Below are 144,179 nucleotides of genomic sequence, written 5' to 3'. Positions count from 1 at the left end.
CCAGGATTCTCTAAAGGTAAACTTGCAGGTTGAGTCCGTAATTAAGAAAGCAAATGTAATGTTGTCATTTATCTCAAGAGGCTTGGAATATAAAAGCAGGGATGTACTTCTGAGGCTTTATAAAGCACTAGTTAGGCCCCATTTAGAATACTGTGAGCAATTTTGGGCCCCATACCTCAGGAAGGACATACTGGCACTGGAGCGGGTCCAGCGGAGATTCACACGGATGATCCCAGGAATGGTAGGCCTAACATACGATGAACGTCTGAGGATCGTGGGATTATATTCATTGGAGTTTAGGAGGTTGAGGGGAGATCTAATAGAAACGTACAAGATAATGAATGGCTTGGATAGGATGGACGTAGGGAAGTTGTTTCCATTAGCAGGGGAGACTAGGGCGCGGGGGCACAGCCTTAGAATAAAAGGGAGTCACTTTAGAACAGAGATGAGGAGAAATTTCTTCAGCCAGAGAGTGGTAGGTCTGTGGAATTCATTGCCACAGAGGGCGGTGGAGGCCGGGACATTGAGTGTCTTTAAGACAGAAATTGATAAATTCTTGATTTCTCGAGGAATTAAGGGCTATGGGGAGAGAGCGGGTAAATGGAGTTGAAATCAACCATGATTGAATGGTGGAGTGGACTCGATGGGCCGAATGGCCTTACTTCCACTCCTATGTCTTATGGTCTTATGGTCTTATAATGATGCATCCATGTTCAAATGCAACAAGACCTGAATAACATTCAGGCTTGGGCTGATAAGTGGCAAGTAACACTGACACCACAGAAGTGGTTGGAAATGATCATCTGCAACAAGCAAAATGTAGCCATCTCCCCATGACAATGGCATTCCTATTGCAGAATCCCCAACTGGCAACATCTGGGGTGGGGGAGGGGGCTTATCATTGACCAGAAACTTAACTGGACTAGCCACATCAACACTGGCTACAAGAACAGTTCAGAGATTGGGAATTTTGTGGCAAGTGATTCACCTGCTGATTCCCCAAATCCTGTTCACCATTTACAAGGCGCAAATCAGAAACATGATGGAATACTGTCCACCGACCTGGATTCGTACAGCTTCAATACCATCCAAGAAGTTCAATCCAGTACAAAGCAGTCCAATTGATTGGCAGTCCTTCCAGTACTGGTGCACAGTGATAGCAGTATATACCATCTACAAGTTGCATTGCGGCACCTCACCAAGTCTCCTTGACAGTACCTTCCAAACCTGTGATCTCTACCATCTAGAAGGACATGGGCAGCAGGTGCATGGGAACATCACCAGTGCAGGTTCCCTTCCAATCCACACACCATATTGACTTTGAAATATATTGCTGTCCTTTCACTGTCACCGGGCTTTGTTAAGGGTAAACAACCAACATCAGGCGACTGCTGAACGTGATAATGACTCCATCTGGGTAGAGAACACCAGAGGTGTTCACCTCCCTGGATGCAGAAAAGGCCTTCGACAGAGTCGAGTGGAAGTATCATATTTACATTACCAGTTCTGAATACTTCCAGCTGCGCAGAGGCACATGGCAGGGATGCCCACTGTCCCCAGTCCTATTCGTTCTGGCAATTGAGCCATTACCGATCACCCTCAGAGTGGCAAAAAACTGGAAGGGAATCAGGGGGAGGTGCAGAGCTGGAGGGATTACCATTCAAGCGAGCCCAATGCAAATTTTGCTATCTAGAGATCCAGATTGCCCACGACGGGACAGCAATCTACAAGTGGAACCTGACCAGTCTGGCAGAGGACGTAAAAAGAGGGAGGGTGCAGATGATCAAGATGAACATGCTGCCCAGGTTCCTCTTCCTGCTTATATCCACACCGATCTACATCCTCAAGGCGTTCTTTAACTTGGTCGACAAAATGATCATGGCGTTTGTGTGTGTGTGTGTGCATGTTGGTGGAGGGGGGCAGAAAGAGAACCCAAGGATCCCCAAAAAGATCCTACAAGGAAAAAAAGCAGCATGGGGGTCTGGCCCACCCAAACCTACAATAGCACCACTGGGCAGCCACAGCAGAAAAGGATGGATGAAGGAACCGGAAACTCAATGGGTGAGGATGGAGGAGAGTTCTTGCACAGGAATGACCCTCCAACCCCTCACCACAGTAGCACTCCTATCCCCGCCAGCCAAGCATTAAATAAGCCCAGTAGTTGCAGCGACACTCCAAACCTGGAATCAAATGAGACAGCACTTCGGCCTAACCGGAATGTCCACTAGAGTCCCCATCTGCAGCAACAACAGGTGCGCTCCAGCTAGGATTGGATGTCACTTTTAAGAGGTGGAGACAGGATTGGGGGATACTGACTGTTAGTGTTATGGGCCAGGGTTTAGAGAAACTCAAAGTGTATCATGGAGTTCACATGACCCACAACTTTTAATAGATTGTGCTATGGGGAGCACACGGCCCACTCTACAGGCGTGGTACAGCAGAAATGGAAAAGTATTTTTTAAAGCAAAACAATGTTTATTCTATGACCTCAAGTTAACCTTTTTAAAACATAGAGTGAACATCTTAGCAACCATCAATTCAAATACAACCCTCAAAGAATACAACACTAAGTAATCCTTAATAACTTCCCAAACAACATCCAGAAGATCCAAGAAACACCTTTTAACAGAAGCACATTAGGTTTACATTCACTACTGACAACATTTGTATTTCTAAATTCACCAAATGATCAAGAGATAGTCTTTTCATGGCAGAGAGATCAACACTACATCTGCTTTGTCTGGCGTCAGCTCCAACACTGAAAACGAAACTAAAACACACCCTGCAGCAAACAGCCAAAAACGAAAGTAAAAAGCTGACAGCCAGCCCAGCTCCACCAACACTCTGACATCACTGCAGTAATATGAGCAATCAAACAATTCTTAAAGCGACATTCTCATGACAGTCAGGGACTTCTATATGGAGGACAGATGAGCGGCATTAGAGGAACTGACAGAAAACTACCACTACCCAAAAGGAACGAACTGCAACACCTACAGGTAAAGAACTTCCTCCGCAAGGAGACAATAACATGCCCACAGACACCGAGATGTTCAATGTTTTTTAAAAATATTTTTATTCGCCATATTTTCAGCATTTTCTCCATACACAAGAGAACCAAAAACAACCCCAACAATATAGATAAAAAAACAAACCCCCCCAAACCCAACACCCCTCCCCCCTCAATAGTCAACGGCAACCAACTCCCGAAAGTGCCTAATAAAAAAAAACAAGAATTGTAGAATTCCTCCTCCGCCCTTGTCTGCTGAAATTCTTCTTCTCTAGGGTCAAAGACTCCAGCTGCCCCCCCCCCCCCCCCCAATGCCACGCCAAAGCACAGGGTGGAGAGACTGACCTCCACCCCAACATAATCCGCCTATGAGCGATCAACAAGGCGAAGGCTAACACATTCACCCCCACTCCCACCTGCAACTCGGGACAGTCTGACACCCTGAATATGGTTTCTAGGGGACCAAGCTCAATATTCATGTGCAAAACCCCCACCATTGTGCTAAATACCTCCCGGCAAAAATCTTTCCAGCTTCGGGCAGGACCCCTCTCACATCGCTCACTAACATCCTCCATCCACTCGAACAGCCGGCTCATCTTTGATTTTGTGAGGTGCACCCTATGTACGACTTTCAACTATCTCAGCCCCAGCTTCACACAAGAGGTCGAGGCATTTACCCACCGCAGCACCTCACACCACAATACCTCCTCCATCACCCCCCCCCCCCCAACTCCTCCTCCCACTTTGTTTTTTGATGCCCTCCATAGACACCCTGTCGTTCTCCAGGATCCTCCCATATATCGCTGGAACAACCCCCCCCCCCCCCCCCCCCTCCCCCCCTCTGGCCCTCCCACCCATTCCCCACCCCCTGCACCAATCCATACTTATCTCCCAACTCCTCTAGACTCATGAATCCGCACCCACAACCCCCACCCCCACACCCCCCCCCCCCCCCCCCTCTCATCCCATCTCCAGAAACTCACATTCATCCTCCTCGGCTCAAACCCATGATTCCCCCTAATAGGCATCCCCCCCTGACCCTGCCCCCAGTTTAAAATATTGCCTGAATTCCCTCCAGATTTTCAAAGGCCACACAACCACTGGATTCGCCGATTACCTTCCTGGAGCCATCGGGAGTGGAGCAGTTGCCAGCGCCCTCAACCCCCGACCCCCTACACGAACCTTCCGCCATCTTAACCCATCGGGCCTCGCCCTCCTTGCTCCAGCCCTGCTCCTTCTCCGCATTCACTGGCCAATAGTAGTACAGTATGTTTGGGAGGCCTAGCCACCCCCCCCCCCCCCCCCCCCCTCCCGTCACCCTCTCTGCAGGACCACCCCCCCCTAATCCTGGCCCCTTAACCAACATCCCCACCGCCCAAAATGAGGAGGTCAATTTGTCCACCCCCCCTGAAGGAGGACTTCAGTAAAAAGACCAGCAGGCACTGTAATAAAACAAGAATCGCAGCAGCACATTCATTTTACCTGCCTGCACCCAGCCCGCCAACCTAAGAGGGAGGTTGTCCCACCTTAACAAATCAGCCATCACCCTCCCCACCAAACAAATAATATTGCATTTTCTGAGCCCTCCCCAATCTCAGGCCACCTGCACCCCCAAGTATCAAAAGTGGGTTGCCGCCAAACGGAATGGCAGCCCCTCCCACACCCACCCCTACTCCCAGCTGGGAGACCATGAAATACTCGCTCTTGTCTCATTCATTTTATTCCCAGAGAATGTCTCGAATCTTTGGAGCAACTCCATTATGCCTCCCAGCGACGTGCTCGGTTCAGAGATATACAATAGCAGATCATCAACATAAGGCCACCCTATGCTCCACGTCCCCCTCACTATCCCCTTCCACAGCCCTGAGCTCCTTAGCGCGATGACCAAGGGCTCTATAACCAATACAAACAACAGGGGGGTCATGGAGCACCCCTGTGCAATGCAAAGTACCCAGATTTCATACTATTAGTGTAAACGCTCACCATCGGCTCTTATACAACAGCCGCACCCACGCCACAAACTTTGGCCCAATTCCAAATCTCTCAAATACCGCCATCAAATAACCCCACTCTACCTGATCAAACACCTCCTATGTGTCCAGTGCCAACACCACCGCCATCTGTTTTCTCTCCACCGGAGACAGGATCACATTCAGCAACCTCCTCACGTTCGAAAACAGCTGCCTCCCCTTCACGAACCACGTCTGATCCTCCCCAAACACCTTCAGAACACATCCTTCCAACCTTACCACCAGCACCTTTGCCAATAGCTTGGCATCTCCATTCAGTTGGGATAGGGGCCTGTACGACCTACACGCCACGGGATCATTATCCTTCTTTAGGAGTAGCAATATAAAAACCTGCCCCATCGTCTGCGGCAACACACCCCTGCCTATCACATCCTTGAACATTCGCACCATCAGCGAATAACCTGTCCTTAAATGTCTTATAGAATTCAACTGGAAACCTGTCAGGTCCCACCGCCTTCCCTGCCTCCATCCTCCTAATCACCTCCTTCTCCCTCACAGGCTCCCCTACAAGCCTGCTCTATCCTCCTCACCCAACATCGGATACTCCAACCCATCCAGGAACTCCCTCATCTCCTGCTCCTTCCCCAGTGGCTTCGACCTACATAGATCCTTATAAAACTCTTCAAATACTTTATTGATCTGCTCCGGGGCCAACACCAACTTCCCCATCTTATCCCGCATCTGAACTATCTCCTTCACTGCTTCCTCCCTCCGGAGCTGGCCAGCCAACATGGGCCCTGCCTTCTCCCCGTGCTCATAGACTAACCCCCCTCACCCTTCGGGGGGGTTTATTAAACTAATTCAGCAGGGGTATGGGAATCTAAATTGTAGTCCCAGTGTACAGGATGTTGAGAGTAGTGAGGTCAGGCATAGGGTTAAAAGTTCAAAAGAGGGCACCGGCAAGCAAGACGCTGGTTTGAAGTGTGTCTACTTCAATGACAGGAGCATCCGGAATAAGGTGGGTGAGCTTGCAGCATGGGTTGGTACCTGGGATCTCGATGTTGTGGCGAAATCGGAGACATGGGTAGAGCAGGGACAGGAATGGTTGTTGCAGGTTCCAGGATTTAGATGTTTCTGTAAGAACAGAGAAGATGGTAAAAGAGGGGGGTGTGTGGCATTGTTAATCAAGGAAAGTATTACGGCGGTAGAAAGGACGTTTGAGGACTCGTCTACTGAGGTAGTATGGGCCGAGGTTAGGAACAGGAGAGGAGAGGTCACCCTGTTGGGAGTTGTCTATAGACCTCTGAATAGTTCCAGAGATGTAGAGGAAAGGATTGCAAAGATGATTCTCGACAGGAGCGAGAGTAACAGGGTAGTTGTTATGGGGGGCTTTAACTTTCCAAATATTGACTGGAAATACTATAGTTCGAGTACTATAGATGGGTCAGTTTTTGTACAGTGTGTGCAGGAGGGTTTTCTGACACAGTATGTAGACAAGCCAACAAGGGGCGATGCCACATTGGATTTGGTACTGGGTAATGAACCCGGCCAGGTGTTAGAGTTAGATGTAGGTGAGCACTTTGGTGATAGTGATCACAATTCGGTTATGTTTACTTTAGCAATGGGCAGGGGTAGGTATATACCGCAAGGCAAGAATTATAGCTGGGGGAAAGGCAATTATGATGCTATTCGGCAAGATTTAGGATGTATAGGATGGGGAAGGAACCTGCAGGGGATGGGAACAATCGAAATGTGGAGCTTTTTCAAGGAACAACTACTGCGTGTCCTTGATAAGTATGTACCTGTCAGGCAGGGAGGAAGTTGTCGAGCAAGGGAACCGTGGTTTACTAAGGAAGTTGAAGCACTTGTCAAGAGGAAGAAGAAGGCTTATGTTAGGATGAGACATGAAGGCTCAGTTAGGGCAGTTGAGAGTTACAGGTTAGCCAGGAAGGACCTAAAGGGAGAGTTAAGAAGAGCGAGGAGAGGACACGAGAAGTCGTTGGCGGATAGGATCAAGGAAAACCCTAAGGCTTTCTATAGGTATATCAGGAACAAAAGAATGACTAAAGTAAGATTAGGGCCAATCAAGGATAGTAGTGGAAAGTTGTGTGTGGAATCAGAGGAGAAAGACAATGTTGTCGAGGAGAACACTCAGGTTCAGTCGACCAGGCTAGATGGAATTGAGGTTCAAAAGGAGGAGTTGTTAGCAATTTTGGAAAATGTCAAAATAGATAAGTCCCCTGGGCCAGATGGGATTTATCCTAGGATTCTCTGGGAAGCCAGGGAGGAGATTGCAGAGCCTTTGTCCTTGACCTTTATGTCGTCTTTGTCGACAGGAATAGTGCCGGAAGACTGGACGATAGCAAATGTTGTCCCCTTGTTCAAGAAGGGGAGTAGAGACAACCCTGGTAATTATAGACCTGTGAGCCTTACTTCGGTTGTGGGTAAAATGTTGGAAAAGGTTATAAGAGATAGGGTTTCTAATCATCTTGAAAAGAACAAGTTGATTAACGATAGTCAACACGGTTTTGTGAAGGGTAGGTCATGCCTCACAAACCTTATTGAGTTTTTTGAGAAGGTGACCAAACAGCTGGATGAGGGTAAAGCGGTTGATAAGGTTCCCCACGGTAGGCTATTGCAGAAAATAAGGAAGTATGGGATTGAAGGTGATTTAGCGGTTTGGATCAGTAATTGGCTAGCTGAAAGAAGACAGAGGGTGGTGGTTGATGACAAATGTTCATCCTGGAGTTCAGTTACTAGTGGTGTACCGCAAGGATCTGTTTTGGGGCCACTGCTGTTCGTCATTTTTATAAATGACCTGGAAGAGGGTGTAGAAGGATGGGTTAGTAAATTTGCAGATGACACGAAGGTCGGTGGAGTTGTGGATAGTGCTGAAGGATGTTATAGGATACAGAGGGACATAGATAAGCTGCAGAGCTGAGCTGAGAGGTGGCAGATGGAGTTTAATGCGGAAAAGTGTGAGGTGGTTCACTTTGGAAGGAGTAACAGGAATGCAGAGTACTGGGCTAATGGCAAGATTCTTGGTAGTGTAGATGAACAGAGAGATCTCGGCATCCAGGTACATAAATCCCTGAAAGTTGCCACCTAGGTTAATAGGGCTGTTAAGAAGGCATATGGTATGCTAGCCTTTATCAGTAGGGGGATTGAGTTTCGGAGCCACAAGGTCATGCTGCAGCTGTACATAACTCTGGTGCGGCCGCTCCTGGAGTACTGCGTGCAGTTCTGGTCACCACATTATAGGAAGGATGTGGAAGCTTTGGAAAGGGTTCAGAGGAGATTTACTAGGATGTTGCCTGGTATGGAGGTAAGGTCTTACGAGGAAAGGCTCAGGGACTTGAGGTTGTTTTCGTTAGAGAGGAGAAGGCTGAGAGGTGACTTAATAGAGACATATAAGATAGTCAGAGGGTTAGATAGGGTGGACAGTGAGAGTCTTTTTCCTCGGATGGTGATGACCAACACGAGGAGACATAGCTTTAAATTGAGGGGTGATAGATATAGGACAGATATCAGAGGCAGTTTCTTTACTCAGAGAGTAGTCGGGGTGTGGAACGCCCTGCCTGCAACAGTAGTAGACTCGCCAACTTTTTTTAAAATATAAATTTAGTGTACCCAATTAATTTTTTTCCAATTGAGGGGCAATTTAGCGTGGCCAATCCACCTAGCCTGCACATCTTTGGGTTGTGGGGGTGAAACCCACGCAAACACGGGGAGAATGTGCAAACTCCACACGGACAGTGACCCAGAGCCGGGATCGAACCTGGGACCTCGGCGCCGTGAGGCTACAGGGCTAACCCACTGCGCCACCGTGCTGCCCCTGACTCGCCAACTTTAAGGGCATTTAAGTGGTCACTGGATAGACATATGGATGAAAATGGAATAGTGTAGGTCAGATAGGCTTCAGATGGTTTCACAGGTCGGCGCAACATCGAGGGCCAAAGGGCCCGTACTGCGCTGTAATGTTCTATGTTCTATGTTCTATTAATGTTCTATGTTCTAACCCTTCTCAACTAGTCGAAACTTGCCTGAAGCTCCTTCCCTTTGGCCAAGAGGACCGGGTCCGGGACCCCATGTCTCCCATCCACCTCCAGAGTCTCCTCTTACCAAATTTTAACGCTCCTCTCTCTCCTCCTCGTTCATCTTAGCCTCGAACAAAATCACCTCCCCCTTCACTACTGCCTTCGGAGCCTCCCAAACCACCGACTGTAAAACTTCTCCATGCATATTCGCCGATCCAAGATTTGTGGACTGGGTAAAGCTACTGTATAAGGAGCTGAGGGCGAGTGTTTGCACAAATAACATCAACTCAGAATACTTTTCTCTCTACCGTGGGATTAGGCAGGCATGTCCTATATCTCCCCCTGCTGTTTGCACTCGCGATTGAGCCATTGGCCATCACGTTAAGAATTTTGGGGGTATTGATAGGGATGGGGGGGGGGGGTGGAATAGAGCATAGGGTGTCCTTATATGCCGATGACTTGTTATTATACGTATTAGAACCGAGTGTGTCAATAGGGGGAATGTTGGAGCTGCTTCGGATGTTTGGGTCTTTCTTGGGGTACAAATTAAATCAAGACAAGAGTGAGTATTTTGTGGTTTCTCGGCCAGGGGTGGGGGGCTGTCATTCCGTAGGGCAGGGACTCACTTTAGATATCTGGGGATGCAGGTTGCTCGGGATTGCGGGGGGCTCCGTAGGTACAATATTTCTAGTTTGGTGGGGTGGGTGAAAGCTGATCTGGCAAGGTGGGATGGTCTCCCTCGGTCATTGGCAGGTCGTGTACAGGCAGTTAAAATGAACGTGTTGCCGCGATTTCTGTTTATTTTCCAATGCCGACCGATTTTCCTGCCAAAGGCATTTTTTAGACAGATTTTTTTACAAATATATAAGACAAAAAAGAGTGGCTAAGGTAAATATTGGTCCTTTAGAGGATGAGAAGGGAGTTTTAATAATGGGAGATGAGGAAATGGCTGAGGAACTGACAGGTATTTTGTGTCGGTCTTCACAGTGGAAGAAACAAATAACATGCCAGTGACTGATAGAAATGAGGCTATGACAGGTGAGGACCTTGAGAGGATTGTTATCACTGAGGAGGGAGTGATGGGCAAGCTAATGGGGCTAAAGGTAGACAAGTCTCCTGGCCCTGATGGAATGCATCCCAGAGTGCTAAAAGAGATGGCTAGAGAAATTGCAGATGCACTAGTGATAATTTACCGAAATTCACTAGACTCTGGGGTGGTCCCGGTGGATTGGAAATTAGCAAACGTGATGCCACTGTTTAAAAAAGGACGTAGGCAGAAAGCAGGAAATTATAGGCCAGTGAGCTTAACTTCGGTAGTAGGGAAGATGCTGGAATCTATCATCAAGGAAGAAATTGCGAGGCATCTGGATAGTGTTCTTGAAAATACAGAAAAATGTGTCATTTGAAACATGGAAGTCTGGCAATATCTGGTTTGAGAGGATACAGGGAAAGATCCCACAAAAGGTTAATAGCAGCTGCAAAGAGCAGGGTTATAAAATGCAGATTCTTGATCACAAGCAGGCTTAGCAAACACATAGGTTTCATGTGGTAAGCTAAAACAATGGCTCACACCTTCATGGAATGTAACTATCTCAGGAAGCATCTGAAAAAGCATGGATGAGAGTTTCAATTGCATTAAGTGACGAATGTTTAAAACAGGCAAGTCTTTCAAGTCATAACCAAGTTAAATTTTAGCATACAGCTAAAAGCAAAGTTTCACACCTTAATTGAAATAAACTCTCTTAGTAAACAGCTGGAAAGGATGGAAGATGCTCAGTCGAATTTGGTGTCAATTTTAAAGTGTAAAATTCTACGAACATCAAGTCAATTAAAAGAAAATTGGAGACGACCTGTCTACGAGAAACATCATTTAAGTCAAAATCAAAGGTAAAGTTATGAGCTGGGGACAATTGGAAAATTAAACGATTCGAAATCACAGAAATAAAAGTTAACTATTGAAACCAAAGCATTTTTTAATCAGATCTGAGAGGAGACGATATGCCCAAAATGAATAATTAGTTGTAGTAAGATGTTTACATCAAAGATACTTTTAAACTATCAAAGTGAAACAAGCCCATTTACAATAAAGTCGTTAAAACTTAATAACTCTCAGAAAGAGAATATAAACCCAGGGAGCAGAAGCAACAGCAACAGGAGAGAAGGGGAGGAGAACTCAGAGAGAGAGAGAGAGAGAGCTCGGTCATGGGAAAGACAAGGCAAGCAGCCGAGTTTAAACAGTTATACATCTAAGGAAGACTAGAATTTAAACAGAGCCAGAGCCAGCTCTCACAGCTCGGTGTATGGGAAGGTCCGGACACAGCAACCGGGTTCACCAGCGAATACAACTCAAGAAGACCAGATTTTAAGAAGATCGATTGTCAAGGTGGGACTAAAGGTCTGTACAACCAACCAGCAGCAGCCAGAAGCAAGATCTTTTTTCCTGTCTGTAAAGAAAGTGTTTGCAGCTTTTAAAAGAAAAAATATAATAATAAAAATAACTTAACCTGAAAAAGTGGTTATTAGCTTACTTCACTTCCTTAATAACGCAGGACCCAGGACATCAATGCTATTAAGGGGTAAGTAGGTAAAATTCTTCGGTGAAGGTATGGGTTATACCGGGGGATAACTTGAAAAGATAGTTTGACCTGAATAGCACCCACAGAAGCCTGCATCGGAGTCAGGGAGTGAGAATCCCTGTTCACCATTTAGAATATTGACCTTTTTTTGGTATAGGGGGAATTCTAAGAATAGTGGTGAGTTTTAACTTCAATAGAAATTGTCCCATTGGGCAGACGCAGCATGGGTTTGTAAAAGGCAGGTCATGCCTAACTAATTTAGTGGAATTTTTTGAGGACATTACCAGTGCAGTAGATAACGGGGAGCCGATGGATGTGATATATCTGGATTTCCAGAAAGCCTTTGACAAGGTGCCACACAAAAGGTTGCTGCATAAGATAAAGATGCATGGCATTAAGGGTAAAGTAGTAGCATGGATAGAGGATTGGTTAATTAATAGAAAGCAAAGAGTTGGGATAAATGGGTGTTTCTCTGGTTGGCAATCAGTAGCTAGTGGTGTCCTTCAGGGATCCGTGTTGGGCCCACAATTGTTCACAATTTACATAGATGATTTGGAGTTGGGGACCAAGGGCAATGTGTCCAAGTTTGCAGATGACACTAAGATGAGTGGTAAAGCGAAAAGTGCAGAGGATACTGGAAGTCTGCAGAGGGATTTGGATAGGTTAAGTGAATGGGCTCGGGTCTGGCAGATGGAATACAATGTTGACAAATGTGAGGTTATCCATTTTGGTAGGAATAACAGCAAACGGGATTATTATTTAAACAATAAAATATTAAAGCATGCCGCTGTTCAGAGAGACTTGGGTGTGCTAGTGCATGAGTCACAGAAGGTTGGTTTACAAGTGCAAAAGGTGATTAAGAAGGCAAATGGAATTTTGTCCTTCATTGCTAGAGGGATGGAGTTTAAGACTAGGGAGGTTATGTTGCAATTGTATAAGGTGTTAGTGCGGCCACACCTGGAGTATTGTGTTCAGTTTTGGTCTCCTTACTTGAGAAAGGACGTACTGGCGCTGGAGGGTGTGCAGAGGAGATTCACTAGGTTAATCCCAGAGCTGAAGGGGTTGGATTATGAGGAGAGGTTGAGTAGACTGGGACTGTACTCGTTGGAATTTAGAAAGATGAGGGGGGATCTTATAGAAACATTTAAAATTATGAAGGGAATAGATAGGATAGATGCGGGCACGTTGTTTCCACTGGCGGGTGACAGCAGAACTAGGGGACATAGCCTCAAAATAAGGGGAAGTAGATTTAGGACTGAGTTTAGGAGGAACTTCTTCACCCAAAGGGTTGTGAATCTATGGAATTCCTTGCCCAGTGAAGCAGTTGAGGCTCCTTCATTACATGTTTTTAAGGTAAAGATAGATAGTTTTTTGAAGAATAAAGGGATTAAGGGTTATGGTGTTCGGGCCGGAAAGTGGAGCCGAGTCCACAAAAGATCAGCCATGATCTAATTGAATGGCGGAGCAGGCTCGAGGGGCCAGATGGCCTACTCCTGCTCCTAGTTCTTATGTTCTTATGTTCTTATGTTCTTATGAAGGGATGATTACCTCATTGATATGGGGAGGGAAGGTGGCCAGAATTAGAAAGTTGCTACTACAGAGAGGAAGGCAGGCAGGGGGTTTGGGTCTTCTGAACCTGATGTATTACTACTGGGCAGCGAATGTGGAGAAGGTACGGAGCTGGGTCAGAGGAGTTGACTCCCAGTGGATCAGAATGGAGGAGAGTTTGTGTAGGGGGTCGGGATTGAAGGCACGAGCAACAGCGCCGCTCCCTACGGCCACGGGGAAATACTCAGGGAGTCCGGTACTCATAGCTTTGTTGAGAATTTGGAGGCAGTTTCACCAGCACTTCGAGTTGGGGGCGGGATTAAGAGAAATGCTGATTTGGGGAGCCATTTGTCATGATATGCAAACATGCAACCAATGAACACTCAGAATAGGACACAACCAATGGGCAGTCAGGACACTCAGGGGTGGCATCGCTACAAGGGGGCATGACATAAACACTATAAAAGGGATGAGGCACTCCCACCCTGCCTCTTTCCACAGACAGACATCTAGAGAGTTAGACAGGGTTGATCAGCAGCATCACACCCCAGCCTGTGACTTAGAGCAGGCTGGTACAGTTAGAGTGAGTTACTACAGTTAGATTAGCAAAGTCAAACTCATTTGAGAACTGTGATAATAGTTCAATAAACACGTTGAACTCATTTCAGAGTCTGGAGCATCCTTTAGTTAAGACTGCATCAAGTAGCAGCCTGTGTTATCCGAAGCAGCATAACACAACATGATACCAGGAGTGACTGTTCAATCTATTTAGTTCAACTCAGCAAGATCAATGACAACCAGCTACTGCATACGGCACAATGGACAAGATTCAGGCTCCTCATCAGCTCAGGACCACCGGCAATCTTAGTGCCAACTGGCGATCAATCACGCAGAAATTTCAACTATACATGGAAGCATCCGACCTCAATGGCGCGACCATGCACGGAAGATTTCTCTTCTACTCACCACTCCGGGTGACCATGCGATAGAGATCTTCAACTCCTTTCACTTTTCTGAAGGGCAGGACAAAACGAAATACCAAACCACCCTGGACAAATTCGACAGCCACTGCGAGGTGAACACCAACAAAATCTTCGAGCGCTACATCTTCAAGCAGAGGATGCAAGGTAAAGATGAATCCTTCACCTCATATATAACTAACCTTAGACTGCTAGCGCAATCCTGCAACTTTGGTGATATCATTGACTCCATGAGCTGAGACCAAATCGTTTTTGGAGTCCACTCCGATCTTCTGTGAGAGCAATTGTTGAAAATCAAGCACATGACCCTGCCAGTCGCGATTGAAATGTGTACTGTGCATGAGCACTCTAAAAATCGCTATTCACAGTACAAAATGGCAGAAAGTGAAAAACAAGCCTCCCACGAGGTGCAGAGTGTTCAGGCCGTCTCCCGGATGCAGGGCCTCCACATTGACAAAAGCGGCCATTTTGCGCGCCCTCCCTGGGGCAACGCCTGACGCATGCGCATGCGCAATCCGATCGGGAACACGAAGCAGCCGAAAACCGCACTGCGCAGGTGCAGACGTCTGAGAACCGCAGCGCGCCTGCGCAACGACACACTGAGCGCCATGATCCGACGTCATGACGTGTGCGAACTGCGGCTCCGCCCATTTTTTTTAAAAACTGCCCTACAAGAGGCAAACGCTGTTTAAACTGTGGGAAACCAAACCACTATGCAGCCCTGTGCAGATCTGCATCACCAGTCAGGAGCCAGCGCTCCCAATTCCGACAGCAGCGCATCAGAAGTGTGCAACACGGAATGCATGACTCTGATCCAGGCAGTGCGACGGATCCAGATGATTAATACCTGGACAACACTTACCCAGTGGGCATTATTACAAAGTAGGAATACGCCACACCGGACACATCACAAGTCCAATCAATCCTGGCCGTGGGTTCAGAGGATGAATGGCATGCAGTGATGAAGGTCAACCACTGCCCCATCCAGTTCAAACTGGACACAGGTGCCTCTGCCAACCTGATTTTGCAGGTGGACTTCAAGAGAATCAAGAAGCCCCCCACAATCCTTCCAGCCGCCTGCAAACTCCTGGACTACAATGGAAACACAATCAAGGCACTGGGGTCCTGCCATCTGCAGGTGTCCAGCCAACATACACAAGCAACCTTATGCTGCAAGGTTGTTAAACCAGACAGGGTGTCCCTGCTAGGCGTGCACGCCTGCAAGCAACTGAACCTCATTCAAAGGGTCTACACCACAACGCTGTCCCATTCGGATCTTCAGGCCAGCATCGACGATATCCTAACCCAGTTCCCAGATGTATTTAGCGGAATGGGCACGCTGCCGTACGAGTACAAGATTCTACTGCGACCTGATGCCAAGCCAGTGGTCCACACAACACAAGTCCCTGCTCCACTGAGAGAGCGCCTGAAGGTAGAGCTCACGAGTCTACAACAAAAAGGCTCATTTCCAAGGTCACTGAACCAACCGACTGGGTCAGCTCAATGGTGTGAGTAAAGAAGCCTTCGGGGGACCCACGCATCTGCATGACCCCAAGGATCTAAACAAAAACATTATGCGGGAACATTACCCCATCCCGAAGAGGGAAGAAATCACGAGTGAGATGGCACACGCGCGCTTCTTCACAAAATTGGACGCATCCCAAGGATTTTGGCAAATCCAACTTGGAGAATCCAGCAGAAGGCTCTGCACCTTCAACACGCCTTTTGGCAGATTCTGCTACAACCGAATGCCATTTGGCATCATCTCGGCATCAGAGATTTTCCATCGCATCATGGAACAGATGATGGAGGGAATAGAAGGGGTTTGTGTCTACATTGACGATATCATAATCTGGTCCACAACTCCAAAGGAACATGTGTCGCGACTCAAGAAAGTATTCCGACGCATACATGAAAATGGCCTCAAGCTAACCAGGTCCAAGTTCTGTTTTGGAACATCCACGCTGAAGTTCCTGGACGATCAGATTTCGTGACATGGTGTGTGCCTGGACACAGACAAAATTAAAGCCATCGAGGCAATGAAAGTCCCCGAGGACAAGAATACAGTACTGCACTTCCTGGGAATGGTGTATTTCCTTGGCAGGTTCATTCCGAATTTGGCCACATACACCACGGCCCTACGCAACCTGGTGAAAAAAAATCAACCGTCTTTGAGTGGAAGGCGGAGCACCGAACAGAGTGGCTGGAGCTGAAAGCCAAGCTCACAACTGCACCCGTCCTTGCATTCTTTGACGCAGACTGAGAGACCAAGATATCTACAGATGCGAGTCAGGATGGCATTGGGGCGGTGTTGATTCAAAGAGATGACACGTTATTCTGGGTACCAGTATCATACGCGTCACGGGCAATGACACCCACTTGGACCAGATATGCGCAGACTGAGAAGGAGTCCTCAAATTTCATGATTATGTCTACGGCTTGCCAACATTTACTGTTGAGACGGATCATAGGCCTCTGGTGCTCATCATCCAAAAGGACCTGAACGACATGACGCCTCGTTTGCAGAGAATTCTGCTCAAACTCCGAAGGTATGATTTCAATTTGGTGTACACACCTGGCAAGGAGCTCATCATCGTTGATGCATTGTCCCTCTCCGTTAACTCACCCAGTGAACCACTGGAGATCATCCAGTACATTGAATTGCAGGTACAACTGTGTGCAAGCACTCTCCCAGCAACAGATGAGAAGATCGTTCTCATCCGAGAAGAGGCAGCCAAAGACCCCTGTTGCAGCAAATCATCAACCTCAGCAATGGCTGGCAGAAAGCACAATGCCCTCAATTCCATAACATCAAGGACAACCTGACGCTGATCAACGGCATCCTGCTCAAGCTGGACAGGATAGTCATCCCGCTACGTCTCCAGAGCATGGTGCTGTGGCAGATTCGTGAGGGACACCTGGGCGTAGAAAAGTGCAGACGCAGGGCCCGGCAAGCTGTCTACTGGCCCGGCATCAACCAGGACATCACAGACATGGTCCTGAACTGTGAAACCTGTCAGAGGTTCCAACCAGCGCAGAGCAAGGAGACGCTCCAACCACATGACCTAGAGACCGCTCCGTGATCCAAGGTTGGCATTGACCTATTCCACGCGAATGGTCGCGATTATATCTTAATCATTGATTACGTTTCGAGCTATCCTGAGATGCTGAAGCTGCCAGACCTCTCCTCACGGACCATCATCAAAGTGTGTAAAGAGACATTCTCACGGCATGGCATCCTGAACACCGTCATGAGCGACAATGGCCCGTGCTTCCACAGTCGAGAATGGTCCACGTTTGCCAAGAGCTACAATTTCAGGCACGTCACCTCCAGTCCGCACTATCCGCAATCCAATGGCAAAGTCGAAAAAGGGGTGCACCTTGTTAAGTAGCTCGTCCGCAAGGCCGCAGACTCCGCTTCCGACATACACCTTGCACTACTTGTGTACCGGGCGACTCCCTTGTCCACTGGCACGTCGCCAGCTCAACTGCTGATGAACAGGGACCTGCGGACAACATTTCCAGCCATACACCTGCCCAACCATAATTAGCTCCCAGTGCTGCAGAAGATGCAGCAGCTTCGCGACAGCCAGAAGCAGGGCTATGACGCACATTCCACCAATCTGTTTTGTTTGTTCTGTTCTGTATTCCTCACTCAGTCACATTAGACAGATACATACATATGTACATACATCTAAAAAAAGGGGGAGATGTCATGATATGCAAACATGCAACCAATGAACACTCAGAATAGGATACAACCAATGAGCAGTCAGGACACACAGAGCTGGCATCACCACAAGGCAGCATGACATAAGCACTATAAGAGAGATGAGGCACTCACATCCTGCCTCTTTCCACAGACAGACATCGAGAGAGAGTTAGACGGGGTTGATCAGCAGCATCACACCCCAGCACATGGCTTAGAGCAAGCTGGTACAGTTAGACTGAGTTACTACAGTTAGATTAGCAGAGAGTCGAACTCATTTGAGAACTGTGTTCATAGTTCAATAAACACATTGAACTCATTTCAGAGTCTGGACCATCCTTCAGTTAAGACCTCATCAAGTAGCAGCCTGTATTATCCGAAGCTACATAACACAACACCATTGATTTAAGCCAGAGAAGTGGGGTGGAAATTTTTGCAGATGGGAGGAGAAAGGAATTGGGACACTAAAAGATTTGTTTCTAGGGGGTCGCTATGCAGGATTAAAGGAGCTGGGAGCAATCTATGAGCTGGAGCAGGGGGAATAATTTAGATGCATGCAGGTTCGAGACTTTGCCAGAAAGGAGATACAGAGCTTCCCAGTAGAGCCGGCCTCCACATTGCTGGAGGAGGTGCAGACGACAGGGGGACTTGAGAAGGGGGTAGTGTCGCCGGTTTATGGGACTATATTGGAAGAGGAGAAGGAACCACTGGAAGTGATCAAAGCAAAGTGGGAGGAAGAGTTGGAAAAGGGAATGGAGGAGGGGTTCTGGTGTGAGGTGCTCCGGAGAATGAACGCCTCCACCTTGTGCACGAGGTTGGGGCTGATACAGCTGAAGGTTGTGTATAGAGCACACCTCACAAGGGCGAGGATGAGCCGGCTTTTTGAGGGGGTAAAATGTTGCTGGAGGTGGGCAAACCATGTTTATATGTTTTGGTCCTGTCCAAAGCTGGAGGATTACTGGAAGAAGCTTTTTAGGATAATCTCTAAAGTGGTGAATGGGCCCTCGGCCTTCGGGAGGCCATATTCGGGGTGTCGGACCAGCCAGGGTTGGAAACGAGTGCGGAGGCAGATGTTGTAGCCTTCGCCTCGTTGATCGCCCGAAGGCGGATCCTGCTGGCATGGAGATCAACCTCCCCACCCTGTGCCCTGGCATGACTGGGGGACCTGCTGGAATTCTTGACTCTTGAGAAGGACAAATTTGAACTGAGGGGCAGGATGGAGGGGTTCTACAATTCATGGGCGTTATTCATTATGCACTTTCAATAATTGGATTACATCGAACATTGGGGGGGCTGGGTTGGGAGAGTTGGGGGGGGAGGGGGACTGTGTGTATTTAAGATGACTATGCATGATTCCAGATTCCTTTTTGTCATTTGTTTATGTTAACAGACGGGCAAATGTTTGGGGGTTTGGTGGGAGAATGGGATTGTTGTTATTGATATGGGGATTGACATTGCATTCGTTACTGATTATTGTTTGTTGTGGGGTGTAAATTTGGGAGAAAATGTGAAAAAGGAGGAGAATAAAAATATTTTTTTAAATGCATACTCCTCGAACACCTTCCCCACATCCATTCTCCACCCCGGACCGAGCCATCCCCTCCTCTAAAGCCATATCCCACCAATGCGCAGCATAGTCCGAAATCACTATTGCCGAATACTACGAACTCCTAACCCCAGCCAATTGCACCTTCCCCACCATGAAAAAGTCAATCCTCAAGTATACTTTAACTACCAGGGGGAAAGTGAATACTCCCATTCCCTCAGGTGTAAGAACCTCCATGGCCCACTCCTATTATCTCTCTCATGAGCCCAGTCAATGCCATTCACCCCCCTCCCAGATTGGGCCAGTGAGAGCAGCTGAGACCTACTCCTGAAATGAAATGAAATGAAATGTAATGAAAATCGCGTATTGTCATGAGTAGGCTTCGAATGAAGCTACTGTGAAAAGCCCCTAGTCGCCACATTCCGGCGCCTGTTCGGAAGGCTGGTACGGGAATTGAACCGTGCTGCTGGCCTGCCTTGGTCTGGTTTAAAAGCCAGTAATTTAGCCCAGTGTGCTAAACCAGCCCCTACACCATATTCCAACACCCTCCCCCCCCCCCCACTAGTCATAGGTTTATAAAATTTACAGTACAGAAGGTGGCTATTTGGCCCATTGAGTCTGCACCGGCTCTTGGAAAGAGCACCTGTCATGTGAGAGTTCCCTTAAGAAATGGGTGTTTAAGATATGTACCTTTAAGAAATAGGTGTTTATCAGTGATGTCAGAGTGTGGGTGGAGCTGAGCTGTCTGTCAGCTTTTTACTTTTGTTTTAGGCTGTTTGCTGCAGGGTGTGTTTTAGTTTCATTTTCAGAGTTGGATAGCTGCAGTCACAGCCAGAAGGTGTATGAGTTTCTCTCTCTGTAATCTCAACACTGTAAATCGATCCTTTGGTGATTTAAAACTAATAACTGCTCTCAGTAATGACTTTAATCTGATGTGCTTCTATTTAAAGATTTTTTTAAAAAGTCTTTTGGATGTTAAAAGGACAGCTTAAGGATTACTCAGTGTTGTATTCTTTGAGGGTTGTATTTGAATTAATGGTTGCTAAGAAGTTCACTGTTTTAAATGGGTTACCTTGAGTTCATAGAATAAACATTGTTTTGCTTTAAAAAATACTTTTCCATTTCTGCTGTACCGCACCTGTAGAGTGGGCCGTGTGCTCCCCATACCACAATCTATTAAAGGTTGTGGGTCAGGTAAACTCAATGATACACTTTGGGGTTCTCTAAACGCTGGCCCATAACATACCCTACTTCAGCCCATGCCTCCACCCTATCCCTGTAACACAGTAACCCCACATAACCTTTATGGACACCAAGGGCAATTTATCATGGCAATCCACCTCACCTGCACATCTTTGGACTGTGGGAGGAAACCGGAGCACCCGGAGGAAACCCACGCAGACACGTGGACAACGTGCAGACTCTGCCCAGACAGTGACCCAAGCCGGGACCCAGGACCCAGCACCCTCTTGACAAACCCCGCAACATTCCAGTTGCTTTCCAATGCCAACAACCACTCCTCTAATGCCCCCATCACTGTCACGTGCCTGCCCCCCCAATCCACCACCACCTTCTCCATCTCAAACCTCACCAGCTTGCCCGCCAATACTGCTACCCCGTCCCCAAGCCCTGCTATCGAACCCCAAATGGAAAACCTGACTCACCCAACCCTTCCTAAGCCTCACCTGATCCTTCACCCGCAGATGGATCTCATGCAACATCATGTCAACCTTTAAGCTCTTTAAATTTGTAAATACCCTCGACCTCTTCACCAGCCCCCCAACCCTCTCATGTTCCACGTTACTACTCTGACCAGGGGTCTCTCACTGCCCCCTGCCCGGCCCCTCCATCATCATTATAGCCCCGTGCCTTGCCCTTTTTGCTTGACCCGCCCCGCCCTTCATTACAGTCGAACCCTCCGACCCCCAGAATCCACCAAACCACTTCCTCTTGAAAACACCTCTCCCAGTTCAATCCCCTCCCCCCACCTTTCACACCTCCCAGGCCCACTCTACACCATCAATCCTTGTATATTCGAATACCAACTCCTTCCCACTTCACCTCATGCCTTTGCTTCGCCTTGACATGAAACTTGTGATCGCAAATTATAACCGCCCTTGGTGGCTTGTTTGCTTTTGGCTTTTGCAGGAGCGCCTTTTGAGCTCATAGAGAGGGCTTTTCCCCCTCCCTCAACAGCTCTACCAGGATCTTCGCAAAGTACACAGTCGGCCTTGGGCCCTTCACCCCATCAGACAAGATCAGCAATTTGTAAATTCTGCCGCCTCGACCTATTCTCCAAGTCGTCTACTATGGCTCGGAGTCCATGGTTGGCCTTCACCACCCTCCGCATCTCCTCACCCATTGAGGTGAACTGGCCACTGTACTGCAACAGAGCTTCCTCCATCCATTTCAGCTTCTCTCCTTGCTCCCGTACCTCGGCCGATTTCTGCGACACTGCCACCTTCACCGGTGCAATCACCCCCTCCACCCACTCCTTCATCACAGCCATCATCTCCTTTCGCAGCACCTCCATTTCCTCAGTGAACTCTCTCTCGAACGCTTCGGCCATCACCTCGGTCAAAGTTTCCACTGTGAGGGGCGCGGCCCCACCCAGCAATCTTTCCCGCTGCTGGGCTGACCTGTTCACTCGACAGCAAACTTTCACATGCCCCTTTCTTCCCAGCGGCTTTCCTCTGGGTCTTCCTTATGCTTTCCTGCACCAGCTTGTTCAAAAACTGCTCCTGAAACTCCAAAACCCAGAGCCTCGAGCAGCTGCTACCCAGCGTGCATCTTCCACCGACATGCCGCCACTGGAAGTCCCCTGAGACATTCGATGTTAGAGCAACTACTGGACGTGGACAATCAGGGAGGCAGGGGAACTGCGGAGACCTGTACAGACGACAGCTAGAAGGGGCAAGCTCCCCATTGGACGAGACACGGACAAAATTGGAGTAAGAACTAGGGATTGAAATAGGGTGGGGACTCTGGAGCGAAGTACTGAGCAGGGTCAATTCCACCTTCACTTGCACAAGGCTAAGCAACTGAAAGTGGTGCGCAGAGCACACTTAACCAGAACGCACATGAGCAGGTTCTTCTCGGAGGTGGCGGGCATGTTAGAAAGGTGCCAAGGAGGCCTGGCTAACCACACCCACATGATCTAGGCACGCCCCAGGCTTTTTGGTTCTGGACAACCTTCTTTGAAGCAATGTCTAAGGTTGTGAGGGTGAGAGTGAAGCCATGCCCGAAAGTGGCAGTCTTCGGGGTATCAGACCAGCCAGAACTATTTATGGGGAAGGAGGCTCAAAGCCCTTGCCTTTGCCTCCCTAATCACCCGCTGAAGAATCCTGCTTAGCTCGCGGTCAGCAACACCACCCAAAGCTGCAGACTGGTTGGCGGACTGTCAAAATCTTTGCAAATGGAGAAAATCAAATTCACCATCCGAGGGTCGGAAGAGGCCTTCCACAAGATGTGGAAGCCATTCACCACCTTGTTCCAGAACCTGTTTGAAGCCAACAGCCAATAGAGCAAGGGGAGTGGGGCACATAGGAACCACTAAGGCACGAAAGAATGGGTAGAGGGAGGTGGGGGGGGGGGGGGGGGGGGGGGGGGGGGGGGACTGAAACAGCCAGAATAGATAACGGGTTCTGACTTGGTTGATAAGTCCAATGTGGGATCTGCAGACTCTGTCACAAGCGGAGCAAATGGTGCTTGAAGGGTCAGGTAGTGAGTTGTTTGGAGCCTTGTGCACTGTCCGAAGACTTAACTTCACCTCAGCGTATTCCTAACGATGTCACCTGATATGTTCATAAATTAACCTCCTCCATTTTTATCGTTGGAAGCCAGACTTCGATGAGTTGGCAGGGATGTTTGACCTCATCAGGATCATCTGAAGATACCCCTGAAGCCACATAAATACAGTGGCTAAAGAGGTCAGAGGTCAGGAACTCTGCAGCAATTCTCCTGACTCACCAAAAGTAGTCTACCATCTCCAAGGCACAAGTCAGTGTGCCAGAACAGGCTCCGCTTGGCTGGATGAGTGCATCAACACAAGAAGCTTGACGCTATCCAAGACAAAGCAGCCCGTTTTATTGACACCCCATCCATCATTCCCTATGTTCACTCCCTCCAACACTGACACATACTGACAGCTGTCTTTACCATCCAAGGCTCCTTAGACAACACCTTCCAAAACATGCGGCCTCTACCACATAGAAGTCCATGGGCAATAGATGCCTAGGAACACCACCTGCAAGTTTCCAAGCTCCACACCATACGGACTTCAAACTATATCACCATTCCTGCACTGTAACTAGGTCAAAATCCTGGAACTTCCTCCCATTCAGCACTGTGGGTGTACAACACCACAGACTGCAGCGGCTCATGGAGGCAGCCCATCACCACCTCTCAAGGACAACTAGGGATGGTCAAAAATGCTGGCCCAACCAGCGACACCCATAGAATATAGAGTCCCTAAAGTCGGGTCTGCACCAACCCTTCAAAAGAGCACCTTACTTAGGCCCAATCTCCCACCTTATCCCCATAACCCCACCCAGCCTTTGGACACTTAGGGGCAATTTAACATGGCCAATCCACCTAACCTGCACATCTTTGGACTATGGGAGGATACTGGTGCACCCAGAGGAAACCCACGCAGACACGGGGAGAAAATGTAAACTCCACACAATCACCTGAGGTCAGAATCAAAACCCGGGTCTCTGACGCTGAGGCAGCAGTGCAAACTACTGTGCCACCATGTTGCCGTATGTTCAATGAAAGAATAAAAAAGGTGTCAGTTAAATGGTGCAAATCTGAAAGGAGGGACTTTTGTTAGTACGGCAATGTTTTTTCTTGAATATTCTACCCGTTCCCACGGGTCACAGGAGTGTGCTTACACAGCTTCCAGAAACTCACTATCTTGCGTGACCAGGGTCTCATGTATTTTACCCTGAATTGTTTTGTGTTGGTTGATGGAGATTTGTTGGCACTATTCTGGACCAGTATATCTCTGGAGATTGTGTGAGGCACAGGGGATTCTGTTCAGATTTGGTATCCGTTTGTCATGTTAGTGCCTCCAAAATAAAAATATTGGACATACAGGCCTCTGTTTCAGACAGGGGGCAGACCAGCTGAAACTAGACTGTCCAATATAAAATCAGACAAAATTCAACCCTCCCCAATTTCATTCAGCACCGAATAAAGTTCAATGTGGATATACTGATCGATAGATGCAGATTTAGTGCAAGGAAATAAGTATATATTGGTGGAACAATGGAATAATGGAAATTTGCTGAATAGTACCGTATCAATTTAATTTGATTTTAGAGGTTTTTTGCTAATCTAATACATTTATAGGTAACACTTCTTCAAATTCCTGGTGCTATAATGCATTGTAGACAAATCAAGTCTTACTTTCTAAAGTATGCAAATCCTGCCCCCTTGTGTCAGCAGAGCACCCACTTTGGAAATGAGTATATTTCCTTGCATGTACTTAAAGTCATCAAGATGTACACTAACATGAAGGTTTCCGCCCCTATGCTGCCAGCAGAGTACAACATTATCATAATTTGTTGCCAATTGTGTCGGAAGATTGCAGGTAATTTTTCTCTGAAGGTTTGTTCAAATGTCTATGCATTTGGTTTGGCTTCAGACAGTAATAGACATGGCTGGTTCATGATAAATTGCTTTGAGGTGGGGCTACATGTATCTTAAAATGATAATTATTTTTAAATATATTTTTGTGTTTCAATTAAAAATTGCATTAAAATGTACAAGGACAGTGACTCAAATGCTCACCTTTTCAGTGATATAGAATCATAGAATTTACCAGTGCAGATCAAGTCATTCGGCCAATCAAGTCTGCACTGGCCCTTGGAAAGAGCACCTTACCAAAACCCACGCCTCAACCCCATCCCCATAACCCAACCTAACCTTTTGAACACCAAGGCACAATTTAGCATGGCCAATCCACTTAATCTGCCCATCTTTGGACTGTGGGAAGAAACTGGAGCACCCAGAGGAAATTTCCATACAGTGGATTCAACTTCTATACAGTGACATCAACTGTGTCCTTACTTTTCACCCCAACAGCCTCCACATTGGAAGAATCATCTTCCGCCAGTTCCAGCATGATTCCACCACCAAACACATTTCCCCCTCACTCCTTGTCAGCATTTCGCAGAGACCGTTCCCTCCAGATACCCTGGTCCACTCCTCCATCACCCCTAACACCTCAGCCTCTTCCCACAGCACCTTCCCATGCAATCGCAGAAGGTGTAACACCTACCCCTTTACCTCCTCCCTGCTCATCATCTTAGGGCCTAAACACTCTTTTCAAGTAAGGCAGTGCTTCACATGCAGCTAATTCAATCTGGTCTATTGCATTCACTGCTCCCAGTGTGGTCTACTCTATAGTGGAGAGACTAAACGCAGACTGGGTGACCACTTTGCAGAACACCTTCAGTCCGTTCTCAAGCAGGACCCAGACCTTCCTGTCATTTGCCATTTTAACTCACCGTCCTGCTCACGTCCAGTTGTCTGTCCTTGGCCTGCTGCAATGTTCAAGTGATGCCCAGCCCAAACTGGAGGAACAGCATCTCATCTTCCATTGAGTTCAACAACTTCAATCTGTGAACTCTCTCTTCCACCTTCATCCCGTTTCTATTTCCATCCATTTGTTTTCATTTTTTCCATTGATCGATTTTCCCCTCACCATTGTTCCCCCTCCCCCCATTTGGGGCCATCTGTTCTAGTTAGATTTGACACGCTGTAAGAAGTCTTACAACACCAGGTTAAAGTCCCACCGGTTTATTTGGAAATAAACCAAATAAACCTGTTAGACCATAACCTGGTGTTGCAATATTTCTTATTGCATCCACCCCAGTCCAACACCAGCATCTCCACATCACTGACACATTGCTCACTTTTGTTCTACCATTCACACATTCTAATCTCTTTATGTGCTATCTCCATTTACATTCCTTTTGACTTTCTGTCCATGACTTCTTTGGCAATCTCTACCTATCACTGGCCCCCTATTCATCACAACCACTCAACACCCCCCACAACAGTATCAATCTGACACTATTTCCAGTTCTCTCTAACTTTGACAATGAGTCATCCAGACTCGAAACATTAGCTACCTTCTTTCTCAACTGATGTTGTCAGACCTGCTGTGATTGCCCAGCATTTTTTGTTTTTGTTGCAGATCAACGTGATTTGATCAAATTAGGCCACCTTGCTCCTGCTCCCACCTGTGCCTTACTTCCTCCATCGAAGCTGTCTCTCTCCATCGACACCCCCCCCCCCCCCCCCCCCCCCCCCCCCCAATATATGTCTTACACCCTGTCCTCTCCTATCTCCTCCTCAGACAGAATCTTATCCTGCAGTGCCAGAGGCAGCAGCTTCAGGAACAAGGCCAGTTCCATAATTGGAATCCTTTGTTAATTGATAGGTCGCCTCTAATTCCGCTAACTCTGCAGACCTCCACCCAATAAACATGTCCCTGAAGTACTCTATTCCCACCTGCTCCCACTCCCTAAACTTAGAATCCAACCCAGCCGGGTCAAACTGGTGGTTGCCGCAAATCAGCACTCACACGAGACATGCCCTCCATTTTGAAATGCTGCCAACACTGGTTCCACACCCTTAGCACTGACACAGGGCTTGTGGAATACCTAGCAGTTAAGAGAGAGGTGCCAACAATAAGGCTCTCAAACTGGTCCCCCTACACAAGACCTCCACCATCCACCCCCACACCGGCCTCTCCTCTACCGCTCACTTCCTAACCGTTATTTATTTTATTTATTTTAAGTGTTTTTATTGAGTTTTTGGTATACGAAACAAATATAAATGTGAACAAACAGTGGGAGTTAAACAAGAGAATATATAAGAAGTCTAGAACTATTTGCACCAAGATTGGTTTTGACTACATAAATACATCACAGTTTTCCCTTCCTTTCCTTTTATTCCTTGCTTGCCGCGTTTGACGTGGTGATTGTGGTCGCCTGCGTTTTGCTCCCTACCAGTTTTCCCTTGGCTTTTCTTCCCTTTGGTTCAGTTTGTTGTTGCCTCCCCCCTCCCCCTCTCCTTACTGTGTTGTGGCGACCCCCTCCTGATCTTTGGCTTCCTAGTTGTTGGCTACAAACAGGTCTTGGAAGAACTGAGTGAACGGCTCCCACTTTTTGTGGAAGCCTCCTTCGATTTTCGGGTCAAATTTAATTTTCTCCATTTGGAGAAATTCCGGTAGATTGGACAGCCAGTCCAGACCGTCTGTTCCGGTGGCTGTGATATGCTGAGTGGACACACATCAGGTGGCTCTCCTCCCAAACGAATCTAGCAGAGGCAATTTATCGGGAATGTCGGCTTAAAAGGCCCAGCAAAACCCAGCCAAAGGCACACAAAAGGAATGTGACTGGAAATAATAACAAATGGAAGGGACAGTGAGACGCAAGGAGCAGCAGCGAGGGAAAAGCGCAGGAGCGGCAGGCGCGCAGGCAGATGGCCACGAGACGAGACGGAGTTTCAGGTGAACCTGGTTGGGGAAAAGCTGGTGAACCAAACAGCGGAGCAGGAAAAGGATGGGGCGACCATCATCACCCCGCACAGGGGGAAAAGTGCAGAAGCGTGCTGAAAAGGGAGCTAAACGCCATAAAGGAGGCGATAAGGACGGAGCTCCACATGATGATGAATGAGGTGCTGTCGGAGGCGACAGACAAAATGCAACGAACCATCAAAGGCCTGGGAAGGAAGGTGGAGGAGCAGGAGAAAACGATCCTGGAGTTGGAGAGGGCCGCCTCAGACCAGAGCGACAGGATGGTAGCTCGGGAAACCGAGTTGAGAAAGTTGGTAACGACCAGGGGAGCCGAAGAGGGAAAGTGGAGGATCAGGAAAATAGATCCAGACGGCAGAATGTCAGAATAGTGGGTCTGCTAGAGGGGATAGAGGGCAGAGACCCAATGGGCGATATCACCCAAATGCTGGGCAAGCTAGTGGGATGGGAGGGATTTCCAAACCCCCCAGAAATGGACAGGGCGCACAGGTCTCTTCGACCCAAGCCCAAAACCAGAGATATTATTCCAAAGTTGCACCGGTTCCAGAACCGGGAAAAAATCCTAAAGTGGGCTCGGCAGACGAGATCGAGCACTCGGGAAGGGAAGAATGTAAGGGTATATCAGGACATTTGGGCGGAACTGGCAAAAAGAAGGGCTGAGTTCAACAGAGCAAAATCAGCACTCTACAAAAGTGAGGTGCGATTTGGGAAGTTATTCCCGGCCAGACTCTGGGTAACATTCAAGGGAAAGGAACTGTATTTTAACACCCCAGCGGAGACTGATGAGTTTGTTAAATCAAAAAAATTGGGGAAGGAACAGCCGCAACAGTAATGAAAGCCACAGGGGTGGAAAAGAAAAGAAGAATCGGAACAAAGAGCGGAGGACAGACCGCAAACAGAGACGATAATAGCAGGAACTGTACACATTTGCTTTCCGTTTTGTGTGGGACTGTGCTGCCTCATTTTCGGCCTTGTTTCTTCTCTCATTGCATTGGGGGGGGGGGGGGGGGGGGGGGGGTGGAGCAAGGAAAGCGAGGGTGAGAAAATCTAGTAAGAAGAAGGTAAAACAGGGCCACAGCTGGCCAAGTACTGGGAGGGTGGCCACCGTACTAGCGAGGAGGGCCAACACAGGAGGGCAGGAAGGAGGGCCGCTGTGTGCCTCTCAGGGGAGAGGGAATGCCTGGTATGAAGGGAGGGGGGAGCCCAGAACAAAAGAGAAGTAAAGAGAAGGTTGAGGTAGAGACACCGGACTCCGGCCTCGGCAGGCATGGTGCAGGGCAAGGAACCAAGAAAGGCGCTGCAAACAGCCACTCATGAGGGCATCAGGGCGAAGGGAGACCCCGGAGTGCAGGGGCGCATCCACGTGGCATACACATAGCTGGCAGCCATGTTGGGCGCCTGCTGGACAAAGGGAAACCCCGGAGCGCTGGGGCCCGACCTCATGGTGAGAGCAGCGACCGCGGCCATTTTGGACAGCTCCCGAAAAAGAATAAACATAGAACATTACAGCGCAGTACAGGCCCTTCAGCCCTCGATGTTGCGCCGACCTGTGAAACAACTAAAGCCCATCTACACTATTCCCTTATCATCCATATGTTTATCCAATGATCATTTGAATGCCTTTAGTGTTGGATACAAAGGGAAACCCGTGCAGGGGTGCGTCCACCAGGTAAGTATGGGTGATCCCGCAGGACAGGGGGGGTCGAAAACCCCCCCACCAGGATTGTTACCTGGAATGTAAGGGGACTCAATGGCCCAGTGAAAAGATCCAGAGTCTAGTGGGGTAGCAATACTAATTAACAAGAGGACAAAGTTTACAGAAACCAAGACAGTTACGGACCCAGGGGGAAGTTACATCATGGTCAGCGGAGTCCTGGAAGGGGCACCGATCGTTCTGGTAAATGTGTACGCTCCCAACGGGGACGACACAGAATTTATCAAGAAGACCATGGCGGAAATCCCCGACCTTGACACCACTGACTGATTATGGGGGGGGGGGGGGCGACTTTAGCATGCAGGATCCACTGACAGACCAATCAAACCCCAGAGCACGGAAAAAGACTGGCATGGCGAGGGAACTAGAAGCTTTCATGGAGCACATGGGGGCGGTGGACCCATGGAGGCTCCTGCACCCAGGAGAAAAGAAATTCTCATACTTTTCAGAAGTGCACAAGGTGTGCACACATATCGACCTCTTTGCAGTGGGGAAATCGGTGCTTCCAGGGATCACGGGAACGGAATACTCCGTGATCGTTATCTTTGACCATGCTCCACACTACATGGATGTGAGGTTGGAGACAGGCCAGGCCCAGCGCCCCACGTAGAGGTTGGACACGGACCTTCTGGCCGACAAGACCTTCTGCCAAAAAATATCACGGGCCAGAGGTGACTACATTAGTAACAACCAAAACGGGGAGGTCTCATCCGGGGCTGGGAGTAGGTTTCACCACTTGGGTGAGGCTCCTGTACAACGCTCCCAAAGCGAGTGTCCAAACTAACACCACCAGCTCTGAATACTTCCAGCTACAGAGGGGAACAAGGCAGGGCTGCCCCCTGTCCCCACTCTTGTTCGTGCTGCCGATCGAACCCTTGGCGATAGCCCTGCGGGACGTAAAAAGCTGGAAGGGAATCTGGAGAGGAGACAGAGAGCAGAGTCTCACTCTATGCAGATGACCTGCTCCTCTATGTCTCGAAGCCACAGGAGGGACTGAAGACAATACTGCAAATCCTGAAAGAGTTTGGAACCTTCTCGGGCTACAAACCTAAGTGTACCAGTGAACCCAAAAGTGGGAGGGACAGAGCTGGAGGGGCTTCTGTTCAAAACTGCCCAGAACAGATTCCGTTACCTGGGAATCCAGATAGCCAGAGACTGGACATAGATCCAGAAGTGGAACCTGACCAGCCTGGTGGAGGAAGTAAAAAAGGACCAACAAAGGTGGGGCTCACACCCACTCTCCCTGGCGGGGAGAGTGCAGACGATCAAGATGAAAGTACTGCTGAGGTTCCTCTTCCTGTTTAAATCCATACCGATCTTCATTCCCAAGGCCTTTTTTCAAAATGTAGTCAGTCCAATCAGGGCATTTGTGTGTGTGTGTGTGTGTGTGTGTGCGTGTGTGTGTGTGGGTGGGTGGGGGGGGGGGGGGGGGGGGGGGGGGGGGGGGGTAAGAACCCGAGAATTCCTAAACAGACACTGCAAAGGAGGAAAATCAAAGGCAGCTTGGCCTTACCAAACCTACAATACTACCACTGGGCAGCAACGGCAGAAAGAGTGAGGGGATGGGTACAAGAACCCGACACAGATTGGGTACAAGTAGTGGAGGCCTCCTGTAAAGGAACAACCCTCCGGGGCCTGGCTACAGCAGCACTCCCATCCCCTTCAACAAAGTACACAAGCCCAGTGGTAGCAGCTATGCTGAGAATGTGGACCCAGCTAAGAGAACACTTCGGGATAGCCAAAATGTCCCCCATGGCCCCCATCTGCAGCAATCACAGATTCCCCCCAGCCACGTTGGATACCACCTTCAAAAGATGGAGGTGGGACGGGGGCACACAGACGGTCGGGGACTTCTACGTAGGGCACAGACTGGTGAAACTGGATGAACTGAAGAGGAAGTGGAAGCTAGCAAAAGGACAGGAATTGAGACACCTCCAAATAAAACACTTCCTCCGCAAAGAGACAGTAGGGTACCCCGGGGCCCCAGAAACCACACTACTAGAGGACCTGATTGGCACAAGCAGCAAAAAGGGGAGCTATGTGGGAAAATATACGGACAGTTACTCGACAGAGCTCGAAAACCAGTGGACGAGACCAGACGGAAATGGGAGGATGAACTAGGGACAGAGGTGGGATGGGGACTCTGGAGCGAAGCACGGAGCAGGGTCAACTCCACCTCCTCCTGCGCAAGGTTCAGCCTCATGCAGTTCAAAGTGGTGCACAGAGCACACCTGAGCAGAACCCGAATGAGCACTCACTTCCTGGAGGTGGAGAATAAATGGCTGCACCGATACCCGGAAGATTGCCACTATCAGACATGGCATCACCCTCACCCCCACAACCATGGACTTTGCCTCGGAGAAGGCTGTCCAGAACCCAGTAAGTTTGGGACAAGCCCAGAACATGTGGGCATGATTGGCCGGGCCCCTTGGCACCGTTCACATCTGTCCTCCATCTCCAGGAAGAACCTGCTCATTTAGGTTCTCGTAAGTGGGCTGTATGTACCACGTTTAGTTGCATTAGGCTTAACCTTCCGCATGTGGAGGTTCGAATTGACCGTGTACAGTGCTTCACTCCAGAGTCCCCATCCTATTTCGAACTCCCAAGTCACCACTCGTCCTCTGGACTGGCTGTTATTTGGCATCTTTCCTTCTTTCTTCATTTTGTTAGTGGTGTGGGGATAATTTGTTTCAATTGCAAACATTTTGGGTTTGCGGGAGGAGAGCCACCTGATGTGCAACTTCTCAGCACACCCCTGTCATTGGAGGTCCTTCCTAAGCTTTGTGATGTTCGCTGTACAATAATAATTCTGCAGATTTGGCAATGCAGCCCCCTCACTGCCTGTCCCACTCTTCCAGGGAACCTTGCCTGCCCATATCAACACCAAGATCATTTTATTGAACCTCCTAAAAAAAAGACTTGGCACAGAAATCGGAAGGTTACAAACAAAAACTTCGGTAACACCGGCATCTTTACCATCTGGTCCCTCCCAGCTAATGATAACGGCAAAACATCCCACCTCGTAGGAAAGTCCACCTTCATTCCCTCAACCAAATTCTTCAAGTTCATCTTGTGTAGCTGCACCCAGCTTTATGTCACTTGCATTCCCAGATATCGAATGCATGCCCTTACCAGCCGAATTGGCAGCTTCCCCAGACTCGGCCACTGCGTGCTGATTGGAAACACCTCATTCTTCCCCCATGTTGATATTATACCTCAAGAACATACTAAACACCCCTTAGATCCCCATATTCCTATCAAAACTTTCCATTAGATTCCCATACCAGCCTTCCCGAAGAGGCACCGGAATGTGGCGACTAGGGGCTTTTCACAGTAACGTCATTTGAAGCCTACTTGGGACAATAAGCAATTTTCATTTCATTTCAGATTTCAAATGTACAACAGGAGACTGTCCACGTACAAAGAGACTCGGTGCTCCACTACCCCTCTCACAATACTTCCTCCCCAAGACACAGAGCCATAGCCAACAGCTCAATTGCTAGGGCAAAAAGCAACAGGGTGAGTGGACACCCTTGCCCTGACCCCGTCTGTAATCCATAGTACCCTGAACTGACATTATTCATCTGGACATTCGCCTTAGAGGCCTATTACAGCAACCTCACCCAATCTACCAATCCCTGCCCTAACACAAATGTCCCAACACTTCAAACAAATGCCTCATTCAACCCAGTCAAACGCTTTCTCTGCATCCATCGACACTACCACGTACTGGCCCCTTGGCGGCATCATCATGATCACATTCAATAACCTCTGAACTTTAGCGGATAACTGCCACCCTTTCACGAACCCAGCACACAACCCTCTATACGCGTCGCCAGCACCTTCGCCAATATTTTCACATCCACGTTCAACGATGAAATCGGGCGGTACGACTCATACTGCTCTGGATCCTTACCCTTCCTTAAAATAAGCAAGATAGAAGCCTGAGACAGCGTGGTGTGGGGGAATTCCCTCTTCCCGTTGTATATCTTGACCAACAGAGGCCCCAATTCTTCTTTTTTAATTTTTCTAATTAAGGGGCTAAATTGTCAAATTGCGTGGCCAATCCACCTACATCTTTGGGTTGTGGGTGTGAAACCCACATTCACATAGGGAGAATGTGCGAACTCCACATGAAAAGTGACCCAGGGACTGTGATCGGACCCAGGTCCCGGTGGGGGGGGGGGGGGGGGTCTCAAAAATCCAAACCATACTTTTTATAAAACTGCCGGAAATCAATCTGTGTCCGGGCCTATCCCAACTGCATAGACCCCTGCTACAAAATGTTATGATCGTCAACTAATTTGAAATTTAGTTTGTCCCAGTCAAAGTGTAGCTACCAATACTGGGCTCACCGAATACTTGGCTGGGGAGAATGGGAGTGGGGCTGCAGCCAGTGCCTGCAGGGACATTCAGTACAGGGGACTCCTCCATCCCTACCCATTCCACCTCCAGTTAGCCAAGCCACCGCCACACCCTTTCTACATTTGCTGCCCACTGGTAGACTAGGAGGTTCGGTAGTGCCAGGCCTCCCCTGCGCCACCCATTCTATAGGAGGGTTTGGCAGATCCTGGAATTCTTTCTAGCCCACAAGAAAGCAGTAATTAGCTTGTCCACCTTGGCGAAGAAGGATTTGGGTAAAATCACAGCACCAGGGTCCCAGGTTCGATTCCCGGCTTAGGTCACTGTCTGTGCCGAGTCAGCACGTTTTTCCTGTATCTACGTGCGTTCCCTCTGGTTTCCTCCACAAATCCCGAAAGACGTGCTGGTTATGTAATTTGTACATTCTGAATTCTCCCTCAGTGTACCCAGACGCCGGAATGTGGTGACTGGGGCTTTTCACAGTAACTTGATTGCAGTGTTAATGTAAGCCTATTTGTGACAATAAAGATTATAATAAATATGAGGAACTTTGGCAGCAGGTTCATTTTTATCGTCTGAACTCGTCCCACCAAGGAAAGCAGGAGAAATTTCCACCTCCACAGATCCATTTTCATCTCCTTTACCAGGTTGGACAGATGCCACTTGTGGAGCTGTGCCCAGCTGTGGGCTATCTGGATCCCCAGGTATCTGAATTTGGTGTGGGCTAGCTTGAATGGCAGCATTCCCAGTCCTGTTGCTCCCCCTGGATGTTAACTGGGAATATTTTGCTCTTGCTCCGGTTTAGTTTGTATGCTCCAAACTCCCTGAAGAGTTCCATCATCTTACCTATGCTGGCTCGGGCGTTTGAGATGTGAAGGAGTAGGTCATCTGCAGAGTGCAACTCTGCGCTCCCTGTCTTCTCTCTGGATGCCTCTCCACCCTTCGCTAATCTCAAAGCAATGGCCAGTTGCTCAATTGCCAGAGCAAAAATCAGTGGGGACAACGGCCATCTCTGCCTTGTGCAGGAAGAAATAGTCAGAGCTGGTGGTGTTTTTGCCCGTACGCTCACCATGGGAGCATGGTACAGCGGTTTTAGCAGGAGGTGAACCCTGGTCCAAGCCCAAATCGTTCCAGTAACACTGAGATACTTCCATTCTACTCCGTTAAAGGCCTTCTCTGCACCCAGGGAGATGATCACTTCTGGTGTCTCCTCCCTCGGTGGGGACATGATGCGCAGATGCCTGATGTTGCAGTTAGCTGTCTCCCCTTCGTCAGCTGTCTCCCGTTGACAAACCCAATCTGATTTTCCGCGATTACTTCTGGTAAGCAACACTCCAGTTGCCTTGCCAGAGCTATCACCAGGAATTTGGCATCAGTGTTCAGGAGTGAGATGGTCTGTATGGTTCACACTCCATGTGATCAATAAGATTGAGGTCAGTGCCAGTGTGGGTTGCAGGACATCCCTCGACAACCTGTCATTGTGCTGGGCTAATACTGCCGCAAACATTTTGTAGAAGTCTACCAGGAATCAGTCCGGTCCTGGTGCCTTCCCTGACTGCATGAAATTGATGGTTCCATGACCGCCTCTAGATCGAGCAGTTCTTCCAGTCCCTGCCTCTTCCCCTCCCACAGCCATAACATCCAGCACATCCAGGAACTGCTTCATCTGAGAGTCCCCCTCCAGGGGTGCAGAGGTTGCGGTCCCCAGTAGGAGGTCACCAAGGCTCAGTTGATTTCCTCTGGAGCCGTGACCACTATACTGTTCCCGTCCCTGACTGAAACTCTCTTGTGGCCGCCTGTTTCCTCAGCTGGTGTGCCAGTAAGCAGCTGGCTTTGCCCCCGTGCTCATAAAAGGTCCCTCGAGGCTGGCGGAGCTGGTTCACTGCTTTCCCCATGGAGAGCAGGTCAAATTTCATCTGTAATATTTCCTCTCTGCCAAAAATTCCACATTTGGGGCCATGGAATACCTCTGATCCACTTTCCGTATGGAGTCAATCATCCGCTTTTTAACTGCCCTATGCTTCCCATCTCCGAGTGCCCTATATGCTATTATTTCCCCCCCCAATCACGGCGTTCTGTGCTAGAATATGGAGGCGGTAGGCCGCACTGCCCAGTTAGGGGCGTATATGTTGACGAAGATGACTGGGGCCCTCTTCTAAGACCCCACTGACCATGACGTACTGTACCCCTGGGTCAGTTATTGTTTATGTCGCTGTAACGATTATCCTTTTGTTAAGTAGTATGGTCACCCCCTTCGCCCTTGTGTCAAAGTATGATTGGTATGTCTGTCCCAACAAGCTTTTGCTTACCCTCAGTTGGTCCGTCTCTCAAAGAAATACTATGCCGACTCTCAGGCTTTTTTAGAAGGGTGAAGACGCTGGATTTTTTCACTGATCCATTCAGTACCCTTACGTTCCAGGTGACTATCCTGTTGGGGGTTTCTGCTCCCCTCACCACACTCCTCTAGGGTCAGCCATACTTACCCTGTATGTTCAGCCTCGTCTTTGTTCGTGCGCTGTGCAAGTTGGCCACCACCACTTTCCTCTATCCAACCATCTACACGTGTTCCCGAGGGGACTACAGGATATGGTGATGTCAAAAACAAGGGTTGGGGAGGGAGGGTCTCGGAGATATACAAGGAGTTGATGGAGTGGGAAGGAGTCCCTATCGGGGAGGGGAAGAGGAAGTGGGAAGAGGAGCTGGGAGGAGAGTTGGAAATCGAATCATGGAAAAGGGCTTTGGAGAGAGTTAATTCGTCCTCGTCTTGTGCCAGACTAAGCCTGATCAAGTTCAAGGTGGTTCACGGGCCCACATGACGGTAGCCTGGATGAGCAGGTTTTTTGAGGAAATAGAGGATAGGTGCGGACGCTGTGGGGGAAGCCCGGTGAATCATGGACACATGTTCTGGGTGTGTCCGAAGTGGAGGGGATTCCGGCAGGGATTTGCGGACGTTATGTCAGAGGTCCTGGAAGGAAGAATGACTCAGAGTCCAGAATTGGCAATATTTGGTGTATCGGAAGATCCAGGGGCCGGCGGGGCGGGGGGGGGGGGGGAGAAAGAGAGCGGGCGGAGACCGAGGTTCTGGCCTGCTCCTCCTTGGTGGCCCAAAGATGGATTTTGTTGGGATGGAGGGACTCAGAGCCCCTGAAATCAGGAGTGTGGGTCATGGCAACAGGGCGACATGGCAGGGTCTCTCAGGCTGGAAAAGATAAGTTCGCCTGGAGAGGATCAATTCAGGGGTTCACCCGAAGGCGGCAGCCGTTCATCAACTTCTTCAAGGAAAATTGAACGTCAGCAGTGGGGGGGGGGGGGGGGGGGGGGGGGATGGGAGGCATGGTAGTATAAGACAAGGACAGGGAACATAGCACACGGATAATTAGTAAATATGGCGGGAGTAGTAGGGGACGTAGTTTTAAGGTTTTTTTTGAAAGGTCGGCCCGCGCGGTTGTTTAAGGAATGCCAAAGTGTTAAACTGTAAAAATTACAAATGCTTCAATCAAATGTTTTCGATAAAACTCCATCTACACGTGACCTGTATAACCAGCATTCTAGTCTTACCCCTCCTCCTGTCCTCTGAGCCTCTCTGCCTGTGTATTCTTTCTTTTCCCTGCTTCCCCCCTTGCCGTTCCCCCCCCCCTCTCCGTTCTATTGCCCCTCGTGCCCTGTCCCCCACATCTTGTTGCTCTACACCCCCCACCCCTCCCTCCTTCTCGGAGACACATCGTGTTCTGCCCCCCCCCCCCCCCCCCCCCCCATTTACTCCCATAAACCAGCTTGTCTGCTAGTGTGGTGGCTCTGCCCTGGAAAACAAAGCCTTTTGGTCCTAACTCGCAAGAGTCCACTCCCCCCTCCCCCCCCCCCACCTCGCCCACCCCTTGCCCTGGTTGAACCGCGAGCATACCTCTCCAAGCAGTTACCCCTTCACCCCCCTAGTTTGCGTAAGTCTGTACTTATGTCGTCCCGCATTATTTCCTCCAGAGTCCATTCTTCTGCACCAACTCATTTGTGTGTTAAAATAGTATTCCCCGTCATTCTGCATGACCATAGTCTTGCCGGGTGTAACGTGCCGAATTGCAGCTTTGGCCCCAATATATTCCGTCCGGCGAGTTGGCCAGGTCAGTTCCAGTGTCCTAGTGAATGTGGGTGGTACGTCCTTCCCACTTACATGACCACGTGTCTATGTGTTTCTTGCCCACCTCTGGGCCTGTTCCTGGTCTTGATATTTGTGGCCTTGATATTGGTGAAACTTCACGATTTTTGCCCATGGTGGTTCCCAACTGCCTAAATGAATTCTGATCTGTCTGATGTTGAGTCCACAACCTTTTAAGACTTATCTGGATAGGCAGATGAACAGACAGGGTATAGAAGGATATAGGCGGTTGGTCTAGATAGGACACATGGTCGGCACAGGCTTGGAGGGCCGAAGGGCCTGTTCCTTTGCTGTATTGTTCTTTGTGGGAGAATTGTGGACACCGCCTCAGACAGATCAGAATTCAACTCCTCTTCAAATTTCTTCACTAACTGCCTAATGCTTTCAAAATGTCTCTACCTTCCTTGGCTCCACGCTGCAATGACAATCGCCCAAGCTGAAAAACTAATTATCTCTGCAGGCTGCAAAGCACATTAACTCCCCAGGGCCAGGGCCCAGTCAAGCAACAGTCCATGAGCAGAGACTGAAAAACACATTGCTGGTCAATTTCACCTTATGGCTGCCAAAGCCCTGAAAACAGATTTTTTTTCAAAACATGACCACTGCAGCCAAATACATAACCCTGGACTTATAACCCTTCAATTGCGCAATAATTCTTCTTCCAGTTGTCACAAGAGGGATATGAAAACAAAGGTGAGAATTTAGTAATCAAGATATTGCTTGACCGGGAACCAATGTAGGTCAGTGAGTACAGAGGTGATGGGTGACCGGGGTTTGATGCAATTTCAGACATTCAAAACACAAAAAATAAAAATTAGTGGACCATTTGGCCCCTCGAGCCAGCTCCACAAGTTGATAAGGTCATGGCTGATCAGATTGTAGCCTCAACTCCTGTCTGCCCCCCCATAACCAGAGATTCCCTTGTTGATCAAAAAAAAACAAACTCAGCATCAAATATACTCAATGACCTAAACTTCACTACTTTCTTGGGAAGAGAATTTCAGACTAACGACCTTTTGAGAGAAACAATTTCTTCTCATCTCAATGGGGGAATCCTTGTTTTTTTTTAAAAAATGTTTCAAGGTTCTAAACTTCCCAAGGGAAAACATCTCTTAGCCAAGCAGACCAAAACTGTACACAATATTTCAGATGTGGTCCGCCCAAGACCCTGTACATCTGTAGCAATACTTTTCAACTCTATTCTCCTTACAATAAATGCCAATGTTCCACAATGACCTGCTGTACCTTCAAACCAACTTTCGATGTTTCTAGTAACAAGACAACCAGATCTCGCTGTATCGTAGAGTTCTGCAGTCTGCCTCCATTTAAACATACTACTTTTCTACCCTCCCTTCGTAAGTGGGCAAGTTCACATTTTCCCACATTATACTCCTGCCAAACGTTTGCCCACTCACTTGTTAAATCGCTTCATAGGCTTGATGTCCTAGACAACTTAATCTCCTGCCTTTGTCATCAGCAAATTTAGCCACGAGGCATTCATTAACATAGATCAGTCATTTTCAAAGTCGCAGTCGTGACCTGCGGGGTTGGTTTTGGGTCGCAGAGCTATCCATCGCAGCGGTCCCGTTCGCTGGAATTAATGCGCAAAGGCAGCAGCCGGCATTTTTTTAAATGCCGGCTGCGACCGGTTTTCAGAATGCGGTGCATGCGTGCCTGTTCATCAGTGCTCATGCTGGAGCCCAGCGAGAAACACCGCCGCCTCCTGATGTCAATTTTGAATTTTTAATTCAATGCTGTCTTCCTGCCTGAAGCGATGGCAGAGAACAGGTCACGCCCACCGAACATGCACTCTTGCGATTCCTCCATTTTGTGAGCAGCAAACAAGCCCACAGGACTGTAAAATTTAAAATGGATTGTTTTGTAATAAGGAAGAGGGGGCCTGAGACACAAACAGGCCAGGATCTCATGACTAAACCTGCTGGAGAGAGTGGTTTAGGAGAATCCACAGCAGGACAAAGCAGTGGTGGTATGAGTTGTTCAGGAGAGTCTGCAACAGGACAAAGCAGTGCTGCTGTTGAGCTCCAGGACCTCGGATGAACAATCCATATAGAAATGTAACATTGAATGACAAAGTGGGATTGTGAGGACCAAGCAGGCTCACCTGTCGCATTAAAAGGTAAGCGAAAGTGGTGGGTTGCCACGACCGTCCGGCCGGCGTGGGTCGCAAAGACCGGCTGGTTGGTGAAAATGGGTCCCCGGAAAAAAGTTTGAAAAACACTGACGTAGATCATAAATAGCTGGGACCCCAACACTGATCCCTGTGGCACTGTTGCTATGCAAACCTGAAAATGATCCATTTATCCCAATTCTCTGCTTCAGTCTTATTCATGCTAATAATTTACCGCCTACACCATGAGCTTGTTTTATGAAGTAATGTCTTGTCAAATGCCTTTTGAAAATTCAAGTACATATTACCCACAGATTCCTCTTTATCCAGTTTGTTTCTTCCTTAAAGAACTTTAATAAATTAGTCAACATTATTTCCCCACTCAAGACCATCTAAACTACCCGACTATTATAATTTGGTAAATGTCCTGCCCCTCCATACAACTGGATTTTAGCATTTTTCCTTTGACAGTTGTTGGACGTAGATGTTGGACTAACTGGCCTATAGTTTCCTGCTTTCTCGGTCCTTCCTTCAATTTCTAATCCGAACAGACCTTCGGATCTAGGAAATTTTGGTAGATAACAATCAATGCACCTACTTATTTTAACAGCCGAGGTTGCAGGCTCTCGGGTTGAGGGGACCTGTCAGCCTTTAGTTCTAAGTTTTACTGGTACCTTTTCCCTAGTGATTATTTTAAGTTCCTCCCTCTTCTCTTAAGTATTCTTTGGATTGTTTGTGTCTTCCAAAATGAAGACAGACAAAATATCTGTTCATCAGTTCTTCCATTTCCTTGTTTCCTATTACCAATAACTCAGAGTTACCTTTTAAGGGAACAATGCTCACTTCGCTCTTCGTTTTAAAATATTTGTAGAAACTCTTCATCTATTTTTATATTTCTCGCTCTCTCCTAACTTCTCCCTAATTTTTTAGTCATCCTTTGCTGGCTTCTAAAATCTATCCAATCTTTTAACAATCACAGCATTATAGGATTTCTCTTTTAATTTGATTCCGTCTTTAACTTTCTTAGTTAGCGAAGGATGGTGCATCTTTCTCAGTCTTAAGGAAAATATATAATCACCAGGAATGAAATGTCTCCTTAAATTTCTGCCACTGCCCCTTGATTATTCCACCTTTTAACCTATTCTTCCAGTTCACTTTAGCCAAGTCTATCTTCAAACATAAATAAAGGCAATTACAAGGGTAAGACACTAGTCTTAAACCCACACTGCTCACCCTCAACTTCAATGTGAAACATATCATGTTACGATCCCTGTTGCCAAGAGGTTCCTTTACTGAGGTTATAAACTAAATCATGTTTCATGCACATTTCCAGATATAAAACAGTCAGCTCTTGAGTTGACACTAGAACGTATTGCTCCAAGAAATGATCCCAGACACTGAAATTATCTTCCAAGCTACCGCTGCCAATCTGATCCAACCAATCTAGAAGATTGAAATCGCCCATTATTGCAGTACTATTCTTAGAAGCCCAGATTATTTCATCCTGTATGCTATGTCCCACAGTGGAGCTACTGTTTAGAGCCTATAAACTACTCCCACAAATGACTTTTTTCCATTGCTATTTCGCATCTCTACTCAAACTGATTCTACTCCTTGATCTTCTGAACTAAGGTCATCTCCCACTACAGTACTAATTACCAGAGCGACACCATGATTTTTCCCTAGTTTCCTGTCCTTCCAAAATATCAAATACCCTTGAATAGTTTTGGTTGCCCTATAACCAATTCTCTGAAATGACTATGGGATCATAGATTTATTTCTATTTGTGCTATCAATTCATCAGTTTTGCCATGAATGCCACACGCATTCTGATAGAGCCTTTAATTCTGCTTCTTTGCTTATGAACTTTTTCCCCCATCTGCTGATGCAAGTTTATATGTTCTGTCCCTTCCTACCACTCTGGTTATCATTACCCATATCGCTACCCTACTCTATTGTCTTGTCCTTACTCTGTACCACATCTCATCCAACGTGATCTTCCCATCTCCCAATACCCACGTTTTATTTAAAGCCTTCTCTAAACCCAGTTATATGCTTCGCCAGAATACTGGCCCCAGCAGGGTTCAGGTCAAGATTGTTCCAATAGTACAGCTCTATGTTCACCAATAGAGGTACTTGTGCCCCATGAATCAAAACCCCTTTCACCAGTATGATCTTGGAGTCACACATTCAACCTTGTCCTTTAAACCCCACTTCAATCTGCAAGTGGCACCCATAATAATCCAGAGATTACCTTTGTGGTTCTGCTTTTTAATTTAGCTCTACCTGCTCATAATGCCAAAAGAGAACCTCATTGTCCTATGTCGTAAACCACAACAACTAGATCATCCCCCTTCCACAGCAAGTTTTTCTCCAGCCCCAAGATGTCCCTAACCCTGGCACTGGGCAGACAACACAGCCTTCGGGACTCATGCTCTCTGTTGCAGAGAACTGTGTCTATCTCCCTAACTACACTATCCAGACTACTTCTACGTGCTTATTATTCACCAACTTGAATGGCTCTCTGCACCATGGTATCATGGTCAGTTCACTGTAGTAAGGCAGTGCAGGAGGCCATTCTAGTCCACTCTGTCTATGCCAGCTCTCCTGCACTCCAACTATTGGACAATTGCAAGGCCAGAGCATCCTCCACTTCTAACTTCTTGATCCCCATATCTGTCTAATTCTCAGACACACCCTTGTGGCCCCAACCACAGACCAAATCAGAAGTATCCAGCCTAAGGAGCAATTGTCTCCTGCAATAAAGTGTCCAGGTAACTTTCCCCCTCCCTAATGCATCACCGATGTCCCAAGCTCAGGCTCCAGCTCATTAAGCCCAAGTTCCGCGAACTACTGACTGCCTGTCGATCGTCACTGGTGTTCACAAGCTTTCACACACAATAGCTGCAACCCTGCCATCTTTAGTGTTTTAATTAACTAATTATTTTTAATGAATGCCTCCAAGTCCTTCTTGTGCTTATATTCTTGTTTAAATTAGTGTTCGACTAACCACAATTGAAATTCCTTCGTTTAGCGAAGAGAAAAAGAGAAAATACTCACCAATCGCTTACCCGCTTCCCTATCACATCACTATTTTTCTTTCCAAACACAGGCTCTGAAGTCCTGGCTCGGGGTTTTGGATGATCTCAAGCGGAAGGAGGGTAGAATGTGGGACACCAGCAAGGACTGCACTAAACTAGTCAAATTTATAGCCAAAATAAGCTGATGAGCAGAGATTAGCAAAATCAGCTATGGAGGTTTAAATAGACAGTTTAGTGACAGTGCAAATAGGAGGTCAGATTCCCATTTTGGGATCAATATGACAACAAGGTTGCAGTCTAGTTTAGTCTGAAACTTTTTGGATGATATTGGAGGATCATCGGGTATATAAGAAATAGGAGGGGACCAAAGATAAATCCTTCAGGGACACCAGAGGCAATGATATAGAAGCAGGAAAATAAACCATTGCAAGTGAAACTCTGGTTATGATATACAGTAAGAGTAATCCCACTGAGCTAGATGACACTGGAGAGGCATTGGAGGAGAATGTTGTGAACCGTGTAAAAGGCTGCAAACAGGTCAAGGACGACAAGGATGGATTGCTTAACTTTGTCACAATCGCATAGAATGCCATTTGTGACCTTAAACACCACTTTTGGTACCTTGGCCGGGGCAGAAACATGATTGGAGGGATTCAAATATGTTCCATGCCTATGAGTTCTGGGAAAGAATGGGCACAGATTTGGGAGGTGATTTGGCTAGTTATTTTTTTTTGGAGGCCAAGAGTGGTTTTAAAGGGTATTCACATTTCATACATATTTTATGCTAAATTCATGTACACACACACCACCCAAATTAATTTTATTATGAGGATTATACTTGGGTATTCAAATGTACTCGGGTCAAAGAAAAACAGAAGATGATTTTATTCAAATTTATAACTTAATCATTCGTGTCCCCCACATTTTCACATTTTTTTTAGAGACATGGAAACTCTCTTTGTTCTTAAGGCTGTATAATTCATTCTCATTAATGAATTTGAGTGATTTTGCTGTTTATCACAATTTTATCAATAATGGTTAATTCTGGAAAGTATTAAATTTCCTTATTTTAAATGTTGTCTATCATTTTTGTGCTGGAATAAAATGCAAATTTCGTAAATTTTATTGCCCAGTTATTTACGTTGGATCTCGAATTTAAAAGCTATGTAAATTTTTTTAAAACTCCGTTGGCAAGTCAGTCTTGTCAGTATAAAATAAACATACATTAGCAGCACACATTACAACATAAAACATTAAATATAGCCCACAATTTTAACAAAAAAAATTGCAATTACCTTTTTGATGATGTTAAATGATGTCCCAGAAAACTTTACGTCTACCATGTTTGATCATGGCAAAGACACTACCGGCGAAATTAACAAAGGGAAAAATCACCTGATTCCACAGCACTCGGATGGACCTACCACGTGCGCAAGGTAAGAACACGTGAACTACTACAGTTTTAAAATTTGTGAATGAGACCGCATTGTGTCCCGCGTTTTACCTTGTTCTTCCGTTTACTTACGCTGCGGTTTGGAAATCATCAATGAATCACAGGTAAGTTAAAGATTTCTTGAGAGATTCTTTACTATTTTTGTAGATTAGTGTTATTTTTAAATGTTAAAACTGTTTAAATTAACCAGGAAGCTTTTGCACTCGTGCTACAAAGGCACAGCGTGCGTTTTAAGTAGGATGGGGAAACCATTTTTTTTGTGTCCAGTCTTTACGTTGTAAACTCTGTTTATAATATTTTTTTTAAAGCTTACAACCATAATTTGTGCTTTGGTTAATCTTTTTTAATCATACAAATGTTTTATATTTATTATACTGTACCTTAACCATACAATTTATTTAAAGCTAATAAAATGAATAATTAAATAAGGCAGGGTGTTTTATTTTAAGTGTAAAGATTAATTGCATCACATTATAAGTGATGCAATTAATGGCAGAATGCTTTCTGATACCAAAATTTGTACAAATTTCTGAAAGGTCAGTTGTTTCTCTAATTTAAAAACCCATCTTTAAGCAAATTTGATAATTTTGAAATTTTAGGTCAAATGGCACATGTTGGACCCATAACTAAAATAATATGTCATATATTTAAGATTTTTAAGGAGGAAGGGGAAGTTGCAGGTGCAGTGGTAGTTTGCAAAAATAGAGGATTGTTTTTTTTTAAAAAAAGGAGAGGGGTGATCATGCCAGGTAAAAGACAGAGGGACAGAGGAGAAAGAACATCGAACAACACCTGCTAAAATAGGAGCCAGGAAGGGAAGTTGGATAGTTCTGTGGAATAGGTTGACAAGCCATAACATTAACTCCTGAAGTTTTTGAGATACAATTTTGAAGTAAAAATACACTTACTTAGTAGATGATATCCCACAACTATCAATCACGATGCGCAGTTGAAAAGACACAGTAAAAGGAGAAATTGCTATATCTAGAAGGACTCAGATCAGGTATGTGTGTGTTGTAATGTATTCTAAGTGGTTACAATAGTTGAATTTATGTTTACATGAACTATCACTGGAAATTTGAGAGGTAGTTCTGAAAAGGTGGCCCATCTCTTATGATTTCAATTTGTTATGATGGTACTAAATAGTTGCAGCAATATTAGAGAAAAGATGCAACTTTTTTAACCATCACTAGAAAATGCAGCAAGGGAATAAATGGTATGTGCAATAAGACAAACATTGATGGAAAAAAACTCTTAAAATTTACTTCACTTTTTTGGAGACCTTTTAAAAACTAATTTCCAACAGTGGAAATATGTTCTTCCACTTTTATAGTATCACAGAATAATTAAGAGCAGGAGGTGGCCATTTGGCACATTGTGCCTGATCTGGCTCTTTTAAAGAGCTGTTGTCCTTTAGTGCCACTCCCCATGCTCTTTCTCTGTTTTATACATTTTAACATCTATATTATATAGATAGCCTCCAGCACATGACACTTCAGCAATTACATTGTTACAAATCTAGAACAATTTTAAAAAATCTCTGCACTTATGTGGAACGTAAATTGCATGATACAAGTGTACTCTGATTGATCTCAGCAGGTTAGTAGTTAATATTTAATCTTGATTTACAAGGCTTCAAAAAGGAATAGTCAGGTTATCAGCCAAATGTTACATATTACATAGAGGAGGTCAATCCTTCCATTATGCCAATGTTAAACAATATTAATTCTAAACAGGAGCGATCTTCTCAAATCCCAGGTAATCAACATTTTCCTTTGTGTTTATCTTAAGTGTCGTGACAATAATTTTCAAAAGCCACTTGATCAAATGAACGACAGCCACAAATTACTGACCATAAATCTTTCACAGGAAGAGTCAAGAGACAGAATACATCATTTGTTTTTCAAAAATCACAAAACAAATTATTTTAATTTGGTTTTAATGGTCTGTGTACTTACGCAATTACTACTGATAAAAACAGACAGGTTAAATATTTTGTACAAGGCAGTTCAGAGAAATAATTAGATTAATATCACCAATGACACTTGAAAAGAAAAAGTGACATCCCAAATTATAATGCACATACAGTATGCTAGAATTTTCACTGGCCAAAGCCAATTTGCTGTAGTTGAAAGCACACGGTTTAGAATAAGGAGCTCATTAAAGCTGCACAAAGAATTGAAGTCATCCAAAATTAGGAAGCTGAAAACCACTGCAATTGCATTCAACAAGACTAGAAAGGTATTGAATAATTTTCAATGAAATAATATGTAATGTTCTATGCATTTCATTTTGCATATAAAGCAAAATAATAAATATTAGATTCAGTGGTATTCGGCATTTAGTCTTTTGGATGTATTTGCCTTAATGCATGCTTCGTTCACAATATGCTACTGGCTGTCAGACACTGCAGCTTTGATCAGTTTCGTCTGCATCTCTTGCAAGTCTTTGTTCTATACAAATTGCTATCAAGAGGCTGCTAGTTAAACAGCAAGACTTGAGATTTAAATGGATTTTCAGGTCAGACCAAAAAACTATTCACATGACTCATCTGAGTTTTTAAAAATTACAAACAGAACAGAAAATTTCTATGCATGCAACATCTTGGCCTGACTCAAAAAAAGCCTTAAATCACAATGTTCATGTACTGTACAAATGCCTCTGCGTACTCACTTAATATAATGCAATTATCTCCATCTCCAACTGCAAGACTGAACCTCAAAAGTCAAGCTGAAAAGAGCATTTGTTTTTAAAGGTTTAACTGCTGTTATATCAAAAATAAATTACAATTTATTTGCAAGCTGCAGAAAGATTGCTAAGATGGTTGAGAACCCAGTAGCCTTTCAATGGCTGCATTGACATCTCCACCTGTTGCTATTAGAGCTTGAAGGTTGGCTTCACGATTCAGAAATCCCATCGCACTGAGCTGATCAAGTTGTTGCTGAAACTGTACTTCAGGATTTGGAGTCAAAGTCTGCTCAGCAGTGACATGTAACGGCAACAAAATGAAAAAGAATGTCACTAGATATTCTCTATCAATAACAAATACAAGAATACTTCATAGATCTTCAGGTGTCCATCTTCACACATACGCATCAACAAAGTATTGACAGATTATTCTATGATGGAGCACATTGGAATTAATGCAATCTGGTCTTCAGCCAACCAATGTCGCCACAATTTCCAGCCAATCTTTAAGGTATTAACTGCAGTTCGGGCAACATGGTGGCACTGTGGTTAACACTGCTGCCTCACGACGCCGAGGTCCAGGTTCGATCCTGGCACTGGGTCACTTTCCATGTGGAATTTTCACATTCTCCCCGTGTTTGAGTGGGTTTTCCCCCCACAACCCAAAGGTGTATAGGATAGGTGGATTGGCCATGCAAATTTGCCCCTTAATTGGAAAAAATGGATTGAGTACTCCAAATTTATTTTTAAAAAGGTATTAGCTGTAGCTCAGTGGTTAACACGTCTTCTGCCTTGGAGTCAGGAAGTTGTAGGTTCAAGTCGCACTCCAGAAACTGGAGAACAAAAAGCTGACGGACCATTGATCTCGGGCGGGAATATCCGGTCTCAGGGTGGGCGGGATCTGAAAATTCCATCACCCAATGTTTCAGATCAGTGACCCTTTGTCAGAACAGTTTTACAGTTGCTACTGAGTATTTTCTGTTATTAATCAACCAAAAATGTAATTTGCTGCTCAAGAAGATCAAGAGATTATTTACAACAAAGCTGTGGCTTGGGAAAAAACAATTTTAGGAAGCAATAGATACTGTATGTGGGTCCTCTTGGCAAATTATTCAAACAACTGACTAGTCATAAATTACTCAGGGTTCCAACCAGCTAAGAGAAAATCAAGAGAGAAAATGGCATAAAAGGGACATGATTTTACTTAAGTTTGATGAAAAGACGACCATTACAGCCCGCCTGATCGTGTGGTATGAACAGACCCGAGAAGCCATCTGCAGAAGCCCTCATTAAATCCAAGTTTTAAATTACTCTGCCTGTTATTAAAGAGTTGAAGATAAATTTTTAGTGAATAATAAATGAAGTAAATTATCAATTATTTTAGTGTCTCTAGCTGTACGTATTTGTTTAATAGGTGCAGGATTTATCCTATACAGTGAAAGGAACACTACATGCTTTCAGACAAGATGTTAAGCAGTTAAAAGCAAATTACTGCGGATGCGGGAATTGGAAACAAAAACAGAAAATGCTGGAAAATCTCAACAGGTCTGGCAACATCTGTGGAGAGAACAACGGTAATGTTTTGAATTTGGATGACTCTTCATCAGAGCTAGAGAGAACTAGAATTAGGATGAGATTTATATTGTTGTTGGGGTGAGGGCGTTGGTGCAGTGGACCTGGATAGAGGGCCAGCGATAAGTGGAGGCAAGGGACAGACTGACGAAAAGACAAAGGGAATGTAAATGAGGGTCATCATGGCTGAGAAGGGTGCTGATAGTGGCACATCAAGAGATCAGAATGTGCTAATGGCAGAACAAAGGTAAGCAGTGTGTCAAAGGACAACCTGGCCCTATTGGGGCAGGGTAGGGGGAGGGGAGATGGTGGTAAGGAAAAAACAAGATGGAAAGCAGGGCGAAAAAAATGAAAATAAATTGCTAGGAATTAAAATAGGGTGGAGGAAAGAGTTTACAGTCCATAAGGGGTGGCACAGTGACTAGCACTATTGTCTCAGCACTAGGGACCCGGGTTCAATTCAGGCCTTGGGTGACTGTCTGTGTGGAGTTTGCACTTTCTTCCAGTGTCTGTGTGGGTTTCCTCCGGGTGCTCTGGTTTCCTCCCACAGTCCAAAGATGTCAAGAGTAGGTGGATTGACAATGATAAATTGATCTTTAGTGTCCAGGGATCTTCAGGTTAGGCTATGGGGATCGGGCACAGTGGACGGGGGATTGGACATAGGTAGAGTGCTTATTCGAAGGGTCGGTGCAGACTAGATGGGTGATTGGCCTCCTTCTGTGCTGTAGAGGTTTTATGATTAAAGGCTGTAACGTGCCTGATCTGAAGATGAAGTGCTGCTCCTCCAGTTTGTGTTGGGTTTCACTGGAACATGCAGCAGGCCATGAACATGGTAACAGGTGTGTTGAAATGGCAAGCGACAGGAAGGTCTGGGTCCTGCTTGCAGGCGGACTGAAGGTGTCCTGCCAAGCCCTCATCCAGCCTGCGTTTAGTCTCTCAAATGTAGAGACCACATTGGGAGCAGTGAATCTAATTAACCAGATTGAAGGAGGTGCACGTGAAGCACTGCTTCACCTGGAAGTGTGTTTAGGCTCTTGGATGGTAAACAGAGGTAGGGGCAGATGTTGCACCTTCTGCGATGCCATGGGAAGGGTTCTGGCAGATGTTGGAAGTGGAAGAGTGGGCCAGGGCATCCCAGAGGGAACAGTCCCTACAGAATGCTGACAGGGGGAAGTGAGGGGAAGAGGTGTTTGGTGTTGGCATCATCCTGGAGTTGGCAGAACTGGCAGAGGATGATCCTTTCAATGCGGAGGCTGGTGGGGTGAAAAGTGAGGACAAGGGGGACACAGTCCTGGTTCCGGAAGGGGAAGCTGTCAGACCAGAGGTGCAGGAAATGGATCAGACATGGTTTAGAGCCTTGTTATCCAGTGGGTGGAAAACCATTAAACTGAGGCCCTGTCTGCCCTTTCAGATGGACGTAAAATATCCCACAGCACTATTCCGAATAAGAACACAGAGTACTCACCAATATTTACCCATCAATTAAACGGTCATTATCACATTCCCGTTTCATAAATCTTTGCACAGAAAGAAACCGTTCTGCCCAGCTATCTGTTCCAGCTCTTCAAAAGATCTGTCCAATTAGTCCCACTTTCCATTTTTTCCCCGCACATTCGGGTCTGCAATTACTTACCCAATTCTCTCGTGAATTTACTATCCACCGCTCTCATAGGCAGTGTATTCTAAAAATGAGCTTCTTATTTCATCTCTGGCCCTTTTATTGCAAAATTTTAATTTGTATTTTCTGGTTCCAGATTCCTTTGCCACCGGAACCGGAACGCTTGGTGAATCCGAATATCTCTAATTTAACCTTCCCTGTTGTCTTGGAGATTCGCTAGTCCCAAAATGTAACTAAGTCCCTCATCATTGGCGCTATTGCAATAATTCTCTTCAATACCCTCTTCCCTAATGTGCGGTGCCCAGAATTGGACATAATACTCCAGCTGAGGCCCAACCAGATGATTTATAATGGTTTAACATAACTTCATGGCTTTATACTCCATGCTACTATTTATAAATCCAAGGATCCAGTTTGCCTCTCTTACAGCCTTCAAAAAGAGATCGGTTATCAGGTCACTGCCTCAGATCTCTCTGTTCCTGCACCATTTTAAAAAATTGTACCATTTAGTTTAATTTACAAACTTTGAAATCATGTCCTGCATATCAAGGTCCACATCATGAATACATATCAGAGAGCAGTAGTCTTAATACTTACCCCTGTGGAACACCATAGTATATTTCTCTTGGGTCTGAAAAACTGCTCACCTCTACTCTCTGCTTTCTGTCCTTTGATAACTTTGTCTCCATATTGCTCAATTCCACAGACTTCAACTTTTCTTACCAAAGTCCATACACACGTGTACTATAGCTGCCTTAACCTCATCACTTTGTTACTTCATCACAAAACTTAAATCAAGTCACATTTTATTTCATATTTGACTATTTAAGAAATCTGTATTGACTACAATTGGTTAACCCACATTTTCAAGTGGCAATGAAATTCCAGATTATTAACATTAAGAGTCTTCAGGTTGACAGACCTGTGGTTCACTAGTCTTTCTTCCCTTTTTATTGAAAAAAAGAGCCTAACATTTTTAACCCTTCAGTACTAGGTCCCTATTTAAGGCATGAAAGGTTGTGTTCAGAGCCTCCACATTTCTACCCTTCCCTCAGCAACCCAGCACACATCCCATTTGGACTGGCTGTCTTTTCTACTTTGATGGCATTTAAATACCTCTTCTTCAGTCTAATCCTAATCAACTTCTCTTCTCGGGTGAATAAGATGCAAGTGTGGTATACGGTATGACTGGGTACACAATTCTATCTCCAAAACTGCCAGTGTTGATCTAAATTAAGGTGCTACGGGGAAACTGCAAAGAACAGCCAGGCTTTTCCCAACTATGTTTTAGGATTTCAACCTAGAAATCCAGCAGCCTTCCAGATTCCAGGGAAGTTATACAGTTATAATTATGATCAACTGTTTCATAAACAGGTGGATTTAATGTTGATGCCATAGCCACAACTATCCTCCCTTGAGAGAGACTGGAATCTGGTACATGTCAAGTTACAACATAATTACTGACCAACTGTATTTTCACCTCATATCACACTACCTGAGAGTTTGTTCCAGCTAATGCTTGCAACATCTGCTGCACAAAATGTTGCTGTCCATCAGTTCCCACTGTTCCACCTGCTCCACCAGTATTTTCATTTGTATTGGGGGCAACTGTGCCAATTCCACCAATACCACCGCCATATCTTAAAAGAGAAAAATTAAACAGAATACTTTAAACAAACCTGCCAACGTGGGGAAAGTGAGATAGTAACAATATTCAGTTCACAACACGAAGATTTCCAAAAGCTACATCACAAGCAGTGTGCTTAGAATTCTGCGCCATCTCAAAGCTAATATTTGCAGCATGCACGATCAAATTCTGCAGCAAAACAATACAGACTTCGGAATACGTTGCCTAGTAAATTTTTACAGTAAACTTTGTTATTCTGCACTCTACCAATTGGTATTTCTGATGTTTCCATAATACAAATAGTCACTTAATCAACTGGCATCAATTACAAAGTAAGTATCACGGTAGCACAGTGGTTAGCACTGTTGCTTCACAGCACCAGGGACCCGGCTGCACAGTCTGTGCGCAGTCTGCATGGTCTCCCCATGTCTGCGTGGGTTTCCTCCAAGTGCTCCGGTTTCCTCCCGAAGGAAAGTCTCGAAAGATGTGCTTTGGGCATTCTGAATTCTCCCTCAGTGTACCCGAACAGGCGCCGGAGTGTGGCGACTAGGGGATTTTCACAGTAACTTCAGTGCAGTCTTAAGGCAAGCCAACCTGTGACACTAATAAAGATTATTGTAAAGATTATCTGGAACTTGTACCTGCATTGTGTATATTATATTTTATTGTACTGTTAAAGATTTAAAACTACAAAGAGTACTGGTCTTTACTTATGGTGTACTTGCATATTAGTTCATTCCCCTATTGGGCTGTATTCTATTGGTAAATTAATTTTTCAGTTTATTGGCATTTTTAATTAACCAGCACTACCTATTCCCTGTGCATACCATATAAAAATTATATTGTATATATTAAATTGAAATTGCAGTGGTTAGAGTAAAAAAGTTCAAACAATAACAGCAATTAAATGATATAAAATTATTGAACAATAAAACAAACTTTAACAGAGCAAATGCATCATAGCAAGCTCTTCGGAAAAAACGGTTACACACGAGCAGAACGAGATCCTGCAAAGGCATACACAGTAATTCATTCACAACTCACATTTAAGTCCTCCAAAAAGGGTCATGACTGAAGGTGCAGTGCACTTTGTCAAGGAAGTGGACACTTCCGTTTGTATTTTTTGCTCATTGTTAAAACACGTCAAGTAATTGGATTTGTCAAATGATGCCAGCAGCTATTCACTAACCAGAGAGAAGCAATCCACAGTTGTAGGGGCCATTTCTGTGCTTGTTAATGTAATAACTATATATTAGGTAGAGGCACAATGGACTAACCCAATCCTGTCGCTGTGGAGAGGGAAATTGTTAAGAAATTGAGAGTATCGATTAGAAGCCAAACCTAATGTGTTCCTCGCACAATACATTAATTCAATCCTTATTAACGTCCAGTAATCAATGCACTTGCTGAATACATTTAAGATGACTGGCACATTTGGAACCAACAGACAAGGCAGGAAGGAACAGCAGGATGCGTTGATGGAGTTAGCTGAAGGATGGGAGAATGTTCAAATTGAGCATAAACACTAGCATGGTCATGCTGGCCTTGGTGTTAAATAATATTTACAACACAAAGTAAAGCAGCAACAATAGTATGTTAAGGCCTTAACATCCAATTTTTATTTATATTTATGGAGTAGTGTGTAGCTACCATTTCATAACAAAGCTCTTACCCTGGCAGAAGCCCTGGGGCCTCAGTAGATAATGTCTGCAGGCCTTGCTGAATCTGTAGTAAAGCCTGCATGGCTCTTGGGTTTGACATAGCAGACAATGTTTCAGGATTCTGCATCTGGAATTATAACATGGTACTTTGTTTAAGATTGAAAACTTTGGGTTCACCTATTTGCAGCACAATAACAAATCAGTAAAATACACAGTCAACACTGGTGCCAGATTGCACATCTCCACACAAACAGCTCAAATCCACCAGGGTTAAAATAAACTCTTCCTCGCCAGGGTTGAAGAAAGGAAATGCAAGTAACCGTGTTTCATATTGCACCAGGCAGTGAAAAGTAAAAGAGGAAAACTGAGAAAAGGAAACACCAGAATGAGATGATCTGGGTTGCACTGTGAAACAATGAGTTCATCAACTCATTGGCTTGGAGATGAAAACGGGCAGAACCTGGGAGTATAGAAGATACCACAATGTCTTGAGAAGGATTAAGCAAAATATTGATTTGATGTGGATGTATCCAAGACTACAGTGGATTGAATGTCTTGATTTGCATATTGTGAAATATGCAAAGCATAATATAAATAAAACAAAAATAGTTATCTAATTAATTTAATCCCAATACGCGGTGCGGTTGCACAGTGGTTAGCACTGTTGCTTCACAGCGCCTGCGTCCCAGGTTCGATTCCCGGCTTGGGTCACTGTCTGCGGAGTCTGCACATTCTCTCCCTGTCTGCGTGGGTTTCCTCCGGGTGATCCCGTTTCCTCCCACAAGTCCCGAAATGACGTGCTGTTAGGTGAATTGGATATTCTGAATTGTCCCTCAGTGTACCTGAACAGGCGCCGGAATGTGGCGACTAGGGGTTTTTCACAGTAACTTCATTGCAGTGTTAATGTAAGCCTACATGTGACAATAAAGACTATTAAATTATATTGCAGATATCTCCAGATCTTGGGTGCATGTCATAACAGCTCATTTTACTTCAAAGTATTTGCACAATTTATTCACAATCAGTACAGTTGCATATTTACAGATAGAAACAGTTTAATGCCTTCCAACTTCTCTCAATCGCTTGCAAAGTTTAATGTGAATGTAGCAAGCGATTCAGTATATGGGGAAATGGGTGAAGCCAGAAACAAACTTGTTACCTGCTGCAGAAAGTTTGGGATCTGTTGCCTCATTTGGTCTTGCAGCTGAGGGTTTCCTGCAAACAATGGATTGTTCAGCATGATCTGCAACATACGAGAAAGATCTGCCTTAGTTCATTCATTTGAAAAAAATGTGTTTCCTGATATTCCTGTTACAAATTCCACTTGACAGAAGTCTTAATAAACATGCTATGGGGAAGTTCAAATTTCAACATCAACCTAGAAAGAATCAATTTAACTTTGATGACATTCGTAATAAATACTTTCATTACATTTTCATTTCTATAACTTAAACTATATTTCCTGTTTTTCAAGTTTGGATGTGTTATTTTCCTCTTTAAATGAAGTTACGTATCATATGCCACAGAGACACTGAACAATTTAATGAGAAAATGTTACAAAGCATCTGCTTCCTCCCAACTAGTACCACGTATTTAATGCTCTCTAAACCCCTTCCACTTATGTAGCTCTTTTATCACAGAAAAAAGTTTCAGGGCACTTCTCAGATGTATTCAGAAAATAACAGATGCCAAGCTAAAGGAGATATAAGAAGACATTGGTAAAGACTTAGTCAAAGTGATTGGTTTAAGGGCATTCTTAAGTGTCCCCATTGGGTCCAACGTCAGATTGGCCACACTAAATTGCCCCTTAATTGGATATAATGAATTGGGTACACAAAATTTATTTAAAAAAAACTACTCTTATTCATATAGCACCTTTAATGTAGTACAACTTCGCAAGGCACATCACTGGCTATTTGAAATTCAAAATTTAACACCAAGTCACATAAGGAAACATTAGGGATGATGAAAAGCTTCATTTCAGAGGTAGGTTTTAAGGAGCACCTGAAAGGATGAAAGAGAGGAAGAGAAACAGATTTAGGGTGAGAATTCCAGAACCTTGGACCAGCCAGATAGCTGAAGACATGGTTGCCAATGGAGGAATAATTACAATCAGGGATGTTCAAAAATGTCAGAATTGGGGGAGCATGTGTATTTGAGGGTTGCATGGCTGGAGATTAGAGGTAGGATTTGAAAATAAGAATGAGAATTTTAAAACCGAGGCATTGCTTAACCAGGCGACAGGGAGTGGGGGGGAAGTGATTGATGAACAGGATTTGGCAACTGTTAGGATACAGGCAGAATTTAGGATGACTTTAAGTTCACAAACAGTAGGATGCTCGTGGTCAGCCAGAATGTGTTGGAATTGTCAAGTCGAGAGGTAACATTAACCAGGGATTCAGCAGATAGGTTATTCCAGGGATGGGCCAATGTTACAGAGGTGGAAATAGATGGCCTTGTTGATGGCATGGACTATGTGGCTGTAAGGTCACTGAGGTGACATATCATAACCAAGGTTGCAAAGAGTTTTGGTTCAGTGTCACATAATTGTCAAGGGGATGAATGCCCCATGGAGGCTACACGTTTGTGGCAGGGACCAAAGACAATGCTTTCAGTTTCCTGATATTTAGCTGGAGGAAATTTTTGCTCAATCTGTACTGGGTGTTGGACAATCATTCTGAAAATTTAAAAACAACATAGAAGAGGTTGAGGGGCCTGATGGTGGGAAAGAGCTGGGCACAGTGAAAACTGGCACTGCACTTTCAGATGATGTCGCCGAGAGGCAACATGGAGATGATAAATACGAGGGCACCAAGAATCATAGAACTTACAATGCAGAAGGCCATTCAGCCCTTCGAGTCAACACAGGCCCTTGGAAAGAGCACCCTACATAAGCCCACGCCTTCACCCTAGCCCTGTAACCCAGTAACACCACCTAATCTTTTGGACACTAGGGGGCAATTTAGCAGGGCCAATCCACCTAACCTGCTCATCTTTGGACTGTGGGAGGAATCCGGAGGAAACCCACGCAGATACAGGGAGAAAAGTGCAAACTCCACACAGTCACCCGAGGTCGGAATCGAATCCGGGTTCCTGGAGCTGTGAGGCAGCAGTGCTAACCACTGTGCCACCATGCCGATCTTTGAGACGTATCCAAATAATCAAATGGTAGCAGAAAGATCTAATGAAAGTAATCTCTGGTTGGGACGACAATGGAATGGAAAGGGACTTCCAGTGATGCTTATGCGCTGACAAGTCGCACATCAGGTTGCTCTCCTCCCATGAATCTAAAAAATAGGATTTGCGCCTGGAAAATCCTGCTGACACAAAAAAAAACATCCCCACACCACAAGAAGAAAAATGCCAAATAGCAGTCATTCCGGAGGACGTGTGGAAACCAAAAGCTAAAAAAAACCTGGACAAACAAATGACGGAGCCAGCCGACACATGAGGTGGTGAAATCAGGCCTCGCCAGAAGGTGGAGGATGTTTCTCTCAAGAGAATCGAGAGAGCATAGGGAAGAGATGAAGTCGGACATTAAAGCTGCGGTGAAGGGAAACCCCGGAGTGCAGGGGTGTGTCCACCAAGTTGATCCCACAGGAGCAGGGGGACTAAAACCCCCCATCAGTATAGTCACCTGGAACCTCAGGGGACTTAACGGCCCAGTGAACAGATCCAGAGTCTTCTTCATCCACCTGAAAAGTATGAAAGCCTACAGTCTTCCTCCAAGGAGACATACCGGAGGCAGAAAGATTGACTGCAGTTAAGGAAGAGCTGTGTGGGACAGACCTATCATTACTGCTACAGGACAATGGCCATACTGTTAAATTAGAGGACGGCATTCACAGCAACAAGGATGGTTACGGGACCACGGGGACTGTACGTCATGGTCAGATGCATCCTGGACAAGGCACTGGTAGCCTTCGTGAATGTGTACGCTCCCAACTGGGACGACACAAATTTATCAAGAAGATCATGGCAGAAATCCCCGACAGAGACACACAGACAGGTTTTGGGGGCAGACTTTAACTGTGTACAGGACCCACGATGAACAGGCCGAACCCCAAATCGGGAAAGGCCTCCAACATGGCAAAATAACTCAGCCTATTTATGGAGCAGATGAGGGTGGTGGACACATGGCGGTTCACCCACCCAGGGGAGGAGTTCTCCTTTTCCCAAATACACAATGTATATTCGCGGATCGACTTCTTCGTAGTGGGGAAATCGGTGCTTCCAAGGCTAGTAAGAGTGGAATGTTCCACAATTGTAATCTCCAACCACACTCCACATTATATGGATGCGAATTTGGAGTTGGGCAGTGCCCAACTCTCCCCCTTGGATGTTGGATACGGCCCTCCTGGCCAATAAGACTTTCTGCGAGAAAATATCTCAGGCCACAGACAATTATGTTACTAATAACCAGAACGGGGAGGTTTCACCCTCCACGTTCTGGGAAGCACAGAAGGCTGCAATAAAATGGTGAAATTATTGCTTCCAAAGCACAAAGAGACAGGGAAGAGGGTGGCTAGGCAACGGCTAGTCAATTCCATTCTGGAAGTAGACTGGCGATACTCTGAGGCCCCGACCATAGAGTTCCTGGTAGAGAGGAGAAAGTTACAGATGGACCTTGATCTGCTCTCCACAAGGAAAACAGTGCATCAACTCCCCTGAGCACAGGGGACCCTGTACGAACAGGGAGACAAGGACAGTCGCCTGCTGGCTTACCAGCTGAGAAAGCAGGTAGTCACGAGGGAAATAGGCCAGATTAGGGTCAAACACATCTTAGTAGAGGAGCCAGATAAGGTCAACGAGGGTTTCGTGACCTTCCACCGGGGGCTGTACACCTCCGAGCCGCCAGCAGGAGACTTGTGGATGAAGCAGTTGTTCGATGGACTGGACATGCCAGTCGTGGGGGAGGAAACACCGGTAGAACTGGGAGAAATCATAAGAGTATCAGCTCCATGCAGGCGGGGAAGGTGCTGGGAATGGACGGTTTCCTGGCAGACTTCTACAAAATATTTGCGACGGCAATGGCCCCGCATGTGCGGGAGATGTTCACAGATTCACTGGCGAAGGCATCCTGCCACCTACGCTAGCACAAGCCTCAATCTCACCGATACCGAAAAAAGACAAAGACTGAACAGAATGCAGTTCCTACAGAATCATCTCGCTGCTAAACACAGATGTGAAAATACTGGCAAAGATCCGAGCCAAAAGGCTGGAGGACTGCATACCAGAGGTGGTAGCTGAAGACCAGACCGACTTTGTCAAGGGGAGACAGCTAATATCGAACATCAGGTGCCTGTTGAACGTGATCATGACCCCGTCCGGGGAGAGAACACCGTAGGTTTTTTAAAAATTCAGAATGTCCAATTGACCTAACAAGCACGTCTTTCGGGACTTTTGGGAGGAATCCGGAGCACCCAGAGGAAACCCACGCAGACACATGGAGAATGCGCAGACTCCACACAGACAGTCACCCAGCCAGGAATCTAACCTGGGACCCTGGCGCTGTGAAGTCACAGTGCTAACCATTGTGCTACCGTGCTGCCCAGGAATACCTTAGGTGATTGTCTTCCTGGATGCAGAAAGGCCTTTGACAGTCGAATGGACGTACCTCAGAGGTACTGGAGCGGTTCGGGCTTGGAACAGGGTTCACCACCTGGATGAAACTCGCGTACAACACTCCCTTAGCGAACATACGAACAAATACCACGAGCTACAAGTACTTCCAGGTGCACAGAGGCACAAGTCAGGGATGCCCATCATCCCTGCTGCCGTTTGCCTTGGCTATTGAACCACTGGCAATCGAACTTTGGGAGCAAAGAACTGGATCATCTACACTGACAACAGACTGACAAGGCCCGAGGAACTGGCAGAAAAATTCCAGCTGACAGGGGATGGGGGGGGACTAAGATACCTGGAGATCAACAACGTGGATGTACCCATGACCACCACGACAATCACTGCAATAGGGAAAGGGAACTGTGGCAACATATATGGCCAACTGCTAAGGGGGGGGGGGGGGGGGGGGGGGGGGGGGGGGGGGGGGGGGGCGGCAACACCTAACTGGACGAGGCGAGGGAAAAGTGAGAGGAGGACTAGGGGTTTGAAATAGTTGGGAGACTCTAGAGCAAAGCACTGCACAGGGTCAACTCCACCTGTACAAGGCTAAGCCTAATGCAGCTAAAAGTGGTATACTTAACCAGAACCCGAATGAGTAGGTTCTTCCTGGTGTTGAGGGCAAATGCGAACGGTGCCAAGGAGGCCCAGCGAACCATCCCCACATGCTCTCGTTTTGCCCCAGACCTGCTGAGTTTTGGACAGCCTTCTGTGAGGCAATGTCCAAGGTGATGGGGTGAGGGTGGAGCCTTTCCAAACAGTGGCAGTCTTTGGGCCATCAGAACAGCCAGATCTATTCACGGAGAGAAGGGCTGACTCCCTTGCCTGCCTAATCGCCCGCTGGAGAATCCTGCTCAGCTGGTGGTCAGCAGTACCAGACTGCTGACTGGCTGTCTGACCTAGCGGAATTTCTCCAGATGGAGAAAATTAAATTTGCCATCCGAGGGTCAGAGGAGGGCTTCAACAAAACATGGGAGCCATTCATTTGGTTGTTCCAAGGCCTGTTCGTAGCCAATAGCTAAGAAGTCAAAGAATAGGAGAGGGCAGTAACGACACAGCAAGCAAGGAAGGGAATAGGGGAAGAGGGGCGCAAGGAGACATGGAACCCAACCATGCACCCAAAACAAACGTGGGATGCAGTATCACACCGACATAGGGTAGAGAAGGCGGCAAGATAAATGACCGGGGGGGGGGGTGGGGGGGGGGGGGGAGAGAGTGAGAGTGTGTGAGAGTGAGAGAGAGTGAGAGAGAGAGAGAGAGAGAGAGAGAGAGAGAGGAGAGAGAGAGAGAGAGAGAGGAGGAAGGAGACAGCACAAACAGCCAGAATCAAAAAACTACTAGGGAACGACAAACAGGAAATCGGAACCACCACTGTTAATAATGCAAGAAGAACGATGATGTATGCATGTAAATTATGGAAACCGACCGATGTGCACCTATTTTTCTTTATCCTCAGCTCCTAATCTTTGTTCACGCTTATCCTTGTTTCGCATACCACAAAAAACTCAATTAAAATATATTTTAAAAGAATGGAACGAAATGTGTGCAGGCCCACCCAGTTGGATGATAGTGGAGAGGTTTTCGAGGATGTGGTCAACTTGTCAAAGGATATAGACAGTGGAATTCTGCTTGAATCCCCCCCAACCAGATTTCTGCCCCTGACAGATCAAAATAAGAACATAAGAACCAGGAGCAGGAGTAGGCCATCTGGCCCCTCGAGCCTGCTCCGCCATTCAATTAGATCATGGCTGATCTTTTGTGGACTCAGCTCCACTTTCCGGCCCGAACGCCATAACCCTTAATCCCTTTATTCTTCAAAAAACTATCTATCTTTACCTTAAAAACATGTAATGAAGGAGTCTCAACTGCTTCACTGGGCAAGGAATTCCATAGATTCACAACCCTTTGGGTGAAGAAGTTCCTCCTAAACTCAATCCTAAATCTACTTCCCCTTATTTTGAGGCTATGTCCCCTAGTTCTGCTGTCACCCGCCAGTGGAAACAACCTGCCCGCATCTATCCTATCTATTCCCTTCATAATTTCAAATGTTTCTATAAGATCCCCCCTCATCCTTCTAAATTCCAACGAGTACAGTCCCAGTCTACTCAACCTCTCCTCATAATCCAACCCCTTCAGCTCTGGGATTAACCTAGTGAATCTCCTCTGCACACCCTCCAGCGCCAGTACGTCCTTTCTCAAGTAAGGAGACCAAAACTGAACACAATACTCCAGGTGGCCGCACTAACACCGTATACAATTGCAACATAACCTCCCTAGTCTAAACTCCATCCCTCTAGCAATGAAGGACAAAATTCCATTTGCCTTCTTAATCACCTGTTGCACTTGTAAACCAACCTTCTGTGACTCATGCACTAGCACACCCAAGTCTCTCTGAACAGCGGCATGCTTTAATATTTTATCGTTTAAATAATAATCCGTTTGCTGTTATTCCTACCAAAATGGATAACCTCACATTTGTCAACATTGTATTCCATCTGCCAGACCCGAGCCCATTCACTTAACCTATCCAAATCCCTCTGCAGACTTCCAGTATCCTCTGCACTTTTCGCTTTACCACTCATCTTAGTGTCATCTGCAAACTTGGACACATTGCCCTTGGTCCCCAACTCCAAATCATCTATGTAAATTGTGAACAATCTATGTAAATTGTGAAAAATGGCTCGTGTCAAACTCACAAATGACATTCTGTGTGTCTGTGACAAAGGTAAACAATCCCTCCTGGTCCTTCTCACCTTTATAGCCTTTGTGGCATTAATCACACCATCATCCGCCACACCTCATCCTCCTCATCCAGCTGGATGGGATTGCACTCACATCCATTCTTATCTAATCATAGTCAGAGAACCATTTGTAATGGCTTCCCTTTCCACTCCAGCAGTTACCAAGGATATATCCTTGGTTCCACCCTATTTCTCATCTACAGGTTGACTCTCGGTAACACATCCTGAAAATAGCACCAGTTGCCACATGTACACCAATCACACCCAGTTCTATCACAGCACCACGTCTCTCAACCCCATCATTGTCTCTAAATTGTCAGACTGGCTTTTCAACCTCCAGTACTAGATGAACTGAAAATTTCCTCCAACCAAATATTGGGAGAACTGAAACTATTGTTTTCAGTCCTCACCACAGACTCACTAGACACCGAAAGACAACCCCTCCTACTGATAGTGGAGGCTGAACTAGCCAGTTTACAACTTGGTGTCATAATTCACCCCAAACTACATCTCTTAGTCACCACCAAGACAAACTTTTCCCACCTATATAACGTGGCCACCTCTGCCCTTGCCTCAGCTTATTTGCTTTCAAACACGCAATCATGCTTTTGCTAGCTCTTGACTGCTGTAAAGCACTCTTTGCTGGCCGGCACATACTACCTTCCCTAAACCTTAGGTCATATGCTACCCATGTCATAAGAAATTCTACTCACTCAATCACCCCTGCTCACACTGGCTCCGTTAAGCAATGTCTCCATTTTTAAATTCTCAAATTTCTCCATGGCTTCTCCCCTCCCAATCTCCAATTTCCTACAGCCCCACAACCAACCAAGGTAATTGCACTCCACTAATTCCAGCCTCTTAAACATCTTCAATTTTAATTAGAAATGCAGAAAATAGTAGACCACTAAGCCTTTCGAGCCTGCTCCATTCAACATGATCAAGGCTGATCTTCCATCTCAACACCATGCTCTCCCCATGCCACCTTTCAGTCTCGAAATCCATTTCCTTCTTAAATATATTAATTGATTTTGCCTCTACTGCCTTCTACATAGAACATAGAACAGTACAGCACAGAACAGGCCCTTCGGCCCTCGATGTTGTGCCGAGCAATGATCACCCTACTTAAACCCACGTAATCCGTATACCCGTAACCCAACAATCCCCCCATTAACCTTACACTACGGGCGATTTAGCATGGCCAATCCACCTAACCCGCACATCTTTGGACTGTGGGAGGAAACCGGAGCACCCGGAGGAAACCCACGCACACACGGGGAGGACGTGCAGACTCCACACAGACAGTGACCCAGCCGGGAATCGAACCTGGGACCCTGGAGCTGTGAAGCATTGATGCTAACCACCATGCTACCGTGAGGCCCCGAAGTGGTCTGGGTTTTCTACCCTGTGGTAGAAATTTCACAGGTTCACCATACTCTGAGAAATGAAGTCTCTCTTCATCTCAGTTCTAAATGGCCTACCTGGTATCCTAAGACTGTGACCCCTGGGTCTGGACAAACTCCAGCCAGAAGAAACAACATTATTGCATCCAGTCTCTCCAGCTTAGTCAGAATTTGATATATTTCAATGAGATTCCCTCTCATTCTTCCAAATTCTAGTGAATACAGGCCCCCTCAACCCAGTCTCCTCATACGACAATCTTGTCATCCCAGGAATCAGTTGTCTTGTGAACTTTCGCTGCACTCCCTTTATGGCGAGTATATAATTTCTTGAAGACAAAAACTAATACTCCAGATTTGTGACTTCCTGTGAATTGGGCAGTCGCACAAAAGGTGGCTCTCAACCAAGAGCATTGTCCAAGGTTTTTTAACCCCAACAAACCACCCCATTGACTGCACAGCCAAGCAGGATGGGAAAGAATCAGCTGCCATGCTGAAAAGCCAATAAATTAAAGGGGAGGGAAACCACATCCTCCGAGCAAGGAACCACACATGGAGGCACAGAGCTGGTGAGGGTCGACCCCAGAGCTCTGAGCGCAGACCATGGGGCGGATGGGCAAATTGAGGTGCTTCATCACCTTCTAGTTCCAGAGTAATAGGAAAATGATGAAAAAAGACCTGCTGGCAACTGTCGGGGTTGCAGTGGAGGCCACAGCGGCCATCATAAGGGAAGTAATGGACATTATGGAGCGGAGGCTACAGGTCCAGTTAATGAAGACATCACGAACCATGGAAACCATTTCTGGTTACAAACTCAACCTGGAAAAGAGCAAAATTTTCCCTGTGAACCCCCTGAGGGGGAGGAGCAAAGCTGGAAGTGACCCAAATCAAGTTCAGGTACCTGTGGATACAAGAGGCCCACACCTGGACGAGGCTCCACTAATGGAACCTCTTCAACCACACCCGCATATCCTGGTCCTGCCCCAGGGAATTCTGGAAGGCCTTTTACGAGGCCATGCCCAGGATTGTGGGGTCGAGGTGGAGCCCAACTATGGCGGTATTTGGACTGTCAGAGCATCCGGAGCTCTGCACAAGGAAGGGGGCAGACTACCTGGGCTTTACCCCACTGGTTGCCAGGCGGAGACTTCTGCAAAGTCGGCAATGCCACACTAGGCCCGAGTGGCTCTCAGGCCTGGCCGAGTTCCTGAAACTATTGGTAAAATTCGCAATAGGGGTCCAAAGAGAGATTCCATGACATGTGGAAGAAGTTCACAAACTCCTTCGCAGACCTGTTTGCAATCGGGAGTACTGCTGGAATGAAAGGGAGCTTGTGCATAGCAGAGGAGAAATGGGGAGGAAGGCCATTCGCAGGACGATACACAGATCCCTTCCACACATGTCAAACTGGGAAGGTGGACCATCGTAATGCGGTGGCAACTTATAATACTTGTGTTGGTGTTGTTACTGTTAAAAATATTTTCAAAACAAAAAATACTCTAAGTTTGCTGCTATCATGCTCCCTGTGTCTTGCAATGAAGGCCAGCACACCATTTGCCTTCCTAATTGCTTGCTGCACCTGCATGCTTGTTTTCAGTGACTGGTGTACAAGGACGCTCAGATCCCTTTACACATCAACATTTTCCAATCTACCACGGTTTAAATAATGCTTCAATAATAATTGTTCCACCACTGGTGACCACGCCTTCAAGTGCCTGATCCCCAAGTTCCGGAATACCCTCCTTAAAACCTACCTCAATGACCAATCGTTTGATTACTTTCCCTAATATTTGCATACATAGCTCAGTGGCCTATTTAACTTTAAAACATCCCTGTGAAACGTCTTGGAACATGTTATTGAAGGTATTATATAAATACACTTTATTGCTGAATTAGCTGTGGCTCGGTTGATAACCTTTTTGTCTCTTGGAGCACAAAAACAAGGCTGCCATGTCAGTGCAGTATTGATCGAGGTGCCATTTGTTTGGATGAGGCCATGTCTGCCCTCCAAGGCAAATGTACAAAAAAAATCCCACGGCACTATTATGAAGCTGGAATAGTTTTATCCCCCAGTGTCCTGCCCATATTTATCTCTGAATCAACATCACAAAAACAAATTGTCTAGTCATGATCACTTATTGGTTGCTGCATTTCCTACATTACAAGAGTGACTGTACTTCAAAGAACATTTATTTCATTGGCTAGAAAGTGCTGAGAGATGTCTGGTGACAGCACAAAAGCAAGTTTATTTTTTACAAGTCTGTATCCCTTGGCCTTGAGGGAGATGAGGGTCCTAACCAGGATTACAGACAGAGAGAGAGGAAGAGCAGGAGCCATGGTTTCCATCAGGTGAAGAACGTCAAAGCTTGAAGTTAGCCTGTGATGAAACAGATTGGTAGCTGCAGAAATGGTAGCTGTGAATGGAGGGCCAAAGGCTACATGGTTGAGATTTTGAAAACACTTGTTAAAGGAGAATTTCTTTTCCCAAAAGCAAGTAGAATTGAAAGGGAGATTGAGGGTGCAAGTGGAGAGCAATATTGCAAAGATGGCCTTATCGGTGATTGACACAATGGGAGGAGGAGGCCAAGGAGATGTACAGGTCAAGGAGGTTGCTATACATAGCAGGTGGAGAGTTTATTGGGACAGAGATTACAGGAGGTTAGAGGGAAGTGGATTCAGAAGAGAGAGCGCATGAGGAATTGAGATTGAGATCACCAATAGGTCATTCAACGCAGAAATCAAGGAAGGGAAGCAGTGAGGATATTTTGGAGAATATTTTTAGATAATTGTTTAGTGGTAGAAGATGAGGATTTTAATTGAGAGACAAAGAGGTGAAACAATGCAAAATGGTTAAAAGGAGGAGAAAATGCCAAAGGAATACTGAGACAGATCAAGCTATGATTCAATAATAAAAGCTGCACTACCAGTACAACAGTTTGGGCAGGAAAAGTAATGGAATGTACAGTCAAGTGGAGAGGCTTCATTTAGGGGAAAAAGTATCACCCCTCAGCTAGTTACTGTCAACGCCATGGTGTTGATGCAATCCCACAATTAACCCTTGGATGGGAAATGCTATTCGGCCCACCAAATAGTTTTGGGTTGTATGCTTGGAAGCATACATATGTCTCCAAATAGGACTAGCACCTACTCTGCAACTGTGGTACCTACACCTTCAGTATTAAACAGCAAAGACCTATAGATTCTTAGCTCAATGGCAAGTTAAACATACACAAACGTGTTTACCATTCAAACAAAGCTTAGAGGTAGTAATGGGGTACTACACCCTGTCCCCTTCCCAGGACAATGTAGATAGGGGATATTACAAAAAGGGGATTCTGCACTTGGCAGATATCCAGTGACTACTGCAGAAATATGCGCACTCATCAACATCAGATCAGAACAGGATCAAGTTCAGCCGTGGAGAGCACAATCAAATAACCTGTGGACAATTATAGGCTAATGCATGAACAATAGACATTTGGTCAATTGACAATGTGGGGAAAAAGGTGGAGAGAAAAAGGAGTAAGGAGTAAGTTAGGTGTCGATTGTGCTTCAAAAACATTTTAAAAAGCGATTATGAAGTCAATATAAAGCTGAACATGTAAAAACCACAACAGCTTAAATAATTTAATTTTATAAGTGGGCATCACTGGCTAAGCCAACATTTGTTGCACATCACCAGTTGCCTTTGAAAAGATGGTGGTGAGTGGCCTACTTGAACCACTGCAGTCCATATCATACAGGTACACCCACGGTGCTGTTAGGAAGGATATTGCAGGATTTTGACCCAGCGATAGGGAAGGAACGATGATATAGTTCCAAGTCAGGATGCTGTGCGGAGGGAAACTTCCAGGTGATGGTGTTCCTATGTATCTGCTGTCCTTCTAGGTGGTAGAAGTCGTGGGTTTGGAAGGTGCTGTCAAAGCAGCCGTTGTAAGTTTCTGCAGGGCATCTTGTAGATGGTACACACTGTTGTCACTGTACGTCGGTGGTGGATGGAGTGAATGTTCACGGTAGAGGTGGCAAGCAAATGGGCTGGAATTGTCCTGGATGGTTACAAGCGTTTGGAGTGTTGTTGCAGCTGTACTCATCCAGGCAAGTGAAGAGTATTCCTTCACATTCCAGACTAGTGCCTTGTATATGGTGGACAGGGCTTGTGAAGCCAGGACGCGAGTTATTCACTGCAGAAATCCTAGTCTCTGACCTGCTCTTGTAGCCACAGTATTTATATAGTTGGCCCAGTTGGTTTCTGGTCAATGGTAACCCCCAGGATGTCAATAGTGGGGGATTAAGCATGGGTAATGCCATTGAATATCATGGGGTGATAGTTAAATGCACTCTGGTTGGAGGTCGTCATTGCCTGGCACTCGTGTGGTATGAATGCACTCGTCACTTATCAGCCCAAGCCTGAATGTTGTCCAGGTCTTGCTGTGAATGGACACAGATTGCTTCGAGTCGCGAATGGTGCTGAACATTGCGAAGCGAACATGCCCACTTCTGATCTTATGATGGAAGGAAAGAAGGAAATAATAAACATCGATGTACCACAACTTTGCAATACAATTCAAATCAAAGCTCATGTTCATTACTCTGGACCTTTGAACACTAAAATTTTAATAAGTGACCAATTAGTTACCAGCATTAAAAAAACTTAACCTCAAATTCAAATGCAGCATAGCCTGAAACGTCAGTTAGTAACATTCTTACCGTTGGGTTAGAAAATTGTTTAAAATGCCACACTGGAACATTACAATTTAGGCTGAGACTACACTGCAATAGTGAACAAGTGCTGCACTGTCACTGGTGTGGTTATTTGGATCAAGTATTGAGGTGTTTGAGTGTTAAAAAAATCTAGTTATATTGCTAGTTAGAATTCAGAACTCTCCAATTTTCATGGCCCAGACACTTCCCTAAACCAATATCACCAAAAAAATTAACATCTCAAATAATCTCAATGCTGCTTATATATATTGCTGGAACGAAATGGCTGTCAAGTTTATATTAAAAGTGTGAAACAGGTATTTCAACATGATAAATACAAGCATTATTTGGTACTGTTAATTTATAGAAAATACATGGAGATATCTGGGTCTGTACCTGTGCTGCAAGGTCAGGGTTCTGACTCAAAGATTGCATTATACTTCTCATGTAAGGAGCTGAGAGCATGTTTTGCATTAGCTGTGGGTTTTCTGTGATCTGCTGCAATAGGCTCTGCATACCTGGTGTGTTGAACATACCAGATCCTGCTGTGGAATAAATCATTTAATAAGATTAGGATTTCACAAATGTATACTGATCAACCCTCCTACACTCATATCTAGATCATTTATATATTTATTTTTTTTAAAAAATAATTTTTATTCAAATTTTCACAAAAAAGAAAACAATAACAGAAAATTCTAAGAACAAAAAAAAACAGACCCCCCCCCTCAGTAAATACAAAAGAGAAACAATAAATTAACACCCGTCATTGGCAAAAAACAGATATTCAACCCAAAACAAAAACAAAGAGACACACCTCTCCCCCCCCCCCCCCCCCCCCCCCCCCTTTCCCGGGTTGCTGCTGCTGACCTTTTGTTTTTACCGTTCTGCCAGGAGATCTAGGAATGGTTGCCATCTCCTGAAAAACCCCTGCACTGACCCCCTTAGGGCAAATTTCACCCTCCCCAATTTAATAAAGCCCGCCATATCATTGACCCAGGCCTCCACGCTTGGGGGCCTCGCATCCTTCCACTGAAGAAGAATCCTCCGCCGGGCTACTAGGGACGCAAAGGCCAGAACACCGGCTTCTTTCGCCGCCTGCACTCCGGCTCCACTGCAACCCCAAATATTGAGAGTCCCCAGCCTGGATTGACCCTGGATCCTACCCCCCTCGATACCGTCCTTGCTACACCCTTCCAAAATTCCCCCAGCGCTGGGCATGCCAAGAACATGTGGACATGGTTTGCTAGGCTTCCCGAGCACCTAATACACCTGTCCTCGGTCCCAAAAAACCAGCTTATCCTTGTCCCGGTCATATGAGCCCTATGCAGTACCTTAAACTGTGTGAGGCTGAGCCTCGCACACGAAGAGGAGGAGTTCATCCTTTCTAGGGCATCCACCCACGTCCCCTCCTCAATCTCCTCACCCAGCTCCTCCTCCCATTTATCTTTCAGCTCCTCCACCGAGGCCTCGTCTACCTCCTGCATCACCTGGTACACTTCCGAGATCCTCCCCCCTCCAACCCATACCCCCGAGAGCACCATGTCCTGGACCCCACGCGGCGGCAGCAGGGGAAACCCCGCCACCTGCCGCCTGACAAACGCCCTTACCTGCATGTACCTAAAGGTGTTCCCCGGGGGGAGCCTGAACTTCCCTTCCAGCTCACCCAGGCTCGCAAACTTCCCGTCTATGAACAGGTCCCCCAGCCTCCTGCCCTGTGCCAACTCAGGAACCCGCCATCAATTCTCCCCGGAACAAACCGGTGGTTCCCCCATATCGGGGACCCCATCGAGGCCCCCACCTCCCCCCTGTGCCGCCTCCATTGCCCCCAAATCTTGAGGGTAGCTGCCACCACCGGGCTCGAGGTATACCTTGTCGGAGGGAGCGGCAGTGGCGCCGTTGCCATCGCTTCCAGGCTCGTACCCACACAGGATGCCATCTCCAGCCTCTTCCATGCTGCCCCCATCCCCGTCCATTACCCACTTACGCACCATCGCTGCGTTGGCAGTCCAATAATACCCAGAGGTTGGGCAACGCCACCCCCCCCCCCCCCCCCCCCCCCCCCCATCCCTGCCCCGCTCCAAGAACACCCGTCTCACCCTTGGAGTCCCGTGTGCCCACACAAACCCCGTAATGCTCCTGTTAACCCGCCTGACAAAGGCCTTCGGGATAAGGATGGGGAGGCACTGTAACAGGAACAGAAACCTCAGGAGCACCGTCATCTTGACTGACTGCACCCTACCCGCCAAAGACAGCGGCAGCATGTCCCGCCTCTTAAACTCCTCCTCCATTTGCTCCACCAGCCTTGTGAGGTTTAGCTTATGCAAGGCCCCCCAGCTCCTGGCCACCTGAACCCCCAAGAACCTGAAGCTCATCTCCGCCCTTTTCAGTGGGAGCCTCCCAATTCCCCCCTCCTGGTCCCCCGAGTGTACCACAAACAGCTCGCTTTTCCCAAAGTTAAGCTTATACCCGGAGAAATCCCCAAATTCCCGGAGAATCCCCATCACCACCGGCATTCCCCCCACCGGGTCCGCCACATACAACAATAGGTAATTCGCATAGAGCGACACTCGGTGCTCCTCCCCACCCCGGACCAGTCTCTCATAAAAGTCCCCGAGGACCCCATTAATGTCTACCCCCCTCCACACCACATTTCCTCCCCGGTCCTTAACTCCACCAATCTCCCTAGCCGCATCCCGCTTACGGAGCTGGTGTGCCAGCATCCTACTCGCCTTCTCCCCATACTCGTACACCGCACCGAGCCTTTGAGCCTGCGCCTTTCTGGTGGTCAACAAGTCGAACTCAGCGCCGCTCCCTCAGCAATCCCTCCTCTGGGACCTCCGCGTACCTCCTGTCCACCCTCACCACCTCCCCCACCAATTTCTCCCTTTCTCTCTGTTCCCCTCTCTCCCTGTGGGCCCGAATGGAGATCAACTCCCCCCTCCATAAACCCCCTCAGCACCTTAACCGCCACAGGCCTCCTACCCTGTCTGTGCGGAGTCTGCACATCCTCCCAGTGTGTGCGTGGGTTTCCTCCGGGTGCTCCGGTTTCCTCCCACAGTCCAAAGATGTGCGGGTTAGGTGGATTGGCCATGCTAAATTGCCCGTAGTGTCCTAAAAAGTAAGGTTAAGGGGTGGGGGGTTGTTGGGTTACGGGTATAGGGTGGATACGTGGGTTTGAGTAGGGTGATCATGGCTCGGCACAACATCGAGGGCCGAAGGGCCTGTTCTGTGCTGTACTGTTCTACGTTCTATGTTTTATGTTCTACCCGTCCTGGAACTGGATCGATCCAGTGGCGGATCCAGCACAGTTTTGAAATCCCCCCCCCCCCCCCCAATTATCAGGCCCCCCACCTCCAAATCTGGAATCCGGCCCAACATGCGCCGCATGAAACCCGCATCATCCCAATTCGGAGCATATACATTGACCAGCACCACCCGCTCCCCTTGCAGCTTGCCGTTCACCATCACGTACCTCCCGCCGCTGTCTGCCACCACACTCTATGCCTCAAACGACACCCTCTTCCCCACCAGGATCGGCACCCCCCGGTTTTTTGCATCCAGCCCCGAATGAAACACTTGGCCCACCCACCTCTTCCTCAACCTGACCTGATCCGCCACCTTCAGGTGCGTCTCCTGAAGCATAGCCACGTCCGCCTTCAGCCCCCTCAGGTGCGCGAACACGCAGGACCATTTGACTGGCCCATTCAGTCCCCTCACATTCCAGGTGATCAGCCGGATCGGAGGGCCACCTGCCCCCCTCGACTAGCCATCACCCTTCTGTAGTCCGCCACGTGCCCACGCCCCCCGCTCAGCCCGTTCCCCACAGCGACAGACCCCCATCCCGACCCCCTCTATCCGCTCCATCTCCTTCTTGGCCATTCCAGCAGCAACCCGGTATCCCCCCCCCCCCCCCCCCCCTCTTCTCCTCTCTTCCCCCCCCCCTCTTCTCCTCTTCCCCCCCCCCCCCCCCCCCCCCCAAGCTCGTCTCCCCCCCCTTGCTGCGTAACTCTGGTTATTGTACTTCCGTAAGTCAGCCGACTCCTGCTGCTCCCGCCACCCCAATTACCCTCCCCAGTGTCCCCCAACCATTCTCCCAATGCCGGCCCCGCTCCCTGCTTCTCCAGCGTGGGAAAGAGGCTAAATCATTTATATAAACCACAAACACAAGGGCCCCAACACTGATCCCTGCAGGACCCCACTGGACACAGGCTTCCAGTCAGAAAAAACATTGACCATCACCCTCTGCTTCCTGCCACTCAGCCAATTCTGGATCCAATTTGCCAAATTTACTTGGATTCTATGGGATCTTGCCTTCACCATCAGTCTCCCACGTGGAACTTGGCCCACAGCCCTGGATGCCTTTGGATGGCAAGTGCATAACTAAATACTTCTTAAATTATATGAGGGTCTCTCCCACCACCCCAGGATAAAAAAGTTTTCCCCTCACATCCCCTCTAAACCTCCTTTATGCAAAGGTTTTGTACAAACAATCCAATCAAGTTCCATGCTGACCAGGTTTCCCTTTGCAGGACGCAAAAAAAATTACCAACTACTTAAATGCAATTCTACCATTGTACTTGATTAATAATTAGCTGCAATAGGCTCTGCATACCTGCTGTGTTGAACATACCAGATCCTGCTGTGGAATAAATCATTTAATTTATTATATGATTAATAATAAGATGAACTCACTAATGAATTTTCAGCAAATACTGTATTTTCTGATTTTAACTTCTTGAAAGATATAGGGCGCGATTCTCCGCAAATGCGGAGAGTCGTGAAGGCTGCCGTGAAAGTGGCCGTGTTTCACAGCAGCCTCCGCACCCCCTCCCGGGACCCGGATCTGCTCCCCGGTCGGGGCTAGCAGCGGGGCCCCGTGAACCTCGGCATCGCAGGCTTAGCAAACTTTGCTAATCCCGCGCGCCAAGGGTAACGGCGGCTGACGCGCACGATGACGTCAGCCGCGCATGCGCGGATTGGACGGCTCCAACCCGCGCATTCGTGGATGACGTCATCACGCATATGCGTGAAACCCGCGCATGCGTGGGCCGTTATGCCCCTCAGCCTGATCCAGCGGGGCGGCGGAGGAACAAAGAGTGCGCGGGGTTCAGACCCGCTGCCCGCGATCGGTGCCCACCGATCGTGGGCCCATGCCACCCTTGGCGCGGCCGTACCAATCGGTGCCATGGTTCTCGAGAACGGCACTTTGCTGCCATTTTCACGAACTGTGATAGCAGGTGTGTTGGAGTTCGTGAAAACAGCCGTAAAGGCCTGGGAAATCGGCCCATTGGATAGGGGAGAATCGCTGCTCGCCATAAAACAACAGCGAGCAGCGATTCGTGTCATGGGGCGGCCGTTGGGGGGGGGGGGAGGAGGAAAGAATAGCGGGAGGTCGGGGAAATTGTCGGGAAGGCCCTCCCGCTATTCTCCGACCCGTCGTGGGGGGCGGAGAATCGCGCCCATAGTGCTGCTGAAATGAAATGATGTTTATATTCTCTTGAGATTTTAAACCATTGCTGACAATGAAACCTTACCTCCCAATCCAGCTCCTAGGCCTGGCATAGTGGACTGATTGGTAGTTCCACTTGTGGTTGTACTTGTAGGTGACTGTGAACTTGGCAATGGAGCCCAGGGGTTGGGCAAGGGGTCTCGATTCTCTGTGCGTGATGGCTGATTGCCTGCATCAGGGTTACTCACCAAAGATGCAAAGGGGTTGCCTCCAAACTATAGTGAAAATGAAACATATATTATATTCTTTACAAAGTTATGAGCATAAGTTTCCTCATCCCACCTCTTAATGATTTGGGTTTCTTAAAATGCATATAGGTCACCATGTGGCAACCATCTGATGTTATAAACTAAATACTAAAGTATTAATTTAAATTTAAATTGTGCCAACACTCCCGTACCATTCTGTCCAAGTTTCAAAATTTTGAGAGGAAACAGAAAAATTGTACAAGAATCAATTTTCACTCAAACAGATGCTATCACAGCCATGTCTTCACTTTTGGAAGCGAATTTACATGTAATATAAACAGATGCATTGAGATTTATATTATCAGAAAACTGGGAGACCAGATTTTTAAAAATTTAAATGGTTTTCAAATTTCACACGCAGCCTTGCGATAGGCTTTGCTGATTGCAGGGGTCTTATTCCAAAATCCAAGTCAAGGAGTTTGTTTCAGTGAAATATTAACTGGAAGATCCTGTTTATTCTTAACCATTAAAACCTATGATAATTTAGCATTACGTTTGCAAAACAGATTTTGCCGACTTTGTTTTCACAACAGCTTCTCACCAGTTATAAGGTTAGAGCACCAGAATATATTTGCTCAGCAAACCAAGCTACTCATGCATCACAGCATCAAGTGGATTACTACTCTGAAATAATGCAAGTCACAGTAAGCCAGAGCAAATATTTCCCCTTCAGCTGATTGGGACATGCCACTGTTTCCACTGGTTTAACATTAAGCATTACAAGTGGTCTACTCCACATTGGCGAGGCCAATCATAAATTGGGTGATTTTATTGTTAGACACCAGTCTTTAAGCACAATCCTGAACTTTTTAATCACTTGCCATTTGAAATCTCTGTACGACTCCCACTCGGAGTTGTCATCAGCCTCATACTGTTCCAATGAAGTTCAATGAACAACATCTCATCTTGATTAGGCGTTTTACAGTCTTCCAATTTAAACAACGAATTAACAATTTTGAATCACGACTGTCCCCACTTTTTCAGACAGCAATTTTTAATAATGATTTTGCTGCTACCATTTATATCCCCTCCAGACTCACCTCTTGCTTCTTTACTTTCCCCAATACCATTCCCTTTTGCCTTACATCATATACACCACTTATTCACTCCTGCCATCCATCCTATTCCAGTCCTTCCCATTTTTCTTGCCCCCTTTTTCTTTTTAAAAAATAATTTTTATTGAAATTTTTACAAAATAAAATACAAAATATAAACATCTTAGCTCTATTAACATACAACCGCGGTAACACCCCATGAACAATACCCCCCCCCAGCTTCAATAGCAACTTCAAACAAAAAGAAAAAACAACAACAAAGAAAAAAAAAGAAAAAAGAACAAACAAGAGGGAGATAGCACCCTCCACAAACCCATGTGCACAGTTCTCCCTCCCCCAATCCTCCCCTCCCCCCCCCCCGGGCTGCTGCTGCTGTCGGCCTATTTCCCTACCGTTCCGCCAGGAAGTCCAGAAACGGCTGCCACCGCCTGAAAAACCCTTGTACTGATCCCCTCAGGGCAAATTTCACCCTCTCCAATTTAATGAACCCCGCCATATCCGAGATCCAGGCCTCCACGCTTGGGGGCCTCGCATCCTTCCATTGGAGCAAGATCCTCCGCCGGGCTACTAGGGACGCAAAGGCCAGGACCCCGGCCTCTATCGCCTCTTGCACTCCCGGCTCCACTGCCACCCCAAAAATTGCGAGTCCCCAGCCTGGCTCGACCCTGGATCCCACCACCCTCGACAGTCTTTGCTACCCCCTTCCAAAACTCCCCCAACGCTGGGCACGCCCAAAACATATGGGCGTGGTTCGCTGGGCTCCCCGAGCACCTAGCACACCTGTCCTCGCCCCCGAAGAACCTACTCATCCTTGTCCCAGTCATGTGGGCCCTATGCAGCACCTTGAACTGTATGAGGCTAAGCCTCGCACAGGAAGAGGAGGAATTCACTCTCTCCAGGGCATCTGCCCATGTCCCCTCCTCAATCTCCTCACCCAGTTCCTCTCCCATTTACCCTTCAGTTCCTCCACCGAGGCCTCGTCTACCTCCTGCATCACCCGGTATATGTCCGAGATCCTCCCTCCTCCGACCCACCCCCCCTGAGAGCACCCTATCCCGCACCCCCTGTGGGGGCAGCAAGGGGAACCCCTCCACCTGCGGCCTGACAAACGCCCTCACCTGGATGTACCTAAACATGCTCCCCCGGGGGAGCCTAAACTTCCCCTCTAACTCCCCCAAGCTCGCGAACCTCCCCTCCACAAACAGGTCCCTCAACCTCCTAACCCCTGCCCTATGCCAGTCCCAGAATCCGCCATCAATGCTCCTTGGGACGAACCGATGGTTCCCCCGTATCGGGGCCTCCATCGAGCCCCCCATTTCTCCTCTGTGCCGTCTCCGTTGCCCCCAAATTTGAGGGTAGCCGCCACCACCGGGCTCGTGGTATACCTCGTTGGAGGGAGCGGCAACGGCGCCATTACCAGCGCCTCCAGGCTCGTGCCCACACATGACGCCGCCTCTATCCTCTTCCATGCTGCCCCTTCCCCGTCCATTACCCACTTACGCACCATCGCTGCGTTGGCTGCCCAGTAGTACCCACAGAGGTTGGGCAACGCCAGCCCCCCCATCCCTGCCTCGTTCCAGGAACACTCTTCGAACCCTTGGAGTCCCATGCGCCCACACAAATCCCATAATACTGCAGTTGACCCTCCTGAAAAAGGCCTTTGGGATAAAGATGGGGAGGCACTGGAACAAGAACAAAAACCTCGGGAGCACCGTCATCTTGACGGACTGCACCCTCCCCGCCAGTGACAGCGGTAACATATCCCACCTCTTAAACTCCTCCTCCATCTGCTCCACCAACCTTGCGAGGTTGAGCTTGTGCAGGGCCCCCCCAACTCCCAGCCACCTGGACCTCTAGGTACCCGAAGCTCTTCCCTGCCTGCTTCAGTGGGAGCCTACCAATCCCCTCCTCTTGATCCCCCGGGTGCACCGCAAACACCTCGCTCTTGCCCAGGTTCAACTTATACCCGAGAAACCCCCGAATTCCCCAAGGATCCTCATCACCTCCGGCATCCCCCCCACCGGGTCCGCCACATACAGCAGCAGGTCGTCCGCGTACAGTGACACTCGATGCTCCTCCCCCCCGCACCTAGCCCCTCCAGTTCCCCGACTCCCTCAATGCCATGGCCAGGGGCTCAATTGCCAACGCAAAGAGCAAGGGGGACAGGGGGCACCCCTGTCTCGTCCCCCGATGCAGTCGAAAGTACTCCGACCTCCTCCTATTCGTGGCTACACTTGCCATCGGGGCCTCGTAGAGCAGCCTCACCCACCGAATAAACCCCACCCCAAACCCGAACCTCTCCAACAGCTCCCACAAGTACTCCCACTCCACCCTATCGAAGGCCTTCTCCGCGTCCAACGCCACCACTACCTCCGCCTCCCCTTCTTTGCCAGCAGCTTAGCGTCGGCGTTCAGCAACAAAATCGGCCTATATGATCCACACTGCAGAGGGTCCTTGTCCCGCTTCAGGATCAAGGAAATCAGCGCCCGCGACATAGTTGGTGGCAAAGCCCCCCCCTCCCATGCCTCGTTAAAGGTCTGGACCAACAGGGGGCCCAACAGGTCCAAATACTTTTTATAGAATTCCGCCGGAAACCCGTCCGGCCCCGGCGCCTTCCCTGACTGCATGCTCCCTATCCCTTTGACAACCTCCTCCAACTCGATCGGCGCCCCTAGTCCCTCCACCCGCTCCTCATCCACCCTCGGGAAACGCAACCTGTCCAGGAAGCGCCCCATTCCACCCTCCTGCACCGGGGGCTCAGACCGGTACAGTTCCCCATAAAAGTCCCTGAAGACCCCATTGACTTCTACCCCCCTCCGCACCACCTTCCCAGCTCTATCCATCACTCCCCCAATCTCCCTGGCCGCGTCTCGCTTCTGGAGCTGCTGGGTCCTGCTCGCCTTCTCCCCGTGTTCATACACCGCCCCCTGTGCTTTCCTCCACTGGGCTTCTGCCTTTCTAGTCGTCAGTAGGTCAAATCTGGCCTGAAGGCTACGCCTCTCCCCCAGCAATCCCTCCTCTGGGGCCTCCGCATACCTCCTATCCACCTGCACCATCTCCCCTATCAGTCTTCCCTTTCCCTCTGCTCCCCTCTCTCCCTATGGGTTCGGATGGAGATCAATTCCCCCCTCATCACCGCCTTCAATGCCTCCCAGACCGTCCGCAGCCGAACCTCCCCGTTATCATTGGCCTCGAGGTATCTCTCAATACACCCCCGGACCCTCCCGGCCACCTCCTCCTCTGCCAGCAGCCCCACCTCCATGCGCCAGAGCGGACGTTGGTCCCTCTCTTCCCCCAGCCCGAGGTCTATCCAGTGCGGGGCATGATCCAAAATGGCAATGGCGGAGTATTCCACTTCCTCCACCCTCGACACCAGCCCCCTGCTCAGGACAAAAAAGTCAATCCTCGAGTAGGCCTTATGTACATGGGAGAAAAACGAGTATTCCCTGGCCCTTGGCCTCGCAAGCCTCCAAGGGTCCACCCCCCCATCTGGTCCATAAATCCCCTCAGCACCTTAGCCGCCGCCGACCTCCTACCCGTCCGGGACTTGGATCGATCCAATGGGGGATCCAGCACAGTGTTAAAGTCTCCCCCCATGATCAGGCCCCCCACCTCCAGGTCCAGAATGCGGCCCAGCATACGCCGCATGAACCCCGCGTCGTCCCAATTTGGGGCATAAACATTCACCAACACTACCCGCTCCCCCTGCAGCTTGCCACTCACCATCACGTACCTCCCGCCACTGTCAGCCACCACCTTCAACGCCTCAAACGACACCTTCATCCCCACCAGGATCGCCACCCCCTTCCTCTTCTCGTCCAGCCGAGTGGAATACCTGGCCCACCCACCCCTTTCTCAGCCAGACCTGGTCCACCACTCTCAGGTGTGTCTCCTGGAGCATGGCCACATCCGCCTTCAGCCCCTTCAGGTGCGCAACTACTCGGGCCCTCTTGACCGGCCCATTCAGCCCCCTCACATTCCAGGTTACCAGCCGGATCCGAGGGCTCCCTGCCCCCTGCCGGTTAGCCATACCCCCTCCCTTGCCACCCCCGGCCAGCGTCCCACGCTCTGCCAGTTTCCCACGGCGGCACCTCCCCCCCTCCAGCACCCCCTGCGTCCTCCAGCTCCTTCCTGACAGTTTCAGCAGCAACCCGGTAACACCCCCCCCCCCCCCCCCCCCCCCCCTCTCCAGCACTCCCGTGAGCCAGCTATCTTCTGCTGACCCCGGCGGCTCCCGCCCTACTTTCGGCTCCTCCCAACGTGGGACTGCCCCTCCTCCATAGTGCCCATCAACCAGTCCACCCTCCCCTGCTCCTGCGCGGGAGAAGACGACCCCGCCCCCTCCCTCTCCCAGCACGGGGACCCCGCAGAAGGCCCGCGCATTCGCCCTGCCGGGCCCCGCCTCCTCCAGGGCCATTCCCATTGTCAGTCCCCCCCCACCAGCTCCCCAAACACCCCATTTACCCCTCAGTCCAAACCCGTCCACCCAACACCTGCTAGAAAACCCATAAAGAAAACATCCGTATGGCATCACACCACCCACCCTACGGCCACCCCACCTCATACCCTAAACCCCGCAAATACACATACAGTATAAATAAATACAGTATTCTACAGCATCCCCCCTCCGGGGGACCCTCAGTTTGTGTCCAGTTTCTCGGCTTGCACGAAGGCCCACGCCTCCTCCGGGGAATCAAAATAGTGGTGCCGATCCTTGTAGGTGACCCACAGACGCGCCGGCTGCAGCATTCCAAATTTCTCCTTCCAACTGTGGAGCACCGCCTTCGTCCGGTTAAACCCGGCCCTCCGCATCGCCACCTCCGCACTCCAGTCCTGGAAGATCCGCACCTCCGTGTTCTCCCATTTGCTGCTCCGCTCCTTCTTGGCCCACCAGAGCACACACTCACGATCCTCGAACCGGTGGAACCTCACCAACACCGCCCGCGGCGGCTCGTTCGGCTTGGGCCTCCTAGCCAGAATTCTGAGGGCCTCCAACTCCAGGGGCCCCTGGAAGGATCCAGCCCCCATCAGCCTGTTCAGCATCATCACCACATAGGCCGCTAGGTCCGACCCCTCCAGCCCCTCCGTGAGGCCCAGGATCCGTAAATTCTTCCTCCTCGACCGGTTGTCCAACTCCTCGAACCGCTCCTGCCATTTTTTATGGAGCGCCTCGTGCACCTCCACCTTCCTCACCACGGCCACGACCTCGTCCTCCCTCTCGGCGGCCTGCTGCTGCAGCTCCCGGATCGCAGCCCCCTGGGCCGTCTGGGTCTCCATCAGTTCCCTGTTGGTTACCTTGATGGACTCCAGCAGCTCCACTTTCATCTCCTGGAAGCAGCGCAGAAGAGTCGTCTCGACCCACTTCTTCAAAACTTTGGCCGGCCGCCATTTTGTCCTTCGGGTCCCGATTTTTCCCGCGTGTTTTCTCCTTCGATTCTCTCCTGCCCCGCTCCTGGTCTCCACCATGGGACCTCTGGGGCAACTCCTGGCCTCTTCCCACGTCGGGATTCGCCTCACAAGCTCCGTTGGGGGCCTTTAAAAAAGCCCCAAAGTCCGTTTTTTCCGGGAGCCTCCGAACGTGCGGCTCAGCTGATCATTGCCGCTACCGGAAGTCTTTCTTGCCCCCTTTTTCGATGCCTGCTTAAAAACTAGTACATCTCTAAAAGGTCATCTGCCGGAAACATTAATTCAATTCAACACGCTGCAGGTCAGGCAGCATCTGTCGAAAACTTCCAGAATTTAGTTTTTATTTCAAATTTACAGCATCTGCAGCATTTTGCTTTGGAGTTAACCATTTCATTGTGGAGATAATCAGAGGCATAACAGGTCAGGAGATGACCATTTGGCCCATTGATTCCATGCAGTGCTGAGCAATGGAACATAAGACCGTAAGACAAAAGGAGCAGAGTTAGGCCACTCAGCCAATCGAGTCTGCTCCGCCATTCAATGATGGCTGATGTGTTTCTCATCCCCAATCTCCTGCCTTCTCCCCATAACCCCTGATCCCCTCATTGATCAAAAAACCTCTCTCTCTCTCTGTCTTAAAGACACTCGGTGATTTGGCCTCCACAGCCTTCTGTGGCAGAGTTCCACAGATTCACCACCCTCTGGCTGAAGAAATTCCTCCTCATCTCAGTTTTAAAGGATCACCCCTTTAGTCTGAGATTGTGTCCTCTGCTTCTAGTTTTTCCTACAAGTGGAAACATCCTCGCCACATCCACTCTATCCAGGTCACACAGTACCCTGCAAGTTTCAATAAGATCACCCTCATCCTTCTAAACTCCAACGAGTACAGATCCAGAGTCCTCAACCGCTCCTCATATGACAAGCTTTTCATTCCAGGGATCATTCTGGTGAACGTCCTCTGGAACTTTCCCAAGGCCAGCACATCCTTCCTTAGATACGGGGCCCAAAACTGCTCACAATTTTCCAAATGGGGTCTGACAAGAGCCTTATATAGCCTCAGAAGTACATCCCTGGTCTTGTATTCTAGCCCTTTCGACACGAATGCTACATTGCATTTGCCTTCTAGCTGCCGACTGAACCTGCACGTTAACCTTAAGAGAATTGAGAAACATATTATACTTCAAGCACCTAATTTGAAGATCAGAAGCTCCCAGGGTCAGGTGCAATGCAGTTAGATACATAATAAAGAACTCTGTTCAACCCCAAGAATCAGGCCTCAGCCCAAACTTTAGAAGGACACCATTATTTTTACATTTATTTCATTTCCTACATGAACCATCCTCAGGATCATATGAGGCAAGATTGCAAATGAGTGCCAATTTCTGGACAGTTTTGTGCTGAGGATCCATGCATATTAATAGATTATCTAAACTTCTACTTCAAAAAAAATTGATATCAGCAGAGAGAGGTTATTTTCAGCACATCATTCTAAGCTAAATAGGTTATCCAATTTTTAAAAAAAAATCTTTATTATTGTCACAAGTAGGCTTACATTAACATTGCAATGAGGAAACTGTAAAAATCCCCTAGTTGCCAAACTCCAGCGCCTGTTCGGGTACACTGAGGGAGAATTCAGAATGTCCAATTCACCTAACAAGCATGTCTTTCGGGACTTGTGGGAGGAAATTGGAGCGCCCGGAGGAAACCCACGCAGACACGGGAGAACGTGCAGACTCCGCACAGACATTGACCCAAGCAGGGAATTGAACCTGGGTCCCTGGCGCTGTGAAGCAACATGCCGCCCTATTGTGCAATCCAATACCAACATTGTACAATCCATTGCTAACAGATTGCTTTCATCAGAAGTAGTTTGGGGAGGTAGGACAGACTAATATCATAAACTAAATAGGTATTATTGTTTTTTCCAGTTATAGAGAATACAATGGGACTATCACGCCCCAATGTTTCTACTCACGAGAATAATAGTGAACAGTCAAGGGACAAACAACATGTTACAGAACTACTAGACGAGTAGCAGTGCTCAAAATGTTTTGAAGAGAAAAGAAACCTTATGAATGAAAATAAGGATTATTCTTTCAAAACAAATTTCAATAATAATGAGTGTTTAGTTTTGAGGTAACTGTTTTGGTGCAGAACAAATCTGAACATCAATCAGAAAGACAGTCATTGTTGAGCTTTGATTTATAAATAGTATTAGCAAATTTAAACATGAATTGATTATATTGTGCTCTACAACACCATAAATAGCATGTTGTCATTAGCACCCAACTTTAGATTGGTGTGGACTAGTGCGCCAAAACATGTGCTGGCTCTCAATTATTCTTTGGTCATGCTCCACTCGCATGTGTTAACTGACATTTAAAGTTCCAATCACAGATAGCACATACTTTTAGTAAATTAGCAAGCAACGACAGGATAGAGCCAAAATCTAATCTTAAAATATTCACTTTCAATGAGTAGTAGTGGAACTACAGTTAGTGCACAGCAACATCTTGGAGGTGATCACATACCATTTGCATTCAGCCATACTAGTTTTTAAACATAGTACAAAAGCTACATTAACACAAAAAATGGATTGCACAAAATCTCAAATCCTTAGGCTGAGGGAAAATGTCAGCGAGCATGAATACAGGTTAATAATTCAGGTTAAATGGTTTCAATTTTAGATGACTCATCCACTATGTAACTAACAAATAGGCAAAAATGAAGAACTCAGAAAAGAGAGAACTTCTTTGAAATAGCATTACAAATACTAAAAATCTTACATTGTCTTGGATTCAAATGACCAAGTACAAATCTTTTTTTGTTTCCAGGAAATGTTTCCAATGATCAGTCTATGTAATCTCTATTTCGTTGGAATTTACAGTGTCTGCATTTGAATGTCAACCAAACAAAATGCAGGTCATATCGTAACTCATATCAGAAGGTTGATCCTCCTTTATTTGTTGGTATTCAGAAGTAAAGAATACTTCCCTTCTAATAAAAATAAATTATAAAAAGTAAACAAGTGCATAATTAAAATAGAAAAAATAAACGTGCAATAGGAACAATGCTTGTGAATTTATATTTTAAGTGTATATACAAGTAGTAGCTAAAGGACAAGCCTCCAGATTCCATTAAAAATCCTTTAATCCATGTCGTAACACAAGCATGATTAGAATCTGGTCATAGTTTGCACTGTTGGGATCAAATTTGCAGTGCCCTTTATTAGAAGCAAAATTAGCACGGCACTGCAATTTTTCCTAAAATTTAGACAGGGAACTTTAATAGAAGATTATTAAGATTTTCTTTATCGGTGAAGGATTGACATTGATTGCCCACCTACCTGTTCCTGGGCAGCATTCAACATTGGCTCCTGGATGTCAGTGTACATTCGTCTCAAAGCATTGTAACCGCCTGGAATACTTTCTAGGTTGCTAAGTGCTCGGTCTTGGTTCCGCATCATTTCCTGCATCATAGCTGGATTTCGAGCAAGTTCTAAAGTCTAGTTCAAAAAAGGATGGTATTGAAACTAATCAGGCAGACAACAGCACACACAAAGCAAAGCTTATCAAAAAAAAAGAATCAAAATGAGCCAATCAGCAGCTCTTAAGACAGAGAATATAGATTTTGTTTTAAATGTTTGCATCAATATACTTGCTAAAAAGAAAACAATGTTTTGATTGCATGTCATCTCTTAAAACATGCATATCTTTCACACAGCACGACAAAATTATTTTGAAAACTTAAAAGCTGAGTAGAGGTCCAAATGCAATAATTACTTGTCTCCAAAATGTTTTAAGTACAGGCTTACACAAGAACAACATAGATCAAGAAAAGGCAATTCAGCCATCAGGCCTGCTCCCTTAAAAAATATATATTCCTCCTTGTTGCTAGCTTGTGAAAGGAACTCTGACTGCTTGGTTCAGAAAGAAAAGACTAGCTTTTACAATGCAATTTACATTATTTCCATTTAAACAAATGCTTGCTCCTTCTGACTTACTTGTCTCATTATGTCTGGGTTATTAAGCATGTGACTAATTTCTGGGTTTCGCTGAATTAACTGCTGCATCTGTGGGTTGGTCACAATTAACTGTCGCATCATGTCTGGGTTTGACAGCATGTTCTGCACAAATGGATTTTCCATGATCTGAGACATCATTTCTGGATTCGACATTAGCTGGCGCTGCATCTGAGTCTGTAACTCCAAGAAGTTGGTTGAATTCAATCCCAAGCTGCTCAAACCTGCAAGTCCTCCCAATCCACCTGCAGTACACAAGACATTAGGGCAATGTGGAACACATATTAAATGCTTCAAATAACCAATTCAAAACAAAAATAAAATCCATTTGCTTTAAGGTCAACTTCATTAGCAAGTTCTCCAGAGCTCCAGATATCCAAGTGAGTTTCCACACTCAGTCTCTAACAATCTTCAGAGATGTTGCAAACGTCAATACCAAGCAAAAGTGGCCTGAATGTGATGAGTCTCAGTTGAATCCAAAGACAATTGTCTAAGATACACATGAAGAACGTGTAGTTGTCACAGAAAACTAGCGTGCAGGTACAGCAGATAACAAAGAAAGCGAATGGAATGTTGGCATTTATAGTTATAGGAATAGAGTATAAAGGTAAGGAAATGTTGTTGCACCTCTACAGGCATTGGTGAGACCACACCTGGAATAATGTCCACAGTTTTGGTCCCCTTGTGTAAGGAAAGATGTAGAGGCAGTTCAGAGGAGGTTGATTTCAGAGATATGGGGCTTGTCGTATAAGGAGAGATTGAACTGTTTAGGCCTATACTCTCTGGAGTTTAGAAGAATATGGGGATCAAATTGAGGTATACAAAATGATAAAAGGTACAGATAAAGTAGACAGGGAACGGATGCTTTCACTTGTGGGGCATTCTAGAATGTGAATTCATAAATTTAAAACAGAGTTGAGGAGAAACTACTTCTCACCAAGGGTTGCGAATCTGTGGAATCCGCTGTCTCAGAGTACGTTGGATGCTGGGACAGTGAGTAAATTTAAGGATGAGTTGGACAAATTTTTAATTGGTAATGGGTTGAAGGGTTCTGGTGACCGGGCGGAGTTAAGGCCAGGATGAGATCAGCCATGATTAAATGGCGGAGTAGACCCAGTGGGCCAAATGGCCTAATTCTGCACCTATATCTTATGAGCTACCTCCCAAATTAATGGAAACATATCCAATCTGAACCACTGAATTTAGAAGAGATGAAAAGAATATTTAAAGATTTTCTCCGAACTTGCTCTCCACTTGCCTCCATTTTAGAAGTTGCTGTTGGATTACACCCTATGCTTTGACTAAACAACCAGAAGGGTGACTACAACCACGTCATTGCTGTTGACTTGAGCTGGTTACTAGAATCTACTTTAAATTTTCACTCTATGATACTATTGACCTGGATGTTGGGCCAGGGTGCTGAGAGTGTGGCTCTCATCAGCAGCTTTACTTTCCCCAAATCAAAATTTAACAGGACAGATCAGTGAAAATAACATAGCGTAATGTATTACTCCAGGGAGAGGAGCAATAAGGAAAAGACTAGCTCATCCTGGATCAGTCCACCACAGGCAATACTGACGAGAGAGCAGACTATCTAATAGTTATCATGGCTAAGAAACAATATATTGAGGGGAGAAGGAAGAAAGTAATTCTCAGTGCTACAAAATTGTCAAGCTACAAAAGTGAAAAAGCTAGATGGGTGGGCTGTGATCAGACCAAAGTCAAAATGTTCTCCTGCAGCTTGCCGAATTGTATTCAGGGATCGGCAAGATACATCCCAGATATTACTAAACTAGCCCATGTTTTCCCCACATTAAGATTGTATGATGGTGCTTATAAGATTGTATTCAATCAGGATGAGGCAGGTTTGATGGGTCAGTTGGCCTTTTCAAGTCTTCTTTCATCAATCCTCACCTAATCAAGTATGATCTACATGGAATTTTTATAATAATATTTATTATTGTCACAAGTAGGCTTACATTAACACTGCAATGAAGTTACTGTGGATTTTTATGGGATGCTATAAAATGCAGTTCATATTCACTGTGTGAAGACTACTACAATCATGATAATGAAAAGGTTTGCCTTAATGTATGAACACATCCTGCATTGGTCAGGTTAGGCATGTGGGTGCCGGAGTTTAGAAGAGTAAGTGATGACTTTTTGAAACATATGAGATTCCGAGGGGTCTTAACAGTTTGGATGTGGAGAGGATGTTTCCTCTTGTGGGAGAATCTAGAACTAGGGATCATTGCTTTAAAATAAGGGGTTGTCCATTTGTATAGTGAATCTTTGAAACTATCTTCCTCAAAAGGTGGTGGAAGCAGAGTCTTTGAATATTTTTAAGGCAGAGGTGGATAAGATTCTTGATAAGCAAAGGGGCGAAAGTTTATTGAGGAGCCGGGATTGTGGAGTTGAGGTTACATTCAGATCAGCCATGATCTTATTGAATGGCGGAGCAGTTGAGGGGTAGAGTGGCTATTCCTGCTTCTAATTTGTATATCTGTGTGAATTAACCAATTAGAAAGTTTGGAAATAAATTCAGGGCTTAAAGTCCAGAATGAACTCCTGGTATTCTGATCACCAAAAGTAATAAGCAAGTGGCCCACTGCCGACCAGTTTAACTTTCCTAATGATACTTACCAAGGCTGCTGGTAGTTGAGGCTGTGCTGTTGGGTGTTGCTGAAGTAGCAGCCGTGTTGCTTTGGCTGTCAGGTTGGCTCTGCTGCTCCGGAGGCCTTAATCAAATGAAGAATTATTTAGAGCAAATTGTTTTGATTTTTTTTGGAATGGGAATATTTTAATGTTGATCAAAGTGAAGCATATTGGTGCCAAAGTGTGAAAAGATGCATCAAAGATATTTAATTTCAGCATCAAGCATGCCCCAACTACATAGTGACAGTGCATTAAGTCTGTGCCTTAGGCCTACATCACAAGAACATCTTCTATCATACCAGTAGCACACTTCTTCTGTTGCCCACACCAGTGACCTTATGGTCTCAAAAGAAATTGCCAAAATGCCAAATTCTAAGCAGTTGTGCGCCCTGGGTTCATATCCATTAATCATCAAATGTTCAACTCATTTCTGGTAATACCTCGACTGTCAGCATGCAGAGAACACCTCCATTCCATCAGGATTGGATTTGACCCAAATGCCATAGATCACTATTGACTTCACTTTTGGCAACTAAGTTGAATCCTGCATTTTCTGTTTTAGAATTATGAACTCCTACTGATGTTTATTCTTGGGAGTTTTAACTGCTTTTTAAAATTAGTCGGAATTACAAATAAAACACATCGCATATGGATCCCAACATTAATGACAGAGCTATAAAGCAACTTAATCTTATCTGACAAAAGGTGTTCTTTTGAAAAGACTGGTGAAGGGAAGGTGGTTGTATTGTGTACATGGACTTTTAAAAGGCGTTTCATAAGGTACCACAGAGTTAACAAAATTAAATCCATGGGATTAAAGGAACAGTAACTACATGGATGCAATATCGTCTAATGGACATAAAGCCGTGATTAGTAGCAAATTTTTGTTTTTTTCAGGCTGCAGAGAAGCCGACAGTGTCAGGACCGCTGCTCTTTTAATAACCTGGACTTGGGTTTACAGGAAATATTACATCTGCCATTGCAGGGAATAGAGCAAACGAGGAGGAAAATAGTAACAAGACTTCAGGATACAAGGCTGGTGAACTGGGCATGACAAATGAAACTTTGCGAAGAATGGTGTGATGTAATTTATTTTGATAGGAATAATGAAGGGATGCAATGTGAAATAAATGGCAAAATTTTAAAATAAGTTGCAGAAACAGAGAGTGAACTGGGGTTCTGCATACACAAGTCTTAGAAGGTGGCAGGACAAGAGAGAAAGGCCATAAAAAAGGCATACAGGATCCCTGGCTTTATATAGGGAAACTGTACAAAACCAAAGAAGTTGTGCGTAACCTTTAATAAACATTGGCTCAGCCCAAAATGGAGTAATGTGGCTGATTCTAGATACCAGAGTTCAGGAAGGATGTCAATGCTTTAAATGCATAGATGATTTACTAGCATGGTACCAGGGTTAAATGGCAAGACTAGAGAAACCTGCGGTTGTTCTTCTTACAGCAGAGAAGATCAAGAAGAGATATGGCAGTGTTCAAAACCAGGAAGGCTCTCAATAGAATTAATGGAGTCGGTTTTTGGTAGGATAAGGATCAGCAAACAAGAGGACTGAGATTTAATTTTTTGCAAAAGAACCAGTGTGAGTGACACAAGGAAAAACTGAATTTTACATAAAAATGCAAGTTACTATGATCTGTAATGCACGACCTGACAGGGTGGTGGAAGCAGATTCAATAATAAAAGAAAATTAAATAAATATTTCAAAGAGAAAACTTGCAAAGCCATAGAGTACCGGAATGGGACTAATTGGACAGCTCTTTCAAAAGGTCAGCACAAGTATAATAAACCGGTCACCTTCTGGGTTGTAGCTTGATTGACATACGCCAGGCAGGAATGTTCCCTTCCAGTCGGGGAACACTTCAGCAGTCAATGGCATTCAGCCTCTGATCTACGGGTAAGCGTTCTCCAAGGCGGCCTTCAGGACGCACGACAACTCAAAATCGCCGAGCAGAAACTTATAGCCAAGTTCCACACACATGAGTACAGCCTCAACCAGGACCTTGGATTCATGTCGCATTACATTCATCCCCCACCATCTGGCCTGGGCTTGCAAAATCCTACCAATTGTCCTGGCTTGAGACAATTCACACCTCTTTAACCTAGAGTTACCCCCATCTCTGGATCTGTAAAGACTTCATTACCTGGGGCAGTTTGGGGCAGCAGGGTAGCATGGTGGTTAGCATAAATGCTTCACAGCTCCAGGGTCCCAGGTTCGATTCCCGGCTGGGTCACTGTCTGTGTGGAGTCTGCACGTCCTCCCCCTGTGTGCGTGGGTTTCCTCCGGGTGCTCCGGTTTCCTCCCACAGTCCAAAGATGTGCGGGTTAGGTGGATTGGCCATGCTAAATTGCCCGTAGTGTCCTAATAAAAGTAAGGTTAAGGGGGGGGGGGTTGTTGGGTTACGGGTATGGGGTGGATACGTGGGTTTGAGTAGGGTGATCATGGCTCGGCACAACATTGAGGGCCGAAGGGCCTGTACTGTGCTGTACTGTTCTATATCTATATCTATACCTGCAAATGCTCGCATTCAAAGCATTGTCTGGCATCTTCGACTTTGCCTATATATATATGTTTCTGGAACATGCCTCTTCATTCACCTGAAACAAACCTGTTGGACTTTAACCTGGTGTTGTAAGACTTCTTACTGGACATACTACAAGTCATCATAAGTGACCACATCACAAGATTTGGACCAATAAAACGTGCCCCAACCAGCCAATCACATCTCCTACCCAACCGAGATGCAAATTCTGAGGCAACTTCCATTACTGCAAGCTACCCATTAATGCACTTTGCAAAATCCCCTCAGCTGCTCAGGTTCACACTGCGACATAAAAGTGTACACAAGTTCTCTGTGGATGGGGAAGTATATTTAACCTCAAACAGTGCACAATAGGAAAACTGAACTGGCTCCAGTAGCTAAGAACAGGTATAACACTTCTTTAAAATTCCTGGACTGTACTTTTTTGACCTGGCAATTATCTTTTACTCTGTTTTGTATTAGTTTAATAGTAGAAATGATTATTCACCTGCTTTGAGTTTTGATAACCAGGTGAACGGTGAGCCCATCCTGTATTCCATGCTGGGCAAGCGTGTCTGGATCTTTCAGGATTTTTCCAGCAAATATTAGCACAAGCTGTTCTGGTTGCACCTTGAATCGTTTGGATATAGCTTCCTTGAACTATTTTTTTTTAAAAAGGGGAAAATGTTACTACTTTGCAAATAATACTCTTGAATACCTGCTTGTTACTGCAGACATAGCGGAAACAAAATATAAAGCGAGCAAAGTACAGCAGAAACTTGCACCAGTCTTGAAATATATCTTGCCGTCTTCCTCAGATATCAACTTTTTAAATTGAGGAATCCTGCGGAAAGTGTTCCAAATTGACTCATGTGGCTGCCCTCTGGGTAAAACATTTAACATCTTCTATCCCTTTCTCAGATCTACCCCCAATGAGGCAAATACAGGGCAGACAGGAGCAAATTATAATCTTGACATTTTAGAGCCATCTTTCACATTCTGGAAAGTACCACTAAATTTGCAGGGGAAAGTAAGGCATTTCTAAATTGTAGCTGTTCAGGTTTTTGTTTGTTGTTTGTTGGATAAAATGAGCTGGATAAAAGTTAATTACCCTGGTTACAGCTAATGTGGTGACCTCATCAGACAAGCTGCGAGGTTTTTATTAAAAAGGTGGAGCTGTATTCAAACTAGCCTGTGATTTTGAGGCAATTGTTCCCAAGCATTGGTTAAATAGGATAATCAGGTATTTTCCATTACCTGTACACTCTCAATTAAATAGCAGTTTAGCTAAAACGTTTGGAAGCAGGCAAACAGCAACAAATTGGCTGACTCGTCTTTTTTTTTAAAAATGCTTTGCATATGTAACAGGACAGTGAATGGGGCTGATTAGTGGGACTAATGGAGAGGAATTTTAGATGGTGCTGATTTGTGAGTATGTAAAGAAGTTAGCTTATTGGGCCTGGTGGAAATAATAAATCATTATTGTCACAAGTAGGCTTACATTAACATTGCAATGAAGTTAGTGTGAAAACCCCCTCGTCGCCACATTCCTAATACTCCTATTCCTCCTGGCCCAGAAGGAGCACTATAAAGGCACTTAATTTATGGATCTGGCCCTTCTCAATTCATTTAAATTGCCACGGTCTAGGAATACTGGCCTCAATGGAGTAAAAATAAACATTGTTTAAAGAGATGACGCAGCAACTTTAAAGAGCGTCAGTGACCAATCCATCTCCCACGGGTGGGTTGTTCGTCCGAGAACCATAGCTGCCTAATCTGTTTCCTGGGCACAAGCTGGTCACCGGCACCTCCTTCAGAAGTGGGAGAATTGGGGTTGGGAGTTTCAGATTTCTCAAATTTATACCTTCCACTCGTCTCCAACACACCATCCTGGGAGGGTTAATTCCCACCTTCCACCCCCAGGATAATTAGTTCTTTTTGATTGCTGGGGAATCTCCATACCTTACAAATAGTGGTATTCTGAGGCCAATCTTGGTTTCCCTAATTACCCCAGCCAAGATGAATGAACTCAGCACAAATAGGGATTTAATCTAGAACCTTCCTGGTCAATACACCTTGGGAAACAGTAGTCGGCTAGATTTTCAACTTGCCACCAAAGTATGCAACAATGTCAAGTCAGCAGCTGGTATGGAAACTGCCTGATCATCATTCTATTGATTTCATTTAAATGAAAATTAGTTTCTACAACAAAGTTGATTTGCAATGTCAAATGCACATCTGGGCTTTTTGGGGGGGGGGGGGGGGGGGGGGGGGGGGGGTTTACAATGAAAAGTATTGTTCTGTGCACAGCGCAGGCAGATCGTTTCATACCTGAAAAAACATAGAAAATTTGATAGATACACAATGTTAATTCATAGACACAAGGCATCAGGTGACGTATACGGAGTGTAGTACTACTCAGTAGAGATGCATGGAGATCAGTTCAGTCCAGAAGTGGGTCATTCAGGAATCTGGGGGGTCAAGTTGGAATCTGGGGGGTCAAGTTAAAAGTCTATATCTTATTCAGTGGGAGACTCCTTTCTATGCTTGTTTGGGTAGCACTGACAAAGGCACAGAAGTCTGGTATATGACATACACCCATGTAACAAAGATGGGGAACAAATACTCCTTAAAAATAGAAGTGCAACTGAACTCAGCCACAGTAATAAGAGAGACGGAAGGAATGAAGGCAAGAGGATAGGGTTCTCACTCCTGACCACTCTGGGGCTGGCGATCTGGACTCTCATTATTCAATGAAGACTAACATGAGCAAAGATCAAAAGGTAAAATTAGCACAAGTGTTTTGCGAAAACATCTGCTTGATGTAATCACACTTGAATTGTGAAGTGGGTATCGGAGTTTATATAGTGAATTGTAATAATGAATCATCTAACCATACTGGAATAATGTGGTATGATTTGCTTAAATACTATGCTAGCTTGCATAACATAAGCTTGTTAAAGATCCAATTCTGTGATTGTTACAACAGACGTCTGTGCGCTCTGTTGCTCAAAGAAACAAAATAGATCAGAAAAATAGACACCTTCCCTGGAATTTGATGCAATCTAAACTTCACAGTAACTGATTTACGAGTGGCTACCATGAGCCATGTTTGCAGCCGAATTTAAGGTTTATCTATCAAAGGATAGTATAGTGGAATAGCATTCTCCAGATTAACAAAGACCACAACAAGAAACAGATAAGGTACATGAGGCACTGTTGCATACAGGGAAACTTATATCTCCAAACCAGGGATTTGTAATGAGCACAAAGCAGCCTCAAACAAGACAATTTAAGGGTGCCACAAGTGTCACCTGTCTAATTTTAATGAGATGACATGGTGAGTATGCAAACATTATGAATTATGTAACTTGGACTGTGAAAAACAGGCCCTAATGGCCTCTTTCTGCACTGTAGGAATTCTATGATTCTATGAAAATGCACCAAGCAATGCAACTGTACACAAGGTGAGTTTATCATTAACATTTTAACCTGTAAATTAGTAATGGCAGTGGTGAAACAATTTGAAGTGATGGATTAAGGTTCATCACACAATATTAAAGCACTGCAATTTGTTTTGTCCCATATCATGCTAGTAACAATATACTACTCAAGTCTGGTATGGTAAAGGGCAGCACGGTGGCGCAGTGGTAGCACTGCTGTCTCACGGCGCCAAGGTCCCAGGTTCGATCCCGGCTCTGGGTCACTGTCAGTGTGGAGTTTGCACATTCTCCCCGTGTTTGCATGGGTTTCGCCCCACAATCCAAAGATGTGCAAGGTAGGTGTATTGAACACACTAAATTGCCCCTTCATTGGAAAAAATTAATTGGGTACTCTAAATTTATTTTTTAAAAGTCTGGTATGGTATAAGTAAACTGAACAAAATATCTGATTACAGGAAGATACGTCTAGTGAACAACAAAGCCATTCTAAATGATACACAGTATAAACAAAGATGGCCATTTTATCTATGTACCGGTAACATTGCATGTTAATATTTTAAAATGTTAAAAACACTATCTGCGGATAGTGTAAAGATGAAGTGGTGTTTGCCAGACAACCTTTCCCCTCAAAGCATCGCCTCACAAAAATACACCCACCTTATTTACCTTGACTCCCCAAATTCTATTATAGCACAAAACAACTCGTCAAAAGAACACCCTCCTTCACTATAGTCCTAACAGTCATTGCCCACACAGTTCAACAACTATAATCCCATTTTACAAAGTTTAAATGAAACACTGGTCCTTAGTTCAACGGAAAGTCAACTAAAATACAATCTTCAATACTGCTACCCATTACCGTGAACTAAATCATTCGGAACACAAATGAATCCCATCGCACTGCAGCAGATATATCTAGTGCTTTCAGCTGGTTTTGTTCAACAAAATGAATGCCCCTTCTTACACATTGAATTCTACAGTATTGTCATTTCACATAAACACATTAGTTTCCAGATTTACACCAGCAAGCCATTCATCTTTTCAATTCGTTCCAACAATGAGCAATTCAATAACTAGTGGGCTGGCACTGTCCTAAACTAATCAAAATGAAAAGTACAGTATCCAAATCTCAATAATCACTGAGTTTCCAGGCTGTTTAAGCATTTAAAAATCAACTAATTTCAATGTAGTTGGGCAATGATCTAGGAATGTGACTGGTCAATAAGTAGAAACTGTAAAATATACTTTCAAACATGAATTCAATGAAATGATACTTGCAGAAATTCATTGCACTTCAGGGCAATGAATTTCAATAAGCATTCTGAACAAAAATGGTGCAACTCACTTAAAATATCCCTTGCGTGACAAAGAAACAAACATTCCACAAAGATGTAATATTTTACAGCATAAAGAAAGAGGAATAAAAGGAAAACGGTGGAAATGCAATAAATGAAAGAAATGGAAATGATCAAAACAATGCTGATGGGGAGATTTTGGACCAATGACATTGGCATTCACAGAACATTACCATCAAGTTCTCCTCCAAGCCCCACACCATCTTGACTTGAAACTTGTCATTGGGTGAAAATCCTGGAACACCCTTCCCAAGAGCACTGCGGATGTGCCTGCACCACTGGTCTGCTGTGGTTTGAGGCTCACTCCACTCCCACTTTCTCAAGGGAAATTAGGGATGGGTGCTAAACGTTGGCCTAGCCAGCGACACCCACACCCGTGGGAAATGCAAATATCCAGGATATGACAGTGTACTGGACTAACAATCCAGAGTTCAAAAATTCATATTTCCACCATGGCAAGACAGAAGGTTGGATTTTACATATGATTTGTGAACCGGTACCAAAGAAAAACAACGGAATAATTCAAAAACCCAACTTCACGGAAGAAAACAGGAAAAGCTAGAAATATTCAGATCAGGCAGCATCTTTAGAATGCAGAAGTCAGTCAAGCAACTTCAGAGCAGAGGAATTTGCTGACATGATCTGGCCTAAAAATGCCACCAGGTGGTTAATACTTGATGTCTCCTGAAGACGAGCAACAAACACGTTGTAAAAACAATTGCTAGGACGCCGCCATTCAGAGCAACTGGGATGAGCAATAAATGCTGCCTTATAAAATCTGCACGATCAATGTTTTCTATTTTTATTTCAGATCTGCATTCCGTCTCTATTTCTCCACTGCTGTGTGCCTCTCCCGTACCTTTGTTATCCGTAACTTTTTTAATTGGGTGGCACAGTAGCACAGTGGTTGGTACTGTTGCTTCACAGTGCCAGGGATTTGGGTTGGATTCGCGGCTTTGGGTCACTGCTTTTCAAAGTAACTTCATTGCAGTATCCATGTAAGCCTACTTGTGACAATAAAGATTTTTTTTTGTCTGAGCGGAGTCTGCATGTTCTCCCAGTGTCTACGGGAGTTTCCTCCAGGTGTTCCAGTTTCCTCCCATAAGTCCTGAAAGACGCGCGGTTAGGTGAATTGGAGATTCTGAATTCTCAGTGTACCCGAACAGGCACCCGAGTGCGGTGACTAGGGGATTTCCACAGTTTTAATGTATGCCTACTTGCGACACTCAAAGATTATTATTTACCCTTTCAGCCAGCTGTATGCACTCAAGTGGAAACACGACAATAATTTTAACGAGAAGGAAATTGATGATTATGCTTCCAGTACCCAGTACTGACGAAAGTGAAAGGTACCAGGTTCGATCCCGGCTCTGGGTCACTGTCTGTGTCAAGTTTGCACATTCTCCCAGTGTTTGCGTGGGTTTCACACCCACAACCCAAAGACGTGCAGGGTAGGTGGATTGGCCACGCTAAATTGCCCCTTAATTGGAGAGAATTAATTGGGTACTCAAAAAAAAGTTTTTTTTTTAAAGTACACCTAAATTTACTGTCCTCCAAATAGATCAATCAATAAAGTAGAGAATGGGGGAAGCACTAAAATCTATATAAACTATTAAGTGCATCCGTTCTGCTCAGTTTGTTACCATGAAGTCAATTGGTTATGAAAGAACGGTTAACACTCTTGTCCATTTTACTTACTCAGCCTCAAACATCTATGAAGGAAAAAGCTAACAATATAAAAGTTGCAACAACTAAAAAATCAATAGTACTTTTAACACAAGACAAAAAATCCTTTAAAAATATGGGAAGGCAAGTTAATGAAGCTGTGAAAAAAAAGGACAACATGACAGGTTTTAAAAATAGGGGCATGGAGTGCAATCATGGCTTCCAAAGAGAAAAGATTTACAGGGCTATGAGAAAAAGGCAGGAGAATGAAAGTTGCATTAACACAACACACCACAGTCCTCTGTGCTGTGATTATTCTAGGAGTATGAAAGCAAAATGATAATTCAATAGTTATATCAATTGTTGACCAGTGAAATATGTTAGTCCAGTTTTTGGTGCCTTACTTCAGGAAGTCAAACGCACTCTCCACACAGGCAAAACAAATCTGCATTTATGCACTCACGGGACATCCAAAGTGCTTCCCTGCCTATGACGTCCACCAGGTTAAAGTCAAAGAGGTTTGTTTCGAATCACTAGCTTTCAGAGCACAGCTCCTTCCTCAGGTGAATTCACCTGAGGTGCATTCACTTGAGGAAGGAGCTGTGCTACGAAAGCTAGTGATTCGAAACAAACCTGTTGGACTTTGACCTTGTCTTGTAAGACTTCTTACTGTGCTCACCCCAGTCCAACGCCGGCATCTCCACATTATGACTTCTGAAGGTGTGAGACTCTTATGACACATTAAACAAGTTAATTTTCACACACAAATATTTCAGAAACAGCAGGAGTTGAATGACCATTCTTTTCTGTTGAGATGGCAGTGGTTGAGGGATCAGTGCTGACCAGGGCATCAGAAGAAGTTACTGCTTTTGCTGGCATACTGCAATGGAATCTTGCATTCATTTGAATTCACAGACGAGGTATCAAACTAAACATCTCATTTGAAATCCACCACATCCAACAACTTCTCTAAATTACAAACATCAATCACGGAGTCCTGGAGTGAGACTTAAACCTATGACCTGGTGTTTCAAAAGCACTGGTGTTACCACATAGCCCAGATTTTCCAATCCCAATAGAGGTGAACATGGAAATGTTTGCCGTTATGAAATGAAAATCACTTGTCACAAGTAGGCTTCAATGAAGTTACTGTGAAAAGCCTCTAGTCACCACATTCTGGCGCCTGTTCGGGGAGGCTGGTACGGGAATTGAACCATGCTGCTGGCCTGCCTTGGTCTGCTTTCAAAGCCAGTGATTTAGCTGTGTGCTAAACCAGTCCCAATTGAAGGTGTGGAAGGGAATTATGGAGGGTGTGGAAGGGAAACAGAACTCCAAACTTCCAGCTCACTTGTTTCGTGGGAGCCACCCACTTATGATCCCAGCGGGATCTGTCAGCATGTAGGGCAGCACAAAAGCAGATTGGTTAGCACTGCTACCTCACAGCGCAAGGGAACAGTGTTCAATTTCCACCTTGGGTGACTGCATGTAATTTGCACTTTCTCCATGTCCGTGTGGGCTTCCTCCAGGTGCTCCAGATTCCTCTCAGTCTAAAGATCTGCGGGTTAGATGGATTGGTTATGCTAAATTGCCCATGGCCAGGGATGTGCGGGTTAAGTGGAGTTACAGGATTGCAGGGTTAGGGCGGGAGTCTGGTAAGAGTACTCTTTCAGAGGGTCAGTGCAAACTCGGTGGGCCGAACGGCCTCCTTCTGCACTGTAGGATTCTATGATATACAGTTTTTGCCCGAGATTTACCTATTCATTTTAAGGAACTGAATGCATGATAGTTAAATTTGCCGATGACACCAAGATAGGTAGAAAGTTGTCAAGAGGAGGTAGAGTCTGCACAGAGGTATAAGAAGCCATGGTTAGACTACAACTAGAATACGGTGTACAGTTTTAGTTTGCTATTTGAAAAAGGATATAATTACATTAGAAGCAGTTCAAAAAATGTTCACTCAATTCATTACTGGGATGAGGAAATGGTGAAACAATTTGGGGCCTCTACTCATTGGAGGTTAGAAGAATGTGAGGTGATCATAAGAATCTTGAGGGGGGTTTTTAAAGGGCAAATACCAGGAGGATCTTTCCTGTTGTGGGGGAGACTAGAACTGGAGAACACTATTTAAAAATAAGACATTTCCCTTTTAATATGAAAATGAGAATTTTTTTTCTTTGAAGGCTGTTAATAGGTGGAATCCTCTTCCCCAGAATGCAGTGCATGCTGGGTCACTAAATTTTTTGTTAGAAAGCTAAAGTACCATGGTTTAAGGAGGAGAAAAGATTTAGACTGTGCGCCATTCGGCTTAATTTCAGTGGTGTGAAAATTTTTAAATATGGAGGAAATTTTAATTTAGAAAGACACGATTAATCAATGGCAGTCAGCATGGATTTTCTATTGGAAAGGCCATGTCTGATTACCAAGATTGAATTTTAAGTGGCGTTAACGATGGTTAATAACAGTAATGCATTTGATGTAGTCATATGAATTTTAGCAAGGATTTTTACATGGTTCCAGATGGCAGACTGGTCAGAGAGTAATAAGAGCCAAAGCCAAAATCGCACATTGGATCCAAAACTGGCTCAGAGGCAAGATGCAAAGGGCAATGGTCAAATGATGCTTTTATAACTGGAAAGTTGTTTCCGGTGAGTTTTTACGCTGCTCAGTGAGATACCCCTTGGCCAGATTATATACCAGCAAGAAGCTCTCAAGGCTGATAGTAACACTACGGTGGACATGATCCATGGACTCCAGCAGAAAATAAGGGAGGAGGAAAGATTACCATCCATCAGATTGGAAGGAAGGTAATGTGGTGAAGCTTCGGAAGAAGGACGATATCAGTCTTTGCGCCAGGGATAGGGCTGTACCACATCACACTGGACAGAATGAAACGGACAATAGAAGATACTTTAAGAGACAACCAGGCAGGATTTTGCAAAAGAAGATCTTGTGTGGGTCAGATAGCAACCCTACGGATTATAATCAAACAATCGTTGGAAAGGAAATCAATCAACATTAATTTTGTAGATCACGAGAAGGTATTTGACAGCATTGACCAAGACACTGGGAAGTTATGGCATTCCAGAGAAAATAATCTTCCTCATGAAGAATATCTATGATGGAATAGGTCTTGCACAGAGGAACCCTCTCTGATAAATTCCATGTATAAACTGACGGATAGACAAGGCTGTTGATGTCACCACTCCTATTTTGTCTTGCGATTGACTGAATTGGGAGGCAAACAACATCAGACTGAAAAATGGCATACAATGGACCCTCACAGAACAACTGGACTTTGCGGATTACTTGGCTTTGTTATCTCATAACCACATACAGATGCAAGATAAACTCTGTCACTTGGCACAAATATCGGCCAAAGTTAGCCTCAACATCAATAAAGAGAAAACAAAGATAATAATAACACTCCATTCAGATAAGGAAAACCGAGCTGGATTAAGTAACGTCTTTTACCTATCTGGGTAATGTCGTTAAGTACTACCAGTGAGACAGATGAGGATTTGCTAGAACAGCATTCATCACTTACTCTCTCTATCATCTGAAAATCAAGAGATCACCAAAGCCACAAAGCTAAGACCTTCAACTCCAACATAAAATCAGTTCTCCTTTATGGTTCTGAAACATGGAGGAACACCAAAACAATGTTGACAAAAATCCAATACTTCCATCAACAGATGCCTCAAGCTATCTTTACGATACACTGACCAAATATCATTATTATGCTGTGGGAGGAGACAAAACAAGATCCAATGGTCCTCCAAATCAAAAGACAAAAATGGAATTGGATAGGCCATACCAAGAAAACAACTGAACAACATTACACACCAAGCAAGCTCTCACACGGAACCCACAAGGAAAGAGAAAGCAAGGCAGACCAAGAAATACATGTAGGCAGGATACAGAAAAGGAATTGAGAGCCGAGATTTCTATATGATGACAACTGGAGAGTTCGGCCCAACAAAGGATTCGATAGAGAGAATTTGTCCATGGCCCATGCTCCATCAACAAGGGGTGAAAAGGCTAAGAGGAAGTGCTAGGTCTCTTGCTTTGAAATTGTAGATATCAATGATTTGGACTTGAATACATGGGTATTATTGTTTGCAGACAGTACAAAAATTGGCCCTGTGGTTGATAACAAAGAAGCAAGCTGTAAATTGATGATATCAATGAACTGGGCAGATGTGCAAAACAGTTTCAAATGGAGTTCAATCCAGAGAATCGTGAGGTTATGTATTTGGGTGAAGGCTAATAAGGCAAGGGAACACACAACAATTGGTAAAATACTGAGATGTGCGACATGCACGTCCACCGATCCCTGAAGGTGGCTTGAAAGGTGGCTTCAAGAAGTAAATGGGATACTGCCTTTAGTCAAGGTATGGTACATGGGAGCAGGGAGGTTGTGCTTGAACTGTATAAAACACAATTGGAGCACAGCTGGAGTACTGCATGCGGTTCTGGTCATCACTATTGTAATGAGGTGAGTACACCAAGAAGTTCACAAAAAAGAGATTTACAAGGATGTTGCCTGGACTGGAGGATTGTAGTAATGAGAAAACGTTGGTTATGGTAGAGTTGTTTTTTTTGGTGTCAGAGGGGAGACCAAATGATGTGTATAAAATTAAGAATGTTCTAAATAGAGTAGATAGGAAGGTCCCATAACCATTTGTTCTTCTCTCCCTCTTCCTCTCCCCCCCCCCCACCCCCCCTCCCAGCTGTTGTTTGCCTCAAACAGGTCTTCAACAGGCTGACAAATGACCCCCCAAGCTTTTTGGAAGCTCTCGTCCAACCCTCGGACGGTGTACTTTATCTTCTCCAAGGAGAGTAATTCCGCCAGGTATGCCAGCCAGTCTGCAGCTTTGGATGGTGCTGCCAATCACCAGCCGAGCAGGATTCTCCGGTGTATGATTAGGGATGCAAAAGCCAGGGTGTCGGCCCTCTTCCCCAGATGAAGGACAGCCTGGTCCGATACCCCGAAGACTGTCACTCTCGGGCACAGCTCCACCCTCACAACTTTGGACACCACCTCGTAGGCGGCTGTCCAAATCCCGACAAGTCTGGGGCTTGCCCAGAATATTTGGGCATGGTTGGCCAGGCTTCCCTGACACCGTTCAAATTGGTCCTCCACCTCCAGGAAGAACCTGCTCATTCGGGTTCTAGTCAGGTGGGCTCTGTGCACCACTTTAAACTGCTTAAGGTTTAGCTTAGCACAGGAGGTGGAGGGGTTGCTCAGCGCTTTGCTCCAGAATCCCTAACCCACTTCCGCCCCATCTGCTCCATGAATGTTGCCAGCTCCCTGGCCATGCCCATCCTTTTCCCCAATCTGTGATTCGATCGGCATGTCAATGGGTCCAGTACACAGTAGAAGTCGCACCTATGATCAGTCGGTAAGTGGCAATGTCAGGGATTTCCGCCATGGCCTTTATGAAGCCAGTGTCGTTCCAGTTGGACACATACACATTGACCAGGACTAGAGGTGCCCCGTCTAGGACACAGCTGACCATGACCATCCTTGCCACCGTGAACTTCATCCTCTTACTGATCAATAAGATCACTCCCCTAGCCCCCATCCTGTAACATGAATGGTACGTCTATTCCACCCAGCCCTTTCTTACACGCAGTCGGTCCTTCGCCCTCAGGTATGTTTCCTGCAGGGGGAGGGGGCTTTTGTCCCCCTGCTCCTGCAGGATCAACAACACTTATCTGGCGGATACGCCCCTGCACTCAGAGATTTCCCTTCGTTAGAGAGCGGTCCAAAATGACCACGGTCCCGGTTCTCTCCGTGAGGCCGGGCCCCTGTGCTCCAGGGTTTTGCTTTGTCCAGGAGCCACTCAACATGACCGCCAACTTGGTGTACGTCACCAACACTGCACTCCGGGGTTTCCCTTTGTTTCGGGAGCCTCCACAGTGGTTGCTTAAGGCAGCATCTTGTTTCCTCAGTCTGCTCCTCCGCTGCCGAGGCCTGTACGATACACAGCTCATTTTTCCTTCTCTGTTCCTTTTGTGCCCCTTTCCCCTATTCCCCGTATTTCCCCCTTCCATGTCCCTGTGCAACCCCCCCCCCTCCTCCTCCCCGCAATCAGGCCCCCCTCCCTACCAGGAGGTGCGTTGCGGTCCCCCTTGCTTTCTGTCTTTCCGTGCTAGCCATTTCTGGTGTGGTGGCCCTCCTCCCTAGGCAGGTCTTGCCCCTTCATTATGCCCACTGACTGCCTGTTGGTTTAGTTGTTGGCCGCGCTCTCTCCTGAGTGGTCAAGGTCCCTTTGCCTCATGGGTCCGCTGTCCCATCCGCCAGCTGGTAGTGGCTCTCCATTGCTTCTGCGGCTCTTCAGTCCTTGGTGCTCCCGTTCGCTGGCATCTTTCCTCGGTTATCCTCTATTTGTTGTTGAGATATTCTCCCTTGAAATTTGGGAGAAATTCAACCAAAGGTACTTTTTTTGTCCTGATTCAGATAGCCACCTGATGTGCGACTGCTCAGCACATCACCATCAACGGTTCTCCATACTGCAAATTTCTAGGATTTCTATGAACATTTGCCAAATGGCTCTTTCATCATTGGTAAATAATTTTGTCTCTGATGATTCCTATGAATTGCATTTGCGTTGACTCTGCTGGGATAATTCTATTGTGTTCTTCAGAATCTCCCATGTATAAATACTCAATGTGGAGAATGGTTTCTATACTGTAGATCTTCCTGTTTTGCCTAAGTACCGCACATACTCTATGGAGTAACACAACTTGAATTTTACTTCTCATTAAGCAAATAGAACTAAATGTCTTCCTACCAGTGGCCTAAGTAAAGTCATTGTGGACCAGATTCATCCAGTATCTAAAAGAGCTAACAGCTCAATCCCACCTTCAAACGTGGCAGAGTCATCATAATCTGATTACCTCACACGAAAATGGTCAAGAACAGATGGCACCAGAAACGGAATCAATGAGCAAAGCAGAAAGAAGCTTCAGAAGTCAAGGTTCACACGCACATGTTAGGTGAAAAGGTGCTTGTGTGTCAGACTTTATATTGTCGGAACTGAATGTACGTCATCACTGGATGGAAAGTGGAAATTACCACGTTGGGAATGGTGGTTCCACATTCCTTCTTTTGTAAATGCCCAAAAGCCAAATACTTTGGATAAAATGTAATGGATATAATAATCTAGCAGGCCTACTGTGGTTACGTATGGACAGCATCACTAAATCAATCCAATGCAGATGGATTAATTTATTTAAGTTACATTAGACATTTTCTCCTCCCTGTAAACCATGATGGAAATAAACAACAGGGAAGATCAGGAACAAGTAATATTTTACAAATCATCTCGCCAGTAGACTCATGTCATGATCTTTTTTTGCCCAAGTATAAACTCATAGGTGCTTACTCTATCAGTTTATTACCAGTTATCGCCAAAAGCCATGACATGGGGGGGAAAATGCATCAAAGTGAGATGATGGTGGTTATTTGAAATTCAATCCTCTAACCCAGCGATTGTAGGTTCAGTTTCCTCTTCCTTTTCACTACATGACTGCACTCTTAGATGGTATTTGGATGAATAAATATCAGCCAAAAACCTTGTTTTCAAACTCGGTGCAGACCATTTAAAAAATGTATCTGAAACAAATGTGATATAATAGTTCCCTTTGTGTTACATTATCCATTATCCATTCACATGTTCATATCTAGTAACAACAAGATGGCATTATGTAAAACCAAAATAATCCCCCAGCCTGCAATTATTCCAATAGCCTTCATAATTTACAATATAGAGACAAATTCTTTGCCATGTGATCTAACATGGAAATCTCACATTTAAGTGAATTGTTCCATCTCTTCAGGCATTTTTGATGTACTTGAGATTTGGTTCAACATTCCTCCATTTTTTCTTTGCCAACTACAGTTTATGCAATCTTGAAATTAAAATGCAGTTGTTTCTGGCCCAGTCAGATGAATCGCACACAATTAAAATGAGGGATGGGGTTATGAAAGTGACGCAAGACAGAGTATGCCACTTAATAGGAAAAAATAAACTGCTTTGTACCAAAGCCCTTTCATCTTGTATGTGTAAGACAATGTCTACTGAACTTCAGTAAATTTATTTTAATATAAAGTTTCCGTGCTCTTCCGGCTAACAATGAAAGCTCGGGCAGCACGGTGGCCTAGTGGTTAGCACAACCGGCTCACGGCGCTGAGGTCCCAGGTTCGATCCCAGCTCTGGGTCACTGTCCGTGTGGAGTTTGCACATTCTCCCCGTGTCTGCGTGGGTTTCACCCCCACAATCCAAAAATGTGCAGAGTAGGTGGATTGGCCACGCTAAATTGCCCCTTAATAGAAAAAATAATTGGGTAATCTAAATTTTTAAAAAAACAATGAATGCTCCTTTTTAATTGTACTAATTCACAGAATTCCATGCGTGCTGGAACTAATATTATTCTGCTTCATCAGTAAAGCAAGTTCTTTAAGACAGCTTTCTAAAATTCAAAACAACCCAAACTTTATTAGCAACTGAAATCATGAACAAGGCAAAATGTTTTCAGAATTAGTAAAATAATATTGATGCAATAAAGCAAGGTTACAAATTCACAAACTGCACAAGTCAGTCCAACATGCAGCGCAAACTGATAAGTGACGGAACGTACAGTACTGCAATGCCTGGAACTAGACAACATAATTCTCAATGCACACAAATGCACAAAGCATTTAATTGCTGCACAGAAGCTTGTGCAAGCCATATAGAGGGTCACAGGTGGCATGCAAATATTCCCCAGGCAGCTGCTCATATCCTCAGGAACAGAATCGTGAACATCGACAACAACTGAATCATTAGAGCAATACTAAAGTAGTAAGCTACTGATATGTCAATCAGCATAGCAATGCATATGCTAGCAACAAGTAGCTTCAGAGCTTGAATTGTTCAGATATTTCCGTCATCTATAATAAGAATACTGGTAATAAGGAGTACTTGAACAAAGTCATTGAATTGTTTGGAACTAATTTCAACATTTAAACAGAAACATTCTTCCAGAGGAAACAGCATTACAAAAATCCAAAGATAACCCTAATTCAAGTAATTAGCAGAGCTCAACTTACAGTCAGCACTTGGGCATTTAACTAGACAAGAGCTACTTTCTTCTTCCCATAGGTTGACTTTAAGGTTCAATTATTAGCCACAGTCCACAAAAGACCATTGGCATCTCTGTCCAGTAGGCAGAGACAATTGGTTAATAAGTAGCTTGAGGGGCACTACTCCACAAGTGCGGGTCAAGGTGAGGAGGCAAATCTCCACATACTACCACAGCCAGTACATCGTTGGCATCATTCTGCACCACATCTAGCCAACTGAGCTAACCAATGCAATGTTTTTAACCTAGTTGAACAATCACTACTGATGGTTTGCATTTAAGTTACACATGCACACCAGTTGTATGATAAAACAAACTTTTTTTAAAAAAGCATCAATCTCTCAACTAATGCATTAGACTCCAAATCAGAAATTTACAGGTCTACGGTTATGATGTAACTTATGCTACATCTATATTTGATACATTTTTAAGGGCACCCGATATGGAATATTGAAAACAGTTATTATTTTCACAAGCTATATAATTTGTTGAAACAAAATGTAAGCAAGGCAAGACGTTGCTCTTATTCAACAGGCTTTTTAAAAAATGAACCGATACAATCAATATTGTTCTTAAACTGAGCAGTCAAAATCCCACCTCCTCAAAAAACTAAATTGAACTCAAAAACACATTTAACATTGGGCACACATCTCTGTATAATTAAAAACTCAAATAAATTTGGATGTGCTTTAACATTAGGTCTTTGCACAATCTAACAGTACAGTAAGGAAAGATAGATTCTCAAAATCACACAATAGCAACAGAGGAGGAATATCCTACATTTCTCTTAGCTCATCCACTTGAAAGGAAAATTCAAGTTCTTAATTGCAAGATTGTAAGGCAATCTTTTCACCTCTATTACTCCTGATGAAAATCGATTTCAAACAGCAGATATATTTTGCCTGAAGTCCTTCTGGTCATCAGTCCTAATTTGCAAACCCATGCCCCTATATCACAATTTACTTTGAAAGTAATGGTCTGGCTATCATTGTATACATACAATCTGGCCAGGTAAACAAAGTGTGTTTCACTAAACCACAATGTGACTATGCCTTACATTTTTCACCTAGATTCTTCCAATCTCAATGTTGCTTTCATGTATTAACTGAAAGTAATATTATTTGCCTATGTAAGCAATATCCACTTGCAAATAATGGTTGTAACTGCAGAACAATTAAAAATAGCAGTCATTTATATTGTTTACAGCAGGACTAAATCAATTATAAAACTATTTTTAGAAATTATTTTCAAAGTTATGGAAAATAAAAAATTATCAAATTCTGTTGAGTTTGTGAAACACAAGATGCCATTACATCTACAGCTCTCCATGCGCCGATACGGTCTGGGGGTGTCATAGTTATTATGGGTTATTTTGTTGCATTTCATTGTTTGTCGTTATGTTTTATATTTTCTGTAAAAAATTCCAATAAAAATTATATTTAAAAAAAACATCTACAGCTCTCAGTAACAGCAGAAACAGAAGTTGGATTCAAATTCTATTACTGTGTATTAAAATAGTTTTAGCTTTCTATATATTGTAGTAATGAAAATATTTCTCCCAAAGAAATATTCCTCAAACTGATTCATTCAGCCTGCAGTTGATACAAATGTTTGCCATTTAAATCTGATCTACAATTAAATATGTGAAAAATATATCCTAGAGAATCAGCAAACAACATTAATACATTAAATTACTATTACTTGATTGGAAGTAATGTGAATATTCAGAATATCCAACACTGCCTACAGCAATGGGTAGATGAGAATATTATAGTTCTGGAACCTTATTGCATCACTGATTCCCACCTTACAGCAGTGCTTTTCCAAACTATTCCACTGATCCCTTCAAATATAACACATTTCCAGATATCTTTTAACATGAAAAAAATTCTCCTAACCACACAAGGAAAAGCAGCCCTTGAATGTGCGAACTCCACAGACAATGACCCAGGGCTGGGATTTGAACCTAGGTCCTCAGTGCCACACTCCCAGTGCTAACCACTGCACCATGTGCCGCCCAATATATGCTAATATACAGAAAGAAAAATAACATGCTTGCAACTTGACTGACATCCCTCCCGCCACATTTCTAGCTCATCTGCTACTGAAACCTTCACTTATGCCTTTATTATCTCGAGACTCAATTCTTCTAACACACGCTTGGTTGGTCTCCCACATTCGACCCTCTGTAGTAGAAAACTCCCATTTCCCCACACTTGTGTACCTACATTGATTCCTGGTCAAGCAACATCTTGACTTCAGCATTCTCATGTTTATCTCAAATCCCTACATGGCTTTTCTCCTCCTTTTCACTGTAATCTCCTCCAACCCCACACTCCTCAAAGATGTCTGCACACCTCTAATTCTGGCCCCTTGCGCATTTCCAATTATAATTGTTCCACCATCAGTGGCTGGGCCTTAGTTGCCTAGGCCCCAAGCTCTGGAATGCCTTCCCTACACTTCCCCATCTTTCGTGCGTTAAAGACACTCATCAAAAAACACATTGTTGACCGAGATTTAGTCATTTGACCTGACATCATCTCGTGGTTCAGTGGGATATTTTGCACAGCACTTCACATTAGCATTATAAAACAGTGATTCATTATGTTAAACGGTGCTACATAAATTTGTTGTAATCAATAAATATAGATTTTGAACAAATACATAACTCTGGTGATCTGGAGAAGCCCAGATATTCCGTTAGAGGTTTCTAGAGTCCTTGATAAAAACATACTTAAAAGGCTGGATAAAAAGCCACAACTACAATGGCAATTGGTTCTGAAAGCATTTGTTAGAAAGCAACTTTTTACCTGACATGTGTCTCTTAAATTCATTTCATAACAAAGAAAAACAAAGTCCAATCTATTATTACACTTATTAACTGCAAAGAAAGGTGAAGCACACCACATAAATCAGTGCAGCAGTTTCACTGCTGCTATCGCAGGATTGCACTAGTTCAAATTATGATTTCTCTATTGAAGTCATATTTAAACTTAATTCTTTACACTGAATAACTAATAGACAAACCAGGTCATGCATTGTTTAGTGTCCAACACTAGAAAAACAAACTGCCAATGTTCTTGATAAAATACTCCAATTATTTTCAAACCCCACCAACCAGCTCCCATGCCCCAGTCAACTCAGTTAAAATAGGAACTTCTAATTTTTTTCTATGGCCTCACCAAACCTGACCTCAGCTGTCTCACGGAACCAAACAATCACACGGCTGCACAGTGGTTAGCACCGTTAGTGCCAGGGTCCCAGGTTCAACTCCCACTTGGGTTACTATCTGTTCGCAGTCTGCACGTTCTCCACGTGTCGACGTAGGTTTATTCCGGGTGCTCCGGTTTTCTCACACAAGTCCCAAAAGACACACTTGTTAGGTGAATTGGACATCCTGAATTCTCCCTGTGTACGCAAACAGGTGGCAGAATGTGGCAACTAGGGGATTTTCACTGTAACTTCATTGCTAATATAAGCCTACTTGTGACGTTAATAAAGGTTATTACAATTGCACCCTGAAATCCTCAGACTGCACTCCCATTACCCTGCCTATTACAGCTGTCATTTTAACCACCACATACTTGCCCTCTGTAAATATCTTCTAAATCCATTAGTTTTGTTACCTCCTTCCCCTTCTTGGAAAATCTCTCTACAGCTGCTTTTGTGTTTCTCAAAATTACACCATTATGTTAATTTTGCTCCGAGATGTCTTGAATACAAGGAGAAGCACTTTGGAAATCAAGCCCACCACAATACCTGTGGGCAGACTCCAAAAACAAAAATATGGTTCAGCAAAAACAATTCAAAGTGAATGATTTATGCATGGAGACTAACCACAGTATATGAATAAAACTTGCGTGATCATGGTTCAAGCTCACTTTGATTTGTATTCCTGAAAAGGGTTAAAATACTACATTGACCGGCACCCACCCCAACAGACACACGTTGAGAACCCTACAAAATCCTCATCATCACGTTGTGTAAATCTAAATGGCCACTAACGTATAACATTTATTTGTTGGATACTCGGGGAGCCACCTCATTTACTTCACGTTAAACTGCTCGGGTTATGATAAAGGACGCTGACGATGCTTTAAAGTGTGGGATGACACAGCGCGAGTGAGCATTTGGGAGATCCATTCCTCTGGTATCTGTGCTGGGCCACAAGCTCGGGAGTAACATTGGCAATGTTAGTGAAGGCAGGCCGCCCGCCTGCCCGCCCGCACAATGCTGTTTCCCGGCTCTTGTTCTTGGTGACACAGTGGGGGTGAGGGCAATCCTAGCTGCTGGCTCGCGCTGCCCGGGTGCCGGCCCGCTCTGGTGCCGCCCTAACCCGCTTGCTGCGCGGCCTCTCCACGCCACTCGCCTCTTTGACGGTGCAATCGGGCGCCAGCTCGAAGTCCTCTTTGTCTTTGGGAGTCTTGACGGTAACCCGGATGGTTCTCCCCGCCGTTCTAGAACACTGCTCCGCGTTCTCCGCCATCCTCGAGCCGAGTGTCTGCCAACGGCCGCTTCCTCATTGCACTGCGGCACCATGGGTAATCCATCCAGAAAAATCCATCCTCGCAACACCGGCACCAAATACAAAAAGAATGCAGCCGCCAGTCACAGAATTGCGATAGGATTTCTAAAATAATATCTGTTTCGCGAAAGCTGAGTGAGCTGGCTTGTGACGTTTCACAGAAGCCCCATAAGGTGATGACGTACTGACTAGGAGGTTGCTAGAACCGGAAGTGGAAATGGACGGAGGATCACATCAGGGGTGACATCAATAAAGAAGCTCATGTGTGAGCTTATTGAGTGTTGTGCAATTAACATCCTTTGACATCTTGATAGGGTTACATCCATAACTCCACATACCATATCAATGCATTATAATCAAGGCATTAAGCCATTTTTGTTTTTCAATACTTAACCATACTTTAATAGAATCACAGAAGCCCTACAGTGCAGAAGGAAGCATTTCGGACCATCGAGTCAATACAAAGTCCTCAAAAGACCACCCTACCTAGGCCCAATCCCACACACTATGCTTGCAACTCCATCCTAAAAGGGAAATTTAGCATGGCCAATCCACCTAACCTGCACATCTTTGGACTGTGGGAGGAAACCGGAACAGCCGGAGGAAACCCATACAGACACGGGGAGAATGTACAAACTGCACGCAGACAGTTACCCGAGGACAGAATCAAACCTGGAAGGGCGGCATATGACACAGTGGGTAGCACTTGGACTATGGCGCTAAGGACCCGGGTTTGAATCCCGGCCCTGGATCACTGTCCATGTGGAGTTTGCACATTGTCCCCATGTCTGCATGGGTTTCACCCCCACAGCCCAAAGATGTGCAGGGTAGGTGGATTGGCCGCGCTAAATTGCCCCTTAATTGGAAAAAAAATTATTGGGTACTCTTAAAAAAAAAGAATCAAACCTGGGTCCCTGGCGCTGTGAGGGAGCAGTGTTAACCACTGCCACCATGCCGTATGCTTTTCTACATATTCAGAAGGCAACAAGTATTAAACAGGTTTATGCTGTGAAAAGGTGCGTCTTACACATTATGTTTTGTGCTCACCCCAATAAATACACACAAGGCATGAATTAATGTGCTTCAAGTTCTTATTTTAACCAGTCTTATTTCAACTTACTGGGTGCCATGGTGTCTGAGTGGTTAGCACTTCTGCCTCACAGCACAAGGGACCCATGTTCGATTGTGTAGAGTTTGCACTTTTTCCCTATATATGCGTGGGTTTCCTCTGAGTGCTCCAGTTTCCTCCCACAGTCCAAAGGTGTGCAGGTTAGGTGGGGTTATGGGGATGGGGTGGGGAGTGGAGCTAAGTAGGGTGTTCTTTCAGGGGGTCGGTGCAGACTCGATGGGCCAAATGGCCTCTTGCACTGTAGGAATTCTATTGTTCTATGGAATTCTATCCTTTATGGAATGTGTTATACACGTATTTATGCTCTGCACATCCTAATCTACCAGCACTGTAAGCTTCAAAGTAAATGAACTATTTCTGGTTTCATTAATTGTACTTCAACATGGAAACAGCAGGACAAGTATATAAGGTGGTTAAGAAGGCATATGGGATATTTTATTCGCCGAGGCATAGAATATAAGAGCAGGGAGGTTATGATAGAGCTGTATAAAACATTGTTAGGCCACAGTTGAAGTACTGTATGCAGTTGTGGTTGCCACACTGGAGGAAAGAAGTGATTGCACTGGAGAGGGTGCAGAGGAGATTCACCAGGATTGAGCCTGGGCTGGAGCAATTCAGCTACCAAAGGAGACTGGATGGGTTGGGGTTGTTTTCCTTGGAACAGAAAAGTCTGAGTGGGGCCTGATTGAAGTGTATAAAGTTATGAGGGGCATAGATAGTTATGAGGGTCAATTACCATGGGGCACAGATTTAAGGTAATGGACAGGAGGTTTAGAGGGGATGTGAGGAAAAACGCTTTCACCCAGAGGGTGGTTGGAAACTAGAACTCTGCCTGAAAGGGTGGTAGAGGCAGCAAACCTCACAACGTTCAAGAAGTATTTAGATGAGCAAATGAAATGCCATATCATAAAAGGCTATGGGCCAAGTGCTGGAAAATGGGATTAGAGTAGATAGGTGCTTGATGGCTGGCATGGACAAGATGCACCTGTTTCCATGCTGTAAAAATTCTATGATCCTATGACTCTATGACCTTTCCAAGTATCCTTTCAGTCCACACATTTCTACAATTCCTACATCCCACTTGTGACTTGTGAAGGAGATTCAGAACACAAACATGCTCATTTAGCATCACATTGACATTTTGACTGAACTGTTTATGTTCAACTTTAAGAGTCAAGTTTTGGCAGGGCCAAACCTTTTTTTGGAAAATATTTTTATTGGTATTTCAAATAACAGTTACAGAATAAGCAAGAAAAGAACATAGAACATACATACGGTGCAGAAGGAGGCAATTTGGCCCATCGAGTATGCAGCGACCCACTTCCACCCTAGCCCCATAACCCCTCCTAACCTTTTTGGTCACTAAGGGCAATTTATCACGGCCAATCCACCTAACCTGCACGTCTTTGGACTGTGGGAGGAAACCGGAGCACCCGGAGGAAACCCACGCAGACACAGGGAGAACATGCAGACCCTGCAGACAGTGACCCAACAGGGAGTCGAACTTGGGACCGTGGCGCTGTGAAGCCACAGTGCTATCCACTTGTGCTACCGTGCAGAAGAGAGGAGAAAAACTGGGTTTCACAAATAAAGATTCGTAGAAAGACATAGGTTTGAACAGCCAGCATCAGGCCCCTCCTTGTCACCAAAAATCTGCCCTGGTCCACCCACGTCGACGCTACCACCAAGAAAACACAACAGCACCTCTACTTCCTCAGGAAACTAAGGAACTTCGACATGTCCATATTAACTCTTACCAACTTTTATAGATGCACCATAGAAAGCATCCCATCTGGCTGCATCACAGCCTGGTATGGCAACTGCTCGGCCCAAGATCGCAGAAACTTCAGAGAGCTGTGAACACAGCCCAGTCCATCACATGAACCTGCCTCCCATCCATTGACTCTCACCTCCCGCTGCCTTGAGAAGCGGGCATCATAATCAAAGACCCCTCCCTCCCGGCTTACTCAATCTTCCAATTTCTTCCATCGGGCAAGAGATACACAAGTATGAGAACATGCACGACTCAAAAACAGCTTCTTCCCCACTGTTACCAGACTCCTAAACAACCCTCTTATTGACTGACCTGATTAACACTACTACCCTGTATGTTTCACCCGATGCCGGTGTTATGTAGTTACATTGTGTACCTTGTGTTGCCCTATTATGTATTTTCTTTTATTTTATTTTCATTTACTTAATGATCTGTTGAACTGCTCGCAGAAAAGTACTTTGCACTGTACCTCGGTACACGTGACAATAAACAAAATCCAAATCCATAGCCGCGATTGGGGCTCCAATGCTGGATAGTATTTACATTTGCACAAGAATGTTCAATCTTCAGAACAGTCTGTCGGGTTTCACTAGGGTCTCTGTCGCTTTCCGGTAGGAGTTGTTCCTCGTTTCCCCCTTCCGTATCCTGGTGTTTGGGGTCTCCTCCCTCGTTTATCTGTAGTCTTCATTCTGTTGGGGGGAGGGGGAGAGTCTTTAGGCCTTTGAGAGGGGGTGGGTCTGCTTGCTACCCCTGTTTCCCCTCATTTGGGAGAGACATGTGCTCCCTCCAATACAGTAAGAAGTCTTACAACACCAGGTTAAAGTGCAACAGGTTTCTTTCAAACACTAGCTTTCGGAGCACTGCTCCTTCCTCAGGTGAAGGAGCAGTGCTCCGAAAGCTAGTGTTTGAAACAAACCTGTTGGACTTTAACCTGGTGTTGTAAGACTTCTTACTGTGCTCACCCCAGTCCAATGCCGGCATCTCCAAGTCATGGCTCCCTCTAATAGGTGGCCTTCCTCTTCCTTCCTTGTCTATTCTCTAGCTTTCCACTCTCTGGGTAGCTATCCCCCTCTCCCCTTTTTCTATTCCCCCCTCCCCACCCTCCTTTCCCCTCTCCCCTAACTAGGTCCCTCTCTCTCCCTACCCATTTCCTCCTCCCAACTGGCTGCTGGTTGCAAACAGGTTCTTGAATAAATTTGTGAATTTGCTCCACGTGGTGTGGCACCTCTGTTCGGATCCTCATTTCAAATTTGATTTTCTTCCAGTCTCAAGAATTCGGCTGGTCTGTGAGCCATTCCCAGACCCGGGGCAGTGCTGCTGACTTCCATCCCAGCAGAAGTCGCCGCTTGGCCATCAGTGATGCCAAGGCCAAGGCGTCTGTCTCTTTTCCTGTCCAGAGCCGTGGGTGCTCTGATACCCTGAAGACCTCCACACACGGGTATGGCTCCATCCCGACCCCCACCACCTTGGACATAGCCTCGAAGAAGGCTGTCCAGAATTCCCTAAGACTGGCGCAGGACCAGAACAAGTTGGTGTGGTTGGTTAGACCCCCAGCACCTTTCGCACTTGTCCTCCACCTCCAGGAAGAACTTGCTCATGTGTGCCTTGGTGAGGTGTGCCCTGTGCACCGCCTTGAGCTGTATCAGGCTTAGCTAGGTGCTGAAGGAGTTGCTGTTAACTCTGTGCAGTGCCTCGATCCAGAGTCCTCCCTTTATCTCCATGCCCAATTCCTTTCCCCACTTTCATCTGGTCTCATCCACTGGAGTCCTAACCTTTTCCATGATTTTCCACTATATGTCACTGAACCTGTCGTCCCCTAACCAGTCCAGCCCCACCATCGTGTTCAGGAGTGTGTGCGTGGGTCTTTGGGTGAAAGTTACATAGCTGCAGATATCTCAGCTCATTTCCTTTCGGGAGTTGGAGATTCTCTGTGAGTTCCCCTAGTGTCGCCAATCTGTTTTCCACGTACATGTCCTCTAGTATCAGCATTCCTCCACCCCCCATCCCACGTTCCAAAGGTAGAGTTTATCCTTGTCGGTGCAATCTTTAGGCTATATCTCCCATGGACATCTTGCTCAGTTCAAACCGGTGCCTAAACTGGTTCCAAGGGTAGCCACTACAACAGGACTTCTGGAGGCTTGGCCAGGACTGGGCAGCGCTCAGAGAGAGGTCCCCGTGCAGGAGGCTCCTCCATTCGGACCCAATCCACCTCTGGCTCCTTTAGCCACCCCCTCATCCTTTCCACGTTAGCCACCAAGTGGTAGAACAGAAGATTTGGTCGGGCCAGGCCCCCCATGTGCCACCCTCGTTGCAAAAGTTGCAGTTTGAGTGTGTAACCTGAGAAGGTGTTAAACTCCCTTAGGAGTCTGGTTATCTTTCCCATGTTGACTAGGGAGTTGGACAACTAGAGGAGCAGGTCATCTGTGTAGAGTGAAACTCTATGCTCTCTGCCCCCTCTTCGGATGCCTGTCCACCAATCTGCTGATCTAAGGGCGATATTCAGCAACTCAATTGCTCGTGCGAACAGGAGCGGTGATAGTTCCCTGCCTTGTTCCCCTGTGCAGCCGAAAGTATTCAGAGCTGGTGGTGTTTGGCCATAGGCTCGCCATAAGAGCGCTGCACAGAAGCTTTATCCATGTAGTGAATCCCTCTCAAAACCCAAACCGTTTAAGCACCTCCATGAGGTACTTCCATTCTACTCCATAGAAGGTTTTCTCAGTGGCCAGGCAGATGATCGCCTCTGGTGCCCTCCGCCACAGATTGGATAATTACTACATAAGCAGGTGTCTGATGTCTGATGCAGGCAGCTCGCCAGTCGCCTCACCAGATTTTCGTCAGGATTTTCATGTCAGTGTTTAGGCGAGAGATTGGTCTGTATAATCCACACTCTGTCAGGTCTTTTTCCTTTTTGGGGATCAATGAAATGGAGGCATTCCAGCCTTGGTGGCAGAGCCACCTTAGCCATTGAACATCTCCAACAGGTGCGGGGCTAGCGCAGCTGAGAATCTTTTGTAAAAGTCTGCCAGGAACCCATTCGGTCCCGGCGCTTTCCCTGACTGCATTGAGTTGATGCACTCCACAATTTCGCCAAGCCTTAAGGATACTTCCACTGCCTGTTTTTTGTCCTCCCCCAATGTCCAACCTATCGAGCAATGTTACATCCTCGAGGCCCCCTCCGGGGGCTCGGAGGTGTATATCCCTCAGTAACAATTCATAAAGGCCTTATGAACCTCGTGTGGGTCCGCCGCCATCCTACCATTACTATCCCTGATCTGAGCTATCTCTTTCGCGAAAGCCTGTTTTCTTAGCTGGTGTGCCAGCATGCGGCTGGCTTTTCTCCATGTTCATAAAAGGCCCACTGTGCCTGGCGGAGCTGGTAGACTGCCTTCCGAGGGGCGAGCAGGTCAAATTCTGCAACTTTTTCCTCTCCACCAACAGTTCCAAGGTTGAGGCCGTGGAGTATCGCCGATCCATCTCCAGTATGGAGTCAATCAGCCGCAGCTTGGTTTCCAACTCAGGCCACGAAACTAGATAGGTACCATATCCCAAAATAGAGGGTCATCACACCATGTTGACTGGAGATTTGATGTATATCAAGTTGGACATGAGCCACAGTTACCAACAGTTAGAACTGGACGACGCAACAAGAGGCTATGTCACCATAAATACTCACAAGGGAGACTTCCGGTGGCGGCCATGGAGAGTGGTCGCATAGAAGGCAGCTCCGGCTTGAAGGCATTGATTTGGGCACATTATACTTGTTAGTGGGGTAGCATCAGCAGGAAAGTGGTGCAGAAGGTGTAGAGGGAGATGTTTTCCCCAAGATTGGCATGTCTACTGGCTACCTGACATTGAGGGAGCAGTGGCACTTCTGCGAGGATCGATGAACCGAATAGAGAAGCACCTTGAGGCACAAGGGCCGATATTATGAGAGGTGGAGACAGTGATGTCCCACCAAATTGGATCATGTCCTTGGATGCGGAGGTAGTGTTCTGGGAGACCTGTGCAAGTCATTGAGGGTGAAGGTAGAGGAGCAGGAAAATAGGTCCAGGCAGCAGAACTTGCGGATTGTGGGGCTGCCAGAGGGTGTGGAAGGAATGAGTGCCACAAAATATGTGTCGAGGATGTTGGTCGGACTGGTGGAGGAGGGGGTGCTGGACAAGGCCCGAGAGGTGGACAAGGCCCACAGGTATTTAAGGCAGAGGCCGAGAGCGGGGAGCTGCTGCAGGCGGTGATTGTGCATTGAGAACAAAAAAAATTCTCCGACAGGCCAGGGGGAAGCAAGACTGTGAATGGGAGGGGAATCATGTACAAATATATCAAGATATTGGTGCAAAGCTGGCGAAGAGGCGTGCAGGATTCAACAGGGCCAAGGCAATGTTGTGCTGAAGGAAGATTCGGTTTGGGGTGCTGTACCCGGCGCAACTGGGATCACAGTACTGGGAGTACTGTCATGTTCTTTTGCTATGGCCAGTAGGAATGATGCACAGTAGAACATCTAGTTCTTGACTTGTTAAAGTAATTTATTATAAAACAAATGTGTGATAAAGATAACTATAAGAAATATATTACAAACAACTAATACTGATAAATTATCCTAGAGCTATTGCAAGTATGACTATGCACCAACACAACCAACTCCCAACTCCCCGAGGTGCAAAGTCACATGGTAGATTTACACTGCCACTTGCTGGTCGGAGGTCATGGACATCATTATATACATTGTAGCTTATGCATATCATCACATTCATTTTCCTTTGGAAATGTAATTATTTCCATTCATGACTTTGTTGTCCAATGCAACATGACATGCATAACTGTTCAGAACATTTAACTATTTACTGAGCATCACAAATTCAGTCTCTCAGGTTTCTGTCTTTGCCTCATTGATCTTCTGAGCTGTGGGTGTATTTGTGACCTTGTTTCATCTTCATTTGTTGTGGATTTTTCTTGTTGTTCTTATTCTTGTATTTGTGCATTTTTATTTTGTTCCAGCTCTGTATGCTGAACTATCTTTTACAACTGTCTTAGGATTGCTCACAATTTCTTCTTGCATTTGCATTCCAAAAGGTTGCTGAACTTTCATCAGAGCTCTTGGGCGGGATTCTTCGAAAACCGGCGGGGTGGGCAACTCCGGCAGGAAAGAATCCTCCGCACCTTCAGGGGCTAGGCCGGCGCTGGAATGGTTTGCGCCGCGCCAGCCGGCGTGGAAGAGGCTTGGCGCCAAGCACACCGGCGCTGAAGGGCCTCCGGCGGCTGGCGCGAGTTGCCGCATGCGTGGGAGCACCAGCGTGTGCTGGCGTCATCCCAGCGCATGTGCAGGGGGGGTTTATCTCTGCGTTGGCCATCGCGGACTGTTACAGCAGCCAATTCTGAGGAATAGAGTGCCGCCATGGCAGAGGCCCACCCGCCTATTGGTGGGCCCCGATCGTAGGCCAGGCCACCATGGGGGCACCCCCTGGGACAGATCCCCCCACGCCCCCACTTCGAGGACCCCGGAGGCCGCCTGTGTAGCTGGGTCCCACCGGTAAGTACCTACCTTAATTTACGCCGGCAGGACCGGCCTAGAACGGGCGGCCGCTCGGCCCATCGCGGGCCGGAGATTTCGGGTGGCCCCGGGGCCCATTGCGTCGCACCAGTCCTCGTCATCTCCAAGGTGGGCGGCGCGATTCACGTTGGGGGGATTTTTGGGGGGCCGGAGAATTCGGCGGCCGGCGGGGGCAGGATTCACGACGACCCCCGGCGACTCTGCGACCCGGCGGGGGGCCGGAGAATCCCGCGCCTTATGTTTCTCCTTAAGACTGTGCCATCATCAGTAATGATGAGATATGATTGCGGACTTGCCTGTCGCAGTATCTTCACATACTTTGACTATCTGTTCCCATTGGAATCTTCCAGCCTGACTGTGTCACCTGGCTGCAATGGTTGGAGCCTTCTTGTGGATTTGTCATCAAATTTCCTTTGCCTCCTTGCAGTTTCCTCTCTAATCTTGGAGTAACTGACTCGTTCTGCAGTTTGAACTGAAGCTTCCGACACCGGGTGCAGTTTTTTTGCTTTCTGCACTGAATGCAGTGGTTCACCTTCCTACACTGTGTGCAATTTTTTACCATTACTTCAAAATATGTTACTCCTGCAATGTTATTTCCTCCCTCTTCGGTGTTGGATAATGTTCTCTTTTTTTTAATAAATTTAGTGTACCCAATCATTTTTCCAATTAAGGGGAAATTTAGAGTGGCCAATCCACCTAGCTTGCACATTTTTGGGTTGTGGGGGCGAAACCCACGCAAACACAGGGAGAATGTGCAAACTCCACACGGACAGTGACCCAGAGCCGGGATCGAACCTGGGACCTCAGCGCCGTGAGGCCGCAGTGCTAACCCACTGCGCCACCGTGCTGCCCTGATAATGTTCTCTTTTAATGTTGAGGGTCCATACAGATTTGTGAGTCGTTATTTCACTTCTTGATACAAACCATAGAGTTTACCCAGTCTGTAGATTCTACTGTGCATTTAATTACACCTAAAACTGTCATCCTTTCTACTCAGCCTTCAATTTGTCTTTCAATGGAGCTGGTACATGTCTCGGTACTACTGGCTTCGTGTTCTCCTTTAACTGGATTTTATATATTTATGGTAAAGTGCCAAAGCCTTGAAATATCTCAGGTAATTCCTTCAGTATGGAATCTACTGATGCATGTTGTCTGGCTGCAGTGCTGCCTGCACTATAAACCCATTTAACTAGCTCAAGTGCCTTACATGCTTACACTCCGAGTAGAGATTTGCATTCCGCCTCTACAATGGAAAATATTTGTGTGAACTCTGTTTTTCACATTTACATTTAGCTCACATGCTCTTAGTGTCATAATTTCATTTCTGTTGTAGTCTCTCAGTAGGAGGGCAGGGAGACGAATGGCAGGGCTATAGTGTTAGGACACTCAATCGTAAGGGGAATAGACAGGCGTTTCTGCGGACGCAATCGAGACTCTAGGATGGTATGTTGTCTCTTTGGTGCAAATGTCAAGGATGTCTTGGAGCAGCTGCAGGACATTCTGGGGGGAAGGTTTGCTAGCTCTGTTGGGAAAGGTTTAAACTAATGTGGCAGGGGGATGGGAACTGATGCAGGAAGTCGGAGGGATGTAAAACGGGGCCAGAAACAAAAAGCAGTAACGGGAAAAGTGTAAGGCAGAGAAGCCATAGTCAAAAATCAAAAAGGGGCACAGTACAGGGTACAGTGACTGAGGAGAGTGCGAAAAGGGAGATGGCCAAGGCAGGATTGAGGGTGTTGTACCTAAATGCTGCAGTATACGGAACAAGGTAAATGAGCTTGTTGCACACATTGAAATTGGCCAGTACGATGTTGTGGGCATCACAAAGACGTGGCTGCAAGGGGATCAGGGCTGGTATCTAAATATCTAAGGATATGTGTCCTATCGAAAGGACAGCACGGTGGCACAAGTGGATAGCACTGTGGCTTCACAGTGCCAGGGTCCCAGGTTCGATTCCCCACTGGGCCACTGTCTGTGCGAAGTCTGCACGCTCTCCCCGTGTCTGTGTGGGTTTCCTCCGGGTGCTCCGGTTTCCTCCCACAGTCCAAAGATGTGCAGGTCAGGCAGATTGGCCATGATAAATTGCACTTAGTGACCAAAAAAGGTTAGATGATGTTATTGGGTTACGGGGATAGGGTGGAAATGAGGGCTTAAGTGGGTCGATGCAGACTCGATGGGCCGAATGGCCTCCTTCTGCACTGTATGTTCTATGTCCTATGTTGTTCTGACAGACAGATGGGCAAAGGGGGCGGGGTTGCATTGTTAGTAAGGAATGAAGTTAAATCGATAGCAAGGAGCGATATAGGATCAGAAGGCATAGAATCTCTGTGGGTAGAGTTGAGGAAGCGCAAAGGTAAAAAGACCCTGATGGGAGTTATGTACAGGCCCCCTAGCAGTAGTCAGGATGTGGGGCAAAAAATAAATCAGGAGATAGAAAAGGCATGTAAAAAAAGGCCAAATTACAATAACCATGGGGGACTTCAATATGCAGGTGGACTGGGAAAATCAGGTTGATAGTGGATCCTAAGAAATTGAATTTGTGGAATGTCTAAGAGATGTTGTTTTGGAGAACTTGTGACAAAGCCTACTAGGGAAATGGCAATTCTGGATTTGGTGATGTGTAATGAGGCAGACTTGCTTAGGGAACTTAAGGTGAAGGAACCCTTAGTGGGCAGTGACCACAATATGATAGAATTTATCCTGCAGTTTGAGAGGGAGAAGCTGCAATCAGATGTAACAGTATTACAATTAAATAAGGGTAACTACAAAGACATGAGGGAGGAGCTGGCCAGAGTTGATTGGAAAAGAGCCTAGTAGGGAAGACTGTGGAACAGCAATGGCAGAAGTTTTTGGGGGTTATTAGGGAGGCACAACAGAAATTCATCCCAAGGAGGAGGAAACATGCTAAGGGGAGGACAAGGCATCCATGGCTGACGAGGGATGTCAAGGGCAGCATAAAGGCTAAAGAAAAAGCATACAGAAGTGGCGAGGATTAGTGGGAAACCAGAGGATTGGGAAGCCTTTAAAAGCGAGCAGAGAACAACTTAAAAAGCAATAAGGGGGGAGAAGTTGAAGTACGAGTGCAAACTAGCTAGTAATATGAAGGGAGATAGGAAGAGATTTTTTCAATATATAAAAGGTAAGAGAGGCAATTATAGACATTGGACCACTAGAAAATGTGGCTGGAGAATTAATAATAGGAAACAAAGAAATGTCAGACGAACTGAATAGTTACTTTGCATCAGTCTTCACGGCGGAAGACACCATTGGATGCCAGAGTTCCAGGAGAACCAGGGGGCAGAGGTGAGTGGAGTGACTCCTAAACTACTAAGGAGAAGGTTCTGGGGAAATTGAAAGGTCTGAAGGTGGATAAGTCACCCGGACAGGATGGACTACACCCCAGGGTCCTAAAAGAAATAGCTGAGGAAATTATGGAGGCATTAGTGATGACCTTTCTGGAATCAATGGAGGCAGGAAGGGTGCCAGAGGACTGGAAGGTGGCTAATGTAACACCACTGTTTAAGAAGGGAGGGAGGCAGAAGACGGGAAATTATAGGCCGGTTAGCCTGACTTCGATCATTAGTAACATTTTAGAGTCTGTTATTAAAGATGAGATCGCGAAGTACTTGGAAGTGCATGGTAAAATAAGACTGAGTCAGCACGGCTTTGTCAAAGTCAGGTCGTCTCTGACAAATCTGTTAGAGTTCTTTGAAGAGGTAACAAGGAAGATAGACAAAGGAGAACCAGTGGACGTGATTTATTTAGATTTCCAGAAGGCCTTTGACAAGGTGCCGCATAGGAGACTGTTAAATAAGTTAAAAGCCCATGGTGTTAAGGGTAAGATCCTGGCATGGATAGAGGATTGGCTGACTGGCAGAAATCAAAGAGTGGGGTAAAGGGGTCTTTTTCAGGATGGGGAGAAGACAGGAGAATAGGGATGAGAAAATATCAGCCATGATTGAATGGCGGAGCAGACTCGATGGGCCAAGTGGCCTAATTCCGCTCCTATGTTTATGGTCTTATGGAAACGTACAGTTGGAAGATACTGATGAGGATAAAGAGAAAGAGCATCACTGTCACTAGCCAGTGACTAATGGTGTGTCTCAGGGGTCGGTGCTGGGACCACAACTTTTTTCAATATACATTAATGATCTGGAAGAAGGTACTGAAGGCACTGTTGCTAAGTTTGCAGATGAGACAAAGATCTGTAGAGGGACAGGTAGTATTGAGGAAGCAAGGGGGCTGCAGAAGAACTTGGACAAGCTAGGAGAGTGGGCAATGAAGTGGCAAATGAAATACAATGTGGAAAAGTGTGAGGTTATGCACTTTGGAAGGAGGAATTTAGGAATAGACTATTTTCTAAATGGGGAAATGCTTCAGAAAGCAGAAGCACAAAGGAACTTGGGAGTCCTTGTTCACGATGTGCCGGTTCAGTCGGTAGTTAAGAAAGCAAATGCAATGTTAGTATTCATGTCAAGAGGTCTAGAATACAAGACCAGGGATGTACTTCTGAGGCTGTATAAGGCTCTGGTCAGACCCCATTTGGAATATTGTGAGCAGTTTTGGGCCTCGTATCCAAGGAAGCATGCGCTGGCCTTGGAAAGGGTCCAGAGGAGGTTTACAAGAATGATCCCTGGAAGGACAAACTTGTCGTATGTGGAATGTTTCAGGACTCTGGGTCAGTACTCGTTGGCGTTTAGAAGGATGAGAGGGGATGTTATTGAAACTTACAAGATACAGCGAGGCCTGGATAGAGTGGACAAGGAGAGGATGTTTCCATTTGTGGGAAAAACTAGAACCAGTTGTCACCATCTCAGACTAAAGGGACAATCCTTTAAAATAGAGATGAGGAGGAATTGTTTCAGCTAGAGGGTGGTGAATCTGTGGAACTCTTTGCCGCAGAAGGCAGTGGAGGCCAATTCACTGAGTGTCTTTAAGACAGAGATAGATTGCTTCTTTTATTTTTTAAATAATTTTTATTCAATTTTTCACATTTTCACAAAATAAAAAACAATAACAGAAAATTCTAAGAACAAAAAAAAAACAGAACCCCCCCCCCCCCGCCGTAAATACAAAAGAGAAACAATAAATTAACGCCCGGCATTGGCAAAAAACAGATATTCAACCCAAAACAAAAACAAAGAGACAACCCCCCCCCGGTTGCTGCTGCTGCTGACCTTTTGTTTTTACCGTTCTGCCAGGAGATCTAGGAATGGTTGCCATCTCCTGAAAAACCCCTGCACTGACCCCCTTAGGGCAAATTTCACCCTCCCCAATTTAATAAAGCCCGCCATATCGTTAACCCAGGCCTCCACGCTTGGGGGCCTCGCATCCTTCCACTGAAGAAGAATCCTCCGCCGGGCTACTAGGGACGCAAAGGCCAAAACATCGGCCTCTTTCGCCTCCTGCACTCCCGGCTCCACTGCAACCCCAAATATTGCGAGTCCCCAGCCTGGATTGACCCTCGATCCTACCCCCCTCGATACCGTCCTTGCTACACCCTTCCAAAATTCCCCCAACGCTGGGCATGCCCAGAACATGTGGACATGGTTTGCTGGTCTCCCTGAGCACCTTATACACCTGTCCTTGGTCCCAAAAAACCGGCTTATCCTTGTCCCGGTCATATGAGCCCTATGCAGTACCTTAAACTGTATGAGGCTGAGCCTCGCACACGAAGAGAAGGAGTTCACCCTTTCTAGGGCATCCGCCCACGTCCTCTCCTCAATCTCCTCACCCAGCTCCTCCTCCCATTTATCTTTCAGCTCCTCCACCGAGGCCTCGTCTACCTCCTGCATCACCTGGTAAACTTCCGAGATCCTCCCCACTCCAACCCATACCCCCGAGAGCACCCTGTCCTGGACCCCACGCGGCGGCAGCAGGGGGAACCCCGCCACCTGCCGCCTGACAAACGCCCTTACTTGCATGTACCTAAAGTGTTCCCGGGGGGAGCCTGAACTTCCCTTCCAGCTCACCCAGGCTCGCAAACTTCCCGTCTATGAACAGGTCCCCCAGCCTCCTGACACCTGCCCTGTGCCAACTCAGGAACCCGCCATTAATTCTCCCCGGAACAAACCGGTGGTTCCCCCGTATCGGGGACCCCATCGAGGCCCCCCACCTCACCCCTGTGCCGCCTCCATTGCCCCCAAATCTTGAGGTTAGCTGCCACCACCGGGCGCGTGGTATACCTCATCGGAGAGAGCGGCAGCGGCTCCGTTGCAAGCGCTTCCAGGCTCGTAACCACACAGGATGCCATCTCCAGCCTCTTCCATGCCGCCCCCTCCCCGTCCATTACCCACTTACGCACCATCGCTGCGTTGGCAGCCCAATAATACCCACAGAGGTTGGGCAACGCCAGCCCCCCCCCCCCCATCCCTGCCCTGCTCCACGAACACCCGTCTCACCCTCGGGGTCCCGTGCGCCCACACGAACCCCGTAATGCTCCTGTTAACCCGCCTGAAAAAGGCCTTCGGGATAAGGATGGGGAGGCACTGGAACAGGAACAGAAACCTCGGGAGCACCGTCACCTTGACTGACTGCACCCTACCCACCAAAGACAGCGGCAGCATGTCCCACCTCTTAAACTCCTCCTCCATTTGCTCCACCAGCCTTGTGAGGTTTAGCTTATGCAAGGCCCCCCAGCTCGTGGCCACCTGAACCCCCAAGTACCTGAAGCTCCACTCCACCCTTTTCAGTGGGAGCCTCCCAATCCCCCCCTTCTGGACCCCCGGGTGTACCCAGGGCCGGCTCAAGGCACCGGCAACTCGGGCAGTCGCCCGGGGCGCCATGTGCTAGGGGGCGCCAGACTCGGGTCCCGCGCATGTGCAGTTGGGCCGGTGCCAACCAGCGCATGCGCGGTGGCCGCCCTCCCCCAGGGCGGCCCCGCCCCCCCGCTCGGTCCGCTCCCCCCGCCCCCTCCTCGGGTCCGCCCCCCCCTTCGGGTCCGCCCCCCCGCCCCACCCTCGGGTCCGCCCCGCCCTCGGGTCCGCCCCCCCAGGCCCCCATTTGGGTCCGCCCCCCCTCGGGTCCGCCCCCCTCGGGTCCGCCCCCCCTTCGGGCCCGCCCCCCCCGCCCCCCCCCCTCGGGTCCGCCCCCCTCGGGTCCGCCCCCCCCTTCGGGTCCGCCCCCCCCGCCCCCTCCTCGGGTCCGCCCCCCCTCAGGACCGCCCCCCCGCCCCGCCCTCGGGTCCGCCCCGCCCTCGGGTCCGCCCCCCCTCAAGCCCCGCCCCGTGACCCAAAACACGGGAAGACAGGCACATGACCCAACAGGGCCGCGAACCCCACCCAAACCCATAACCAGTGATATAATAAAAATCCCAACATGATATGATAAAACACCCAAGTAAACAGATAACAGTCCTGAAAAGCAGAAAAGAAAAGGCAAGGCAGCAAAAAAAACCCAAAAAACATCGTCCAATAGAACCAAAAAAAGCTAAAGGATATCAAACAGGACAAAGCCTCCGGGCTGCGTACAACATTCCCCAGCCCCCGGTCCTCAGTTCAAGTCCAGCTTCTCTGCCTGGACAAAAGTCCAGGCCTCCTCCGGGGAGTCAAAGTAAAGTTGGCGGTCTTTATAAGTGACCCACAGGCGTGCCGGCTGTAACAGGCCAAACTTGACCCCCTTCTTGTGGAGCACTGCCTTCGCCCGGTTAAACCCAGCCCTTCTCTTCGCCACCACCGCACCCCAGTCCTGGTAGATCCTGATCTCCGTATTCTCCCACTTACTACTCCTCTCCTTCTTCGCCCAACGAAGCAGGGGCAGCAGGGTAGCATGGTGGTTAGCATAAATGCTTCACAGCTCCAGGGTCCCAGGTTCGATTCCCGGCTGGGTCACTGTCTGTGTGGAGTCTGCACGTCCTCCCCCTGTGTGCGTGGGTTTCCTCCGGGTGCTCTGGTTTCCTCCCACAGTCCAAAGATGTGCGGGTTAGGTGGATTGGCCATGCTAAATTGCCCGTAGTGTCCTAATAAAAGTAAGGTTAAGGGGGGGGGTTGTTGGGTTATGGGTATAGGGTGGATACGTGGGTTTGAGTAGGGTGATCATGGCTCGGCACAACATTGAGGGCCGAAGGGCCTGTTCTGTGCTGTACTGTTCTATGTTCTATGTTCTATGAAGCACACACTCACGGTCGACCAAGCGTTGAAATCGGACCAGCACCGCCCTGGGTGGCTCGTTCGGCCCGGGCTTCCGCAGCTGCACTCGATGGGCACTCTCCAGCTCCAGGGGTCCCCGGAACGACCCCGCGCCCATCAGCGAGTTCAGCATCAGGACCACGTAGGCCCCCAAATCCGAACCTTCCAGCCCCTCTGGGAGGCCCAAAATCCGCAGATTCGTCCGGCGGGAGCGGTTCTCCATCTCCTCCATCCTTGCCAACCATTTCTTGTGAAGTGCCTCGTGCGACTCCACCTTCACCGCCAGGCCGAGGAGTTTGTCCTCGTTCTCCGAAGCCTTTTGCTGCAGCTCCCGAATCTCTGCCGCCTGAGCCGTCTGAGTCGCCCCGAGCCTGCCCAGCGATGCCCTCAACGGCTCCAGGGTCTCAGCTTTTAGTTCCTGGAAGGAGCGCAGCAGCAGCTCCTGCTGCTCCCTCGCCTACTGCTGCCACGCTGCCGGTTCCACGCCCGCCGCCATCTTGTCCTTTTGCCTCGCACCTTCTTCTGCTGCAAAGTTGATTTTCTGGTCGCTCCACTTCTAGTTGTTGCTCGTTCTGGGTGAGTGTGCTTAACACTCAATTTGGCTCTGTTTCTTTACATAGCTCTGGAGTCGCCAGGTATCGTTAAGATACCGCCACAAGTTCAAGGTGAAGTTCAAAGCAATAAAACCATACACCAATTAGTAAGTTCAAACAACTGAGTTTATTATAATACAATTATAATAACTACCCATGCACACGCTAAAGGGATTAAACTATTCCTACCGCTAAATAAACTAATACTTATCTCGAAGGAACTGCCGGGTCAGGGAACAAGGCCTCTTGCTCTGCTCTGGTCTGCAGACTTCAGGTTGGTATAAGTTAAAAGGGGTCAGGAGTGTCTATCTCTGGTAGCGATCGTTGTGAGACACTTACTTGCTGGCGGCTGCTGTCCCAAAACCTCTCTCTCCGTCAGGGTCTTCTTGGCAAAAGTTGGTTGAGGTGCTGGTCCACAGGGGAGAGCTGGCCAAGGAGAGAGGAGGGCTGGACAAGAAGACTGAACCATGTGTGAGACCTGTCTTTTATAGATCCCAGGGATCCGCGCCCCTTTGGGCGGACTCCCTTACCTGCTCGGAATCGATTGGGTCTCTTCTCAATCAATATGTTTGAATTCCCCCCAATACTGAGGCTGTTCCTTAGCTACTGGGCGGGCTTTCAGGCTCTTTGTTTTCGAACCCTGCTGGTGCCTGGGTGTCTGGTATCCTTTACAATGTTGCAGTTACTTCCCCATTTGTGTCCATTGTCTCTGGAATCGTTCCATTAACCTGCTAACTATCTTGGAGATTGCCTCATTAGGATGCGGAATGTTCGTTTCGGTGCTGTCTGCTTTCTTAGCAGACAGAATCCACACTTGCTAGGTGCAGCCTGCTGGTGCTGCAAACATTGTCCGTTTTATCCTGTATGCTTTGCGTTCCTCCATTTTGTATTTAGGGAATGGCCAACTTCGGTGGCTACATAGTCTAGCCCATCCACCCACCGCCAAGCGTCGAGGCTGCGTTCCCACCTGGGGAAAAAATCAAATCAGCGCCATTGCGGGCCCTTAAAAGAGCCCTTGGTGAGATCTTTTCCAGTTGTTCCCTTTGCTGCTAGAATCCAGCTTTCACAAGGGCCCTTAGGTCAGCTTGAGGCCTCTAACACAGCCCTTCCCCCGCCTGCAGGCTTTTGTCTCTCTGCTGCAGCCCTAGCCAAATCCTACACTGTTTCTGCGGGACTGGAAACCAAGAAACATATCACTCCTGGGTGAAAAAACCCCTCCTACATTCACCTTTCCTTTTTCATTAAAATTCCACTCCATATTGCTTAAAAAAGAGCTGCCATGTGTGTGACCACTCACTCCATGGTGCACACCGGAAGTCCGATAGATAGCTTCTTGATTAATAAGGGGTTCAGGGGATATGGGGAGATGGCAGGAGAATGGGATGAGAAAATATCAGCCATGATTGAATGGCAGAGCAGACTCAATGGGCCAAGTGGCCTAATTCTGCTCCTATGTCTTATGGTCTTATGGAAACGTACAGTTGGAAGATAGTGATGAGGATAAAGAGAAAGAGCACCACAGTCGAAGGCTTGGTGGGGATCTATTTAAATATGTCCAAGCATTGCCAAGGTTTGATGAGAAGGAGGTAGAAGCCTTTTTCATTTCATTTGAGAAGGTAGCAAAACAAATGAAATGGCTCCCGGACATGATTCAAACAAAGCTGGTTGGTAGGGCTAGTGAAGTGTTTGCATCACTACTGGAGGAGGTATCTGGGACGTATGAGGAGGTGAAAAAATCCATCTTTTTTTTTTTTTTTTTTTAATAAACAATTTTATTGAGGTAGTTTTTGGCTTTATAAACAGTTACAGACATCATCAGAAAGGAAGCAAAAAAGGCAAAAATGTGCAAACATCCACGTACTTTCAATACTTCCACCGTAACATATTGCACAAGCCCGCTCCCCTCCCACCGGTACTACCCGCCATATTTTCCCTCCTACTCTACTCTTTTTTTTTTTTTTTTAAATTTTTTTTATTGGAATTTTTTGCAGAAAATATAACAAAAAGTATAGCAACAAGCAGTAATATGCAAGAAAAAAAAAAAAAAAAAAAAAAAAAAAATCCATCTTAGGTGCATATGATCTAGTGCCTGAAGCCTGCAGACAAAGGTTTAAGGAAAGAACCTGGTCAAACATACATAGTGTTTGAAAGGATCAAACAGAGTAATTTTGATAGGTGGATAAGTGCTTTGAAAATAGACCAAACCTATGAAGCTCTCAGAGAAATTATACTTTTGAAGGAGTTTAAAAATTCAATTCCTGATGTAGTGAGAACTTGTGGAAGAGCAGAGGATTAAAACTGCAAGATTAGCAGCAGAAATTTTTTTTTATTTTTTATTTTTAAATTTAGATTAGCCAATTATTTTTTCCAATTAAGGGGCAATTTAGCGTGGCCAATCCACCTACTCTGCACATTTTTGGGTTGTGGGGGCGAAACCCACGCAGACATGGGGAGAATGTGCAAACTCCACACGGACAGTGACCCAGAGCCGGGATCGAACCCGGGATCTCAGCGCCGTGAGGCCACTAGGCCACCGTGCTGCCCTCCCTCTGCCAGACATGATGCTTCTTCAGTCAAATCGCTGTTGAATCAGATTAGCAGCAGAAATGACAGATGATTATGAATTAGTTTATAAATCAAAGCTTGGTTACCAACATCAGTTCCAGCCTGTGAGGGATAGAAACTGGGGTGGAGGGGGGTTCCAAGGATCCGTCCTCGTGCTGAGCGGGGGGGAGGGGGGGGGGGGGGGGGTTGCGTCCTCGGGCCGTGCTGAGGGGGGGTTGCGTCCTCGGGCCGTGCTGAGGGGGGGTTGCGTCCTCGGGCCGTGCTGAGGGGGGGTTGCGTCCTCGGGCCGTGCCGAGGGGGGGTTGCGGGCGTCCTCGCGGCATGCTGGGGGGGGGGGTTGCGGCCTCGGGCCGTGCGTGGGGGGGGGGTTGCGGGTGTCCTCACGCCGTGCTGGGGGGGGGGTTGCGTCCTCGGGCCGTGCTGAGGGGGGGTTGCGTCCTCGGGCCGTGACGAGGGGGGGTTGCGTCCTCGGGCCGTGCTGAGGGGGGGTTGCGTCCTCGGGCCGTGCCGAGGGGGGGTTGCGGGCGTCCTCGCGGCATGCTGGGGGGGGGGTTGCGTCCTCGGGCCGTGCGTGGGGGGGGGGTTGCGGGTGTCCTCACGCCGTGCTGGGGGGGGGGTTGCGTCCTCGGGCCGTGCTGGGGGGGGGTTGCGTCCTCGGGCCGTGACGAGGGGGGGTTGCGTCCTCGGGCCGTGCTGAGGGGGGGTTGCATCCTCAGGCCGTGCTGAGGGGGGGTTGCATCCTCGGGCCGTGCTGAGGGGGGGGGGGGTTGCATCCTCGGGCCGTGCTGGGGGGGGGGTTGCGTCCTCGGGCCGTGCTGAGGGGGGGTTGCATCCTCGGGCCATGCTGAGGGGGGGTTGCATCCTCGGGCCGTGCTGAGGGGGGGTTGCATCCTCGGGCCGTGCTGAGGGGGGGTTGCATCCTCGGGCCGTGCTGGGGGGGGGTTCCGTCCTCGGGCCGTGCTGGGGGGGGGTTGCGTCCTCGGGCCGTGCTGAGGGGGGGTTGCATCCTCGGGCCGTGCTGGGGGGGGGGGGTTGCATCCTCGGGCCGTGCTGAGGGGGGGTTGCATCCTCGGGCCGTGCTGGGGGGGGGGGGTTGCATCCTCGGGCCGTGCTGGGGGGGGGTTGCATCCTTGGGCCGTGCTGAGGGGGGGTTGCATCCTCGGGCCGTGCTGGGGGGGGGGTTGCATCCTCGGGCCGTGCTGGGGGGGGTTGCATCCTTGGGCCGTGCTGAGGGGGGGTTGCATCCTCGGGCCGTGCTGGGGGGGGGGGTTGCATCCTCGGGCCGTGCTGAGGGGGGGTTGCATCCTCGGGCCGTGCTGGGGGGGGGGTTGCATCCTCGGGCCGTGCTGAGGGGGGGGTTCCGTCCTCGGGCCGTGCTGAGGGGGGGGTTGCGTCCTCGGGCCGTGCTGAGGGGGGGGGGTTGTGTCCTCGGGCCGTGCTGAGGGGGGGTTGCATCCTCGGGCCGTGCTGAGGGGGGGGTTCCGTCCTCGGGCCGTGCTGAGGGGGGGGTTGCGTCCTCGGGCCATGCTCAGGGGGGGGGGTTGTGTCCTCGGGCCATGCTGGGGGGGGGGGGGTTGTGTCCTCGGGCCGTGCTGGGGGGGGGGGTTGCGTCCTCGGGCCGTGCTGGGGGGGTTGCGTCCTCGGGCCGTGCTGAGCTGGGGGGGGGGGTTGCGTCCTCGGGCCATGCTGAGTGGGGGGGGGTCCAAGCTCCGTCCTCGGGGGGGGGATTCGTTCCAGGGTTCCGGCACCGGTCCCTGGCACATTGAAAAAAAAACTGCCGGAACGCCACATCAGATAGTTTGAGAAGCACTGATTTACACTATATATAGTTGCCAATATCACTCCATGTATATATGTTCGTTATCTACCCGTTGTAAGATCAATGCTGTATATAGTTGCAAATATAACTCCGTGTATATATGTTCACTATCCACCATTGTAAGTGCAGTTGCACTATCCAACCACCAGGGGGAGTCGCTCTGGGAGTACGCGAGAGTTTGTACTGGGCTCTTCCCTTGGCTCCGCCCAGGACTCCTCCCCCTGGGACCGATGTATAAAGATCAGTGCCTTAGAGCCAGCCTGCCAGTTCATCTGAAGTTCAATGACGAATAGGCTGGCTCTGTTGTAAGTGTATTAAAGCCTCTGTTCAGATCCAACTACACGTGTTCGCTGAATTGATGGTTCCATCAATTTAATACACTTAAGAAGCTGCCGAAGTAAAGCATGGAATCCGCTCTAAAACCAGGACGTCTAGAACTCGATCCGCAGGATGCAGAGGCGAAGAAACCTTCTGCCACTGGCTGAAATGTTTTAAGGCCTACCTAGCCGAAATCAGCACTGCTGAAACTACGGAGGAACAAAAGCTCAGCCTACTGCACGAGAGGGTAAGCCACTGAATTTCTACACAAATAAATCCAGCCGGTTCCTACACCGCAGCGCTGGCAATTTTGGACAAAATGTATATTAGGCCCATGAACGAGGTCTTTGCCCGCCATGTGTTCATGACTCGCCGACAACGGTCTACTGAAACTTTAGCTGAAATTGCACGCGAGTTGAACAATCTCTCAAATGACTGCAATTACCAGGCCGTAACCGCGGCCGAACATAGGGAGCTTGCTGTGCGGGATGTTTTTGTAGCGGGCCTTCGATCTAGCTATGTACGCCAGAGACTATTAGAAAATGGGGCCCAGGGCTTAGAGACTACTGTAGAGGCTGCTATCACGATGGAAGTTTCCTTCCGCAGCCTCAACTCGTTTCCCGCGGACCCCGCTAACCCCGCATGGGCCCCCGACCTGAGGACCCCCAAGCCTGTGCTGCAAGGCCCCCCAGCTATCGCGCTGCCACAGCCGGCCGCCCTACTGTCCCAGTCAACTACTCAAACTATCTAGCTGCTCCAGCTAATTACTCAGCTGCTCCAGCTAATTACTCAGCTTCCCCAAACCAGTTATTCAACTGCTCCAGCCTGCCACTATTCAGCTCCCCAAACCAGTAATTCAACTGCTCCAGCCTGCCACTTCTGTGGACAAAGCCAGCACCCGCGGCTGCACTGCTCAGCCCGATTCGCGACCTGCAGCAGCTGCGGGAAGAAAGGCCACTATGCTAGAGTGTGCCTCGGCAGAAGGGCCCCAGCCCTCAACACCCCAACAGTCCAAAAACATCGCCCCCAGCACCAGCAGGCCCGCGGGGCCCGAAACGCTGCGGCCTACGCTCAGGCTCCGCCCCCCCCCCCGCCACATGCGATCCATCAGGGCCGCCATCTTGGCAAACCTCCACCATGCGGCCGGCCACGTGCGATTCATGGGGGCCGCCATCTTGGACGCCATCTTCATCACCACCCTCCACGTGCGATCCACGGGCCCTAGCTGCATCCCCAAACTCAAACAGCTCATCGGAGGAGTACGATCTCCCCGGGCAGTCACCATATGGCCCGCAACTCAGCGCAGTGTTCTTGCATCAAGCTTGCCAGAACGCAACGGCATCTACTCAACAGGACGCCCGATCGGAAGAATTCGACTCCCCCGGGCACCCACAGTGGCCCGCAACTCAACGCGGTCACTCTCGACCAATCTCGCCCCAAGCATCTGAGAAATTCGATGACGGAGGTCCAGATCAACGGGTACAACACGTCGTGCCTCTTAGACTCCGGGAGCACAGAGAGCTTCATACACCCAGAGCTGGTAAGACACTGTTCCCTCCCTATTTATCCCGTCAACCAAACTATCGCCCTCGCTTCGGGCTTCCATTCCATCCAAATCCAAGGCCGCACTACTAACGATTCGAGGCGCTAGCTATTCCAAATTTAAACTGTATGTCTTGCCCGACCTCTGCGCGCCACTCCTCTTAGGCTTGGATTTCCAATGTAACCTCAAGAGTCTCACCCTCAGCTTCGGTGGGCCCCTTCCCCCACTCACTATCTGCAGCCTCGCCACGCTGCGCATCGCCCCCCCCCCTCCTCTCTTCGCCAACCTCACCCCGGATTGCAAACCGGTAGCCACCCGCAGCAGGCGGTACAGCCTGCAGGATAGGGTATTTATCAGAACGGAGGTCCGAAGGCTGCTCAGTGAGGGGATCATAGAGGCCAGTAACAGTCACTGGAGAGCTCAGGTGGTGGTCGTCAAGACCGGGAAAGATTCCGCATGGTCGTCGATTATAGCCAGACCATCAATCGCTTTACGCTCCTAGACGTGTATCCCCTCCCCAGAATCGCAGACATGGCAAACCAGATCGCCCAATATCGGGTATTTTCCACGGTGGATCTGAAGTCTGCATACCACCAGGTCCTAATCCGCCCGGAGGACTGCCACTACATGGCGTTCGAGGCCGATGGCCGCCTCTTCCATTTCCTCCGGGTTCCCTTCGGCGTCACTAACGGGGTTTTGGTGTTCCAACGAGCAATGGACCGAATGGTAGACCAGTACGGGCTGCGGGCCACGTTTCCGTATCTGGATAATGTTACCATCTGCGGCCATGACCAGCAGGACCACGACGCCAACCTCCACAGTTTTCTCCAGACGGCCCAAAAATTAAACCTTACATATAACAAGGAGAAATGCGTGTTCCGCACAAACAGACTAGCCATCCTCGGCTACGTCGTGGAGAACGGAGTCCTGGGCCCAGACCCGGACCGCATGCTCCTTCTTAGAACTCCCCCTCCCCCATGGCTCCCCCTCCCCCATGGCTCCAAGGCCCTCAAACGGTGCTTGGGGCTCTTTTCGTACTACGCCTAGTGGGTCCCTCAATATGCGGACAAAGCCCGCCCATTCTTCAAGGCCACACTATTTCCCCTGTCTGCTGAGGCGCGCCAGGCCTTCAGCTGCATCAGGGACGGCATCGCCAAAGCAGCCATGTGGGCAGTGGATGAATCCACTCCCTTTCAGGTTGAGAGCGACGCCTCAGAGGTAGCGCTAGCAGCCACTTTAAACCAAGCAGGGCGGCCCGTTGCATTTTTCTCCCGTACCCTATCCGCTTCAGAACTCCGACACTCAGTCGAGAAGGAAGGACAAGCCATCGTGGAGGCTATCCGACACTGGAGGCACTACCTCGCAGGTAGGAGGTTCACCCTCATTACCGACCAACGGTCGGTCGCCTTCATGTTCGACAACTCGCAAAGGGGCAAAATTAAAAATGACAAAATTCTTCGGTGGAGGATTGAACTCTCCACCTACAATTACGATATCAAATATTGACTGGGGAAGCTCAACGAGCCCTCGGATGCCCTATCCCACGGTACATGTGCCAGCGCGCAAATCAGCCGCCTAAAAGCCATCCACGATGACCTCTGCCACCCAGGGGTCACCCGGCTTGCCCACTACATCAGAGCCCGAAACCTGCCTTTCTCCAACGAGGAGGTAAAAGCGGTCACCAGGGACTGCCTGATCTGTGCGGAGTGCAAACCGCACTTCTATAGACCAGACAGCGCCCACCTGGCCAAGGCTTCTAGGCCCTTTGAACGCCTTGCGATCGATTTCAAAGCGACCGGGGTGCGTCCTTTATGAGTGACGAGCTGCGTCAGTACTTGCTCGTTAAGGGCATCGCCTCGAGCAGGACTACCAGCTACAACCCCAGGGGGAACGGGCAGGTGGAAAGGGAGAACGCGACGGTCTGGAAGACCGTCCTACTGACCCTCAAGTCTAGGAAGCTCCAAGTTTCCCAATGGCAGGAAGTCCTCCCTAACGCAATTAGATCCCTCCTGTGTACAGCTACCAACCAAACCCCCCACGAGCGACTCTTCATTTTTTCCAGGGACACTACCACAGGGGTCTCACTTCCGGCATGGCTGAGGACGCCAGGCCCGGTTCTCCTAAGGAAGCACATCAGGGGGCACAAGACCGACCCCATTGTTGAAAAGGTGCGCCTGCTTCATTCCAACCCACAGTACGCATTGGTTGAGTTCCCGGACGGTCGCCAGGACACAGTATGGCTCCGGGACCTGGCACCCGCTGGATTCAGTCCCCCATCTACCCCCACCGAGGAACTCCTTTCCCCGTTCCCTATGCGGCCGCCCCCTTGCGCCCCCGATTCTGAGAGCTCACCCCACCAGTCCCGAGCGCCAGCACCAGCCCGCCCCCCGCGCCCCCAGCCTCCATTCGACCAGGAGGTGTATGAGGCTTGGAAAAGACTCGCCCCGGAGCCGGCAACCGTACCCCAGACCTTGACGCCTGCCCAGCCACCGCAAGAGGCTGCAACCCCGGTGCTCCGCAGATCAAAACGGACAATTCGTCCACCGGACAGACTGACTCTTTGAGCCATCACCCCCGCCGGACTTGATTTTTTTAACAGGGGGTGAATGTGGTGAATGTGATTCACACTATATATAGTTGCCAATATCTCTCCATGTATATATGTTTGTTATCTACCCATTGTAAGATCAATCCTGTATATAGTTGCCAATATAACTCAGTGTATATATGTTCACTATCCACCATTGTAAGTGCAGTTGCACTATCCGACCACCAGGGGAGTCGCTCTGGGAGTACGCGAGAGTTTGTACTGGGCTCGTCCCTTGGCTCCGCCCAGGACTCCTCCCCCTGGGACCGATGTATAAAGATCAGTGCCTTAGAGCCAGCCTGCCAGTTCATCTGAAGTTCAATGACGAATAGGCTGGCTCTGTTGTAACTGTATTAATGATGTGGAGATGCCGGCGTTGGGCTGGGGTGAGCACAGTAAGAAGTCTTACAACACCAGGTTAAAGTCCAACAGGTTTGATTCAAACACGAGCTTTCGGAGCGCAGTTCCTTCCTCAGGTGAATGGCGAGGTATTAAAGCCTCTGTTCAGATCCAACTACACGTGTTCGCTGAATTGATGGTTCCATCAAGGTGCCTATTAGCTCTGGCTGTCCCTGAAGCAGAAAGGAAATGTACCCTCTAAGATCCCTGGGACTCATGCTCATGACACTAATTGGCTATCAAGAGTTAACCCTTAGCAATGCCAGTTCCCCATAGCCTTAAAGTCAAGGAATGGGATGAATCCCCAGGATTCAGGGCTCAAAGCATGGTAGCACGGGATCAAGAGGCAATGGGGTCGCTTCTCAACCGGGACCCCAATGCCTGCCTGTCAGGATCCAGCAGGTGGACTGACCGTTCAATTGGCCTTTGCCAGTCGAGATGAGGGAGCACAGAACCCTCCTGTAAGAACCCAGAGTAGCAGTCAGCTTAAGTGAGGGTAAGCCCAGATGGAAGGCTACAGGAAATTCTAAATAGGCGAGGGCATGTTCTGCAGATGGGAGGGCCCCTGATCTGTGTGTGCAGCCCTGCCAGTGAAGCTCTGGGACTTGCTGCTTCCAGGTCAGGAAGGCCAATAGGTCAGGAGAGATAATGATGGCCAGCAGCTGTGGCACCAACCTGACTCTCTCTTTCTCTCCCTCTCTCTCATACCTCTCAGAATTCTGAGCGATGTCGGGATGGAGCCAGTGAAGCTGGCAGTTTTACTAATCACAACGCTGAACGAGCACAGGCTCCAGCAGCGACGTTCCGAGGGATGACCCCGCAGAACAGGACCAGGGAGGCGCAGGGCAGGATCAGGAGCCGGAGGCCGCACCAGCTGTGCAGGAGGCACAAAGGTGCCAAAGAAACCCAGTCTACCAGACTTGTGTGTCCATCATAGAGCTTTTTGACACTATCTGCTGATGAAGACTGCATCACGAGAGAAACTGTGTGGCATCCTTGCGGACCTGGCACCATGTGACAGCAGAGGACAGCCGCTCCCTGTGACCGCTAAGTCACTGCAGCCCTCAACTTCCATGCCACAGTGTCCTTCCAGGTGATCTCTGTGGTACCTCACCGGCATCTGCCTATATGTGCATTCGTGAGGTGACAGATACACTGTATGAATGGGCTCTGGACTACATCAACTTTGTCCTGAACTAGGCCCGGCAGGATGAGAGGACTAAGGGGTTTGGGCACATAGCTGGTCTACCACAGGTGCAGTGGGTGATAGACTGCACCCGTGTCGCTCTCCATGCCCTATGGCACCAGAGAGTTCCCTTCATCGATCGAAAGGGATTCACTCCTTCAATGCCCAGGGACTGGTTTAGCACAGTGGGCTAAACAGCTGGCTTGTAATGCAGAACAAGGTCAGCAGCACGGGTTCAATTCCCGTACCAGTCTCCCTGTCCCGGAATGTGGCGACTAGGTGCTTTTCATAGTAACTTCATTGAAGCCTACTTGTGACAATAAACAATCATTATTATTATTATTATTATGTGCGATCACCAGATGCGGGTCATACACGCATGTGCCCATTTTCCAGGGAGTGTGCATGGTAGTTACATCCTCGGTCAGTCCCAGATCCCTGGGATCTTCCCTCAAGCAACAGGGATGGGTTCTTGGAGAAAAGGGGTATCCTCTCAGGTCATGGTTGATGACACCAGTGTGGAGGGTATAGACCGCTGTGTAGATCAGGTACAATGAGACGGACAATGCAACCCCCCGCCCCGCCGGGTAGGGGAGAATACCGGCCATAGTGTCAACCCACAGTTAAATAATGTATGATAGTTAAGAGTTCAATAAAATCGAGTTGCATTTCTTCAAGTGTTGGAAGCCTGTCTCTCTCATCACTGCAGTGAACGCAGTCCTCGCAGACCCAACACATCATGGTACCAGTGAGTCATGTTCGAGTTTGACGGACCTACCTTGAGATAATCTGCCTTTGACCAGCGATCAGCCATCCGGTAATATGAACAGCATCCACCCTCCCCCGCAGCTCCACATCGCCGGCAACCTCGGTGCCAACTGGAAGATTTTCAAGCAGAAGTTCCAGCTGTATCTTGAAGCCACCGACCTCGAAGCCGCATCGGATGCCAGGAGGATCGCTCTCTTCCTCTCTACAGCCGGGGACCACGCTGGCGACATCTTCAACTCCCTCACCTTTGCTGAAGGCGAGGACAAGACAAAGTTTAAAACAGTCCTGCTGAAGTTCCGACAGCCACTGTGGCATCAAAGTCAATGAGAGCTTTGAAAGCTATGTGTTCCAGCAGAGGCTTCAGGGTAACGATGAACCTTTTCAGTCCTTCTTAACCCATCTCCGTATCCTCACGTAGTCCTGCAACTATGGCTCCACTTCCGATTCCATGATCCGGGATCAGAGCGTTTCGGGATCCCCTTCGCCAGCAGCTCTTAAAAGTTAAGCAGCTCACCCTTACCCTCGCCATCGAGACCTGCGTCCTCCACGAGAACGCTAACAACCGGTACTCCCATATCAAGGCGGCAGAAACGGCACGGCAAAACCCCTACGGTGCGGAACGGATGCAGGCCATCAATCAACTACAGGGCCTGAGTCTCGATGAGGGCGGCCATTTTGCGCGCTTTTCCCGGGTTCCTGCGCATGCGCGCCACAACCAAGGGGACGGCGACGCCGACAACCGATCGGCGCAAGTGCACACGCCGTTCGACCGCACTGCGCATGCGTGGTGGTGCACGGAATGTCCTGACGTCGGCGCCATGATGTGCTCCAACTGTGGCTCCGCCCATTTAAAGCGGCACTGTCCCGCAAAATCTCGATGCTGTCTCCAGTGTGGCAAGCTTGGCCATTACGCAGCCCTTTGCAGATCTGCTCCACTGCCCAACACACAGTGATCCCAACCACAGCACAGGAGCGTCCGGTCAGTACAGCAACCCACTGCAGACTCCGACTTCGACATTTTTCCAGATCCCGACACCAAGTGCCTCACATCCCCATTCAGGATGGGCATCACCAAGCATACGCTGCCTTCAGCAATGATGGTGAAACAACTCCCAGTGATGAACATTCATCCCGACGACGAGTGGTGTGCCACCCTTACGGTCAACAAGGCTCGCATACGCTTCAAGCTGGACACCGACGATTCAGCAAACCTCATTTCAAAGTCTGACCTTGACACCATCCGCGTCAAGCCAAGCATTCTTCCACCGCCCTGCCAGCTCCTCGACTACAATGGCAATGCCATTGCTGCCAGTGGCTCATGCCAGCTTGCGGTGTCAAATAGGTCTTCAAAAGCAATGCTGCCATTTGAAATCATAGGAACCAACAGAGCTTCCCTGCTCAGTGCTCGGGCCTGCAAACTCCTGAACCTAGTGCAGCGGGTTCACACCATGTCGTCCGCACAGGCAACAGCCTCGCCAGATGTTAACTTCCAGGCTCAACTCAATGACATCATAGCGCAATACCATAGCGTGTTCGAAGGTATGGGCACACTCCCTTACCGATACAAAATACTATTGAAGCCAAATGCCACCCCTGTGGTCCATGCACCACGTCGGGTGCCAGCACGCCTTAAGGACCGCCTCAAGCAGCAGCTGCAAGATCTCCAGGACCAGGGCATAATTTCTAAGGTTACGGAACCCACGGACTGGGTTAGCTCCATGGTTTGTGTCAAAAAGACGTCAGGGGAACTTCAAATCTGTATCGACCCCAAAGATTTGAACCGTAACATCATGAGGGAACATTACCCAATACCTAAACGAGAAGAGCTAACCAGCGAGATGGCTCATGCCAAGTTCTTCACGAAGCTGGGTGCCTCCAAGGGGTTTTGGCAAATACATCTGGACACGTCCAGTTGAAAGCTCTGCACATATAACACCCCGTTCGGTTGCTACTGTTACAACCAAATGCCCTTTGGCATCATCTCCGCCTCAGATGTGTTCCACTGCATAATGGAACAAATGATGGAGGGCATCGAGAGGGTGCGAGTATACGTCGACGATGTCATTATCTGGTCCACAACTCCTCAAGAACACATCGATCGCCTCAAGCGGGTGTTCCACAGGATCCACGAGCATGGCCTCCGACTCAAGGTCAAGCAGAAATTAAGTTCCTTGGTGACCACATTTCGCAGTTCGGTGTGCAGCCAGATGCAGATAAGGTGTCAGCGATCAACGCCATGAAGACCCCGGAGGACAAGAAGGCGGTCCTCCGCTTCCGAGGGATGGTCAACTTCCTTGGGAAGTTTATCCCCAACCTTGCATCACACACCACAGCTCTCCGCAATCTCGTTAAAAAAACTTGGGACTTCCAGTGGCTAACCGCTCATGAGCAAGAGTCGCGTGTGCTCAGGGCGAAACTCACCAAGGCCCCGGTGCTGGCGTTTTTCGACCCCGCCAAGGAGACAAAGCTATCCACTGACGCAAGCCAGGCTGGCATTGGGGCAGCGCTCCTCCAGCGGGACGACTCCTCCCCCTGGGCCCCAGTCGCATATGCCTCTAGACTAGAGCATATGGAAAGGCTCAGTAAACCAAGGTCCACCACACTAAGAAAACAAAAAGGGACAGTCAATAGGGAATTAAAGGTGCTATATTTAAATGCCCGCAGTGTACGGAACAAGGTAGATGAGCTTGTGGCCCAGATTGTGACTGGCAGGTATGATGTGGTAGGCATCACAGAGACGTGGTTGCAGGGGGTTCAGGACTGGCAGTTAAACATCCAGGGATTTACAACCTATCGAAAAGACAGAGAGGTGGGTAGAGGGGGCGGGGTTGCCTTGTTAATTAGAAATGAAATTAAATCAATAGCACTAAACGACATAGGGTCAGACGATGTGGAGTCTGTGTGGGTAGAGTTGAGGAACCACAAAGGCAAAAAAACCATAATGGGAGTTATGTACAGGCCTCCTGACAGTGGTCAGGACCAGGGGCACAAAATGCACCACGAAATAGAAAGGGCATGTCAGAAAGGCAAGGTCACAGTGATCATGGGGGACTTCAATATGCAGGTGGACTGGGTAAATAATGTTGCCAGTGGACCCAAAGAAAGGGAATTCATTGAATGTTTACAGGATGGCTTTTTGGAACAGCTTGTGATGGAGCCCACGAGGGAACAGGCTATTCTGGACTTAGTGTTATGTAATGAGTCAGAATTGATAAAAGACCTTAAAGTAAGGGAACACTTAGGAAGCAGTGATCATAATATGGTAGAATTCAGTCTGCAATTTGAAAGAAAGAAGGTAGAATCAGATGTAAAGGTTTTACAGTTAAATAAAGGTAATTACAGGCGCATGAGGGAGGAACTGACGAAAATCGACTGGAAGCAGAGCCTAGTGGGAAAGACAGTAGAACAGCAATGGCAGGAGTTTCTGGGAGTAATTGAGGACACAGTGCAGAGGTTCATCCCAAAGAAAAGAAAGGTTATCAGAGGGAGGATTAGGCAGCCATGGCTGACAAAGGAAGTCAGGGAATGCATCAAGGCAAAAGAGAGAGCCTATAATGTGGCAAAGAGTAGTGGGAAGTCAGAAGATTGGGAAGGCTACAAAAACAAACAGAGGATAACAAAGAGAGAAATAAGGAAGGAGAGGATCAAATATGAAGGTAGGCTAGCCAGTAACATTAGGAATGATAGTAAAGTTTCTTTAAATACATTAAAAACAAACGGGAGGCAAAAGTAGACATTGGGCCGCTCCAAAATGACGCTGGTAATCTAGTGATGGGAGACAAGGAAATAGCTGAGGAACTTAATAAGTACTTTGCGTCAGTCTTCACAGTAGAAGACATGAGTAATATCCCAACAATTCAGGAAAGTCAGGGGGCAGAGTTGAATATGGTTGCCATCACAAAGGAGAAGGTGCTAGAGAAACTAAAAGGTCTGAAAATTGATAAATCTCTGGGCCCAGATGGGCTACATCCTAGAGTTCTAAAGGAGATAGCTGAAGAAATAGTGGAGGCGTTAGTTATGATCTTTCAAAAGTCACTGGAATCAGGGAAAGTCCCAGAGGATTGGAAAATCGCTTTTGTAACCCCCCTGTTCAAGAAGGGAACAAGAAAAAAGATGGAAAATTATAGGCCAATTAGCCTAACCTCGGTTGTTGGCAAAATTCTAGAATCCATCGTTAAGGATGAGATTTCTAAATTCTTGGAAGTGCAGGGTCGGATTAGGACAAGTCAGCATGGATTTAGTAAGGGGAGGTCGTGCCTGACAAACCTGTTAGAGTTCTTTGAAGAGATAACAAATAGGTTGGACCAAGGAGAGCCAATGGATGTTATCTATCTTGACTTCCAAAAGGCCTTTGACAAGGTGCCTCACGGGAGACTGCTGAGTAAAATAAGGGCCCATGGTATTCGAGGCAAGGTACTAACATGGATTGACGATTGGCTGTCAGACAGAAGGCAGAGAGTTGGGATAAAAGGTTCTTTTTCGGAATGGCAACCGGTGACAAGTGGTGTCCCGCAGGGTTCAGTGTTGGGGCCACAGCTGTTCTCTTTATATATTAACGATCTCGATGATGGGACTGGGGGCATTCTGGCCAAGTTTGCCGATGATACAAAGATAGGTGGAGGGGCAGGTAGTATTGAGGAGGTGGGGAGGCTGCAGAAAGATTTAGACAGTTTAGGAGAATGGTCCAAGAAGTGGCTGATGAAATTCAACGTGGGCAAGTGCGAGGTCTTGCACTTTGGAAAAAAGAATAGAGGCATGGACTATTTTCTAAACGGTGACAAAATTCATAATGCTAAAGTGCAAAGGGACTTGGGAGTCCTAGTCCAGGATTCTCTAAAGGTAAACTTGCAGGTTGAGTCCGTAATTAAGAAAGCAAATGTAATGTTGTCATTTATCTCAAGAGGCTTGGAATATAAAAGCAGGGATGTACTTCTGAGGCTTTATAAAGCACTAGTTAGGCCCCATTTAGAATACTGTGAGCAATTATGGGCCCCATACCTCAGGAAGGACATACTGGCACTGGAGCGGGTCCAGCGGAGATTCACACGGATGATCCCAGGAATGGTAGGCCTAACATACGATGAACGTCTGAGGATCGTGGGATTATATTCATTGGAGTTTAGGAGGTTGAGGGGAGATCTAATAGAAACGTACAAGATAATGAATGGCTTGGATAGGATGGACGTAGGGAAGTTGTTTCCATTAGCAGGGGAGACTAGGACGCGGGGGCACAGCCTTAGAATAAAAGGGAGTCACTTTAGAACAGAGATGAGGAGAAATTTCTTCAGCCAGAGAGTGGTAGGTCTGTGGAATTCATTGCCACAGAGGGCGGTGGAGGCCGGGACATTGAGTGTCTTTAAGACAGAAATTGATAAATTCTTGATTTCTCGAGGAATTAAGGGCTATGGGGAGAGAGCGGGTAAATGGAGTTGAAATCAACCATGATTGAATGGTGGAGTGGACTCGATGGGCCGAATGGCCTTACTTCCACTCCTATGTCTTATGGTCTTATGGTCTTATGACACCCACTGAGCAACGATACGCTCAGATTGAAAAAGAATGCCTAGGCCTCCTCACGGGGATTGACAAATTCCATAATTATGTGTATGGCCTCCCCAAATTCATGGTCGAGACGGACCACAGGCCATTGGTTTACATCATACACAAAGACCTCAATGACATGACGCCACGGCTGCAACGTATCCTCCTCAAACTCCGCCGCTACGATTTCGACCGGGTCTACACCCCGGGCAAAGAGCTCATTGTGGCTGGTGCACCCTCTAGATCTATCACCACACCGTGTGAGCAGTCGGACTTTGTCTGTCAAATAGACGCGCAGGTGAAATTTTGTGCCTCCAACTTTCCGGCCACTGATGAGAG

General features: G+C 47.2%; 1 protein-coding gene across 2 annotated transcripts; it reads right to left on the bottom strand.

Moving 5' to 3' along the window:
* Positions 1-46,372: 46,372 nt before the first annotated feature.
* On the bottom strand, positions 46,373-110,014 carry ubqln4 (ubiquilin 4). Of its 2 annotated transcripts, XM_038804879.1 has the most exons (12): positions 109,792-110,014; positions 90,339-90,490; positions 87,285-87,379; positions 84,624-84,886; positions 83,967-84,125; positions 73,937-74,126; positions 73,015-73,041; positions 68,796-68,944; positions 55,098-55,181; positions 53,950-54,065; positions 52,146-52,290; positions 46,373-47,746 (listed from the first exon to the last, which is right to left on the bottom strand). In XM_038804879.1, exons 1-12 carry the CDS (start codon positions 109,906-109,908, stop codon positions 47,588-47,590), a joined length of 1,656 nt encoding a protein of 551 aa, XP_038660807.1. In that variant the 5' UTR covers positions 109,909-110,014; the 3' UTR covers positions 46,373-47,587. The 2 variants fall into 2 exon arrangements, with proteins under 2 accessions (XP_038660807.1, XP_038660808.1); XM_038804880.1 differs by lacking the exon at positions 73,015-73,041.
* Positions 110,015-144,179: the final 34,165 nt, after the last annotated feature.

The sequence above is a fragment of the Scyliorhinus canicula genome, chromosome 8, assembly GCF_902713615.1.
Source record: "Scyliorhinus canicula chromosome 8, sScyCan1.1, whole genome shotgun sequence".
In the NCBI taxonomy this organism is placed as follows: Eukaryota; Metazoa; Chordata; class Chondrichthyes; order Carcharhiniformes; family Scyliorhinidae; genus Scyliorhinus; species Scyliorhinus canicula.
Note: the sequence above shows the minus strand (reverse complement) of the source record. Positions and strands in the feature narration are given on the sequence as shown.

Coding starts and splice junctions, on each gene's coding strand:
- ubqln4 (XM_038804879.1), bottom strand. CDS start 109,908: ATGGCGGAGAACGCGGAGCAGTGTTCTAGAACGGCGGGGAGAACCATC. Junction 73,042..73,936: donor CCTAGGAGCTGGATTGGGAG/GTAAGGTTTCAT, acceptor TTTATTCCACAG/CAGGATCTGGTATGTTCAAC. Junction 52,291..53,949: donor GCCCCAGGGCTTCTGCCAGG/GTAAGAGCTTTG, acceptor TTCTCTTTTAAG/ATATGGCGGTGGTATTGGTG.